This window comes from Cupressus sempervirens, chromosome 11, assembly GCF_028749045.1.
Source record: "Cupressus sempervirens isolate cs-2001-9-10 chromosome 11, ASM2874904v1, whole genome shotgun sequence".
Lineage (NCBI taxonomy): Eukaryota > Viridiplantae > Streptophyta > Pinopsida > Cupressales > Cupressaceae > Cupressus > Cupressus sempervirens.
In genome coordinates this window covers 247,581,070-247,702,832 of record NC_143128.1, presented here as the reverse complement: position 1 = coordinate 247,702,832, position 121,763 = coordinate 247,581,070, and the positions used below count along the sequence as shown (strand labels likewise).

At 34.8% G+C, this 121,763-nt stretch overlaps 1 protein-coding gene and 1 pseudogene across 1 annotated transcript; one reads left to right on the top strand and one right to left on the bottom strand.

The window, feature by feature from the left end:
- The first annotated feature begins 20,680 nt into the window (after positions 1-20,680).
- On the top strand, positions 20,681-77,196 carry LOC149529077 (pentatricopeptide repeat-containing protein At4g21300-like). The gene is made up of 4 exons (XM_089811593.1): positions 20,681-22,964; positions 66,092-66,114; positions 70,140-70,148; positions 73,951-77,196. The coding sequence occupies exons 1-4, from the start codon at positions 21,277-21,279 to the stop codon at positions 76,281-76,283; spliced, it is 4,053 nt and encodes a 1,350-aa protein (XP_089667719.1). The 5' UTR covers positions 20,681-21,276; the 3' UTR covers positions 76,284-77,196.
- A 9,589-nt stretch (positions 77,197-86,785) lies between these two features.
- Positions 86,786-115,465, bottom strand: LOC149529076 (uncharacterized; annotated as a pseudogene).
- Positions 115,466-121,763: the final 6,298 nt, after the last annotated feature.

Genomic DNA, 121,763 nt, shown 5'->3' with positions numbered 1-121,763 from the left:
AAGAGAAGAATAACTTTTACATGTAGAAGTCATTAATGATTTATAACAACAAAAAAACAACAAAGGAGGTGTTAGAAAATAAAAATAAAATATAACCAATACACTAGTGTAAAGGCTAGTGGTCCTCAAGAGTGGGAGGGCATAATGATGTTACAATGTTATGCTTATAATTGATCTTGATTCTGAAGATTGTAATGATAAAAAATTCTTATAAACTTAAATCATTAATCACTCAATTTAAAACATTTGAATCTATAAATGACAAGATAATAGTTATATTGTGAAGAATTCAATTTCAAAATATTGATTTTCAATTTTGAAAGAGAAAGGCTTTGTCAACACTTCCTAGCAGTACACATCATAATCCTAAGTTAGAAAATAATATAGTTAATGTATGGTCACCATTTGTCCCATTGTTTGACATCATAGAATTTTAAATAAAATATACCTTCGTAAATATCAATGATGATGGGAAAAAATAAGTTCCTAGAAACTAAAAATAAATTATTGTACAAGACATCATGATTTTCCAACATTTCCCTATATAAATAGTCTATCAAATCATCTATAGTCTATTATCAATAAGTCATGGAAGGTGTCTCCAAAGATAAAGGTATTTAAGTTGGAAGGAAAGTTAATAATATGTTCCATTAAATGTTAAAGTTGGTTAAATAATTTAAACAATGAATCCATATAATATATCATGCCTTCCTTTTACAAAAAAAATAATTACCAAATCAAGGATCAAAGGATTAGATTTTTAAAAAGTTTTTAAAGTATACTATGATCATTGATATGAACATGGACATTAAATATGGACAAGAATTAATGACTATCTCTAATAAAGTGAAATTATATCAATCAAGGACTTATGTATGTTAGAAATATATCAAACAAATTCCCTAGGAATTGTTTGGTACCATAGGTTTTATTGACCCTATGGCAAGGCATATTGTCAATTAGTGACAAAACACTTAAGTTATCCAGGAAGGTCAGTTAATTTTGCAACTAAGCTCTCCTTCATTTAGCATGTTCCAATATAGCCCAAGAAAATTAAGGATATCCAATATAAACTGAGCTCTACCATTTGAACCAAGTTCACAATATAAACCAAGTTCCCAGTATGAACCAAGCTAGCAGTGTAAATCGAGTTCATGGTACTCATCGAGCTATTAGTACAAACCGAGCTTCTAGTCCAAGTTAGTATGCTCCAGTGTCACCCAAGTGTCATATTTTTACCCAAGCAACCAGTGTTACCTAAGCGCCAGAGTATCACCCGAGCTCATTGTATTGCCTAAGCATCAACATAACACTAAAGTGCACAGTGTGGCCTGAGCATTAGCATTTGGTCGACTTCAAGGTATAATTTGGTTATTGTAAAGATATCTCTTGTGTGAGCCAAATTTGAACGAAAATATAATTTGATGGATATATAAGGAAGGAAAATTAGTTTGTCTAAGGTATTTAATAAGAAGAGTGAATGATATGTGAAGAAAACAAGTGAATAAGGAATGTGTAAGAGCAGTTTGATTAGTAGGCTATCTAGTAGTATAAAGGGAAAAGTAGAGACTCGCCAATCATAGTCCAACGATCATATTATTCAAAGGATTTATTTATGATGCAGGAGCATCTTGGTTTTGCTCAGTGACTACTTTGGAGTTCATCGGAGGAGGCTTAGTAGTTGCTTTAGAGAGTGCTTGGATTGGTACTCAGTCAAAGAAAGACTAGTGCTTGGCATTCTCTGGGAGCTCGGCATGGTCTTGGAGCTTGGCATGGTCTGGAAGCTTGGCATGATCTTTTGTTCTTGGCATGTGTTGGAACTCAAAAATGCTTGTGGGAGCTTGGCGATGCTTGGGAGTTTGTTGTCACTCGGCAGTCTATTGGTGCCGACTAGAGTTCTTGGTGCATTTAATGCATGTAGCATATCGTAAATCGATTTGGGAGTTTGTGTGGACCTATTTGTGGTCTTGGTTATCTCTCCTATATGCATTTAATGTAAGAGGTTTATTTAATTTATAATTGCTAGGTCAACTTCTGGCTTAGTTGGGTATAAGTAGGGGGCCTTGTGGAGTCTTTTATACATTCATTCATGGAATTATTCATTTAGAGGAGGAGCAGTGAGTGTGGGAGCAGTTGAAGAGTGAGTTTTTCCTAAGTCTGTGGACAGAGCATTGAATGTGAAGCAGTTTACAGCAAGATTGTGGTGGAGATGCAAATTTTGAAGTGATAGGGCTGCGGCTTGAGAACTAGAGGATTTCTTGGTGGACCTGAGGGTACAAGTGTGGATTCTTCTTGGTGTTCTTATCCAGTTGTGTATCTAGACTAGCTGAGATTGGGATTGTAAGTTGGATCTTGTTGGATCATGCAGAACTAATTTTGTAATTGTTGTTTGTATTTGGCCCTAACCCAGAAGGCCTTATAGTTAGGCATATTACATGTAATCAATTATATCTATGAATAAAGATTTGTGATTTGGTATCAGATCTTGCATTTGTGTTGCTCATTATTGTGTTTTTATTGTGTGGTTGTTTGTTGGGGGTTTGGACATCTCCTTTGTGGATTCTCCTGCCTTGCACTACGTTAGGTGCTATCAAAGTGAAGGTTATTCTTGAGTGTGTAAACAGATTGCCAAAGCTGAGGTAGTTTACACTAGGACTTGGGTTGGAGAAGTAGATCTAAGAAGATCTTGATCTGGTGGTGGATTTTTCTTTCTGGAGTCTTAGATCTCTTGGTTGTGACGTGGCAGATTATGGTTCTAACTTGCAATTGCAGAGGGCTTGCAGATGGATTGATGGATGCAAAGCTGGAAGACTGATCTTTTTGAGGCATGATGGCAGAGAGTTTGTGGATTGTAAATCCGTGGTCCTAGACTTGTGATGGGGTTTTTGATTGTCCATGCGAGGAGGTAGGTTGTGATCTAACTTGCAAAAAAATTGGTTTTATCACAAGGAGCGTGGGAAGGATTTGTTTCAGAGGGTTTATGAAGATCTTGGGAGATGGCTCTAAGAGGATTAGACCCTAAGATGATTTTGAATCTCTGTGATGTGGTGGAGATGAGGTTTTCTAAGATGTCTGCTCAGTTTGAAGCTATCTTGGTTGATCGAGTTAAGAACGGGGTGAGGAAGGCATATCGTGGATGTTTGTAGAGTTGGAATCTATCAATCTGAAAGAGAGTTGTCTGGCTGATTAAGAGACTTGTTCATTAGAGAAGATGGCATGACAAGGTCGAGGTGGAAGAAGTTAGTTTTGTTGATCATTTTGTGGAGTCTAATACAAAACCTGTAGAGCAACTTGAGGTTGTTGCTGAGGATATTCCTTACCTCGTTGATGTTGGGATGGAGATTGGTTTTCATGATCAGTTGGTTGAGTCTGACATGGAGATTGCAGAGCACTTGGTCATGGAAGATTTGATTGTTATTGGTGTTGTTTTTGTGGATGATGATTTAATGTTGAAGCATTATGTCCAGTTTATTCTTGGGAGTGAGCATGTTGATTGGATGGTTGAGATTCTATTGTTTGATAGAATGATGTAGATGTGGATGATGTGCAAATTGGTTTTTGTGTCCCTGTTCGAGTGGAAGCCTTTGGTGAAGATGAAGATGGTTGTTGATCTTTCTTTTGGCATCAAAGTGTGGGACACACTTTTCTATTTACCTGGGGAGTCTGATGTAGGAGCATCTTGGGTTTGCTCGGTGACTACTTTGGAGTTCATGGGAGGAGGCTCAGTAGTTGCTTTGGAGGGTTCTTGGACCGATACTTGGTTGAAGAAGGACTGGTGCTTGGCATGCTTTGGGAGCTCAGCATGGTCTATGGAGCTTGGCATGGTCTTGGAGCTCAATCGGTCTAGGAGCTTGGCATGATCTTTTGTGCTTGGCATGTGTTGGAACTTGGCAATGCTTGCAGGAGCTTGGCGATGCTTGGGAGTTTGTTGTCACTTGGCAATTTGTTGGTGCCGAATGGAGTTCTTGGTGCATTTAATGCATGTAGTATATCGTGGATCAATCTGGGAGTTTGTGTGGACGTATTTGTGGTCTTGGTTATCTCTCCTATAAGCATTTAATGCAAGAGGTTTATTTAATTTATAATTGCTAGGTCAACTTGTGGTTTAGTTGGGTATAAGGAGGGGTTCTTGTGGAGTCTTTTATACATTCATTCATGGAATTATTTATTCGAAGGAGGAGGAGTGATTGTGGGAGCAGCTGAAGAGAGAGTTTTTCCTGAGTCTATGGATAGAGCGCCAAATGTGAGGCAGTTTACAGTAGGATTGTGGTGGAGATGCGAGTTTTGAAGAGCTAGGGCTACAACTTGAGAACTAGAGGATTGCTTGGTGGACCTAAGGGTACAAGTGTGGATTCTTCATGGTGTTCTTATCTAGTTGTGTATATAGACTAGCTGAGATTGGGTTTGTAAGTTGGATCTTGCAGAATTGATTTTGTAATTGTTGTTTGTATTTGGCCCTAACCCGAAAGGCCTTACAGTCAGGCATATTGCATGTAATCAATTATATCTATGAATAAAGAGTTTTCATTTGATATCAGATCTTGCATTTTATTATCGTGTGTTGTGTTTCCATTGTGTGGTTATTACTGGGGGCTAGGACATCTCCTTTGGGGATTCTCCTGCCTTGCACTGCATAAATTTTAGCAAATAGAGTTGCAAAGAAAAGATCAACCTACTGATTCATCCTAACAAGTGTATCAGTCAAATCCTCTAACCAAGTGGACCTAGAAATACTTTGTTGAATCTCCTAACAAGGTACATACTTCATTGTAATGTAAAATCCTTTCACAAGGTGGACCTAACAGTCCTTCAAACTCCTAACAAAGTAGATCACTAGAAGTGATCAATTGTAAGCCCTAACAAGCCAACTTTATTACTGTAGTAGTGAAGCATCGTGTGTGTCATCCATACCCTAGTTTTACCTTCTCCTCAGAGGGTTTTTGGGTTACCAAATATTGTGTCAAAGTGTTATGGTTTTATTTTCTTTATATATTTATGTTCATGCATGATGGTAGATTAGATAATCCAATGAACCAAAGAAAAATTATTCTAAGTGAGAAGTTTAAGTGGTTACTGATTCATACCCTCCCCCCCAACCTAGGCTCTCAATCACCTACTTTACATTTTCAATTATTGGTATTAGAGAAAGGTTCTCCTATCAGAGGCTTTAACATCTTGAGAGTAAAGATCTGAGGAAATGGAAGTGTACAAGTTAGAGAAAGCTATTGAGAATGAAAAACTTGATCTACATATGGCTATGGAGCAAGTCAAGAAACTCACAAAGCAACTTACTCATTCTCTGAAGAGAAGAAAAGAATTGGCTATACAGATGAATGAAAATCTATACATATAAGAAAGAATAGAAGACCTCTATAAATAAAGAAGTTTAGAAGAAGCAGATGCAGACATAAAAGATCTACTAGTAAGGAATGCTACTCTACAAGAACAAGTAAGAAAATTGAAAAGAGAACAGGAAAATCACTTAGTCAAGCAATGTGAAGTCATGGAACAAAAGAAAAAAGTAGTAAACAACAAAGAAATGGAAGATAAAGACAAAAGATTACTTACAACAAGATTAGAATAAAAGACCAATGAAGTCCAACACTTATCACAATATCAGGCAAATATGGAAAATAAGCTAGATGATGCAAATCATGAAATCAACAATCTAAGAGCAAAGAACAATAGACTCTGGAACGAAATAAGAGCTGAAAAGGAACTCAATGAAAGAAGGTTGAGGTCACAAGAAAGTGTGAATTAATTGTATGAGCAAACTTTGAATACACCTAAAGATACTACTAGCTTAGGGTATAATAATCAAGGAGAACCACCACAACAAGGAGCATAGAAGAACAAAAGGCATACATGTAACAATTGTGGAAAGGTAGGTCATACATAAAATATTTGTTGGAGCAATACTATGCAACCCAAGTTCAAAGGTCATCACTATAGTTGTAACAAGTATGGACACAAGGATAATGAATGCAAAACCATATCAAAGTTTCAAGGGAATTGTTTCACATGTCATAAACATGGTCATAAATCTTCAGAATGCAGATCAAATCAATGGAATCCAAATAATTAGCACAATGGAACCATACAAAGAGAATTTATTGGTTGTGACTACAACACATGGAGAGGATGTCATCTATGTAGAGAATATGGTCACATTGCAGTAAATTGTGTAAGAACTCACTTCAAAAAAAGACATACTAATGCAAGGTGTTATGTATCCAAAAAGAAAGGTCATTTGGAAAGAAATTGTATGAATAGAGATGCAATGTAAATTTTAGTGAAGAAAACACAAGGCAAGAAAATGAAGCTATTATCATCCAATCCAATGAGTTGGGTGAGGCATCCACATCCAACTAATAAGTCAAGGAGATGGCTAGACCTGATAATTCAAGGAAGGTCCCACATCAGTTCTAGGTATGCAAGATAAAATAATCCAAACTTGCATATTCAAATGCACAAAACCAAGCAAGGAAGCTACATTTTAATTGAGTTACAACTCAGCTACAATCAAGTTACAACTCAATTGTAACTGAGTTGTCAATCTCTGAGTGAAGTCAAGTTAGAAATCAGTTCTAACTGAGTTTTTGATGATCAATTCATGCCAAGCTTATGATTCGAAAACCTTGTCGAGGCTTCTCAACTACCATTGTATGATGCATTTATGAGGACCTAAAAATTGAAATCTCTCATAAAAGGAAAAATTAAGGGTTTATTCTTTTGCCTTGCATTCAGAATTCAGATTTTGCAGAGCAATTTTGAGCCCCTGAGCAATCAAGAACACTTTTTTTGTTGGAAGCAAAGTTGTAAGAAAGGTTATCTATTGTTGCAGATTCTTCATTCACCAAGCATTATGGCATCTAGCTCTAGTGCAAAAGAAAAGAAGGGTCCTAATGTGTTGTTGAAGAATATAGTATGCAAGGCACCAACATTCATGCTTTACCCTATGATTGATGAGCAGAAAGACCCTTTGGGAGCCCACTCAGTTATTCCTCCTAAGGAAATGTTGATAAATGACATGAGATCATTTTATCACTATATGATTTAAGAATTAGGTTCACTCAAGCTGAATGAAGCGTACAATACATTATACGAGAATGAAGTATGTTACTAAAGCCTAAGCACAAACATCTAGAAGTCAAGGATTTGACTCATGCCCTTCATATGCTGCAAAACTTTCAAGTAAAATGGATTAGATACATTCTTAGTAGGGTTCATGATATGTCCTTCTATCTTGAGAAACCTATTAAGATCACTAAGAAGGTGATTCACTGAGTTATGGGTTATCCAATGCTGGACAAACCAAAGACAACTAAAACCCTAGCTCATGGTGAGCTTGCAAAGAAAACCCTAGCAGAGTGGGACATCAGGGGCATAAAATTAAACACCATAATAGACATAAAGATCAAAATTTGGATTCATGTGATAGCCCACAAGATCTATAGTTCAAGCAGACCGAACAGTGTACCTTGTGAGGCAGTTGACTTAGCATTTAAAGTGGTGAAGAACAACTTATCTTTTGACCTTGCCAAGTTGCACTCGAGCCAACTAGGTAAGAACATGGAGAGAATTTGGACATCAAGGAAGAATGTGTGTAAGTTTGGATCTCTTCTTGTATGTTTATTTTCCTATGTGCAAACTTTCTTTCCATCTAAGGGTAATGTAATGTGGAGCAAGGATAGACTTGTAATATACCAAATCAATGATTTCATAAATGAATTGGGAGAAAATTTTGATGGTATCATACCTAGGAAAACATGGGTAAAACCCTTGGGATATGAAGTGAACATTAATGATAATAAGGATATCATTGAGGCTCTATTGAATGAGCCAGATGACCCTAAAGCTACATATTTTGGCACATGTAAGGAGGCCAAACTAGGATATCTCTAGAAATAGAGATTCCTCAAATTTTAAAGAGAGGAAAGAAGAGAATGGAAAACATCAAGAAGAAATTACATAAGAAGGATGACCCTCTTATGCTCATAGAAAGAAAAGGAGAAGATGAGGAAGAAGAAGAATAGGAAGGAGAAGAGGAAGAAGAACCTCCAAAGAAGAAAGGGAAAGTGATCAAAACAACACCAAAGAAAGCTATGCCTAAGAAGGTAGCTACCCTTGTGATCACCACTTCAAGGAAGTCAAGGAGAAAAATGAAGCTTTGGGGTGATGATGAGGAAGAAGAAAATACTCATATTATTCAACTGAAGAAGCCCACACTGTCCTTTGAGTAGCAATTGAAGAGATTGAAGGAATGAAGTGGCATGGAAAGTTTCAAGTACATCAGATATGAATCCAAAAGCAAGGAGGAACATTAGCAAATAGAAGATGCTTTGGTTGAAAAGATGGCCAAAATTGAAATATGATCCAAATAAGCTAAAGAGCCAAGATCCAAAAGGCCTACTCAAGGTAGTAACACAAAGATGGACCAATGTTGTGAAAATAGAGAACAAACTTTGAAGAGTTTCATGCCACACTTCACCAAAGAAGAAATCAAGGAGGCCATGACAAAGCATGAAAACGGACAGACTCCTAGATTCAAAGCATTTCAAATTCTATCCAATTATATAGAAGAGGTTGTTCAATCCAAAACAAAGTTGTGGAAAACCATTTTTTGAGAAAGAGAATCAAGTAGAAAAAGTTGAAGAACCAGATGTATAAACTATAGAAGAATCATATATAGTAATGATGGCAGCTACAGTGATTGCCTCTCTACCCATTACTCCAAGTCAAGCTATTTCTTCATCAAGTGCATTGCATAAAGAGAAGGAGAAAGAAGTCTTCCATCCACCCAAGTAGAAACATAGCAGAAAAATCTAACTACCTTTGGGCCAGGATTAACCAAAAAAAAATTAGAAAAGGATGAGCAAATGGTTGACAAATGAAGAAAAGTAGAAACCAAGAGTCAACTGAGTGGAGAAGAGAAGAAGGATGAAGACAAAGTCAAGGAAATCATAATTTCTCCAAGTGTCGAGGAAAAAGAAAAGGAAAATATTTATGAAGAGATTGACCTTGATACTGAGATTGTGATTCCAAATTAGGATCAATCCAATCTCTCTATTGAACATATGGATATTTTGAGTGAACTATGGAGGAAAAGAGAATAGTAGAGGAAACTAAAGGCAAAACGGGATAGAGGAAAGGTTCTTGAAGACATCAAGGATATATTTTTTTATGTAATGAAAATTGAGGTAAATAATAAGGCCCCTATCATTGAGAAATTAATTGATATCATACATAAATTCAATAAGGATATAGATGGCCAGGATAAACTTCTACAAAGAGCAGAAGGAAACTTTGAAAATAAAGTTTTGGAGAATGTAGTAAAGAAGATTTGCATTGATCATGTGGAATTTTCCACTCTCATTGGCACACTAGAGGGAGTTGTAAATAATGTTGTCTCCTTATTTACAAAATTATGTGATACTCCAATTTTCACAAAGGAAATAAAGGATAAACTAACCAAGATTGATGAAGTCTTGAAGAATAGTACTAGTTAGTTAGAACTTGACCAGAGTTCTAGCTCCAATAATTTTGTGAAGGTTAGATTTTTGACAGATTTACAAGCATAATTACTAATGGAAGAAGCCAAAATCAGGGAAACGTTATCAGATATTCAAAGTATGATACTTCCTCACATGGATGTGATGCTGAAACATCTTGCACATGCAAAGAAACTAGTTCATAACACAAACTTTTCAACTGCAGATCTCATGATAGAGTTATCAATTTAACAATTGAACTTCAAATTGAATTGCACATTTTGAAGGTATTGCAAGAAAATTGGGATAAAACTTTATCTTTAAATTTTAAGGTGCATCATCATTTCCTCACTCATTTTGGTATAACCTTGTAAAGACATGTTAATGTCATTTGTAACAAAAACAAGGGGAAAAATATAGTAGAAAATGTACAAGGGGGATATGTAGAGAAATATGTATAAGGAGGAAACATATATGTACATATGGACCAAAAAAAAATGAAAAATGAAAATCAATTTAGTTGTGATCGAGCCACATTTTTTCAATTCAAGCCAAGCTACATAACCAAGCACATGGAAAGGGGGAGTTTGACAAAAAAAAATTGATTAAGAGATTTTGGATTATTGATAGAACTACACATGATAAGTGTTTTTGTCACTAATGCCAAAGGGGGAGATTGTTGACCCTATGGAAAGACATATTGTCAATTAGTGAAAAAAAACTTGTAGCAAAAACTGCAGATTCTCCTGCTACATTACAATATCTTGCTCCTTATATAGGAGCAGCTTTAGCCGAATACTTTATGTATAAAGAACAACATACATTAATCATTTATGATGATCTTTCCAAACAAGCACAAGCTTATCAACAAATGTCTCTTCTATTAAGAAGACCACTTGGTCGGGAAGCTTATCCAGGAGATGTTTTCTATTTACATTCTCGCTTATTAGAAAGAGTAGCTAAATTAAATTTGCAGTTAGGTGGAGGTAGTTTGACTGCTTTACCAATAATTGAGACTCAAGCTGGAGATGTCTTAGCTTATATCCCCACTAACGTCATTTCCATTACCGACGGACAAATCTTCTTGTCAGCTGCTCTCTTCAATGCAAGAATTCAACCTGCCATTAATGTGGGTCTTTCCGTATCTAGAGTAGGATCCACAGCTCAGATGAAAGCTATGGAAAGACATATTGTCAATTAGTGAAAAAAAACTTAAGTTATCCAAGAAGTTCGGTTAATACTACAACTGAGCTCTCCTTCATTCAGCATGTTCTACTGTAGCTCGAGAAAATTGAGGATATCCAGTGTAAACCAAGCTCTACCATTTGAACTAAGTTCACAGTATAAACTGAGTTCTCAGTGTGAACCAAGCTAGTAGTATGAACTGAGATCACGATACTCATCAAGCTCTTAGTATGAACCGAGATTCCAGTTCAAGTCAGTATACTCCATTGTCACCCGAGTGTTGCAGTGTTACCCAAGCATCCAATGTTACTCGAGTGCCAGAGTATCACTTGAGCTCACTATATTTCCTGAGCATCGGCATAGCACTAAAGTTCATAGTATGACCCGAGCATCAGCATTTGGCCGACTTGAACGTATAATTTGGTTATTGTAAAGATATCTCTTGTGTGAGCCGACTTTGAATGAAAATACAGTTTGATGGATATATAAGGAAGGCATCTTAGTTTGTCTAAGGTATTTAATAAGAAGAATGAATGATATGTGAAGAAGTCACAAGCGAATGAGGAATATGAAAGAACAATTTGATTAGCAGGATACCTAGCAGTATAAAGGAAAAAGAAGAGCTCATCCATCACAATCAGGTAATCATATTATTCAAAGGATCTATTTCAGAAAATAGAGTTGTAAAGAAAAGATCAACCTACTGATTCATCCTAACAGGTGCATTAGTCAAATCCTCTAACCAGGTGAACCTAGTAGTCCTTTGTTGAATCTCCTAACATAGTACATACTTCATTGTATTGTAAAATCCTTTCATAAGGTGGACCTAACAATCCTTCATACTCTTAATAGAGTATATCACCAGAAGTAATCAATTGTAAGCCCAAACAAGCCAACTTTATTACTATAGTAGTGAAGCATTGTGGGTGTCATCCCCACCCTAGTTTTATCTTCTCCTTGGAGGGTTTCTGGGTTACCAAATAATGTGTCAAAGTATTATTGTGTTAATTTTTTGATTTCTTTATGTTCATGCATGAGAGTAGATTAGATAATCTAATGAAGTAAAGAAAAAGTATTCTAAGTGAGAAGTTTAAGTGGTTACCGATTCACTCTCCCTCTCAGTCACATGTTTGTCATTACATTTCCAACAAGGTTTATTATAAATATGCAAGAATTGGGATGCCCTTTGGTCAAATAGTGGGGCTTCTTTCCTATAGTGCTTACAACAAAGGTTTATACCTCACATGATTACTCTCTATTGTGTCAATAATTGAGAGGCTCCCAAGATATTGTATCTCGATTTACCACAAGATGTGGAGTGGGACATTTTCACCATGCCTAGGGAGTACATGCCTAACTTAAATTTTGGGGATCACCTTGTGGTGTAGTAGTAAATTGGATACTCTATTACTAGTGCAACCAAGGCTCAAATCCTCACCTGGTCCATAATAATTTTAATTTTCAATTGGGCCCACCTTTTTAGACATGTAGGAGCATTGGCAGTGGAAATATTGGTGATTATGCATGTGTTGCGAAGGAATTTGGAGATGGTGGTGATGTGAGGAGGTGTGAAGGAATGTATTTTGAAAGAGCTTAAGAATTGATTAGGTCAACCCCTTGTAAGGCTAGAGTGCTCATGTACCTTGTGACATTAGACCCATATAGGTTGTGTGTTACTCGCGGATCCAAATTCTCCTTAGTCGATGTTTCTTACACACTCTATGTTAGACCCACGTGGGTCTTTCATTATTGGTGGCTCTATATCTACCCCACATTCCTACAATTTTGGGTTCCCTACTAAACTTTCATGGTCGTGGATATGGATTGTTAGGTTCAAGGATGAGCTCCCCTGGGTTGTGGTCTCACTAGCTCATAACTCCAATCAAACATGTCCATTGATCAAAATGAATTTGGGTGAATAATTTGATAGACTTTAAAACCCTTGAGATGTGTTGTATATCCTCTAGACTATGATTTAGATCTAATCAAATGATACATAGTAAAAATAAATCACATTTGAAATTAATGAGAGTTGAGATTAAAGTATTGGAAAATAATAACAGGGAATTGATTGTTCAATATAATTATCAGTTTGTTCTTTAAGGTTGCTTGTTGACATGTAATAATAGATAATTTAGAATTTAGAATGATACTAAGGAATGGTCAAACAATTGGAGTGTTTGGATACAAAAGTTAAACTATTGCAAACCAATACCATTATTTTCTCTATATGTAGTCATGTCACTACTATTAGTTATATCCTATTGTAACCTTGTCTTTTGTCATTGCAAGTGTGTTGAATCTACTCTCCCATGTTTATGGATTTTTTTTCCTAAAAATTTGGATGTGTTAAAGATTAGGTTGAGGCTTACCTTGAAATAGAAGTGGTGACTTTGTCTTGGCTTTATAGTAAGTTAAGCCTTTGACATGAAGGATAAATTTATAGATATACATATCATAGATCTTGATGTATTAGTGTAGTATGGAGATACAAAAGTGAAATGCTAGAATTCTTGAGTCTAATGATCTCTCAATGTTTTTGATTAAATTTTAGAAGCCCAACAAGGGGTTGGCCCTTACATAACCACAACTCAAAGGTGGGAAAGAGAAGAATAACTTTTACAAGTAGAGGTTACTAACAATTTACTAACAACTGTAGACACACAAAAATGGACATGCTTGTGACTTAACATTAAATTACTAATTATCTCCTCTATTCATTAATGATTCTTTAATTGTTAATTAATTGTCTTTATTAATTTATAATCCAATCTTCAAATCATTTAATCATTCTCATAATATTAATTGCATAATTAATATTGTTTAATTAATTAGTCTTTACTAGTTAATTATATTCAAATTCTAAAGTTCCATAATTTAAACAATTATTTAAATAAGATAATTTATTCCTCTTCTCATCTCAATTTCTCTCGATTTCAATTTCCTATTAATTCCATTTAATTTCAACTAATTATATCTTTCTAATTTAATTGAATATTTCTAAAACTAAAAATAATAATTAAAATAATAATGAGGAATTATCAATTCTAAAAATTAAAAATCCTCACAAATCGATAAATCATTTTTTGTAAAAATAAAATTTAAAAAAAATTTAAGTACTTCCTTTTTCAATTTTTAGAAATTTTATCTGTCCAAAAATTGAAAATATCTTCAAATTTTATCTTCTATTTATTCAGTTTAAAATTGTTAAATTTCTAATTTCTCTTTAATCGTATCTCTTCCTAAATTTCTTTGATTAATCTCAATCATCCATTTGTCAAGAGCCCAAATTGACATATGAGAAAATATAATATTTACTTCAAATATAATATTCTTAGAATTATTCTAAATACTTGAATTCCTATGCTAATGTATTAATCGATAAAAATATATAACAACTTACTTTAATTAATATTAGTTCATTTATAATTAGTAAAAATAACGAACCAAAAAAAATGTAGCTCATGAATAGAACAATATATAATCAATTGTTAATAAATTACTTCTTCTATGCTTAATTAATCAATTATATAGCAATTATTAGTGGTCCTAATCCAAATTAATAAATTCATTAACAATAATCCATGCTTAACTAATTAAAATCAATAAATTCATAAAATAATAAACAATGTTTGAAGAGACGCAATTTAAACCAATAGCCACCTAAAATGAGTGGTCATGGGAGACATGTCGCTTGGTGGTCCCTGCAAAGGTATTTAAAGTGATTCATATGTGGGGTAAAGATTTTTTTTTCACCATGCACGTCTTAAGAAATACAAGAAATAAATTGAAATCTAAGAAGAAGACATTCCTATAAAAGAGCACTTTAAACAAAGTGAAAGTCATAGTTTTTATTTATTTTTAAAAAAAGTTATTGATCAAATCACATAGTAAAGGTTAAGTTAAACTACAATGATATGAAATTATAGGGGACAAGATTAGTCCTATCATGAGATGCATAAGAATCTTGCAAATGGTCAAAATATTTAGAGGTATGGACTAATAGAAGGTATGTCTCATTAATGTCTATGATTATTATTATTTTGAATAAATGTCCTAATTGATGTGATAAGAATTTTATGATAGTGGAATCTATTATAGTCATATTTTGAACATATTAATTAATTATATATGTATTAAGTTTCCTTTATATATAATACATATATTTGTATAGAGCTAATCTCATATTTGGGATTGAAGAGGATGGTGTTGTGTGGCTGCAAGCTTCCTCTTGGGATTAGGGTTTATTTGACACAAGATGTTTGTTATGGTGGTTGTAACAAAGGAAATGAGGTGTTGTCGCCGCTTAGTCTACACATGTCCAGGCCAAGGTTTTGATCTTTAAAGGGTGAATCCTCCAACGATGGTGTTTCAAGGTGGAAGGTGCACAATGGAGAGCATAGGTTGTAGGGTTTGACAATAGATGGTGGAAGCTCTTATGGGGTTATTGGTGCAAACAAAGATGGGGGACACATGGACTTTGGCCCATGACAAGCAAGAGAATGACGACCCTTTATGGGTGTAAAGGGCGGGTTTTGGAAAACGATCCATTTTAAACAGATTCAGAGAAAATTTCAATCGTCTGAGATCTTTGAAAGCATCCCATCCTAATCAAGAGAGAAATAAAATGGGAAGTCGAGGTGTTTCTTTAAGGCCTTCGATGAAATTGATTACAATGGATATCACTATTGAGGATGAGGTGGAGATTTCTCACAATCATGTTGTGTTTGCTAAATTGGGTGTTATTGGAGGTTTATGTGGTTTTTGGCCTAGTTTACAAGCATTGAATTCATGGATCTTAGAGAATTAAGAACCCATCCTTGATGGTAGTGTTCAGATTTATCTCGATGCAAAAGGGTTTTTTGTTTTCATTCTTGAAACTGTTTAGGACAAGATCAAGGTATTGTGTGAACATTTTTGGTGTTGGGAGGATAAGTTCTTGTTGACCCTGAAACCCTAGCAAGTAGATTTTCACCCAACATCAGAGAAATTTGATAAGGTTCCACTTTGGGTGCAACTTATGAGTCTTCCCCTACATCTCTAGTTTGATTCTATGTTGGAAGTTGTAGGTAACACTTTAGGAAGGCTTTTGATGATGGATAAGGGTTCTTTAAATCTTTTGCATTCTGCTTTTGTGCACCTCTTGGTAGATATGGATTTAGCTAACGGTTTTCCAGTTGAAATATCTATTAAATCTATGAATGGATGTTGGATTCAATCAGTGGATTATGAAGCGGTTCTCTTTCGATGTAGAAGGTGTTTTGAAACCATTCATGTTGTAACATAATATGTCTAGGGGAAAGTCACAAATACTTCTACATGTTGGAAGGATGTTTCAAATTAGCACTATACAATGGACAAGAAAGTGGTGAATCGTTGAAGTTTTTCTCAGGTTGTGAAAGAAGCTAGTGTTCAAGAGGTGTCCCCTATGTAAAACCTCCCCATGGAAGGAAAAATGGATCCCCCTAGAAACAATGGGTGAGGCATTCATTTGGAAGTGGATACTCCTGATGGAAGGAGAAGTTTAGAGAGACTGATCAAGAGGAAATCTTATGGGATGAAGATTTGGGGTGTGGGGAGGAGTCGGGGATGAAGGATTGTGGAATGTCCATGGTGAAAATGAGGTGTTGAGATAGGCATAGGTTGTTAGAGTTGAAGAGGGATGACAGTTAGTTAAACAAAAGAAGATTAGGTTTTCAAAGAAGCTTGATATGGTGCTCAAGTCTCACAAAAATCTTAGGGGATAGTCTTGGTTTGTCTTTTGGTCAGTTCTGGTTGTATGGTTCTCTATTATGCTTTCTATGTTTATGTTTGGGATGGTGGAACCTTTGTTTCCACCCTTGGTTCATGGTAAGCTCCTCCCAACTAATTTAATGAATGAATCATTATTACCGATAAAAAAATGCATATATTTATATGAAATTTGTAATTAATATAATAAGCAATTTTTAGATTATGATGTAGAGGGCTTAGGTTTCTATCCAAACAACTTTTAGTTAAGGTATAATCTTGAATCTTCCAAAAATTCTTGTTCTTTGTCCTCCCCACCAATACAATCCTCTAAGGATTCTTCACCAACTTGCCTCCTAGGTATAGTTGATTTGATGTGGACTCAAACTCCTTTCTAAGGCACAAGTCCCACTAGTTCTCCTCTTCCTGGAACCCTAACCCCTAATCTGGATCTTATCCTTCCAGTACCCTGGAGTCTACTAATAATGTAGATGCTCTCCATAACCTTCCTGGCCTCACTCAACACTCCTGGTCACAACAAAACACCAAGAAGTTCAAATTCTTCGCATAGGCTAACTAGGCCTATTGTCTATTAGGTCTAGTGACCTTGTTTTGCTTCCATTCTTCAAATTCTCCCCAACAATTCCCAAAACCAACTTAGTAATTTGGTAGCTATTCCCTAGCACACCAAGAATCCAAACTTTCAAGGCTTTATGATACCCACAACCCTAATTAGGACCAAGCCCTAGTTTCTAGCCTTAATATTAGGCCTCCAATCCAGTCAAAAAACAAAAATCTCTCCAACTCGTCAAACTTCACCTCAAGCCTCCATTCCAATTGCATATTCAAACTAACATCCTAGGGCTTCTAGGAATAGCACTAGTTTGCCTCAGCATGATAATGGGTGTGCCTTGCATTAACATTTGTAAAACTGTCCAGGCTCACATACTCCTAGCAGTCAGCCTAGGGCTTTATTTTTTGACTTGGAATCCCATCATACAAATGAAAAACAAAATAAAAATATTATGTACACCTTCTAACCTATCAACCCACCTATTTTCATGCATTTTCCAGCGTGGGTGATCAGGTTAGAGACATTTTTGTGTAAACAACACTGTTAATTGATTCATAGGCTAGTCAGCAAGAAAAACCTATAACTTGCAAACCCTAGAGCTCCAACACCAATGTGAATATGGAAAAGAATGTTTTTGATCTACTGTGCCAATCCGTATAAGGCCATACTATTGCATGAAACAAAAGGAAACCCTATAGAAATGTCTGTACAGTATTGTCACACGTGCAAAACTTGATGGTAATTCTTCCAACCTCTCAAAATATGATCTACCCTACTCATATACTTGAGAATGGGTATTTACAACCTCCAAAACTAATAAATGCAATTTCTTACAAAATTTGCAAAAGTTGCTCAATCAACTTTTGAGCAATTTTGCAATTTTGGAGCAACTTTTTGCTCACAAGGCTTTGTGGCTAAATGGGTCCGGCTAGGACCATTCTAGGACCTTAGATAGAATACCTAGGACCTATTTGGCTAATCAAAGACCCCATTTACTCATCCCTTCCCATATTTTCTCTATTAAGCAACGTTTGGCTCAATGAGCAACTTTTGAGCAATTAAGACCTAGTTAGCATTTTAGCTCTTACAATTGGAGTAGTTGTCTTCCAAAGACATTTGGAATTTATTAAACACACTCTCACACCTCTAATCGCACCAAAAACTCAATTTTAGGGAGGTTCCATACACTAGATTACAATAGAAGTTTGGAATAAAAGATTGAATGGGTATAATCTTTATGATTTGAGTATAAATTGGTGGAGGACATTAATTGTGAATGTCATAATATGATCCAAACTATGTTTGGTGGAGGGCATTGATTGTGAATGTCATAGAATGGTCCAAGTTTAAACTTGGTGGAGGACATTTCATATGAATGTTATATTATGATCCAAATGCACTTGGTGGAGAATGATCCAAGTATAACTTGAAGGAGGGCATTCATTATGAATTTCATAGTACGATACATTAACTTGGTGAAGTACATTTATTACGAATGTTAATAATTTCAAATTAGACAATTATTAAAGATATAAAATACTCAATTAGATTTATCATGAACTTACCAATTAATTGTAATGATTATGGTCCCAAACAAACCATAATAGGAGCAACATTACACCATTTTAACCATGATTTTTTATATAAGCAACCATTCTCTCTCTCTCTCTCTCTCTCTCTCTCTCTCTCTCTCTCTCTCTCTCTCTCTCTCTCTCTCTCTCTCTCTATATATATATATATATATATATATATATATAACTTATGCAAGTTTTCAATCATGAACTTTTGTATCAAACCTATATCAGTTTATCATCACAATCATTAGCAATCACACTCTTTGATCATTTTCTTGGAGCTCAAAGTCTAAGTGTTACCTATATCACATCTAAGTGCAGACTTCATATGAACAAAGAGAAGCAAAAGAGGCTTGAAAGGTTTATCAATTTGCATGCATTTGTTTGTTTATATTTTATTATGATAATTAGGCCTTCATTTTTGTTGTTTGTAGGGTTAAATAAGTTTATTGGTTTAGTATTTTGATTCAATCTATGCTACTGACTAGTTTGTCTAAGTTTTGTAAATTTCTCCTACAAATATCTCAATGTTTTTTATTAAGTTTAGAAGCCCAACAAGGGGTTGGCCCTTACATAGACACAACTCAAAGGCACAAAAGAGAATAATAACTATTACAAGTAGAGGTCATTAACAACTTACTAACAATAAACAAACAATAAAGGAGGTGTTGGCAAAATAATATAAAATATAACCAATACACTAGTGTAAAGGCTAGTGGTCCTCCTTAGAGTAGGAGGGCCTAATGATCTTACAATGTCATGCTTATAATTGATCTTGATTTTAATGGTGGTAATGACGAGAAATTCTTATAAACTTAAATCAATAATCAAACAATTTAAAATGTCTGGCTCTATAAATGATGAGATAACAGTTCTATTTTGAAGAATTCAATTTCAAAATATGGATTTGCAATTTAGAAAGAGAAAGGCTCTGTCAACACTTCCTAGTAGTACACATCATAATCCTAAGTTAGAAAATAATATAGTTAATGTGTAGTAAGGATGTGTCCCATTGTTTTGCATCCTATCATATCAAATAAAATATACCTTCCGACGATGGGGGAAAAAAAGAAGTTCCCAAAAACTAAAAATGAATTACTATACGAGACATCATGATTTTCCAACAACTCCCAACATAAATAGTCTATTGTTTAATTAATGGTGTAAGATTTCTATAATTTGTTCGATGCTACTTTTAAATTAGATTCTATAGAAGTTTTCTATTGCACTCGTGATTCCATAATCTTCCATCTCTCAAGAATTGCAAAATGTTAGATTCTGCAATGTTGGAATTAGCTTAATTCTAGAATTTGCAAATTCAAAAATAGTTTATGGAATATGACTTTAGCTGTTCAGTTCATCTAGAAGATGAGTGGGAAGATGATTTTTTTTCCATTTGATTCCTAGAATTGGAATTGAAATTTGAATACAAGACAATACCACAGGTACCTCAAATTTTTAACAACAAAATGGCCATGTTGAGCTTCCCAATAGTAGAAGGTGATTAATTTCATGGCAGGGACCTTGTGAGCCTTTCACAACTGCTATGCTTTCGCTGACTTTACTATTATTGCTAATCTCAACCAACGGTGGTGGTAGGACTTGAACTTTGGGCTTGCCCCATTATTTCTCTCATACGTGTTCATCAAACCCATAGCTAATTTAGTCGACTTCCTTTTGATCTAGAATTTTCTCTCAAAACCTAAATAACCATCTCTTTTCTTTTTCAAAGCATGATAATATGAAGGATTTGCATAAGAAATATTAGATTTTTTTGAAGGATTTGTAGAAAAAATAGTAGGTATTTCTAATTTCGTGTTGCTTTTCCTTTTACCCTTAAATTATAAGTCATAGGTAATGATAGGAAAAGGCGGGCAATTCGGACTATAGAAGCTTTGAGGATTGGTAAATGTCAGTTTGGATATCGTCCTATAAGTCTTGCAAATCAACATAACACACTAAAGGGTAAAAGTGAGCAAACGAATATGAAGACTTCATTAATTTTGATTTATAAAAATTGTAGAATTCCACTTTTTGAGATGCAAGATTGGTATGCTCATTTTAGGTAAAAATTAAAATTTGGAAAATCCAATTACATTTTTACTTTTGAAACAAACAACGGATATTTGCATTTTCCCAATTCTGCTTCAATTTCAGCAACCACGGGCCCTTAGCATTCTTTCACTATAATAGTAGATCATAGAACAATAACAAAAATAACCAGAAGTGAAAAAAACTCGGATAATCTAATCCACATAACTCCAAACAGAAAAAAATGTTTAGATCTGTTTAGATTGGTAAGGATCAAGGAACTGAAAGACGAATTAATCGAATGATTCGAGGGAGGAGTTCATAAATTTATGAACATGCAAACTTTTCCACTTATAGCCAACGAGAAGATGATGCCAAAATCATAGCTGAGAGTATCATACTCGATAAAAAATGGTCGCAGTCTACCCGCGCTTAGTCAAAGCAAGTTATTCCAAGTTTAAAACATAAGGTTTTTCTGTTCCATGATGAAATATCCTTTAGATTCATGCAGTATAGGATATTTTGCAGTCTATAAGCCGCTGTTGCTTTGATGGAAGTGTAACTTAATCCTTGCATCCAGCTTTGAAATTGCGAAAATGGGGTTCAAATTCGGCAGCAGAAAGCGAATGTCCTCCCACAAGCTGATATCACCTGTGGCAAATTCATTTCCATTCATATTAGGGTACTTTTGATGATGCGATTTCATAAGGTAAACCCTTTCGCATATCTTCAACTATTGCAGACCTTCAGATCGAAGAATGTGTTTTCTCAGGATAAACAATTCCACAATGTCACTACTCACAGGGTGTTTGCTAAGCCCACTACTTTTCGGAATAAACTAATCAACATGTATCTCAAGTGCGGTAAATTAGTGGATGCTCGTAAAGTGTTTGACGGAATGACAGAACGAGACGTCTCGTCGTGGAATACCATAATTGCAGGTTACAAAAGACATGGCTACCCTTACGAAACACTGACACTGTTTCATGAAATGCAACAAAGAGGCGTCCAACCTGATCAGTTCACTTTTGCCACTATACTACCGGCCTGTGCCAAAACAAGAGCTTTGGAACACGGTATAGACATACACCTTAACGTACTGGAAAGGGGGGTTTTGTCAGATGTAGTAATTGCAAGTAGCCTGATAGACATGTATGCAAAATGCGGAAACATTCACAAGGCACGTCAGTTATTTGACAAAATGCCTGAAAGAAATGTGATCTCATGGAATGCGATGATTGCAGGATATACACAAAATGGCGTTTTTGATGAAGCTTTACGTCTTTTTAACGAAATGACTCAACCAGACGTTATTTCATGGAATGCCATGATTGCAGGATATGTACAATTTGGGTTTGCTGAAAAAGCCTATGAGACATTTAAGAATATGCAATTGGTAGGTGTAACGCCTAACTCCACAACCTTTGCCAGCATCATCCCAGCCTGTGCTAAAATGAGAGCTTTAGAACATGGTATGGACATCCATGAAAGGGTTATTGAAGGTGGATTTTTGTCAGATGGGATAGTTGCTAATGCCTTGATAGACATGTACGCGAAATGTGGAAGCATACACAAGGCGCGTCATCTTTTTGACAAAATGCCTCAAAGAGATGTAGTGTCATGGACTGAGATCATTGCAGGTTATGTGCAAAATGGACATGTTGAAAAAGCCTTGGAAACTTTTAAGCAAATGCGATTGGCAGGTGTTAAACCAGATTCCACAACTTTTGCCAGCGTTCTGTCTGCCTGTGCCAAAATAAAAGCTTTAGAGCAGGGTATGGACATCCATCAAAGCATAATCGAAAATGGATTTCTATCAGATGTAATAGTTGGGAATGCCCTGATAGACATGTACGCAAAATGCGGAAGGATACGAAAGGCACATGAACTGTTTGATAAAATTCCTCGGCAGGATGTGTTCTCATGGAATGTACTGATTACAGCATATGCACAAAGTGGTGTTCTTGACCAAGGTTTAAGACTTCTTGCAAAAATGCCCCAGCCAGATGTAGTCTCATGGAATGCAATGGTTGCGGGATATACACAAAATGGGCTTTCTGAAAAGGCCTTGGAAACTTTTGATCAAATGCAATTGACAGGGTTAAAGCCGAACTCTGCTACGTTTGTCAGCATCCTCCCAGCCTGTGCTAAAATGGGAGCTTTAGAACAAGGTATTTACATCCATCAAATTATAATTGAAAGCAGACTACTGTCAGATGTTAAAATTGTAAATGCCCTTGTAGACATGTATGCAAAATGTGGAAGCATACACAAGGCACGTAAATTGTTTGACAGTATGTCCTACAGAAATGTGGTTTCATGGACTGCAATGATTGTAGGATATGCACAAAATGGCTTTGGCAAGGAAGCTCTCAAAATGTTTGAACTAATGAAGGACTGTGGAACATGCGCTGACAATGTAAGCTTTGCTTGTGTTTTATTTGCCTGCAGCCATGCAGGCTTAGTTGATGAGGGATGTAAATACTTCAATGGCATGATTAATAGTTATTGCATTATGCCTAATATCGATCATTATGTGTGCATGGTTGACCTTCTTGGCCGTGCTGGCTATTTAGAAGAAACCCTAAACTTCATCATTAAAATGCCAACTAAACCTATGGAGGTTGTGTGGATGTGTTTACTTGGTGCTTGTAGATTACATAAGAATATAGGGTTAGGAACATGTTTGGCAACAGTTCTCCTTGAGACGGATCCTAAAAATGCTCCAACTCATGTTCTTCTTTCAAACTTGTATGCAGAAGTGGGCAGGTGGGGTGAGGTTCAAAAGGTAAGGAGATTGATGAGAGATAGAAGAATTGAAAAGATACCTGGTTGCAGTTGGATTGAAGATCATAAAACCTTACATGCTTTTTGTGTAGGAGATAGGTCACATCCACAGACACAGGAGATCTATGCAATGATAGAGAAATTGTCTTGGAAAATGAAGGAAGCAGGACATGTTCTAGATTCCAGACATGTACTGAATGATGTGGAGGAGGAGGAAAAAGAATTATTCCTCTGGCACCACAGCGAGAAGTTGGCAATTGCATTTGGATTGTTAAACACGCCACCAGGAACAACTATTAAAATTGTGAAGAACCTTAGAATATGTGTTGACTGCCACGCTGCAGCTAAGTTAATCTCCAAGATTGTTGTTAGACAAATTGTTGTGAGAGATTCAAATAGGTTTCATCATTTCAAACACGGGCAATGCTCTTGTGGAGATTATTGGTGATGCAAGTAAACCTACCTATAAATATACGCTTTCTTTATAAATAGGTGCACCATGTAAGCCTTGCATGATAAAGGAGTCAAGTTTTATTTTCAGGATCTCAGAAGTAATTTTGGGATTAAATTTCTCACATCAGTTTATGTATATATGTTAATCTAGTTTTCATCTCATTTACGATAGAAATTTCTATTGTTGTTTTACTTTTATTTTTCAAGGAAAAAGTGGCAAAACCACTGAAATTTATTGAAAGAAAGGAAGAGGAGTACAAGAAATAAGAGTCTAAAGATGTTCTAATGAAGAACCATTCATGTAACACCTGGAAGGACAAAGAAACAGATCGGCCCTCTCCAAAAGCCAAATATGGCAATGACCTTTCCAGCCTTTAACCTGACAAAAGCCTTGAAATCTGTAGGAGACCCCAATAAAAGCTCTGACTGACAAAACTGTATGCTTAACAAAGGAGCTGAAACTAAGACAAAGTTCAGCCGAAAGGGGGCTGAAACAAGGAGAGGATCATATTTCTGTCTCTCCAAACTTCAACTATGGCAGCAACATTCGAAAACTTCTGAAACAACAAATAATTGTGCTAGGATGACGGGTCCATCCAACCCTGCCATAATAGAGTATAAGGGCCTGTTTGGTAGCTGGAATTAGAATGGAATTGGCATTCGGAATTCTTAAAAAATTCTAATCTATTGTTTGGGTCCGCACAATCGGAATTGGAATTGGAAAAAAGTGGAATCCGATATCCCCATTTGACCCCCAAAACAAGGATTCCAAATTCCTTCAAATACTTGTTATTTGGAATTCCCGTTTTAATTCCCATTTTAAATCCCATTTTTTGAAAATGAAGATTTCAACTAAAGTAAAATTTAATTGGGTTCGACTTTCGGATGCCCATTTGGGGGCACTTTTTTTTGCACTAATTTTTGAAATTTAATTTTTTTAAATGGGGGAAAATTTTCCTCTATTACTTGCTCATATATTTTCCATTGTTGAGTAATTTATCAGGTTTTTTCTACTTGATCCACCTTAGTAGTTGCTGCAAAAAAGTTTGGTGAAATAACTTTTTCACATACATTGTTTCTCAATTAAATGAATCGTATGTAGGACAAAAACAATCTACTCTGTTGATTTTTTTATGGCGTAAAAGTGTTTACAGTAAGATTTCGTAAAATTTTAATATAAACATTTAGACTTTGCACTTGTGAGTTTGAAATTTGTGATGATCAAATTTTTTATTGGATCTCTAGAAATATATATTTTTTAATGGGATGTTTCTGACTCTTATTTCATCAATTCTTGTGATTTGGATTCATTCAATGAGACTTGAACAATATACATATTTCATATCAGCAATTATGTGAATTATAATCAATGTGTCATGCCCAAATTTTATGAGATAAAACACAACGAATTTTTTTTTTAATATTTATTATTATTTTATTTTATTTTTCAATCCTTACACATAACAATAATGATATAAGATTGATACACATCATTGACTATTCAAATAATTTAAGTCTATGAGCATATTAATGCTAACCACAATCATTATCTAATCTAACTTATTAGAGCTTAATCATTTTCCATGCCTACCTAAACCTTTTCCAAATCATTCTATGTTTTCTAACCAATATTCTAATTCGATGCCAAACATGTATTGTAATAGACTCGATCTATCCCTATGGAGGAGCTATACTCTAAGGTTAACCTAATATTTTAATAATACTTGGTTTCCACAAACTAATAAAATCCTAAGAAAAGCATTAATTACTTACCATTTAGATCTTTCCAATAAATTATTTCAATTTAAATTCAAATATAAAATTCCCTAATAAAAACGTCATCCCACATATTAAATACAAAAAAAAATTAATTAACAATTGTATTCTAAGTTTCTTTCCCACATCTCTAATTACATATCAAAAACTAGCACATAGCTTCTAACACACTATTTACTAATCCTAATACTATTTTCTTTATTTAGATTAAAACATGCTTATGTTACTAAACCACCCACTTGCTATCTGCCACCATAGCATCTAATCTACACAAATATCTTAACTACATTATTAATGCCCATGACATGTATTAGACAAGGCAATTTTCTTCCCTATTATCTCAACTTTTAACTCAAGCCAAGCCTATCTAGGAGGGTTCACGTGAGAAATCAGGAGGCTCCCTCTAAAGCATGTCCCCTTTTGGCATTTCCTCCAAGACATTTGTTGGGGGTGACAAGTCTAAAATTGCTTGTTATGAAATGTCTTGTCTTTTTTTAAAACTTAATCTTTCACACCACTTGGCGCCCAGAAAAGTACATCTTTTTCTTGGAATGGGCCTCTCTGCCCAAGGTATATTCCATTCTTCCCTAGGTCTACGTGCTACTCAAGGAAAGAAAGTCACTTGAGCTTATAAATTGCCATATGTTTAAATAGACTTTTCATGTCCCCTCCTTGTGATTGCGCCTAGGTTCTACAGCTCATGGAATTTGCTTGGGTGAAAGAGATTAACTCATTTGTGGTGTTTATTTTTCTGATTTGACTTTATCCTATTGAAGTACAAATCACTTGTCAAGTGCTTGAGTATTGGAAAAGTCATGGTGGCTGATTTAGGTGGGATCCCATTGCCCACTAAAGTATGACTCATCTAGTAGCCTTTTTTCCTTATATCCTTAGGATTTGACGCCTAATGCATGGGGCCCCAATTTTTTTAACTTGGTTAATATAAGAATGAAAATAACGAAGTGGTTAAATAGGGTAGTTAATATATTTTATTTGTTTTCTTTAGATGTGACCCCTCTAGGTCACGGGTCTCTTATAGACCTTTACTATTATTATTTTTATTAGTAGAGGGTCATTCAAAATCAATTTATGGCTTAGCCTTATTTTATTTGGATTATATTATAAGTACTTCCTATATTTTAGTCTCCTAGGCTAGAAATAGATCTTTGTGATTATTATATTGGTCTGTAATTGGAGAGTGAATTTTTGTCCCTTCTCCATACATTTTCCAGAGAGTGAATTACACTCTCCCAGCCATTTGTTTGAGTTCAAGTATGTTTGCTTACATTGTTTTTTTCATCTATGTGATTTTTCTCAAATGGGAATATTATATACATGAATGCTTACTTTAGTGTTAAATTTAATGAAGGGCTAACACTTTAATTAATGCATTCAAATAATCATTTCAAAGCAACCTATTCAAAGATGATTTTGAGGTCTTTCCACATGTTTTCTCACTTATTATCAATAGATTTTAAGTCCTTTCTTTAAAAAAAAATTTAAAAATGAACAAGATCTACCATGAAACCTATTAATTCAATCTTTCCTTTATACAATGAAACTTTTCTATATTGAACTAAATCACTCTGTTGAAATCATCTACATTATCAACCATGATATGAGCACACTTTAGTCATCACATTTCATACATCAACTGGCATATTTTAAAGAAGGTATTCACTTGATCTTGATGGCATTATCTACTATTGAATAATTATCTAAAATAATTTCATGGAACGTTTCCAATGTTATACACACTAAGACTTCATTTGAAATAATGAGTAAATAAATCTAGGATCCAAAGGACTTTTTCATACTATTGTCTTAATCTATTACATCAACTTTATATCTTGCATTTGAACAAGATCCTTTACAAAATTTACCAATGTATTCATTATAATGAAACCTTAATGAGAATTCTAGCTTTTTATATGGATAATCACAATCGAATGCATCTTCAATTTATTATTCTAAGATATAATTATGACTATTTCTTATCATGAAACTATCTCATATATGACAGAGAAGATAGTCAACTCCTTCTATTCCAATAAAGCTCATAAAGATAGAGTCTTATAATGCATTTAGTTAAGAGAACTTCCAAAATTATTTTCTCTGCCCATGACCCATACATCACAGTTGTACAAATGGAGATTTTCTTTTATAGCTCAATATACAAAACAAAAGGAACAAGAACTATACTTTTACAAATACAATATTTGATGCCAAAAAAACAATATCTCCTTCCAAACAAATGACATGTCCCTTATGCAATCATTCATCGCAACCACATGAACAAAATGGAGAGTTCTCCATTACAGCAAAATGACAAGTTTTGTCTTCAAGCAACATCCATAAGATGGTTATTCCAAGCTTGTTTCCATTGCTCCCTTGATCACAAAATCTGAAAATACATCACAAATAGACAACAAGGACCATGGGTGCTTTCCACCCAACCATAGGTCTCAAAGAGACCACCCCCGCGCTAGGGGAACAAGGCTCGACCCAAGTTACATACATCATAAAATTTTGCATGAAGACACAACACAAAACACAATCAACACCCTTCCATGGCGTGCACAATGATTCACCGTTGGAATCATAAAATGTCGGGTGAAGGTGGGCTCTTCAAGGAGGAGAAATTAATAAATATCATATTGCCAATACATTTTGCCTCTCAAGGTCACCACAACATAAACAACATATTACCACTACATTGCCTCTCAACGCCTTCAAAACAACCATCTTCTCCTCATCCACCAAACCTCCTTGTACCTCCCAAACAACAAGATTCATGGCCATGAAGGAGCCCATGCTCCATAATAACAAACTCATCATGAGGTAAAAACAAAATTTTCTTTCTCACCTGCAATGTCAAGCCCAACTTATGCCCTTCACCCAAGGCTTCTCTGCCCTCCCAAGGGTGAGTGAAGCCTTTACACCCATAATCACAATCAACACTCACATTCAAACAAGAACAACAACAAAACAAATGAAGAACAACAAAACAAAACCAAGAAATGATCTCCAAAAGCACAAAACACATTCACTTTCCATTCCAACAAAAAACAAAACCAAGAAGGTGAACTAAGAAATTTACAAGAACATCACACATTCTCACATTGTCACAATACATAATCAATGCTTATAATGCAACAAGAACACCACACTTTCACACAATACCCAAAATTCCATATCACAAGATTTACAATGCAAATGCATACTCTATTAATGAACTCTCACACTTGCAGATTTGTTTAACCATCCTAAAAGCAATAAATGGGAAAGAAACAAGTTTTGAGACACCAACCTTGGTGCAAGCTATGGCAAGGATAGTTGTAGTAGAGCTCCCTTAATCTCCCTCCAAAACCTAACAGTCTCTAAAATTAGAGAGTGGGTAGACACCCCCCTAGTTTGGCCAAGACTCTCTAATAAAGCCTTCCCACTAACTTATTTTAGCAAAAACACTAAGCCACTACTTCTTACAAACTTGTCTCCTCTAACTTTTCTATTTTTGACTTAGTGGAAAACATGAGAGAAGACAGATATGACAACTCCAAATTCGAATTGATGGAAGAATGTGTAACGCCCCGCCAAGGGATCCAAAAGAATTAACCTAAAGTTTCACTAAGTTTGCTAAACATATATTTTTTTTTTTTAAAAAAGTAAGAAAGTATGACATACACATCAAACAAATAGTAGCGGAAGCAATAACATGTAATCATCGACAAACATACATTGCAAGTTACATTTCTTAAAGATCCCAAGACATTGAATCACGTTTAAATTTAATTAATTCTAAGTCTAACAACTAACACATACATATAAAAGAATAATCAGAAACTCCAATGTCCATAATATACATTTGTTCCGAATGCTCCTTGGCCAATTAATTCGGAATGCTCATTCATCCCGGACCAATAGAATAAACGTCGCAAATCTGCATGCATCTTCTTGACACCTAGATGTGCCGAGTAAGGTGCACGATGGGCCTCTGATAGGATCAATATGCAAAGCTCATCCAGTAGCGGCACATAGATCCTTCCTGAATGTCTCAAAAGGCCATCTGATTCTAAGACATAGCCTGAAAACTTACCCTCCAAGGATCTTCCTGAATTGATCTCACTGCACACCTCCAAATACCATGAATCAGTGGGGAGTGCCTGAAGTATCTGACACCTCAAATCGACACTAAGGGTCATAGATGATATCACATGTTTCCTGCGACTCAAAGCATCAGCTACAACATTCTCCTTCCCCTGGATATACTTCACCTCAAAGTCGTACTCGCACAAAAACTCCATCCAACGCCTTTGCCTAGCATTCAGATTAGGCTGCGTGAATATGTACTAAAGACTACGATGATCGCTATGTAGTTCAAATCTGTGTCCCAACAAGAAATGTCTCCATCTCACTAAGGCATGAACTACTGCTGCTAACTCAAGGTCATGTGTAGGATAATTCAACTCATGATCCTTGAGTTTGCGTGACTCATATGCAATCACTCGACCATTCTGCATTAGAACTGCTCCAATACCCTCAAGGGAAGCATCTGTACACACCATGAACTCACCTTCTGGATCAGGTACTGCTAAGATCGGTGCACTGGTCAGAAGCTCTTTGAGTTTCTGAAATGCTTCTACACACTTTTCTGTCCAAAGAAACTTCTTTCCTTTCCTCTGAAGGGAGGTAATAGGGTGTGCTATTCTGGAGAAGTTTTGAACAAATCTGCGATAATACCCAGCTAGACCCATGAAACTACGAATCTCTGACACAGTAGTGGGTGTAGGCCAATCTACTATTGCTTGGATCTTCGCAGGGTCTACAGAGATACCTTCGCCTGAAATAACGTGTCCCAAATACTGTATCTCTGATTGAAAGAAATCACACTTTGCCGCATTGGCATAAAGTTGATTATCTCTCAAGCACTGCAAAACTAAACTCAAATGTTCCTCATGTTCCTTTTGGGACTTAGAATATATCAGAATATCATCGAGGAACACAAGAACAAATCTATCAAGATAGGAACGGAACACCCCATTCATTAAGCACATGAAAACTGATGGAGCGTTCGTCAGCCCAAAGGGTACCACTGTGAACTCATAATGTCCGTAGTCAGTTCGGAAGGCGGTCTTATGAATATCAGCCTCCTTGATGCGAAGTTGATGGTACCCTGACTTAAGATCAATCTTAGAGAACACTGTAGCTCCCTTGATCTGATCAAATAAATCATCAATCCTTGGTAAAGGATACCTGTTCTTTATTGTCACCTTATTCAGCTGTCTGTAATCGATGCAAAGGCGCAAAGAACCATCCTTCTTCTTCACAAAGAGCACTGGAGCTCCCCATGGTGATACACTAGGTCGAATACTACCCTTGGCCAAAAGTTCCTCTAACTGCAAACGCAACTCACTTAGCTCTTGAGTGGTCATACGGTAAGGAGCTCTAGAGATAGGTTCCGCTCCTGGAGTGAGCTCAATGCTAAAATCAATGTCTCTCTTCGGAGGCATGCCTGGAATCTCACTCGAAAAGACATCAACATACTCCTGTAAAATAGGGTGATCTAGGGTCTTCCTCGTAGAGTCTTCCTCATCAAGCTCATTTACCGTAACGGCAAATACCTGACACCCCTTACGAAAGCTTCGCTTAAGTTGCATAGCAGAGATCATCTGTAGGGATATAGGTCTCGGTATCCCCACAATCTCAACATCCTTCCCTTGGTCATCCTGACACATAATGGTCTTCTTTCTGCAGTCAATACTAGCCCTATGAGAGCCAAGCCAATCCATACCTAAGACCACATCGTAGGAGCCAAGAGGAATAACTCGAAAATCGACTGAAGTCTCAAACCCTCCTATGCTAAGTCCACACTTATGAACTACCGAATCTGTGGAAACTTTAGCACCTGAGGCTAGTTCCACTTGCCAACCATGGTCTTGCTTAACCGACTCCAGCTTACACTTGTCAACTAGAGATGGAGAAATGAAAGAATCTGTAGCACCTGAATCAAATAATACAGAGAGAGGTGTACCTCGGATAGCTCCTATAGTCTCAACTACTGTCCCCTGATGGTCTGCCTGACGGTGATCCACCGTTGCAAATACTCTATGAGATCCACCTGCATTTTCGACTGTAGGCTCAGATGCCGCAGGCCTGGGTCCTGAATACTGAGATGCTCGCTGTGGGCAGTATGCTGCAATATGACCAATCTGTCCACACGAATAACATCCCGTGCCTCTGCCAGATCCTCTCCCTATAGGTGGTGCATTCGACCGCTGGTGGCTACCCCTGCTAGCAAAAGACTGGTTGCTCTGTGCAGGCCGAGATTGCTGATTCTGTCTATTACGTTGAGCATTGCGATTGATCCTAGAGTTGGATCCACCGCCACCACTCTGTGCCTGAGGGTAAAATCCCTTATGCTGCTGAGGCTGCTGCTGAGAATGCTGCTGAGAGTACTGATTCCTCCTAGGGAAGGGAGGCTTCCTGATTCCATCGGAATTGTGGTTGCCCTTAGATCCTGCTATAGTAGGCGCTCCCACAAATCCTCCTTGCCCAAAGTTGACACTCTGCTCTACCAGGATAGCTCGATGTACCGCATCCTTGAGGGTCTTAGGCTCAAATACCTTAACACCCCCAATAAAATGGTTGCTCAAGCCTCGAATGAAATGTTGTGCCAACTGTGCTGGGTTGTCACTGAATCCCGAAAAAGGCATGAGCTCATAGAACTTGTGCTCATACTCTACAACGGTCATAGTGAACTGTCTCAGGTTATGGAACTCATCTGCTCTATGCTGCTTCCATTCCTCTGGTAGGAATCGCTCATTAAAACTCTCCAAGAAAATCTCCCAAGTGACACTACCCATGTCAATGCCCAACTTCTTCTCCTCAATAATCCACCAGGTGGCTCCAAATAACTCTAGATTGGTAATGGCAAACCTCGCTTTGACATTACTGTCAAAGTCCTGCATAGCAAAAATCCTATCAAGGGCAATAAGCCACTGCTCAGCTACATACCCAGAACCTTGCCCATTAAAGGGCTTGATCTTGGACCTCTGAAGATCCTTCATCTGAGAAGATACTATGAATCTATGTCGATCCCTTTGAGGACTCCTAGATCTGCGTCTATGCTCATGTCCAACCTGGTGTGCTCTATCCTGCTCAAGAACAGGAGGTAAGCGATCAATAAGGGTTCGCATCATTTGCCTCAGATCAACCTCCTCAGAGTCGGCATGTCCCTCATCATGGTTCTCTTCCTGATGCTCACTGACATGCTCTTCCCTATTCTCTTCCTGAATGGGGCTCTCATGGATAGACTCATGAATACTAACATCTCTGTCTCGTCCACGACCTCTGCCACGGCCAAGGCTACGGCCCCTAACGGAAGATCTCGTCCCAGATACCATCCTGCAATAATATCCAAGACACAAGATGCTAAAAATAACCATGAAACATACTACTGAAATACATAGATAAAAGACACATGTTTTGCAAACAAGATATTTTCAATTTTCAGTTTACCTATAATTTCAGTTTAAGTATAATTTTAGTTTTGAAGTTTTGAGTGTTGAAGTATGAATAAAATAGGTAACTAATAGTTTATATACTGTTTCAGTTCAACTAGCTTCAAGTTTTAGTTTAAGGTTTGCATTTTTATTCAACTAGTTAACACTAGTGGCGTTCCAATATACCCAGAGCTCCCAATGTAGAAACTTAGGCTCTGATACCAGATGTAACGCAGTTGGACGAGAATTTTTGGGGGAAGACAATTTTGGAAGCGAATTTCAGAAAGCTGATACCAAGAAAGTTTTCCAGAGGAAGGTTATTGAGAGGAGCGAATTCTTTTACAGTTCCTGGAGATTGCATAATAGCATCAGAATCAGGTAGGGTCTGGTGTTTTCGATTATCGATTTAATACGCAATTATCCTTTCCTGTCTTCTTCGTGTCTGGGGTTTGTAAATCTGAAATTCCTTGTGAAGAATACTTAAACATTACGATATTGGCATTTATCAGTTACTTGTTTATAAACTTCTTCAAACATGAGATTTAAATGGGAAGGGTTGAATTTAATACCGAGATTCTAGATTAAACGTTTGGATGAATGACTATATTTTCTATATCAAGATAGAGGAGGAAACAATCTTTCAAGGCATATATTTATATATATATTAAAAAATAAATAAAAAATTAATTAATTATTTTAATATATAAATAGTTTTAAAAATGTTTATATATATATTGATTGTACTTTTTTTTGAAAAAAAAAAATAAATAAATAAAACACGAATTAAATATAATAATTTTTATAAGTTATCAGCAACTGAAGGCATCAATGATAAGTCACAAAATCCAATGGTTCTCTAATGAGCAACCAGAAAGTAATACAAGTATAACTGATCGAGACTCAGAAATGGTTATCAAATATAACTGATCGAGACTCAAAAATGGTTAAGTTAGGTATTCTCAAATACATACACCTCAGCTTCACACAAGGAAACTGGAAAGCAATCACAAACAGTAAACACAATCGTGTCATAGAGCACTTCATCACATTACCATGGTCGGGTTAAGAAAGATCGAGACCAAATCATCATGACATCACATTCACAACCCCGAGCCTCTGGTAACAACCTGAACTGGTCAACGCTAAACCAACCCCAAAACATTCAAAGTACAAAGACAACATCAAAGTCTCAGAGATTGGATCTGAAAATATATTATTTGAGTTAAGGTAAGGTTTATGTTTCAGTTTAATGTCGAATTCAAGTAACAAAGTTTTCATATTTACCCCCTTTACGATTAACCCTTTCTATAATAACTTCCATTAAGTCAATCTTCCAAATTTACTATCTAATCAGATAGTATTCATTATTAATTAACTTTAATTAAACTAATTTTAGTTAAAGAAATCAATAATCATTTGATCTAATTACTTATTTTAATCTATCCATTAATTGTTAAATTATTAATATTTAACCAAAACTATCAATAATTTAATATTTACCATTTATGTGAAATACATTTAATATTTATTATTTAAGTATTAATAAAATAAAATTTTTATTAAATAAAAATATATAATAATTTTATTAATTAAAAATTTTAATTAATAATAAAAATCGTTTTTTGTAAATAATATATTAAAGAAAAAAAATGAATTTACAAACTATATATATTATTATTATTTTTTAAAAATAATAATAAAAAATAAAAATAAAAATAAAACAAATTCATTATTATAAAACCGCCGGCTTATATAAGCCGACGGCCTGCCGCAGTCCTGCGGACGCAGGGCCTGCGGCAGCAGGTACGTCGTACCTGCGGTCGCAGTACCTGCGACGCAGGTCTGTCGGCTAAGCCGACCGTGGGGGGTGGGCACGGGGTAATTCCCTCCCCCCCCACAAACTTATAAAAATTATTATATTTAATTCATTTTTTTTTTTTTTAATTTATTTATTTATTTATTTATTTATTTTTTCAAAAAAAAGTACAATCAATATATATATAAACATTTTTAAAACTATATATATTAAAATAATTAATTAATTAATTTTTTTTTTTTTTAATATATATATAAATATATGCCTTGAAAGATTGTTTCCTCCTCTATCTTGATATAGAAAATATAGTCATTCATCCAAACGTTTAATCTAGAATCTCGGTATTAAATTCAACCCTTCCCATTTAAATCTCATGTTTGAAGAAGTTTATAAACAAGTAACTGATAAATACCAATATCGTAATGTTTAAGTATTCTTCACAAGGAATTTCAGATTTACAAACCCCAGACACAAAGAAGATAGGAAAGGATAATTGCGTATTAAATCGATAATCGAAAACACCAGACCCTACCTGATTCTGATGCTATTATGCAATCTCCAGGAATTGTAAAAGAATTCGCTCCTCTCAATAACCTTCCTCTAGAAAACTTTCTTGGTATCAGCTTTCTGAAATTCGCTTCCAAAATTGTCTTCCCCCAAAAATTCTCGTCCAACTTTGTATCTCACAAAAATGAACCCCCAAAGTTGTGATAAGCAAATTCTCCTCAATTCGGGGCACTAATTGTGTGTTTACCTGAGAAGACTCTTTGCACAACTCAGTTAACTCCAAATTAACTTTTATTATCTTTTCTAATTCTTTTGCATTCAACTTTCATGCACATTAAGTTGAATGATTAAATAACTTTATTTAAAATTTCACTTGACTTCTATTCTTAATTAATTTATTACTTTAAATCTTATGTGCACTTTTAAGAAATTAAAATAACATTATTAATTTTTATAATTTAATCTTTTAATTTAATTCTTATATTTAACTCATGATAAGATCATGCGATCTAGAATTCTTAATAAATTAATATCTTTCAACTTTTTAATTTATTTTAGAATTTAATTGATAACATATTTAATTAATTTAAATAACAATAGTATTTAGCATTTATTTAAAATGAACTCCAAATATATTATTATTAAATTAAATAAATATTATCCTGTTCTAAATATATCTTGAACTTTAATTTCCAACTTTAATTCTTTTATTTAATTAATTAATTAATTAATTAAATATAAAGATATCATAATAATTCCTTATTAAATTAAATCATTAATTAGTCTTTTTTTAATTAGACTTAATTAATAGAAAATACACCAAGGACTCATAAAGCAACATACGAAAACCCATCATAAAAAATACATACCAAATCAAACAAAAGGGTTATAATCACAAAATTACATCATTTGATGCATTCGGAGGGTACTTAACTCAGATACTTGTCCTAATTATCAATTAGGACAATTGGCTAAAGGGTTTAGGATTTGGACTTAAGAGTTTATCTCCCCTCTCTTACCATTGAGACAGTGCGATAGGGTACACTCATCCTGACAATTCAGGGAAGTTGATACCCGGTACCTGCAACCTGCATAAAATCCACGCATGTACAAACACAATATTCTAAGCTAAACAGGCAATGGCAGGAAGTGGTGCATCGTGTAGATCCCGACTAGCAGGTGACTACGACTCCCTTCCTTAACCATATCAGAAACACCATACATAAATAAAACAACATGCACACCATACACATGCAGTATGGGGTAAGTATCCATAAGAGGCACATGAAATAATAAGCCATCTAACTAATCATCATCGATAACTAAAACCATTGAATAATCATCATACATGCACGAAATATAGAGTACCAAGTAATCTCATCATATAATAAACTGAGTGTAAACATCCTCTAATAATCTCTAAAATAATGATACTACTCATCAAACATAAATTGGTCTAAAAGAGTTTGGCAATCATATCATAAATGTAGCTCGAAAAATGTAAACTAGGGGCAGACACTACAGAATGCATGGGTAAAAGGGCCCTCTAGACTTTCTAGGCACTCACATGATCAAAATTAGGCCCCTAACTTGTTGTACTTGTAGTGCCTGCCCCTAGTTTACATTTTCGAGCTACATTTCTGATATTATTGCCAAACTCTTTTAGGCCAATTTATGTTTGATGATTAGTATTATTATTTTAGAGATTATCAGATGATGTTTACACTCAGTTTATTATATGATGAGATTACTTGGTACTCTATATTTCATGCATGTATGATGATTATTCAATGGTTTCAGTTATCAATGATGATTAGTTAGATGGTTTATTATTCTAGGTGCTTCTTATGGATACTTACCCCATACTGCATGTGTATGGTGTGCGTGTTGTTTTATTTATGTATGGTGTTTCTGATATGGTTAAGGAAGGGAGTCATAGTCACCTGCTAGTTGAGATCTACACGATGCACGACCTCCTGCCATTGTCTGTTTAGCTTAGAATATTGTGTTTGTGCATGCGTGAATTTTATGCAGGTTGCAGGTACCGGGTATCGACTTCTCTGAATTGTCAGGATGAGCGTACCCTATCGCACTGTCTCAATGGTAAGAGAGGGGAGATAAACTCTTAAGTCCAAATCCTAAACCCTTTAGCCAATTGTCCTAATTGATAATTAGGACAAGTATCTGAGTTAAGTACCCTCCGAATGCATCAAATGATGTAATTTCGTGATTATAACCCTTTTTGTTTGATATGGTATGTATTTTTCTATGATGGGTTTTCGTATGTTGCTTTATGAGTCCTTGGTGTATTTTCTATTAATTAAGTCTAATTAAAAAGATTAATTAATGATTAATTTAATAGAGAATTGTTATGATATATTTATATTTAATTAATTAATTAATTAATTAAAAGAATTAAATTTGGAGATTAAAATTCAAAGATAAATTTAGAACAGGATAATATTTATTTAATTTAATAATAATATATTTGGAGTTCATTTTTAAATAAATGCTAAATATTATTGTTATTTAAATTAGTTAAATATGTTATCAATTAAGTTCTAAAATAAATTAAAAGTTGAAAGATATTAAATTATTAAGAATTCTAGATCGCATGATCTAAGCATGAGTTTAAATATGAGAATTAAATTAAAAGATTAAATTATAGAAATTAATAATATTATTTTAATTTCTTAAAAGTGCACATAAGATTAAAGTAATAAATTAATTTAAAATAGAAGTCAAGTGAAATATTAAATAAAGTTATTTAATAATTCAACTTAATGTGCATGAAAGTTGAATGCAAAAGAATAAGAAAAGATAATAAAGGTTAATTTGGAGTTAACTGAGTTGTGCAAAGAGTCTTCTCGGGTAAACGCACAATTAGTGCCCCGATTTGAGGAGAAATTGCTTATCACAATTTTGGGGGTTCATTTTTGAGATAGACGAATTTTGGACAGGAATTTTTGGGAGACAATTTTTGGTAGCAAATTTCAGAAGGCTGATACCAAGAAAGTTTTTCAGGAGAAGGTTATTGAGAGGAGCGAATTCGCATACAGTTCCTGGAGATTGCATAATAGCATCAGGATCAAGTAGGGTCTTGTGTTTTTGATTATCCATTAAATATGCAATTATCCCTTCCCGCCTTCTTCGTGTCTGGGGTTTGTAGATCTGAATTCTCTATGATGAAAGTTTTAAGCTTTCAATATTGTGAATTTATTAATTGTTCGTCAATAATTTTTGTATCCATGGAGACTGGATGAATTAATTAGAACCCTTGTTTTCTTGATTTAGAAATTAAAATTTAATTTAGTAAAGGTTTTTGTTTTTTGAAATTGAAAGTTCTAGATATACATATATATGTACATATATATGTACATATATATGTACATATATATGTACATATATATGTATATATATGTACATATATATGTATATATATACATATATATATATACACATATATATATATATATCATATATATATATATCCTTTAAAAAAATTGTTTTATTGAAAATTAAACAAAACTAATTTTTAAAACAAAACTGGATTTATTTTATTTATATTGAAATTAAAAAATATATATATATATATATAATATATATATATATATAATAATAGTTAATGTACTTAGTGGGGGGGGAGGGAATCACCCTGTACTCGCCCTCCACTGTCGGCGGGCCGACAGTACCTGTGTCGCAGGTACTGCGACGGCAGGTACAGAGTACCTGCCGCCGCAGGCCCTGCGACCGCAGGCTTGCGACCAAGCCGACGGGCTATAAACTTTTTTTTAATTTAAGAAAAAAAAACAAGTTTGTTTAATTCGCTTTTTTTTAATATATAATTTTATTTTTATTTTTTTAAAACAAATTTTATAATTTAATTTTTTTTTAATTAATAAAATTATAATATATTTTAAATTAATAATAGTTTTAACTTTATTAATATTTAATAAATAAATATTAAATGCATAAACATAGTTGTAAATATTAATTTATTAATTTTGGTATAAAATTAATAAATTAACAATTAGTGAATAATATTTGACTAAATTATAGATTTGGATTATTGATTTAATGAAAGTTATTATAGAAATGGGTTAATCGTAAAGGGTAGTTGTGAAAACCTAGTTACTTAAATTCGACATTAAACTGAAACATAAACCTTACCTTAACTCAAATAATATACTTTCAGATCCAATCTCTGAGACTTTGATGTTGTCTTTGTACTTTGAATGTTTTGGGGTTGGTTTAGCGTTGACCAGTTTAGGTTGTTACCAGAAGCTCGGGGGTTGTGAATGTGATGTCATGATGAATTGGTCTCGATCTTTCTTAACCCGACCATGGTAATGTGATGAAGTGCTCTATGACATGATTGTGTTTACTGTTTGTTATTGCTTTCCAGTTTCCTTGTGTGAAGCTGAGGTGTATGTATTTGAGAATACCTAACTTAACCATTTCTGAGTCTTGATTAGTTATACTTGTATTACTTTCTGGTTGCTCATTGGAGAACCATTGGATTTTGTGACTTATCATTGATGCCTTCAGTTGCTGATAGAGAACTGTCGTGATTACATGATTACTATTTGATATTATCTGTTGCTCATGAAGAACTGATGTAATTTTGTGGATTATCTTTTTATGATGTTTTTCAGTTGCTTGTATAGGATTGAGGTGGTTTTATTATGATTCTTTGATTTATGAGTTCATGAGCTAGGGTAGGTTATCTATGTGTAGAGTCGAAAAGTGGCTTGCAATGGGGGTCGGAGCCCTAAGAGGCTGCCTTGAGAAACCCATTGTAAGTCATTTTTAATAAGTGAAAACATTTACACTAAATGAGAGAAAATGAACCTAACAAGATAATTGTATGTTCTCTCCCATGCCTTGAGTGCTAGTACAGGCTAGGATGGGGTAGAGAGGACGGTTGGTTACGACCTTGCATTCCATAGTATGCCTCGTCAGTACGAGAGGATACTAGTGGCTGCAGGATCAGTAGGGACCCGAGATTCCTAAGGGATTGCTCGAGTAACTTCTACATGACTTTTGCGATGACACTTTCCTGCTTGCATATTAGGTTTCCTACGTGTCTTGTGGTACCTCTGGGATTTAGATGTCGATCTTTTTAGGAACCCTTGAGTTAGCATACTTATAGGATTTCCTGGACTTAGAGAGTATTTATGATTATAAGTTTTGTTATCCTATTTGGGACTTGAGACTATCTCCTCAGCGCGGTGGGAGTGGACCATTTAGGTTCCATGTGGTCAGGTGGTAGTGCTTTTACTCTTACCATTGAGATCCGTTCCGTGGTCACCGTGGCTGGAGTTTTCGTGATTGGCATTTACCTTCACTTTGTTCTAGGATTATTATGATGGATGGTTAGATTTTATGATAGATGTTTTATCATTATGGATGTATCATGTATGGTGAATAGTTTCATATATTTTACTTTACTTGTATCATGGATTTGAGGATGTTGTATCTTGATCTTTACATATGTATATTCTTTTAAGCCTTTCATACCCTGTGACTTGTACAGTGGATGATTGAGCATTCCGAATTAATTTGCCGAGAGGCATTCAGAACAAATGTATATTATGGACATGGGACTTTCTGATTATTCTTTCATATGTATGTGATAGTTGTTAGACTTAGATTTAATTAAATTTAAACGTGACTCAACGTCTTGGGATCTTTAAGAAATGTAACTTGTAATGTATGTTTGTCGATGATTACATGTTATTGCTTCCGCTACTATGTGTTTGATGTGTATGTTATACTTTCTTACTTTAAAAAAAAAAAAAATGTTTAGCAAACTTAGTGAAACTTTAGGTTAATTCTTTTGGATCCCTTGGCGGGGCGTTACATCTGGTATCCGAGCCCGAGTTTCTACATTGGGAGCTCTGGGTATATTGGAACGCCACGAGTGTTAACTAGTTGAACAAAAATGAAAACTTTAAACTATCATGTGTATCTCTTTCAAACTGAAACTTGAAACTAGTTGAACTGAAACATTATGTAAACTATTAGTTACTTATTTTTCATACTTCAACACTTAGACTTCAAAACTGAAATTATACTTAAACTGAGATTATAGGTAAACTGAAAATTGAAAATATCTTGTTTGCAAAACATGTGTCTTCTATCTATGTGTTTCAGTAGTATGTTTCATGGTATTTTTAGCATCTTGTGTCTTGGATATTATTGTAGGATGGTATCTGGGACGAGATCTTCCGTTAGAGGCCATAGTCTTGGCCGTGGCAGAGGCCGTGGACGAGGCAGAGATGTTAGTGTTCATGAGTCTATCCACGAGAGCCCCATTCAGGAAGAGAACAGGGAAGAGCATGTCAGTGAACATCAGGAAGAGAACCACAAAGAGGGACATGCCGACTCTGAGGAGGTTGATCTGAGGCAAATGATGCGAACCCTTATTGATCGCTTACCTCCTGTTCTTGAGCAGGATAGAGCACACCAGGTTGGACATGAGCATAGACGCAGATCTAGGAGTCCTCAGAGGGATCGACATAGATCCATAGTATCTTCTCAGATGAAGGATCTTTAGAGGTCCAAGATCAAGCCCTTTAATGGGCAAGGTTCTAGGTATGTAGCTGAGCAGTGGCTTATTGCCCTTGACAGGATTTTTGCTATGCAGGACTTTGACAGTAATGTCAAAGCGAGGTTTGCCATTACCAATCTAGAGTTATTTGGGGCCACCTGGTGGACTATTGAGGAGAAGAAGTTGGGCATTAACATGGGTAGTGTCACTTGGGAGATTTTCTTGGAGAGCTTTCATGAGCGATTCCTACCAGAGGAATGGAAGCAACATAGAGCAGATGAGTTCCATAACCTGAGACAGTTCACTATGACCGTTGTAGAGTATGAGCGCAAATTCTATGAGCTCATGCCTTTTTCTAGATTCAGTGACAACCCAGCACAGTTGGCACAACATTTCATTCGAGGCTTGAACAACCGTTTTATTGGGGGTGTTAAGGTATTTGAGCCTAAGACCCTCAAGGATGCGGTACATCGAGCTATCCTGGTAGAGCAAAGTGTCAACTTTGGGCAAGGAGGATTTGTGGGAGCGCCTACTATAGCAGGATCTAAGGGCAACCACAATTCCGGTGGAATCAGGAAGCCTCCCTTCCCTAGGAGGAATCAGTACTCTCAGCAGCATTCTCAGCAGCTTTCTCAGTAGCAGCCTTAGCAGCACAAGGGATTTTACCCACAGGCACAGGGTGGTGGCGGTGGATCCAACTCTAGGATCAATCGCAATGCTCAACGTAATAGACAGAATCAACAATCTCGGCCTACACAGAGCAACCAGTCTTTTGCTAGCAGGGGTAGCCACCAGCGGTCGAATACACCACCTATAGGGAGAGGATCTGGTAGAGGCACGGGATGTTATTCGTGTGGACAGATTGGTCATATTGCAGTGTACTGCCCGCAGCGAGCATCTCAGTATTCAGGACCTAGGCCAGCAGCATCTGAGCCTACAGTCAGAAATGCAGGTGGATCTCATAGAGTATTTGCAACGGTGGATCACCGTCAGGCAGACCATCAGGGGACAGTAGTTGAGACTACAGGAGCTATCCGAGGTACACCTCTCTCTGTATTATTTGATTCAGGTGCTACAGATTCTTTCATTTCTCCATCTCTAGTTGATAAGTGTAAGCTGGAGTCGGTTAAGCAAGATCATGGTTGGTAAGTGGAACTAGCCTCAGGCGCTAAAGTTTCCATAGATTCTGTAGTTCATAAGTGTGGACTTAGCATAGGAGGGTTTGAGACTTCAGTCGATTTTTGAGTTATTCCTCTTGGCTCCTACGATGTGGTCTTAGATATGGATTGGCTTGGCTCTCATAGGGCTAGTATAGACTGCAGAAAGAAGACCATTGTGTGTCAGGATGACCAAGGGAAGGATGTTGAGATTGTGGGGATACCGAGGCCTATATCCCTACGGATGATCTCTGCTATGCAACTAAAGCGAAGCTTTCGTAAGGGATATCAGGTATTTTCCGTTATGGTAAATGAGCTAGATGAGGAAGAATCTACGAGGAATACCCTAGATCACCCTATTTTACAGGAGTATGCTGATGTCTTTCCGAGTGAGATTCCAGGCATGCCTCCGAAGAGAGACATTGATTTTAGCATTGAGCTCACTCCAGGAGCGGAACCTATCTCTAGAGCTCCTTACCGTATGACCACTCAAGAGCTAAGTGAGTTGCGTTTGCAGTTAGAGGAACTTTTGGACAAGGGTAGTATTCGACCTAGTGTATCACCATGGGGAGCTCCAGTGCTCTTTGTGAAGAAGAAGGATGGTTCTTTGCATCTTTGCATTGATTACAGACAGCTGAATAAGGTGACAATAAAGAAAAGGTATCCTTTACCAAGGATTGATGATTTATTTGATCAGATCAAGGGGGCTACAGTGTTCTCTAAGATTGATCTTAAGTCAAGATACCATCAACTTCGCATCAAGGAGGCTGATATTCATAAGACCGCCTTTCGAACTCGCTACGGGCATTATGAGTTCACAGTGGTACCCTTTGGGCTGATGAACGCTCCATCAGTTTTCATGTGCTTAATGAATGGGGTGTTCCATTCCTATCTTGATAGATTTGTTCTTGTGTTCCTCGATGATATTCTGATATATTCTAGGTCCCAAAAGGAACATGAGGAACATTTGAGTTTAGTTTTGCAGTGCTTGAGGGATAATCATCTTTATGCCAATGCGGAAAAGTGTGATTTCTTTCAATCAGAGATACAGTATTTGGGGCACGTTATTTTAGGCGAAGGTATCTCTGTAGACCCTGCGAAGATCCAGGCAATAGTAGATTGGCCTGCACCCACTACTGTGTCGGAGATTCGTAGTTTCATGGGTCTAGCTGGGTATTATCGCAGATTTGTTCAAAACTTCTCCAGAATAGCTCACCCTATTACCTCCCTTCAGAGGAAAGAAAAGAAGTTTCTTTGGACAGAAAAGTGTGTAGAAGCATTTCAGAAACTCAAAGAGCTTCTGACCAGTGCACCGATCTTAGCAGTACCTGATCCAGAAGGTGATTTCATGGTGTGTACAGATGCTTCCCTTGAGGGTATTGGAGCAGTTCTAATGCAGAATGGTCGAGTGATTGCATATGAATCACGCAAACTTAAGGATCATGAGTTGAATTATCCTACACATGGCCTTGAGTTAGCCGCAGTAGTTCATGCCTTAGTGAGATGGAGACATTTCTTGTTGGGACACAGATTTGAACTACATAGCGATCATCGTAGTCTTTAGTACATATTCACGCAGCCTAATCTGAATGCTAGGCAAAGGCGTTGGATGGAGTTTTTGTGCGAGTATGACTTTGAGGTAAAGTATATCCAGGGGAAGGAAAATGTTGTAGCTAATGCTTTGAGTCGCAGGAAACATGCGATATCATCTATGACTCTTAGTATTGATTTGAGGTGTCAGATACTTCAGGCACTCCCCACTGATTCATGGTATCTGGAGGTGTGCAGTGAGATCAATTTAGGGAGACCCTTGGAGGGTAAGTTTTCAGGCTATGTCCTAGAGTCAGATGGCCTTTTGAGACATTCAGGAAGGATCTATGTGCCGCTACTGGATGAGCTTCGCATATTGATCCTATCAGAAGCCCATCGTGCACCTTACTCGGCGCATCCAGGTGTCAAGAAGATGCATGCAGATTTGCAGCATTTATTCTATTGGTCCGGGATGAAGCGCGACATTGCTGATTTTGTGGCTAGATGTCTTGAATGTCAGAGAGTCAAGGCAGAACACCAACATCCGGCAGAACTTTTGCAACCGAATCTCGTTCCTTCATGGAAGTGGGACATCATCTCTATAGATTTCATAGTAAGATTACCTATGACTCCTCGTCGTCATGATGCTATCATGGTCACCGTTGACCGGTTGACTAAGGTGGCACATTTTGCACCAATCAGGTCTTCCTACACTGCAGCTTCAGTAGCTAATGTCTTCATGCGTGACATTGTGAGACTACATGGTATTCCCTGAAAGATCATTTCGGATAGGGATCATGTTTTCACTTCCGCATTTTGGACATCACTACAGCATGATCTTGGAGCGCAGGTGAATTTCAGTTCAGCATATCACCCAGAGACAGATGGGCAGACAGAGAGAGTGAATCAGGTTCTCGAAGATATGTTGAGGATGTACGTGATGGATAGGCAAACTCATTGGGAGGACTATCTCTACCTAGTGGAGTTTGCTTACAACAACGGGTATCACAGTTCTATTGGCATGGCACCTTTCCAAGCCTTATATGGACGCCCTTGTCGTACACCTTTGAGTTGAGATAGTCTTGAGGATCGCATCCTGTTGGGTCTAGAGATGCTTCGTGACATGGAGCAATAGGTGGTGCGTATCCGAGAGCACTTGACAATGGCACAGGATAGGTAGAAGAAGTATGCTGATGCACATAGGTCAGATAAGCAGTTTGTTGTGGGAGAGAAGGTTTTCTTTAGAGTGCATCCGCGGAAGAGTCTGATCCGTTATGGAAAAGGCTCAAAGCTAGCACCTCGCTTTGTGGGACCATTCGATATTCTTGAGAGGATTGGTCCAGTTGCCTATCGTCTTGCTTTATCGCCCAGCCTTGCTCACATTCATGATGTTTTCCATGTTTCAGTACTTAGACAGTATATCCCTGATGTTGTACACATTCTTGATTGGAATGCATTGCAGGTAGAGGACGGGCAACTGGCTTTGGAGCCAATTCGTATTCTGGAGCAGCAGGAGTTGACCCTCAGGGGTCGAACCATAGAGCAGGTAAGGGTCCAATGGGACCCTACTGATGACTCTTCAGCTACATGGGAGGATGCATCTAAATTATGGGATTTATATCCTGATTTGTTTATAGGCTTCTAGGAGTAAGCCTAAGTCTAGGGGGGGTGGATGTAGTGCCTGCCCCTAGTTTACATTTTCGAGCTACATTTCTGATATTATTGCCAAACTCTTTTAGGCCAATTTATGTTTGATGATTAGTATTATTATTTTAGAGATTATCAGATGATGTTTACACTCAGTTTATTATATGATGAGATTACTTGGTACTCTATATTTCATGCATGTATGATGATTATTCAATGGTTTTAGTTATCGATGATGATTAGTTAGATAGTTTATTATTCCAAGTGCTTCTTATGGATACTTACCCCGTACTGCATGTGTATGGTGTGCGTGTTGTTTTATTTATGTATGGTGTTTCTGATATGGTTAAGGAAGGGAGTTGTAGTCACCTGCTAGTCGGGATCTACACGATGCACCACTTTCTGCCATTGTCTGTTTAGCTTAGAATATTGTGTTTGTACATGCGTGAATTTTATGCAGGTTGCAGGTACCGGCTATCGACTTCCCTGAATTGTCAGGATGAGCGTACCCTATCGCACTGTCTCAATGGTAAGAGAGGGGAGATAAACTCTTAAGTCCAAATCCTAAACCCTTTAGCCAATTGTCCTAATTGATAATTAGGACAAGTATCTAAGTTAAGTACCCTCCGAATGCATCAAATGATGTAATTTCGTGATTATAACCATTTTTGTTTGATATGGTATGTATTTTTCTATGATGGGTTTTCGTATGTTGCTTTATGAGTCCTTGGTGTATTTTCTATTAATTAAGTCTAATTAAAAAGATTAATTAATGATTTAATTTAATAGAGAATTATTATGATATCTTTATATTTAATTAATTAATTAATTAATTAAAAGAATTAAATTTGGAGATTAAAATTCAAAGATAAATTTAGAACAGGATAATATTTATTTAATTTAATAATAATATATTTGGAGTTCATTTTTAAATAAATGCTAAATATTATTGTTATTTAAATTAATTAAATATGTTATCAATTAAGTTCTAAAATAAATTAAAAGTTGAAAGATATTAAATTATTAAGAATTCTAGATCGCATGATCTAAGCATGAGTTTAAATATGAGAATTAAATTAAAAGATTAAATTATAGAAATTAATAATATTATTTTAATTTCTTAAAAGTGCACATAAGATTAAAGTAATAAATTAATTTAAAATAGAAGTCAAGTGAAATATTAAATAAAGTTATTTAATAATTCAACTTAATGTGCATGAAAGTTGAATGCAAAAGAATAAAAAAAGATAATAAAGGTTAATTTGGAGTTAACTGAGTTGTGCAAAGAATCTTCTCGGGTAAACACACAATTAGTGCCCCGATTTGAGGAGAAATTGCTTATCACAACTTTGGGGGTTCATTTTTGAGATAGACGAATTTTGGACAGGAATTTTTGGGAGACAATTTTTGGTAGCAAATTTCAGAAGGCTGATACCAAAAAAGTTTTCCAAGAGAAGGTTATTGAGAGGAGCGAATTCGCATACAGTTCCTGGAGATTGCATAATAGCATCAGGATCAGGTAGGGTCTTGTGTTTTTGATTATCCATTAAATATGCAATTATCCCTTCCTGCCTTCTTCGTGTCTGGGGTTTGTAGATCTGATATATATATATATATATATATATATATATATATATATATATATATATATATATATATATGTATGTATATATATGTATATATATATATATATGTATACATACATATATATATGTATACATATATATATACATACATATATATATATGATATATATATATATATGATACATATATATATATGATATATATATATATATATATGTATGTATATATATACATACATATATATATACATACATATATATATATATATATCATATATATATATGTATACATATATATATATATATATATATATATATATGTATACATATATATATATATATATGTATACATATATATATATCATATATATATGTATGTATATATATATGTATACATATATATATATATGTATGTATATATATATATGTATGTATGTATGTATATATATATATATATATATATGTCTTTTAAAAAAAATTGTTTTATTGAAAATTAAACAAAACTAATTTTTAAAATAAAACTGGATTTATTTTATTTATATTGAAATTAAAATATATATATATATATATATAAATATATATATATATATATATAATAATAGTTAATGTACTTAGTGGGGGGGGAGGGAATCACCCCGTACCCGCCTCCCACTGTCGGCCCGCCGACAGCATCGCAGGTACTGCGACGGCAGGTACAGAGTACCTGCCGCCGCAGGCCCTGCGACCGCAGGCCTGCATCCAAGTCGACGGGCTATAAACGTTTTTTTTAATTTAAGAAAAAAAACAACTTTGTTTAATTCGCTTTTTTTTATATATAATTTTATTTTTATTTTTTTAAAACAAATTTTATTATTTAATTTTTTTTTTAATTAATAAAATTATAATATATTTTAAATTAATAATAGTTTTAACTTTATTAATATTTAATAAATAAATATTAAATGCATAAACATAGTTGTAAACATTAATTTATTAATTTTGGTATAAAATTAATAAATTAACAATTAGTGAATAATATTTGACTAAATTATAGATTTGGATTATTGATTTAATGAAAGTTATTATAGAAATGGGTTAATCGTAAAGGGTAGTTGTGAAAACTTAGTTACTTGAATTCGACATTAAACTGAAACATAAACCTTACCTTAACTCAAATAATATACTTTCAGATCCAATCTCTGAGACTTTGATGTTGTCTTTGTACTTTGAATGTTTTGGGGTTGGTTTAGCGTTGACCAGTTTAGGTTGTTACCAGAGGCTCGGGGGTTGTGAATGTGATGTCATGATGAATTGATCTCGATCTTTCTTAACCCGACCATGGTAATGTGATGAAGTGCTCTATGACATGATTGTATTTATTGTTTGTTATTACTTTCCAGTTTCCTTGTGTGAAGCTGAGGTGTATGTATTTGAGAATACCTAACTTAACCATTTCTGAGTCTCGATCAGTTATACTTGTATTACTTTCTGGTTGCTCATTGGAGAACCATTGGATTTTGTGACTTATCATTGATGCCTTCAATTGCTGATAGAGAACTGTTGTGATTACATGATTACTATTTGATATTATCTGTTGCTCATGAAGAACTGATGTAATTTTGTGGATTATCTTTTTATGATGTTTTTTAGTTGCTTGTATAGGACTGAGGTGGTTTTATTATGATTCTTTAATTTACGAGTTCATGAGCTAGGGTAGGTTATCTATGTGTAGAGTCGGGAAGTGGCTTGCAATGGGGGTCGAAGCCCTAAGAGGCTGCCTTGAGAAACCCATTGTAAGTCGTTTTTAATAAGTGAAAACATTTACACTAAATGAGAGAAAATGAACCTAACAAGATAATTGTATGTTCTCTCTCATGTCTTGAGTGCTAGTACAGGCTAGGATGGGGTAGAGAGGACGCTTGGTTACGACCTTGCATTCCATAGTATGCCTCTTCAGTACGAGAGGATACTAGTGGCCGCAGGATCAGTAGGGACCCGGGATTCCTAAGGGATTGCTCGGGTAACTTCTACATGACTTTTGCGATGACACTTTTCCGCTTGCATATTAGGTTTCCTACATGTCTTGTGGTACCTCTGAGATTTAGATGTTGATCTTTTTAGGAACCCTTGAGTTGACTTAGAGAGTATTTATGATTATAGATTTTGTTATCCTATTTGGGACTGGAGACTATCTCCTCAGCGCGGTGGGAGTGGACCATTTAGGTTCCACGCGGTCGGGTGGTAGTGCTTTTACTCTTACCATTGAGATCCGTTCCGTGGTCACCGTGGCTGGAGTTTTCGTGATTGGCATTTACCTTCACTTTGTTCTAGGATTATTATGATGGATGGTTAGATTTTATGATAGATGTTTTATCATTATGGATGTATCATGTATGGTGAATAGTTTCATATATTTTACTTTACTTGTATCATGGATTTGAGGATGTTGTATCTTGATCTTTACATATGTATATTCTTTTAAGCCTTTCATACCCTATGACTTGTACAGTGGATGATTGAGCATTCCGAATTAATTTGCCGAGAGGCATTCGGAACAAATGTATATTATGGACATGTGACGTTCTAATTATTCTTTCATATGTATGTGATAGTTGTTAGACTTAGATTTAATTAAATTTAAACGTGACTCAACGTCTTGGAATCTTTAAGAAATGTAACTTGTAATGTATGTTTGTCAATGATTACATGTTATTGCTTCCGCTACTATGTGTTTGATGTGTATGTTATACTTTCTTACTTTTAAAAAAAAAAAAATGTTTAGCAAACTTAGTGAAACTTTAGGTTAATTCTTTTGGATCTCTTGGTGGGGCGTTACAGTACTATCATATGGATAACTTATTCTCACATAAAAGACACTTTGGGACCACCTAATGACCCCTAAAAACCCTAGCCAAGTCCAAATTCGAATTTCCTTTGATTGAGACTCCTCATGGCATTTTTCTATGTGAAGTTAACTTGGGTTCTTCATTTGGGTTAGGTTTAGGTTAGGTTACTTCTTGACAAACCCTGAATGACATGGCATCTCCACATGGACAACACAAGTGTCAAGTGACACACACAAAAATATCACATTACATTAAAAATACTTGTTTACAATAATGCATGAACTAGGCTACTACACACACAATACAACTCACATATACGAAATAAAAGACATTACAATGAGGTTTGAATCTTTTCCACTGATTCAACCTTGGCTATCTCATGTTTGTAGTAGTTTGAGCCTTAATTCCCCTTTAAACCCATGGTCAAATTCCTGCACACTAAACTCAAGCATCAGTAGTCCAAGAAAATTATGTAAACAATAAGTACATAAGTGAAATAATCATTATCTCATTCAATATAAGACTTGCATATATTTCATCATCTCAAATTAACTTTCCTTTCTTAATAATTTCAAATATAACCTTAAAAATATTAAAATATCAAAATTTACATATCACATTCGACATTTGAGTTCCATACTTCATTCCTTTTAGTTAAATTACTTTTTTTAATAATTTCCATGTAAAGTGCTCAAAATACTATAGCATCAAACTTTACTTATCATTACATGGTCAATTCAATATTCTAAATAGCTTCATAGTCTATTTTTATCATCGCGACAAGATGTTGAATCCACAACTATTGAATCCCTAGGTATGCGGGTTAGGTCTGAATGCATAACAAAATTTATCTTTTAACTCTAATTTCCACTTTAAACATTATATTCTTACATTACAAGCATTTCTACCATTCAATTTCTATTAAAGAAATGTCAATAGCTTAAAACATGAATAGAATCATTAAATGCATCAATTAGGTCATAATATACAGAAGTAACTGCGGATCATCAAAATGTAGATATCAAAATAACATAACCCTACAGTCTCAAAAGTGTATCAATACATAGGATTAAAATCACTGTAATACAATTATCTCATTGGTAGTATGACAGATCGGGTGAGGCCTCACACAATGGTGATTTTTTTATAGAGCAAGAGTCGTAAATTTTTTAGTATCCATTAGTACAATCTCGTCCTTATCCGTTATGATAATGTTTACTTTCAACATGACTTAATTTTCTTATACTTGTTAAAAATGTTTAGACTTCAACAAACCAATTAAGTATTGAATTTTTTTGCATGATGATAATGCTACAGCTGGATGATAATATTTTGCATGTTATTTTGGCTAGTATTCCAATTCCACAATGTGCAACCAAATGGAGAAAATCTGTATTCTCACAATGAATTCTTGGTCAACCAAATAGTCCCAAATTGGATTCCCTACTCATAATTTGGATTCCAAGTTCCAGAATTCCAAAGCCAGTATTCCGAATGCCAATGCTTAATTTATATTCCAGCAACCAAACGGGCCCTAAGTGACTTCCAAAACCTGAAAACGTTTACATAGTAATTATACGGAATATGATACCATTTCAAGCTACCTGAATCTGCACATATAACAAAGAAGTTAGAAAATGCTACATATACAAGATGTCTTTAAAAGCAGAAGCACAGAAGAGAAAATTGGAGCATGAGAGGGGGCCTTTCCAAGTGATCCTCAAGGGAAAATTAAATCCTTGGAATGTTAAGACACACAAAAAAGTGGTCATTATGTGGGAACTCTATCATAGCAGCACTCCAAAGAACATGACAGCGGGAAATACACAGACCATGCCTCAAATAAAATCACATTGGAATATGATCACATTCAACGAAAACAATATTATTAAGAATAGCATAATTTGCCAGGTGTTCAGCAGTCCCATTAGCCTCACAATAGACATGATTTATTCCAAATCGATCAAAAATCCCAAGAACATGAGCTGCCTGTTGAAGTTAGTTATTCAAATACCATCTTGGAGTGAAGGATTGAGAAAGAGCCCTTATCACAGCCATTGAATCTCCCTCCATGCAGAGATTATAAGCACCACATTTGATTGTCATAGGTTATCTTACCTGTATAATCTCTGAGAAATTGGGAATAGCTCCAGCCCCTGAGACTCCAGGGTTTCCTTTAGATGCCCCATTGAAATTTAATTTGATTCAATTGATAGTCGTCTTTTCCAAGGAATTTTTGATCTATCCACCTTTTTCAATGTTTTGAAGAGCCCTGATTTGGAGGAGGTTCAAGATAAGGCCGGTTTTTGAGAATGAGAATATCCCATGAGCAAAAAACCTTATGAGATGTCAGAGATTTACTTAGATAATTTACAGCAACCTCTGAAATTTACTGCTCAATTCTAAAAATTATCAGAGGAGTTTCTGATTTCTTTCCGTCCACAAAAATTCTGTTATCTCTCTAGCCAAATGTTCCAAATTACAAATGAGGGAGGATTTTTCCATAAGCAGGAGAAGGTAGATGAGCCATAGATTATAGGCCGAATCTGAAAATGTTGATATAATAGTTTAGCGGACAAACCCACATCAGTTTCCTTGAAGCCAAGACCAAAATTCGTGTGCAAAGATGCATTGAAGAAGCAGGTGATTTGAGGATTCGTAAGCTTTCTGACAAAGCACACATTTTAAAAGAGATGTAACGCCTTATCTATCTAGTCTCATCCCAGTTAGTATCCTATCTCTAGTGCAAGCCACACAAATGCACTTGCCTTTGATACGCATGTTGAATTCCAACATAAATGAGAGGGCCCATTAAAAGAAGGATTGGATTGAGATTAAAGAGTATTATAACTCTATTTGACTGAATATTTAACAGAATTCAATCTGGTCCAAATGATAGTGTCATCTGGATCGTTCAGAACAGGAAGGAATTCAAAATATTTCCAAGTGACTTTGGCTGGCTGAGAAGATCTATCAGCTAAGATATAATTCTTGACATAATTTCCCAAAATCTCCTCCAAAATCAGTTCCATAGGACTCCAATTTCCAACACTCTTCAATGGAGGGCGACTATTCCAAGCGTCATCCCAGGGTTTAGCTCTCTCCATTGTTATTCAATCAAGAAAGATCAGAAAAAACTACTTTTTTGGAAGATGTGAGAAGATACATTCTTTTTCCATAGAATCAAGGTATTTGTGCCTCAGAATTTGCACCATTTAGTATCAGAATGAGAGTAGATTTTGGAGAACATTTTAGCTTCTAATGCTATATTATGTAGTTTCAGATGACAAATTCCTGAGCCACCTAGATCTTGGGTGGATCAGAATTTATCCCAAGCAAGGAGATGGAAACGTTTTTTGGAAGACATATAGTCATTCCATAAAAAGTCAAGGAAGAGATGTTGAATTTTATCAACGGTGGCTTTTGACATGCACAGAGCTAACATTAACCAAGTGTGGATGACACTTAGAACAGCTCTGATCAGGAAGTACGAGCCATTAACTTTTCCAGGAATAGATTTTGTTGGAAATTGACTCATAAATAGAGTTACAAAAATTATTGTTAATCTTCCCGCCAAAGAAAGGGATACTCAGATAATTACAAGAAAGTGTTTCGAATTTGAAGTTCTAGAATTTGTAGTCACATTTGAACCAAGGAAAGAGCATTAAAAAGGAATGGCTTAGATTTTTCCTTATTTCCTTATTGATAACTGTCCGGAAACCTGAAGATATGAAATAAGGACACTTTTCATAATTTTAGTTTCTTCCGTGTCTATCCTAGCCTGCCCATTAAAAGATTATCATCTGCAAAGAGTGACAGAGAAAGGACCTTCCAAGAATTTCTAAAATTTGGAGTATTAACTGTTTTTCTTAAACCTTCAACCAATAGGACAACTGTCAGAAAATAAAACTTAGCATGTTTTTTTTTTTTTATCCATGTTTTTTGGATAAAGCTTCTTTGCTTAGTATGTAAGCTAATTAAGGAATACTTCTGTGATTTTTGCAGCTTTTTACTCTGTTTTATGCTTGGATCATCATATAAAGCACACTAAGTGCCATTTCATTGCTTGAATCATCATCCAACAATTGTATGGAGATACTAGTTCTTCATCTGAAAGTGATGTTTCCTTGCAAGACCAAGCTTGTATGGATGATATCAAGATTTCTATTGCCCCAGCTTGTGTGAACACTTCCCCTTTGGATGATCAGCTTGTTGACACCTCATCTACTGTTGCTTCTTCAGAGTTTGAAGTCGCTTCATTGAAAGCTTCCAATGATTCTTTGCAGCAGTATCATTTATGTCTTTTGGATTCAGTTGAATGGGATCAATTTCTACCAAACATTTTTTTTTGTGTGTAGAATCCCTCATTTCAGATCTAGATGACACCATCGACAACATACATATTCTCTTTAAAGAGGGTGACTCTTCTTTAGTTGTTGTGGGGGATCCTTCTCATCCTCTTCTTCACTCTCTATATTATCATTCCTCACAGTTTGATATCAGTGTGGATACACAATATTCTGAGGAGTTTCTTTTGCCTTCTAAGGAGATATCTGAATCTTTGGACTGTAATCTATATTGGTCTTCATCACATTTTAGTTTTTCATATTCAACAGTGCTTGATTTCATTATGACAACTTTCAACATGGAGACAACTAAGCAGATTTCAAAGACATATATCTTGTGTTTTCTTCCTACATATTCCTTTGAGGAATGGGGAGATTTTGTTCATACATATTTGATTTTAATGTTGTTCAATGATCATGGAGTATCTTCTACATCCAATTTCAAACATCTACCATTTACTACATTTTTTGGAGCGATCCATTGTCTCGTCCATTTCACATTCTGCTAGACTTTCTCAGGATGAAGGATATTGCAACATAGTTGTTGCCATGCAGATTTAGTATCTATTTTGAGTGGGGTTTCATTCCCAATGGATTTTCCCTCTTTACTCTTTCATTTCCTTAGGCTTTTGTCTCCTTAATTAGATTAAAGGGGAGTGTTAGAGAATAAAACTTTGCACATTTTTATTTGTTATTCATGCTTTTTTGGCTAAAGCTTCTTTGCTTGGTATGTAAGCTAACTAAGGAATACTTATAATTTTTTCAGTTTTATTCCCATTATTTACTCTATTTTATGCTTTGAGGAAGCCTACATTATTGTAATGCTTTCATTGTAATTAATGAGAACTTTAATTTTTCGTCTTCTGTTCTATTTTTTTTTCTTTCTACAATTGCATATTCTATTCTATCATTCTAGCAAGATTATTTGTTGGTTAAGCTAAAATTTTACAAACCAAAAAAGGAGAAAGGGGGTCACCTTGAAAACCTCATAGATAGGTGAAAACAGACCCCAAGGGGATTCATTAACTAATCTTGAAATTTGGGACTTGAAATAGATGAGTAGACCCATTTGCACCAGATGGGAGAAAAGCCAATTTTTAGAATGTGCATTGAGAACATCAAACACACTTTATCATATGCCTTTATATGAAATGGTTATACAGGAGCCAAAATGCACGTAACAATTTTAAATAAATTTAAATTCATGATTTCATGGAAATGTAATTTTTAAATTAATTATTAAATACAAATAAATTGTCCAAATAGGTGCATTTTTCCAACCTTCATCATGGTTGGTATTTTATCCTGAAGTATACAATGCAGTACTTCATGTGCCACAATAGCACTATCTAGAATTTCCCTCCCTAGAACAAAACTATCCTGCTCTTTGAAGATAATTGAAGGGATTATGGAGGCTAGTCTCAAAGAAATTGCTTTGGTAAAGATCTTGTAGATGGAGATACAAAGAGCTCTCCCACAAGAGGAGCATCTTTCTTACGAATAATGACAATACTTGTGTAAAGGATACTTTTGAGTATCTAAGAGGTAACAAGGGGGTCCTACCCCTATCCAAAATTCACTAATTAGAGATGATGTTACATCAATTCATTGATGACAAACATATCTTTGTGGAGTAGATGCAAGTATTCACACTTTAGGAGCATTTATGAAGTTGTGAGAATGATTGTGGTGAAACTAGTGTAAACAGTACATCCAAGGTACAAGGATAACTAAAGGTTTTATAAGTTTTGCATTGAAACTTATAGTTACCTTGGCACTGTTGTGAAAGGGGGAAAGAATCAGTAAGGAAGATCAAATCAAAGGGGGTAAGTATGAGTGGCAAAGGAAGATAATTTGTGAGAACAAGTAAAGAGGAAGAGAAAGACTAAGTGTAGAGTGAATATGCAAAATGCTACTGAACAGAAGAAGATCATATCCTAAGGGGGTGAAATGTTAAAGAAATACAAACTCAGTATATGTGGATGAAGCTCTTTGACATGAAGAGTTGTATTGTTTTTAATGCATACATTTGATTATCTAATGTAATATATTGTAATGTAAAATCATATGTTATGTGTCGCCATCAATGTCAAAGAGGAAGATTATTAGTCCTAATCGATGTAACTAAGAATGCTATGAATGTATGTAAAAGAGTCATATTAATTGTTATGTTGTCATTGATGTCAAGTCTTCCTTGATTAGACATTATGCTAATTCAGTAGAGTGTCATACATGTGATTGATGAAGAGGATTTTAAGAAAGTATGTTGATGACAAACTATTAAGTTGTATGGTACTCAATGAGCACTTGAATGAGTTGGAAAGTGATAACATAATATTGGTTTGATTGTTTTACAATCACGTAATTTTGTAATGTAATAAGCTATACAAGCTACACCGAGTGACAAGGTGAAAGAAGGGAGACAGTGTCCACCAAGTGACTACACTTGTCACCGAGCACTTGGCAAAGCAAGTTAAAGATTAGTGTTAATCACGCAAGTTTAGTATTAATTGAGTGGTGTATTACCCAAGTGAAATGTAATGTTCACCAAGTAACAACCAGAAGAACAAGTTTATAAAGATGGAATCTGAGGCCAACTTTTGATGAAAATAAAGAATGTTCGAGAAGCTTGAAGGCTAATGTCAAAGTTTGTTACAAGATCTGGAACAATACAATGAAGATATGATGATCGAGATTGAAGAAGGATAAGGATGATCACAAAGTTCTATTTCTTGAGTGTCTATATCCATTCTATTTGGTATGAATTTGAGATTGATGATTGTGGTTAAGTGGCAAAATTTGAAAGAATCTAGAAGCAAAGAGATTACTATTTAAGGAGAAGTTGGAGCAAGTTTTTGGTTGTTGGTTGAATGTTGAATGGATGAAAATTGTTGAAGGAAAAGAAGTTAAAAGAAGCAAGGAGAACCAAGCAAAGAAAAGAGAAGATCAAAGAAGACTTAAGTGAAAAGTGAAAGTGAGAAGGTGTGAATCGTCCAGTAAGAGATCAGAAAGAGACCAAGTAAAATGGAGATCTAAACAAGCAAGATAGTGCTAAACCTAACAAATCATTTGAACTCTTACTTTCTAACAATTGTAGTAGAAAAAAATCTTAACCGAGTAGATCTAACAAGTTTGTGAAATCATATATGGTAACATCGACTAGTGATGTGTGTAAGTCCTTTAGAGCAGGCCACTCTTTAAATAGGATCAAAGAGTGATAAGGTATAGATGATCTTTTGGTGAAAATCCTCTAACTAGGTCAGGTTAACAATGTGTATGTGAACATTTAACAAGGTTGACTCCTAGTAGAGGTAACTTCAGAAGAGTGAAAATTTTGGGTTGTTGGTCTTAGATGGTTTTTCCTTTTACAAGGCTTCCACATTAGAAATCTTGGTGTCAAATGTGTGAATGTTGTTATGTTGCAAGTTATTTCTCATGATATTTACTGATCATTTTGAGTTGAAGAGTGATGATGAGGTGACTGGGAGAAAAATATCAGTGGAAGGCTTATGTTTCTTAACAAAGCCAAATTGAAGGTGGATGTGACTTTGCAAGTTGATACTTGGCTCTATAATGAAATTATAGCCCTAAAGAAAAGTATTAAAGAGTTGCAGAAGAATGTGGATAATGAAAAAAGCAAAAGAATTGAGCTAGAGGGAAAAATCGGGAACATTCTTGAGAAATTGATAGCCTATGAAGCTGGGTTGAGGCAATTGGTTAAGGATAGCGGCCAACAAATGGACATGATTACTACCAGCCTATGTGTGGTGACAATTAGCATTGGTACGAGGAGCAATGAGGAAATTAGTTCCCCTATGCCTGCCCAGATGACTAGTGGACCAAGTAGAAGGACTAGATTGAGCACAAAAAGGGCCAGTGAAGTTGCCCCCGTCTCCAATGTTGTTGGTCTCCTTTAGGAGGTTACTGATACTGCCAAAGAATTGACTAAGGTTGTGGAGGAGCTAGAGTAACATGTTAATTTCCTAGTTTTGTTTTGTTGGTTCTAGTTGTTGGTCTAGGTTTCTGGTTTTGTCTCTCTATGTTGGGTGTTTTTTACTGTTATTTTTTTCTTTCCAACTGGATTATGTTTGTATGCTACTATTTAGGTTCCAGGTCCTTGTAAAACCAGAGTTTAGTGTTGTTGTTACTATAGGTTCTAGGTCCTTGTAAAACCTGGTGGACTCTTTTTTGTTTATCTTTTTTTTTTGTATGGGTTTTTGGGTCCCCTCAAAACCTATTTTTATTGTAATCCAAATCAACTTGGTAACAACTAGGTAACAGTAAAGTTATAATTATGAAATTTGTAAATAATAGGAACAATGAGCTAACATTTGGTGTAAATTTATTATAAGAGTTAATTGCAAAGCTCAATGAGATCATTGAATAGTTGCTTTTGAATTTTTTGAAGTTTATCGATATTGAAATGTTTGAAGGGACTATAATAATTGGGCGTAACTGATTTACCCCCCTCTTAGTTATCCAACAGTCTCAACAAGAAGGGAACACTATCTCAATAGGAACCAAAACTCAAGGACTAATCCCGTTAGGAGAAAACATTGTCTTGAAAGGAAGAAACAACCAAGGGAAGAGTGGGAGAACCAGGATGGCCATGGATAAGTAAACACTTCCTAGATTTACAAGAGAAGGATCGAGGGATCCAACATGATATTGTAAAATGTGCATAATCATATGGCAAGCGAATGAAGAGAACAATGAAGAAGAATGGTTAAAAGCATTTCTTGTCACCCTAAGGGGCATCACCATTGACTGGTACATGGATCTAGAGGTCAGGAAGAAAGCAACATGGAATGATCTTCATACAACCTTTGAGGAATAATTCAAACTCTTATGCGATGATGAAAATATAGTAACATAAATCTACGATACAAGACAAGGAAAAATTAATCTGTAAGGGTGTATAGTAAGAGGATGATGGAATTGATCAGGAAATTAGATGATAAGCCAACATATGTGTTAAAGAAAAGATGGTTTATGAAAGGGTTAACCCCATCCATAGGAAGAAAAATGAAAATGATACCACCATAAACATAAATTGAATGTGTGTATTAGATTAAAATCATTTTGTAAACTAGTGACATGTCACTTGTAATGTGTAATGTGTTTTTATGTTGTCAGTTGACACTTGTAATGTCTATGTATAAAAGGCATGTCAATTTGGGTTTGGCAAGAGATGCTTAACCTTAAACTAAATCTAATAGAGTGCCTAAGTTAGCCCCACTCACTAAGATTTGTTATGTGAAGTCCCCATCAAGTTGAATTTCGAATTCAAACTTCTTAGTGACTTTTGAGGGATAAAAAGTGGTCATGGAGTGTCATTTAGTTGAATTTAAGTACCCATATGGTAGAAATATGAGTTAGGAGCCTATTTTTCACAATCATGACTTCTAGATAACTTTAGTGACCCTCCAAATAAGTCACTTTTCAGAAGTTGCGAAAATGGAGAACTCACATGACTTTACCTTTACCATCACACTTGGTCATGCTTACATTTATGGAACGAGACAATAGTGTAAGAGAAAAAGGACTTATGATATCTCCATGTTGAGATAGTGGGTAGGTTAGAGGCTTTGTAGGCCTTTTTAGAGGACCTTGGACAACTTAGTGTTCACCCACTCGCTAGTTTTAGAGATATTAGGGTTTTGAAGATTGGAAGCTAATTGAAAGGGGTTCTTCTCAAATATTTATTTCCATCACTTTGAGAAAGGTTGGTGGCTCTTACCAAGAGAATACTCTTTTCATTTTGTTGTAGATTAATATGTTAATGGATTATGAACATGTGTTGTGTGCATTTCTCCTTGAATGTTGTTTTGTTTTGTTAAGGGATGGGTATGGCGATTTTTTATTTATTCTTTTTTCTTGCATTTTTTGAGGGTGCTTTGTTCTTGGGTGTGAAAGGTATTACTCACCCTTGGGAGGGAATAAGTGGCCTTGGGTGAAGGGGTTAGTTGGCACCTCCATTGTAATGCAGAGTCTCTTCTCATGGAGAAAAGGGACAAAAAGCATGGTGTATGGGCTCATGCTTTCTATTGATGTTTTGAGACATTTTGGGGGTGATAGGAAGAGAGATGTGTATGGAAAAAATAGTGATTTATATGAGTGTTGTGAAGGCATGAATGAAGGGAGATGTGTATGGGAAAAAAATGTGATTAGTATGAGCCTTGTAAAGGCATGAATTTTATTATGTTATCATTGACATCTCCTCCATGGTTGGCCCACATTCACCCTCTTTCATGAGTTCACAGGTGATCCCATTGCGAAGCCTTGGTTATGGGTGTATTTTTTGTTATTATTATGTTTTATGCATTGTGAGTTTGGTTGTGTGTGTATCATGTTTAGCCTTGGTTCTCCAAGCTCAAGTGTGGTCTCATAGAGACTTAGGTTGGGAGGTGAGTACTCCATGGTTATGCTCAAATTTTATTGCAAATTTCTGGATTCAAGTTGGAGAAAGCTTGCAAGTTTTAGGTTTCCTATTAGAGTCTTGTGAAAGGAAGAGTTCATGTTGTATTCTGATCAAGTTTTGTATTGGAGAGTTCTCCATTTATCATCATTGTATCAATGTTTTGATTATTTGTTGAGTGGTGGAATACTCCAATGTCATTCTCATTCTATTGTATGTATCATGAGAGTTGAAATAAAGAAGCATTATGTTGAAATCATTTGGCTTGAAACATCATGTAAATCTCCTATTGCGTGTGGTAATAATGGAGAAAAAGAAGTAATGTTCTATTATGAAATTTGAATGGTAGTGCAATGAAATTTAACGATTGAATTTTATAGTTCTTGAAGATGCATAATTTGGTTTAAGTAAATATTCTTGTTATAATGCAAATTTTGGAATAGAAAAGATGGTTGATTAAATTGATTTGCATGTCTCTTCCTAAAATCTAGTTTCAATGGATTCATTAAATAAACCAATTTAATAAATGGCCAAAGCATTGAAAAAGTTAGTCATAAGTAACCATGAAAATATTATTACAGCCCGCAATTAGATTAAATTTAGTGGGCACAAAGAGAAAATAAAGCAAAAGAGAGAGTGTAGACAAAAAAAGTGCACATATATTTTCTCAGAGAGCACATTTTGCTCTTTGAAAAATGTACGGGGAAGCAAAATAAATCATCTCTATCAAAAGCAAGTTATCGATAATAAAATAAGCCTAAATAAAAAGACCACTCTTGCAACACATTTAATGGGATATTCCCTTTAGACTATATAATATAAGGGAAGTAAATCATATAAAAACAAAGAAAAGAAAGTCACATGCATAGCTAGGGTAGAGAGTGTGTGTGTGTAAAGTTGACTCAAAGGAGAAATAATATTTAATAATTTAGCCCCTTAGCAATGAATACATATCTAGGTCATAATAAAGAGTAGGCATGAAATAAAATAAATTATATGGGCATGGGAGGGTGTAGCCCTGTGGACCCCACCACTTCCCTTTCTTCTACGCCACCACAATCTACCCACCTGACATGTTAGCACCATATCACGAGCCTAGGGAACTACATGTTAGAGTAATAAAGTTTTTTCTTATTAATTAAATCAGATTGATTTAACTATTAAGTCACTTATTATCTCTAGTTTACTTAAGCTAAACTTTGGGCATATAATAATTAATTCTTTAATTAATTATTATCATGCAACCTAGGTTTTACCTGCTAGGGTTTTGATCTCCTTTTATAAGGATTGATCTTTTTGTAATTTACATTCATTCACTTTTGATAATAGCAATTTCTCTTTTTGCTCATCAAGAATGTCTCATCAATAGATCTGAGAATTTTAGCCTACATAGCTTTTGCTTCTCTCCTTCTGTGATAGATGTTTGCATGCAGGTGATTCTTAGAAGTTGTGGGGTTGATCTTTCATCAACTTCAACATGGTATCAGAGCTCCAGATCTTCATGCCCCCATTCTATTTATGAGAGGTTTGGCTTGGTTTTCAAATATGTGTTTTTTCTTTCAAAGGGTTTCATTTTTTCTTTCAGAGTTTTTTGTATTGTATCTGGGGGGGGGTCACCATTTTTTGGTGCACTTTAAGCCAAAATGGACCTCACCATTGAGCACAAAGCATCTCAAAACCCTTATTTTCATATCAAATTTGTCCAATTTGGACACAGTTGGATTTTGAGGCAAAAAATATTGCTCCCAGATTAGGCATATTTGTCGAGACAATGATTTTGAGGTTTTTGGCACAAAAATCAAGATTTTTGTCATGGAAATTGAGATTTTTAGTGCAAAAAACAAGGTTTTTGCCATGCTCCCCAAAGCAAATTTGATATGGATTACCCCCGAGTTGATTTTTGATGCATAACCTGCATGCTTTCTGAGACAATTTCTTTGTATGAACTGGCAATGCTTATCAAGGTGATTTCTACTATTGGTGGACACGCTTCCTGAGGAAGTGATTTTTATTTTGCCCTTCCGGCTCTTTTTTGACCTGCCTATGGTTTTTTGGCCATAACTTGCTCATCTGGAATCTATTTTTCACAAACAAGAATCATTAGAAAGATGATTTCAAGCCCGTTATGATGGTACAATTTATTCGGATTTTTTATTTCGTTTGGTTGCCAATTCATGTAGTCAAATTCATAGGTTCTATTTTTCACTCTAGAAGACATATCTTGAGACATTCTATTTTCTAGATTCTACTCTAGGTACATCCCATTTATTTTTTTATTTTTTTTGCATTCTAGTGGATATCTTGGTTATTTCAAATTTGGAAATCGATTTTGTTTCTTCAAATGATTTTTCATGGGTTGTACTATTTCTTATATCAGCCTTATATCTTTTTTGATATTTGTTGACATGTTTTTGTAGTATTTTTGCAAACGCAATAAGATAAAGTGTCAGTCTTTTGCATTTCAGAATCTTGCACATCTTTGTGTTTTGTTGTACTCACACTACATTATAAAGTGCTTTGGGGAGTTTAATGTTCCCATATTTTCCATCTTCCTTCATCAAGTGAATGTTCCTTCCATGACATTAGCCTCATGATGTGTCAATGATGCATGCTATTATAGGTGTTCATACTTCTTTTGCACTCTTCATATTCCTAGTTCTTCTTTTTACAGGAGATATTGCATTCAGTTTTAGTGTTCATGTCTTACATCTCAACATTATAGGGGGATTATGTTGGTTCTATTGCTTTGTTGGTTTGATGGAGTGAGCTATCTACTCAATATTTGATCCTATGTACTAGGTGATTGTAGTGGTTGGATACCTATTTATTTTGGTGAGATAGATCATTTACCATATAGACATTCTTTCATTCTTATTTTTTGGAGGCCATGGAGATACCTTCCATCTTCAATTGATCATCTCTTTAGGCTTAGTCTTCTCTACCTGTTCATGTTCTATATAGTGGAGGTTCTTCAGATTAGCAGTTTGACAATGTTTGCAACTTCATGCTTCAGTGGTGTTCTTCATGATCATATTTTGTTCCTATGTTCTAGGACATCCCTTAGTTTAGAGGCTTCTTTAGTCCTTCACTAGTTCTTTTTAGCATTATTTATATCTATTTTTGGAGTAGGGTTTTTCCAATGTGATTTTCTCTATTTCTCCTCTTTTCAAAGATTTGGTTGTGTTTGGGTACCTCATCAAGTTTTTATTGTTGAGACCCAAATTTACTTTAACTAGTAGTTTCTAGGTTTTTAGCTACTCCCTAAGTTTATCTTAAGGGAGGTGTTAAAGTAATAAAGTTTTTTTCTTTTTAATTAAATCATATTGATTTAATTATTAAGTCACTTATTATCTATAGTTTACTTAAGCTAAACTTTGGGCATATAATAATTAATTATTTTATTGATTATTATCATGCAACTTAGGTTTTACCTATTAGGGTTTTGATCTCCTTTTATAAGGGTTGATCTCTTTGTAATTTACATTCATTCACTTTTGATAATAGCAATTTCTTTTTTTGTTCATCAAGAATGTCTCATCTATGGATCTGAGAATTCTAGTCTCCAGAGCTTTTACTTCTCTATTTTTGTGGCTAGTGTTTGCATGTAAGTGATTCTTAGGAGTTGTGGGGTTGATCTTTCATCAACTTCAACACTATGCAAATCACTATGTTCAAGCAAATTGAAAAAAAAAAATATATGGGGGCTTTTCCCCTTGTTATAGGTCCCTCCCTATTTCAAATACCACCCTCTATTGGTTTTAACATCGCCTCCATATTATTGTCATCATTCTCCTCTTACGCTTTGCATGATACGATAGGGAGGGAGTAGGTAGGGTAGGGGGTATGACGATAGGTGAGTAGGTAAGGGAACGAAAGTAAATAAAAGAAGATAGGGGTTAGGTTGGTTTTATGCATTCGATATTGTATTTTATTATATATATATATATATATATATATATATATATATATATAAAATATTTTGTATATATAATAATAGATATATTATCTATATATATGATATATAATGTATAATTTAATGTAAATTTAATATTTTATGTATTATGTTATTAATCTTAAAATCAATTATATATTGTGTTCACCTTATATCTCTCTCTCTCTCTCTCTCTCTCTCTCTCTCTCTCTCTCTCTCTCTCTCTCTATATATATATATATATATATATATATATATATATATAGGTCATTTGAACCCCCATTTTAAACTTGAAAATCCAGTCTTCCTAATGACATTTCCTTGGTCTTCTTTGATTCTCCTCCGATTTATATTGAAAATGTTGTGTAAAGTTATAATGTGGGAAGCAGGGTTTGGATGAAATTTCATGATAGTGAACCAAAATATTCAAAACTCAAGGTTCAAAGTTTTTCCTTTGTAACTTTGGAACCATATTGAAAATAGGCTCAAAGTGATTCTAAACCACTTTGTACTCATTGAACAAGGTTCAGTGGTTCAATGGTTTCATGTGGTGAGACAAGTGTCTTGTCAGTTCAAGATGATTTCAGAATATTGCAAGATTCATTTGTTGAATTAATTCAAAGAGTAGGGGTGGCTGTCGGATTTGAGATTCAATTTAAGTCAGTTGGGATAGGTACAAAATGATTCATCTTGCAGGTTCGCAAGTTTAGATTGATTTCATAAGATTCATGGTTTAGAGATGAAATTTCAGATGCATGATAAGTCTGATTGATGAAACAAATAAGGAATTTGAAAGACGTGTGATGTGTACAGATTAAAGAAAGGGATCCCAGTGGACTCTCAAATACTAACAACACTCAAATATGATTAAAATATCATGAAAGGGGAATGACTGTGAATCATTTGACAATATTCCCTCAAAGGCCCAATTCATAATAGATGGCGTTGCCAAGATAATAACAAGGTATGACCACTAAAACCTGATAGTGTGAAAAGTATTCAATGATTTATATTCTATTAAATATGAAATCTTTTGATTATCAAGTTCACATGAGGTTTGTTGTGATTTGAGTATTATGACACGATCAAAGTTTGACTCGATTCTAGAAACCAACTGTCAAATTACTGATTCATGCAATAAATATCATTAGTATTGCGGTGTGTCATCGGCTTCAAATATTTCTTCACTAAGTCAGTGTGCAAGGTTTGAGTTCAATCGGCAATCCCAAATGTCACCCATTACAACTTTTGAGGATGAAACTTGGCATGTCGCACATACGCAAGCAATCGGTGTGAAGCCTTGTTTTTGAAGTAGTGCATAGTGTTTGATTTCTACAGGGTCATGATAGTGGGAAAAACTTGAGGGATGCTATATGTGGAATTTGTGAGCATTCAATTTAAATGCACAAAAGCTTGGTTTTCAAGATCATTGAGTTCATTGATAACCCATTGTGGAGTTAATTAGCAACATCATGGAGTCCCTTTTCGACACTAAGGGAGGAAAGTGCAGTGACAACAAGCATACTCAAAAACCACGTGTTCCTCAAGATATTCTACAAGTTACCCAAGTCGACTACCGCCATGAATAAATTGGAGACTCCTCTCGAGGTCTATAAGTCCCAGGATGGGAAGAACAAGCAGCCAAAGGTCAAATAGCATCATATGAGAAGAGGCGACAATGCTCTTATGAGTCTTTGAGATGACTCATTTGCATCAAAGTTTGATGAGCGTGTGTACCACAATGAAAGCAGCGGGGGTCTACCAATTGTTTGACTAAATGCTTGTCTCAATTAGTAAACTTCCCTAACAGATGGCACATGGTATTGAAGCCAAAACTCTCCATCTTGGGGGAATCTCATTAAGTGTTCAACACAATGCCCCCGAAACTTAAAAGGCGGATATACACGAGCATTCTACTAATGGCACCAGTATGCACTGCGAGTCTCAGAATTCCCCAAACATTGTGCCATCTATCATTACTGAGAAATGAAATCTCAAACCTGGTCTGTGATTGATATCTTTGAGGTTGATGTGATTGAATCTTTGAGGTTGAAGGCAACATTATGATTTGAATCTCAAACCTGGTCTGTGATTGATATCTTTGAGGTTGATGTGATTGAATCTTTGAGGTTGAAGGCAACATTATGATTTGCCTCACGATGGAAGATATCAGACATAGTGAAAAGAGAACATAGTGCTTGAAGAGCAAGTGTGTGAGCTTGGATCTCTTGGGAGAAGGCATGGGTGTGAAGACACATATAAGGAATCTAACAAAATGATGAAGGTGGGTCGCAAGGATGGTACACAAATCATCCCCACCCACACAATCAATAATCATTGCAATGACCATCAAGCATTCAATGAATTCGAACATTTGCAAAGAACTCGATACCCAGCGACAAGTTTGATAGCATTGCAGTTTGATGTGTAAAGCCAGATGGCAGCATCCACACTATGGTGCGGGAAGAAGAAATTGTGAGAACATTGAAAGGAATTGCAAGTGATAATGAGTGTGCACGAAAGAAACTTCAATTCTGAATACACAAATGATGAATCAAGGAGAAATTAAAACCAGCCAATAAGCAAGAAAATAAGCAGAGCATGCCTTCAGTCATTTCAAAGTTGACTCTGTATCTAGTACGAATGGGATGCGACACCTAGAGGATTCGAGATAGATGATTCCTCCCAAATATTTAGACTGTCGAAAACCCACAAGAAGGTTGGGTTATAGGGTGTTTGCGAATACATGTGAACTATTCAACAAAGTAATACAACCTCATGTAAAGGCCGGCCTATGCACCAGTTGTGGAGTCATCTACGCAACAATGAAATCATCAAGACCGACAACCATGGTCAGCATAATGCAGAAGAGGTTTCAATCTGTTGTTGATATAAATAGTTAGGGCATAGTTTGAACCCGAGCACTTGATATATAATCACAGTGATCATTGCTCACTACTCCAGGTTCTTCAAAAGGGAACAAAACCTATGATTTCTACGAGAAAGAAATTCTAACATCTATCAGTGGCATTGTTGAGAATGTAGAGTGTTTATGTTGGTAATATACAAACAACATGGAGTGTAAAATGAATTATTTACTCATGACAAATGAATAACCAAGTGTCATCCATCCTGCAAAGATAATTCTAATTTGAAATGATGTAGGGTGGTGTTAAAAGGACAGTTTTTCCACATTTCAAATCTTCATGAATGACATATATAATGAGTAATGAGAAAGCACCTATATAATATTTAGTTTTCTAAATATTATATAATGTTAAGTAAAGGTTTATGAAATAGAGTTTCAAGATTCAATTATGGAACAAAATTCAGTTATGGAACAAAATGCTAAGCCCGTAAGCCTATTTATGGTGAGATCTTTGATAGAAAATGGGTTCCACTATTTTTTGGCAGATTGTATACTACAGAAGAGGGGGCGCATAGTTTGTAACCAAGCCAGGGCAATTAGTATTAATCTAGTTTTTCTTTTTTAGTTTTCTGCAAATATTCTGAACTATCAGTAATATTCAGAGATTATATAATGTCTAGTTGAAGGAAAGTTCCATTATTTTGAAGATGTTGTGCTTCAAATTGATTGTTTTCTTGATCTATGTGTGTATGAAGGATGAGTAGAGGAATCATACTCTATCACTTCTTGGATATTCGAGATGGGATCATTTGGTGCCCTGACTACTTACATAGATCGTGGACCCATGCCCTACGCATCTCTCTTACCTCCTTTAGGGTGGGCTCTCACTGATTCCAGATTCAGACCGACCACCATATTGTTAGAGAGGATCGGGTTTGTAGACTTTGTACCATGGCGGAGGCAGAATCTGAGACCCATTTCCTTTTTAGATACCCCATATACTACTAGATCAGAGAGAGATTCTATTGTTTGTTTAGAGAGTGCAAATCTCTCTCAGACTTCTTCAATTACGCAGACCAGTGTTGCCTTGTGCTCTATCTTCGTGAAGCTATACAACTTCATGACCACACTTTGCAGTTATCTTCCCCCATGGGACAGACCCAGGTACAACTTATCATGACTTTCTTCTTGCCCTTATCTCTTGCCCAGGGTACGAAGCGACCATATAGTTTACCTGACATCGGCCACTCCAGATTAGTGAAACCCCGTAATGCTCCTCTTTGCTAGCGACACTCCTCCTGCAGCATTCACTGATAGAACAGAGCTCCTAGTTGTCCATCTCATTCATTATTGTCCTTCTTCCCTTTGAGGAAGGATCCCTAATCTTGTTTGGGGTGACTCATGCTCTCTTCTTCTTTTCTAGGTTTGTGCTTGCTCTTTTATCAATACCGTGTGGTGTTCCGTCTAGTGCTATCTTATTGGTTGTAAGCTTCAAATCCCATAGACCAACAATGTGGTCTCTTGTTGGACTTAATATATTTGTCTTGTCTTGTCTTATCTTGTGCTTAATCATTTCTTGATCTTTCTAAATGCATATGTGAGTAGAGGGACTACGGTTTTCATTGCATATGTGTAGATTGTTCCATTTCATTTATGTTATAGTTATTTGCCCCCTATCCAAGACTAGTGAAGGTAGCCTTCTCCTTCAATTTAAAAACATTTGTTAATCTCATTCTTTGTATATCTAATTGGGGAGTTGTACCCTATAAAATTCAGAGGGCACTTACACAATCTCATTGTAACACAACCCAATTATTGGTTTTGTTTTGTCTTTGGATTTGGGCTTTAAGAGTTAAACCAAGTGGTTTATCGTGCGAAGAAAAATCTGTTTACCAAGAATATGTGTGTGTGTGTTATTTAATAATAAGCCAATGTGTCATTATGTACCAATGATACATGTGACTAATTCAATTAATAATATAAGTTGTCGAATAGGTCTACCGAGACTCTCAAAGTGAAGCTAGATAGATAATGAAGTTTTCATATAATTAAAGTAATAGGAGACCTAAGCTTTCGTGGTAGCATAGTAATTGTAATTACAATATAGATAATTGTTATGTGGTTGATTTAGTATCTTAATAAAGCCTTAATGAGAAATGTCATTGTTCCAATCATAAGGTATACTAATTATTTTACCATTTTAATATTCTTGGTCTTAAAGTAAATTGGAAAACTTTAGGCATGATATTTAAATTACCTAGGAGTGAAACAAAACTCTTTAACCATGTATGGGTGCAAAATTACAAAATTATACCATCTAGTTAGTAATGCTAACTAAACCTAAACCTAATCGCATTTCTATTTAGATGTTAAATTTTGAAAAATGTAAACATTCATTTAGTTGTCAACCTAGTTGCAAACTCAATTAAGGGTGATCCCACAATAATGGGTTCCACTTTTTGACCAATTTTGACATTGAAATCAATATTTTTGCAACAAACGTCACGTTCAAGTGACTATATCTCCAAAACTATAAATAATTTCAAGATGACATAAACTAGTGATTTTGAGTACTTTGTTCCTACTTTGTAACCATATTTTTTAATCTAAAAAAAAAAATTATTTATGTCAATTTTTTTTATCTCCTCCAAAAAGTGGTACATAATAAAATTCAATATTTTAAAAAGTGACAGTTCGTTTGACACACATAACATTTTTTCTAGAAATGATAATGAAGTAATTCTTTTGGTGTTGGATTTGTAACATCAATATCCAGTGTCTGCATTTGGTTTGATTTATTTTTGTTGAATATTGTATAGCTTATGAAGTTTTGAAGTGACGTGAACCGTAATTCAGACATACGTTCCATTTGACACAGATAATTTGAAGTCGATTTCTCATAAACCATTTTTTTTTTTTTTGAATAGAAAGGTATCTCAATAAGCCAGTGCCTCCATATTTTTCAAAATTTTTTGACCTAATTTACTAATTTTTCCGAGGTGACAAAGTCGGTTGATGTTCAATCGGTAATGAACCTATAATGAGTTAAACTCATATTTGAAAGTCTTAATGATTAAATTATGTAATAAAATTATAGTCATTGGAAAGCTTGCTCCGAGAAGCACATTTTGACATTTTTTATTTTACAGTAGGAGATCATTCTCCTACAATTATGGCAGTCAAAAGAGAAAAAAAAAAAGAAAAAAGAAAAAAAGGTTAAATTTTTTGTGATTTTGCATGTTCGTGCGAACATGGCGTTCGCGCGAACACGTTTACTATGTTCACGTGAAAGTATGTTCGCGCGAACATACGAAATATGTTTGCGCGAACATGATTAAAAAAAAAGTTCGCGCGAACACAATAAGTGTGCTCGCGCGAACATATGGTAAACTCAATTTCTCATTTTGCAATTTTTTTCATTTTTGTTCGTCCCACTAAAGTGGAACCCATTATTGTGGGTTCACCCTTAAGTATAAGTGTGTAGTTAACTCAGTTTAAACCCTTTTAAAAAAAATGTCGATGTGTTTTTGCCTAAAATATTTGGGCATGACAATCTTGGTCATACTACATGGCTACAAGGGCTTATGATAGCAAACCTTTTGTACCCATCAACAATTCCACAACATCAATCTTACGTGGTACACCTGTATTGGCCTCTCTTCCCCAATTCAATGACACCCGTGTGAGGGATCTAGTGGGTCACCCCACCTTTTGCCTTGTGAACAAAGCAACAAGCTAGGCCCTTCATCATGCACATGTTGCATGTCAAGAGGTATATACACATTTTATTTTTGAGTGACACTTATTTCACTCTAGAGATTATTTATCTGTAAGGTATTTTTAAACTTGGCCAAGTCACTGTATCATCTGGGTTTTGATGACAAACTATTTTGTATTTTAATGACAGGTGTTGTTGACCAAGTATGAGGTTGGTTCCTATAATGAGAGTCTATTGTGGAGTGAGACTAAGGACATGAGATATGGGTATAGGACCATAGTGATGGAAAATGATATTGGCCTCAACTTGGATGCATTCCAAGGTTACATGAAGCATGTAGGCATTAAAGAGGGAATCGGAGTTGTGGAGTGGAAGTGGAACAAACAAGACAACCAATTATGAAATATTTCCCCATGCTATTAGAATGTAATCAACACACACACACACACACACACACACACACACACACATGTGTATAGTATAGATATATATTTGAGTAGGTTTTATACACTCTTAGTCTATAACGTTTTAAAGTGTGGAGATCACGAGTATAAAATTATTTTACGAAATATGATTTCCATTAATATGTTATAATTTGTGATTGGCACAATACATTAGATCTTGATTGATGTATTGATTTTCTCTTATCATCTTAAAGTAAGTATGCTTTCTTATCAAATGTACTTCAAATTTGAGAGATTTATTTTAGATTTTGATAAAAAAGAACAAATTTAAAATTTACAAGTATGAAATATTGTGCCTTTAATTTGATAAAAATGCATATTTTGAAAAATTTATGACATCTATGAAATAACATGTATGAATTGATATTTTGAATATAAATCTAATAATTTCTAGAGTGGATTTTTTGTTAGAGTTGTACATTAGATATTTAACAGAAATATATCGTTACATATTTTGATATGTTAATAAAGTAATTTTTTTATTAAACATCTGTCGACTTATTGTTACAAGCACAAAACCATACAATAATTGATTTAAAAAGTTTACAGAATTTAGATTAATTTGTTAAAACATTGAATTCAAAAGAGGAATACCAAGTTCAAATATCTTGGAACTTGATTTTCGTGACTTCTATAATTGAAAGCTAAAATATTTATATGCATCTCTTAGGGTAAGGTCCCATCGGCACCGCTTACTTAAAAATAGAGCGTGTGCTGCTGAGTTTTTTTGGGAACTTTTAAATGGAAGCGGTCTCATGAATTTTTAATGTGAATCCGCTTTAAACAATTAGCTCCTACAAACAAGGAAGTTGGCCGTCTATGAAAACTATTTAATTTTTTCAATTTATGATAATATTATTTTATTATAATCATATTAGTTTTTGGTGGGAAAATGAAAACAAATTATTGACAAGTGGCAAAAATTTTTTCTAAATTGGGGGGCTAATTCCAGCCCCACCCCTTTTTCATCCTACAAAGTAAGGGCTCTTACAAAATAGGAAAAAATTCTAATTAAAACTTTAGCCCCCCACCAAAAAAATGCATACCTCAAATTCCAAAAAAATAGAGCTCAACCCCCCTCCATGGGACGTCTGCTCAAATTATCGTAACCTTCAAATTAGTAAAATGGTGGTATCGAATTGATTGAAACATGCTCTTCATAAATTTACATCCCACACAGTGACTTCCACATTCCGCCTCTTCTACAGTCCAGGGTTTCTCTGGTTCTTTGAACGAAACAGTTTGGAAGATGAGGAAATGGATTTGAATTCAGCACTGGAAAGTGAAATGCTTTTTGCTGGTATGTCGTTCTGTTAGATGTAGATCGAATGGCAATGTTCACTTTGTGGGGTTCAATTACAATCATAAAATGCCACCGCCATCGCCATCTGCAGTTCATCTCAATCTCACAACACTATGCAGAAAGGCTCAGTTGAAAGATGTGTTGCACATTCTTCTTACTACACTCAACCCCCCTGAAGACTCTTCTACTTATCTTCAACTACTGCAGACTTGCATTGTGAAGGATACCCTTTCACAAGGAAAAATAATCCATACTTTCATTGTACAGAGGGGATTTGCATTTTCTTCACGAACAAGTTTTCAAAATAAGCTTCTCAATATGTATGCCAAATGTGGGAGTTTGGGAGATGCTCGTAAAGTGTTTGATCACATGCAAGAACGAGACAGCGTCTCATGGAATGTGATGATTGCAGTGTACAGAAGACATGGGCTTCCTCAGGAGGCACTCAGACTGTTTTACCAAATGCAACGAACAGGACTTCAACCTAACCAGTTCACATTTGCCAGTGTACTCCCAGCCTGTGCCAAAATGGGAGCTTACGAAGAGGCTATGGACATCCATCAAAGCATAAGGGATAGGAGAATTTTGTCAGATGTTTTCGTTTCGAGTGCACTGGTAGACATGTATGCAAAATGTGGAAGAATGGATAAGGCACGCGAACTGTTTGACCAAATGACTCAAAGAAATGCGGTTTCATGGACTACAATGATTGCAGGGTATGCGCAAAATGGGTTTGTTGAAAAAGCCTTGTACACTTTTAAGCAAATGCAAGTGGCTGGTGTAAAACCGAATTCATCGACCTTTGCCAGCATTCTCCCAGCCTGTGCCCAAGTTGGAGCTTTGGAACTGGGTAGACTTGTCCATCAAAACATAATTAAAAGTGGAGCATGTTCAGATATTATAGTAGGAAGTGCGGTAGTCGACATGTATGCGAAATGTGGAAGCATGCACAAGGCATCTGAACTGTTCGACGAAATGCCTCAAAGAAATGTAGTTTCATGGACTGTCATGATTGCAGGCTATGCACAAAATGGATCTGTTCAAAAAGCCTTGGAAACTTTTAAGCAAATGAAGCTGGCAGGTGTAAAGCCAGACTCCACAACCTTTTCCAGCATACTCCCAGCCTGTGCCAAATCGAGAGCATTCAAACTGGGTATGAGCATCCATCAAGACATAATTGAAACAGGGTTTTTGTCTGATGTCGCTGTTGCCAATGCCCTGATAGACATGTATGCAAAGTGTGGAAGGATTCAGAAGTCAGTAGACATTTTTGACGAAATGCCTCAAAGGGACGTTGTCTCATGGAATGCAATGATAGCAGGATATGTACAAAATGGGTTCATTGAAAAGGCTATAGAAACCTTTAATCAAATGCTTTCGGCAGATATAATGCCAGACTTCACTACTTTTGCTAGCATCCTAACAGCCTGTGCAAAAATCGAAGCATTAGATTTGGGCATGAACCTCCATCAAAGCATAATCAAAAGTGGATTTCTATCAGACGTCGTAACTGCAAATGCTCTGATAGACATGTATGCAAAATGTGGAAGCATACTTCAAGCACGTGAAGTGTTTAACGGAATGCCTGAAAGAGATGCCATCTCTTGGAACACCATGGTGGCGGGATATGCACAAAATGGGCATTTTGAAAAGGCCTGGGAAACATTCAAGCAAATGTTGTTAGCAGATGTAAAGTCAGACTGCACAACCTTTGTCAGCATCTTACCAGCCTGCTCAAAAATAGGAGCTTTACAGCAAAGTATGAATATACATCAATTCATAATCAAAAGCGGATTTTCGTCAGATGCTGCTGTTACCAATGCCTTGATAGACGTGTATGCAAAATGTGGAAACATTAACACGGCACATGAACTGTTTGACAAAATGCCTCAAAAAGATGTCATCTCATGGAATGCCATAATTACAGGATATGCACAAAATGGATTTTGCAGTGATGCTCTCAAACTCTTTGAACAAATGAAGCACTATGGAATATGCCCTGACCATGTAAGCTTCACTTGTGTTTTGTTTGCATGCAGCCATCAAGGCTTAGTGGATAAGGGCTGTAAATACTTCAATAGCATGAGTGACTCTTATATCATTATCCCTAAAACCAATCATTATGTGTGCATGGTCGACATTCTCAGCCGAGCTGGCTATCTTGAAGAAACTCTTAACTTTATCATCAAAATGCCAATAAAACCTGTAGTCGTTGTGTGGACATGTTTTCTCAGTGTTTGTAGGTTACATAAGAATATAAAGTTGGGAGTATATACCGCAAACCTCCTTCTTGAGCTGGATCCTGCGAGTGCCATGACTTATGTTCTTTTGTCAAACTTCTATGCAGAAATGGGGAGTTGGGAAAAAGTTCACATGGTAAGGAGATTGATGAATGATAGAGGAATTAAAAAAGTACCTGGAAGTAGTTGGATTGCAGGCCATAGTGTGGTAAATGCTTATTGTGGAGACTCTTCATATCCACGGACACAGGAGATCTATGCAAACTTGTAGAAATGTCTTTGGAGATTAAGGCAGCAGGGTATTTTCCAGATATGTGCTGAATGATATGAGAAGGATAATGTACCATTCTTTTGCCACCATATTAAGAAGTTGGCTGTTGTATTTGGAATGTTAAATATCAACTATTAGAGTCATCATCCAAGTGATTTTGACTTCCACGCTGTGCCCATGATTATTTCCAAAATTGTTTTGAAGACAATTTTTATGCGTGATCCATCATTTCAAACAAGGACAATGCTCTCACGGACATAGTTGGTGATGCTAATGAAATCACTTATAACCATAGGCTTGCATTATAACAAGGTGTGCCTCTTAAGCCCTGCAGTGGTAAAGAAGGGAGTAGTTGTTGAAACCTTGTATTCTGAGACCATAGAGGATTTATGACATTGAACTGTTTCTCGGAAACTTGCACATGTCTGCAACAAAAGAATGGAGGAGGTGGATATTTGATAAAGAAAAAGAAGATGAACACTTGAAAGAAATGGTAAGATGCTTCCTGATCAGGCATTAGAAATAGGCTTGCAATCAGTGCAACATTTGAACATAATGAGGAAAGCATATCTTGATGATTCTTTCCTCCAAGTACTGTACATTGAAGACTATTCATTTCAAGTGTGATATCTAATATCCACAAATTGAGAATGTCATACACATCATTGAAGACCACTTTGAAAGCAAGCAGAACTTCCAATATGTGGGAATGACATCTATTGAACATTAAGCAATGGGAAAGAGAAGGGTGTGGAAATTCACTGTCAATCATGTTTGTGTTGAGAATGTGACATCCAATGGTCATCTTAAAATTCCTTTGCCCCATCCTTTTATTTATTCTCTGAAAGGATAAGTGGAAACTATGTGTTTTGTAAGTGAGAAACAGTGAATAAAGATATTGCCTTTTCTTTCCCATGGTTGTAGCCTTTAATGGTGAACCGCATGAGTTGCTATGTTGTGTGTCTATTTTTTAGTCTTTTTTTTCCAAAAAAGTTCTTCTTGTTTGATATTGTTTTATTTTCTTTTTAAATTCAACAAATGGTATCAGAGATTAGGAGAATCTGTTTTAAAATTTGTGAAGAAATCAAGGAAGGATGGAAGAAGTCGATAAATGGAGAAGTGTAAAATTCTTGGGGCAAAAGTTTGGAATGTGGAAGCTGTTGTAAGGTTTCCATAAATTGCCTCACTGCAAATGGGGACCCCCCTTTTTTGCAGTGTTCATCTTCGTTGTAGCTTAGGTGTCGTAGGTGTTTACTAGTTTAGTCTACCTTGGCAGTAGTTTGTTTCTGGGGCCCCTAACTTCCTAAGAATGGACAAGGCTGTAGTCTTGTCAAGTCTGAAGAAGTTTGATCAATTTTTGAAGGAAATATGAGGTTGAAATCTTGCAATTGTGAAATAGAGAATTGAAAGTGAAATTGTGAAAAAAAATCAGAGTGTTGAAATTGCAAAAGGATGCCAAAATATTGTCATGTTTGCAAATTCAAGCCTTCTTGGTGGGGTTTGGTTTTATAGTCTAGGAAGAAATTGACAACGAAAAATCAAAATGAAGAGTGGAAATTTACCACAAACCATGAACCTCCACCCTACAGAAGCTTCAGCCTTTGGGATCATGGTGGTTGTACCCTTAAAATTTCCACTCTTCGGGGTCAGATGGAGAAAAAGTAAATCAAGTGAAAATTCATAAAAAAAAAATGGAGGAAAACCAAAATTTCATGATCTTGGTCAGAGATATTAAGGCAAAAATTCTATAAAAACACAGAAATAGAACAAACAAATTCAAGGATAATGTCATATCAAACCCCCAAAAGTCAGAATTCATATCCAAATTGGGATCACTTACGTTTGATTTTGCAATCACATTTAACTCGTGTTCTCTAGAAAGGATGTATATGATGAAAATGCCTAAGTCTTTTCAATTTGCTTCATAAAATTTAATACAAGTGTTTTCTCTTCTTGTGCAAGGATTGATACTTGGAGATGATCATAGAAGGTGCTGCCCGAGCAAATGAACCAAGGAAGGGGTGTTCAAGGATTAAGCTTGAAGGAATAATTGTTTCAAGGTCAAGCCATCATGAAGGAGAGACATAAGCACACATTTGAGCTCAAGGACAAGATTCATGATCCGTGCAAGGAAAGTGAATCGCTTTACAAAGAGAAGACTATCATAATCTTGAATTTACTTTGGAAATTTAGTATCAACAAGGACATCAATAACATGAAGGTCAACAAGTTCAAGATTTTGAAAAGAATCAAGGATGAGGAGGTTCCACTCAAAAGATGTAGAAGAGATCCATAAAGATGAAGATGATTAGGAATCTCAAACATTAAAGGTGGAAATGCAAAGGATTCAGCTACTACTGAGTCAAGACATTGACAAGAAAGAATTCCTTACGATGAAGAAAATTCATAGAGATGAAGCTATTTGGGGATATGAACCATCACAATTAATTGAAGGCTCTTCATTGTGATGAAGTGATGAAGATTATAAGGCACATGCTGAAGTGATATCAACCAATTCCAAGTCGGCGTGTCCACGTTCATCCAATTAAATTCATCCACAAGTGCACATGTAGAAAATATTTAATGTATTACCACAATGAGTTTTTCTCATTTCTTCATCCTCAAAAGGATAAACATTCTAAACCAATGCAATTTTCTTATTGGATGACATTTAATATATGTAAGCAGTAGTTGTAGCAAACCCTAATTAGGGTTGCTTACAATTATTTGGGTTGTTGGTCTTGAATCAAACTAGGTTGTTGATTATTAAACTAGTTTGTTGGTTGTACTTGAGGCCTCTATATAACTTGCTCATTTCACTTATAAAGGGATACTTTTGCGAAATTGTTACCAAAGTAATTCCAAATTCATTGAAGCTTGGTGAAGACATGTTATTTTGGTGTGTTGCATGGTTTTCTATTTCTGACTTCGATATAATTTATTTGTGTTGAATAGTTCAATAAAAGAATTTGTTTTTTTTATCAATGGTGAAACCTAATATTTCCATACCTTATGTTGCTTGTTAATTGCAAGTCAAAGTACAAGGTTAGTGTGAACTTATCTCAAAGTTTAAGTTCAATGATTTCATATTTGTTGATACGCATGTCTTATGGTGTCAATGTGTATAAGTGATTTGAAAATCATTCGGTTATTCTTAGAAGATTTGCACCATCTTTGCGCATTTGTTTTACTTGGCAGAGCAAATTTTGGTTTGGATTCACTCCATCATCAATGGTCTCTTTTGGTAGAAGTAGATTAGAATTCTAAACCCAATTTCCTTTAAACTTTATTCCAAAGTCATTGTTAGGATTAGTTGAAGTGCTTGTATTGCCAAATCACTCACCATTTGAAAAGTTGATAGATGCATGATGAATTGTGCAAGTCCCTTTGTAATTACTAGAAAACCACATCATTAAATCGAGTTGTTTCCAATACCAAAATTGTTTGTACTCATTGTAAACCTTGGGGTCATTTAGTCAATCACACGAGTCAATCCTGCAAATCATCTAAGGTTTCCTTGTTCAAGAGAGGGTAGCATACTTAGTGTTTTATCCTGCACGTTGAAGTAGTCACACATCAACAGAAGCTTGGGTGGTGCAAAAAGACCTTGTAATAACATTGGAAGGAAAGGAAAATAAGCCAATTGCAATAGTTGATGAAGAATGGGAGAAATTGGACAAGACAATCTCTGGATAATGTGTGATCTAGATGCAATTATAGTCTATGTCAAGCCTGATCCAAAGTCTTGATAATTAGTAGACATCAATGTGTTGTGTGAAGCCATCTGTGACAGTGATCTGATTAATATCAGAAATTCAAGTATCATTAAAATTAAGAAAGTAATCTGAGCATTGAAGAAGATGCATGATTTGCTTTCCTACAGCTACATGACAATGAACTTGATGATTTACAGAAGTTCTGAGTTTGAGATATAATGTTTAAATTTTCTTCATTGATCGGGGAGGTTTTTGCCTCCAAGAGGGAGGTTTCCCAGGGTAAAGGCTTCTGTTTCTTGTGTTCTGGTTTGCTTAAAATGCCCTTGTGTTCTAATTTGTTTAATTAGTTACTCTAATTTAATTATTAGTTAGATCTGATCACTAAAATTAAAATAGAGCTGTTGTATTTGGAATGTTGTTAAACACCAAGTCATTAAGGGCCTTTGAGAAATGTAGACTTCCACCTTGCACCCGTGTTTTTCTAAAATTGTTGTTAGAACAATTGTTGCAAAAAATGCGAACCATTTTCATCATTTCAAACAGGGAAAATGTTCTTATGGACATAATCGGCAATGCTACTAGAGCGATCTATTGACCGATCCCTTATAAATTATTAAGGCAAGATGTGCATTAAGGATATAGAAAAGCTTCATGTATTAATGCTACCATCATACATAAATGAAAAAAGACATTTGCTATCATATAGAAATGAAAAAAGGTTCACTGACATTTTATTTTCTTGTGGATGTAGTTAAATTGGTGAACCTTGTAAACTCTGTTATCTGTGTGTTTGTATTTTTTAATTTGTGTTAGCTTGGCAATAAATTATCACTCCAATGTCTTTTTTCCTGAACAATTCATGCAGCAAGTTAAAGATGACTTCTTTAACCAAAAAAATAGAATCTAGGTGGTGTGTTTTTAGTATTGATCCATAATGATATTTCAATTTCTCAATAATTACTGTTAGAAGTAGTAATCTTTCCTTGGTTGTATTTATTTATTAAATGGGATAAACCAAGATATCCCTTATGTATTATTTATTTGTCCTCTAGTTCACATGTAAAGGACATGTCATTCTTGTCCTATTGTCCACTTGTGAGGACAACTCATTTTTTGTATTTCCTTTAATAAGGAAAATAGATATTCCTCCTTAAGAGGATATTGACACTTTGCACACACTTATTATGAATTGTGGCATTCATAGAAATGGGAGTTACACATGCAAAGACATGCAACTCCTTTCTCATCTCTTTAAAAGAGATGCTTCTCTCTCTCATTTTCATCTAGTCTCCATTATTCACATCAAATTTTTTGATGCTATTGTAAATGAGCTATTTTGCTGCATTTCTTCTCTCTCTCTCTCTCTCTCTCTCTCTCTCTTAAGCTTTTGCCTCATTCATAATACTCACAAGGGGTTTTCTTTGTTTTCCCCTTATCAAATCCTTGTCTCTTGTGTTGCTTCCTCTTTGGTATTGTTCCATTGATCTTATATTATTTGTATGGTAAAACTCTTCTTGCTCTCTTGGATTAAATCTATTATTTCATGCTATTTCATTTTATTATATTTTATCATTTCAATCACTTTTTCTAACATGGTATCAGAGCTTTCTAATCCTTATTTTGAGCTTTTGTGAAGGTTACCATATTGGAGAACTTTGTTGAGAGGAGAAGTGAAGAAAAAGAAAAATTCATTTCTATTTTTTTGTAGGGTTTTTATTCAATCTTCAAGTTTTTTTTCTAACCCTCTTTGGAAGGTTTACCATCAAAGAGTTCTTCATTTTTTCATTTTTTCCAACCTCCTTTGGAACGCTTGCCACCAAAGGATTCTTTATTTTTAATTTTTTTTATTATATCTAACCCTATTTCTGTTGCAGGCTTTTTAAGTTCTTGAAATTCAAGTTTTTTTTCTATTTTTGTTTTAGAAAATAAAATATAGAAGTTTGTATTTTTCTTATATCTCATAATCTATGATTTGGGTTTGGTTAAAATTTTAACAGCATTTAGAAAACATAAAAACGAAAAAACCCTTTAAATTTCATTTGTATCAGAATAGTATTGCAAAAGTTATTGTACTATATGTGTAGTATTATTTGTTTTTCAAGTTTTAAGACAACAGTTCGTGTTTTTATGATATCTCTTAATCCGTGATCTGAGTTTGGCTGAAATTTGAACAGCATTTAAAAGACATAAAAATGAAAAAATCCTTTAAATTTTATTGAAAATAAAGTTAAATTAAAAAAGTTATCGCTCTCTATGTGTAACACATTTTTTCAATTTTTCAAATCTTTATTTTTCCTATTTTTTCAATCTGACCAGTGGTTTTGCAGGGAACATTTTAGTTTTGAATTTTGACTCTTTAGATCTTTTAATAATTATTTAACATTTTTGTAGATAATAAGTCTCACTTTTTTATTTCAAATCTATTATTTAAATTTTAAACGTAATTTTTAAATCATGTCGACTTTAATTCTAGAAATCAAGTTAAATAACTCAAACTATCATGCTTGGAAAACTCATTTTTCATTTATATTTCGTTTTAAGCATATTTTAGATGTTGCTACTGACCCTTCTGTAGTTCCTGGTGCCTCAGCTACACAAGATGAATAAAATGCATGGAATACTAAAAATGAAGAAGCCCTTGGCCTCATTGGTATATCTCTTAGCCCAGATTTATATGTTCTAATTTTTCATTGCACTAATGCCCATGAAGCTTGGGATATTTTAAAGCAAACGTATGACAGGCCATCTGAATCACGCAAGATTCAATTGTAAGATAATTTGGAAGACTTAAGGTATATTGATTTCAAATCCATGGATGAATTTTTACTTAAATTTGATTATATTAAAAGTCAACTAATTGGATTAGGTGTTACTCTCACTGATATTAGATTAATTACCATTATTTTAAAGAAATGTCTTCCTAGACAATTTCAACAATTTATTACTAATGTTCATTCTCAACTTGCTATTCCTACTTTGTCTACTCAATTAACTTATAGTATTTTTCAAAATTTGTTACGTCAAGAGGAAGCTAAGTTGTTACAATTTGGTACTCTTAGATCTAATGAACATGCTTTTGTGTCTAAAAGTCAAAATCCGAATAATGATTCTTCCAATACTTATAATAGTAATAATCACAATAATCATCTAAACACTCATCGTAATAATACTCATCAATCTAATAAAAAACTCCATTGTACTTATTGTGGGAAAGATGGTCATGTAACTAATAATTGTTTTAAAAAACAAAAAGATAAGCAACCTATCAATAACAATAATCAAAACTCTCATCCATCTCGTCATATTTTTACTGTTAGTTACAATGTTTCTAAAAATTTAGAATGGATTATTGATACTGATGCATCTCAACATGTTACTTTTCATAAAGAAGTGCTTGATTATTTAAAACCCGATCCTTCTAATATTCCAATTCAATTAGCTGATAATCATAGTTGCAAAGTTGAAAGATTTGGTAATGTTAGTATTCCAAATGAAAAATTGCATGATGTCTTTTATGTTCCTGAGTTGAAATACAATCTTCTTTCTGTTATAAAATTATGTCAAAATTACAAAGTTGAGTTTCATAGGGACATGTGCTCTGTTATTGATCCTAACACTAATGAAGTTGTTGCTAATGCTAAGTTAGGGCATGATAACTTATTTAAATTTTCTGGGTTCACCTCTTCTAGACACTTTTTGCACAAAGATATTACTTTTAATATGGAGCATGAAAGGCTTGCTCATTTGAAAAATGAGCATATCTCATCTAATACAGTTGAAAATTTACCTCCTATTGCTTCATCTAAGATGGCATGTACAAAGTGCATGAGTGAAAACATGCAAAATACCAAAGGTTATCAAGCTTATAATCTTATTACTAACCAAATGCACATAGCACGGAATGCTTGTCTTACAGAAAATGGTGTGCATGATTCTTCTAATGCTCAAAATGAACAAGTTCATTGAAGCAGAATTGTATTAGTGGAGGACCAACCTCCTTCTCTAAACCCTACTCCTCATATATCTACCTTTATTCCTCCTATTCTTTCTTACAATGGTAATGGTAATGATGCATTTATAGATCATGGTAATAATGCTAATATTGATAATGGTAATAATGCTAATGTTGAAACAAATGATGCATTCATATATCATGACTCTTCCTCTAGTGATAAATTTGTTAAGAAAAAAAATAAATGGTTTTAAAAAGTACTTAGTAAAAGAGATCAATTTTTAGAATGGGTGGACTTCAACTTAGGAGGATTAATTATTGCAAATATTGTTTGATGTTAATAATTCTCTTTCATCATCTTTGGCATTTCTCTTTAGTATGTTGCCTAGAAATTATGTTCTATATATTATCTTAATTCTATTTGCATGTTTCCTACCATGATAGTTTAGGTATATTTATTCATGTGTATATATGGGGGCCCACATATATATCATGATAAATATACAAATTTTTGTATCTCTTGTGACTTATCAAATATGAGTGCATTCTTTATTTCACATAAGTAAATTTATTTTATTTATTTTTCTTATTCGTTGAGATTATGAGTTATTATACACTATTGCCTTCAACATTTATTTTGTTCTATTGATTGGCACATTAGTGCAGTTTATGCTTTTTTAGCATCATTCTATTGCCATATTGGCACTTTATGGTTAATACCATTTATTATTGGAGTTTCCCTCCAATTTTAGTTAATTTGACCCATCTTGAAGGCATTTTACTCTTATTTGAAGGTAGTCAATTGTTAATACTCATACTCCTCCCCTTTGATATCTTTGAAAACATGCCATATAATGTTATGTATACTTCTTTGCTTAAATCATGAGTCATGCAGGTTATGGATTGATCACCCATTAACTTGCAATACAATGACTTATTAGTGGACTGTCTATATCCACGTGATTGAAGCATTGTTGATGTTGGATTCATTAGCTAGCCTTTTCTATGGTTTTTTCTTGAAAGTTTTGATAACATATTTTTTCTTTGCAGAATATGATTTATCTTAATTTTTTTGCAATACCAAGTTACACTTATATTTACTCTATGAGAATTTACTTATACATAAAAAGTTTCTAACTTGAATATAAGATGAAATTATCCTTGTGGATAGTTGCTTTTGTTTCTCTGTTTCAAGTAATCCATCAAGGCACATACAAGATATCATTATTTGTTGTACAAATCCTATGCCACATGAATCCACTTGAAGATGTAACACACTTGAAGAATTATCCACTTCTCTTGGCTCTCCAATGATGTACCCATGATGATAAGAGACCTCTTGCACAATGAAGATATTTCAAAAAAAATCAAGTTGTAATATTGTAAATTGGTTTTGACAACATCTTCCCAAGTAAAGATTAAAGGGGGGTGTTAGAAGTAGTAATCTTTCTTTGGTTGTATTTATTTATTAAATGGGATAAACTAAAGTATCCCTTATGTATTATTTATTTGTCCTCTAGTTCACATGTAAAGGACATGTCATTCTTGTCCTATTGTCCACTTGTGAAGACAACTCATTTTTTGTATTTCCTTTAATAAGGAAAATAGATATTCCTCCTTAAGAGGATATTGACACTTTGCACACACTTATTATGAATTGTGGCATTCATAGAAATGGGAGTTACACATGCAAAGACATGCAACTCCTTTCTCATCTCTTTAAAAGAGATGCTTCTCTCTCTCACTTTCATTTAGTCTCCATTATTCACATCAAGTTTTTTGATGCTATTGTAAATGAGCTATTTTGCTGCATTTCTTCTCTCTCTCTCATTCTTAGGCTTTTGCCTCATTCATAATACTCACAAGGGGTTTTCTTTGCTTTCCCCTTATCAAATCCTTGTCTCTTGTGTTGCTTCCTCTTTGGTATTGCTCCATTAATCTTATATTATTTGTATGGTAAAACTCTTCTTGCTCTCTTGGATTAAATCTATTATTTCATGCTATTTCATTTTATTATATTTTATCATTTCAATCACTTTTTCTAACAATTACTTACAAAGAATATATTGCCTATATGCTGGAAATTCATTGATAATTGTAGTGCTGCCACAAAAAAATTGTATACTTATAGAGAAAAGGACATTGAAAAAGATGACAGAGAATAAACAATCAGAATCGATGAATGCACAATTGTGAAAATATGTAATCTCCTTGAATGAACAAAAGTATTTCACATTTTCCTGAACTAAAAACTATTTATGTTTTACATGTTATATACACCTCAATGTTTGTTTGGAACTAGATTGTTGATTGTCCATCAAGTGTTTCACAAATGTCTTCTTTCATATTTCTAAACAAAATGGATAAATTTTAGAAATTTGAAATCTTTCCTTCCTTTTCTTCATAGCAATATAGGAGTTTCCTATTTCGTGTAGTTCCTTGATAAAAACATGTGCAATGGATTAAATAATTGCAAAAATTTAAATTACATAGAATTTCAATTTAGCACAAACAATTAACCTATATAAGGTAACATTGTAAGTGAGGCCATCAGCAAAAACTTGTCTTCCATTAAGTAAATCTACCAAGATGTTGTTCTGCACAAAAATAGATCCCTGCACACAAAATTATATATTAGTAATAATAAAAGGACTACGTTATTGAATTTCCATTGCAAAAAATCTACTTTTGAAAGGTAGAATAGGTAACGGAATTTGTCTAAAATGGTAAGCTGTTAATTTCCTTTCAAATTTTAGTATTTAATTTTTTTAAATGATGAAAATTGTTCAAAGACAAAAAAGACTCACATTTCAATGCATAATATATGTATTCAGTCATAATGTTAAATTTTTCATCCATGGAAACAAAAACTTTAGGATCGTATCAACTATATTGAAGTAGTTCCATCTCCAACTCATTTTTATCAGGATCAATGACACTATTCCTCCAAAAGCTACTCCATATGACAATCCTAGTGCTATTGCATAGTGCTTTTATTTCTGTTAATTGAAACAGGAGGAGGAGAAACCAATTTTGGCCAGGAGCAATTCTTGGGCAGAGGACACCCCCATAAATTAAGATTCCCTGAAAAAGAGGATTCTTCAAATGTGAAATTATGTTTTCCTTGTGGTATACATCCTGAGAGGTTGTTGCTTGATAAATTCAAGGCACCCAAGGAGCTTAGAGCTTCGAGCTCTATAGGGACTTGTCCTGAAAAATAATTTCTTGAAAGTTCTAATGACTCCAACTGTCTCATTTATCCCAAACTAATTGGAATGGTCCCATTCAAATTGTTCATTGAAAGGTTTAGCAATCTCAATCCCTTCAAGCTCCCAAAGTCAGAAGGAACTTGTCCCTCCAATTCATTGTCTGAGAGATCTATGGATGTGAGAGTGGAAAGGATTTATGAGTAGTGCTCATCTCTTCTGTTTGAAGTCATATCCAGTCCATCTTCATATATGTTCCCACTAAAAGAATTGAACAATACAAAACCATCCTGACTTTCTATTGTCATTGCGTACAATGATATAATAGTATGTGGAATTGAACCTGAGATACAATTGGAAGAAAGCAACAAGATCTGGAGAGTCCTTAGTTGACCTATTTCAAAGGGGATATTGCCAATAAAACTGTTCTTCATCACCAACACTCTTAGACCTGAAAGATTTGTAATTATTGTTGGTATTTCACCTCCAAGCATGTTACTCCCAATATCAAGAACTTGAAGATTTGAACAATTTGCTATTGAGGGAGGAAATGATCCAATCAAGTTATTAGTGTGAGCCACTAATGAACATAGTTGACCTAGCTTACTAAACTCATGTGGCAAGCTTCCTTGTAAATTGTTGTTACCCAGATTTAGGACACCCAAGGAAGAGCAATTGGACAAGCTTATAGGAATCACTCCTGTTATTTTGTTGTTTGCAAGATTTAACAACTGAAGTTGAGATAGTTTGCCTAAGCTTGGAGAAACATTACTAGTGAATAAATTGTCATTGAGCAACAATATTTTCATAGAAGAAGACCACATTGTTGGGATGTGCCCACTCAATCTATTTTTAGACACGTCTGGCAATTGTAGATTCATCAACATTGAAGTATTTGGGGACAAGCTTCCTTCCAGATAATTTCTTGATAGATTTAGAAATGTCAATATAGGATTGGTTTCCCATAGCCAAGAGGGAATTATGCCCACAAGACTAGCATTACTTAATTCCAGCTTTTGAAGTGCGAATTGTGTTGAAATCCAAGGTGGAAATTCACCACCAGTCATACATGACACAATAGATAACAATGATAGCTGAAATGATGATATCCAGGTTGTGCAAATGTTCAGCACGCAATTAGATAACTGCAAATACTTTAGGCTTGTAAGTTTGTGAAATAATCTGGTGTTGGTTTAGTGACAAAGCTAGACCAACCAAAGAAGTTGGAAATAACGAAGAAGAGGTGGTTTCATTGAGATGATTGCCATCATAATACAAGCGAGTGAGGGAAGAAAGTTGAGAAAATGAAGAGGGAATGTTCCCACTTTGTTGGTTGTTGGAAATCAACAACTCCTGGAGCAAAGAGAGGTTGCCTAGAGAATCTGGAGTGTTTCCGATCAGTTGATTGTCATCAAGATATAACATCCTCAACAGAGAGAGACTTCCTAGAGAAGCCGGTATGCTTCCACTAAGCTGGTTGTGACTAAGGTCCAAATAAGTTAGAGAAGCAAGATTGCCGAGGCAGGAAGGTATGCTTCCCTTCAAGTTATTCCATGAAAGATTAATGTATGTAAGGCGGGTGAGCAAACAAATTAAGGGCGGAATCATCCCACTAAGATTATTGAAAGATAAATCCAAAGAATGCATAAAAGAGAGATTTCCCAAACAGGGGGGAATGGTAGTGCCTGATGTTTCCTGTATACTTAGAGATGTGAGAAAATACAGTTGGCAGAGGCTCTCAGATATCTCACCGTGGTAATAAGCGATATCACCAGTCTTAACAGAGATAACGTGGTTGGTGAGATTGTTGCAGAATATGCCGAACCATCCAGTGCAACAGTCTGTTCCATTTACCCATGTACTCATTAAGCCGGACTCATTGAAAGCCTCTTTGAAGCGGAGCAGAGAATCGGATTCGTGGGAAGGACATCTGTTGGATGATCAACAAGGAGGGAAGAAGAAGAAGAGAAGAAAGACAGAAATGAAGATGGAAATTGCCATTGTATGCAGGGGAGTATAGGCGGGAAATATTCAGTTTCTTGGTTGTTGTTTGAGCGGGAAATGGTCTTAATATACAGGAGCTTTTCTTTTAATTTGTAAGCTGGGGAAAGGAATTGATAAGGATTGTTAATCGGGTACTACGTTGTTTTCTCGTGGAATATACTTCCAAAATGCTAAAATCTGCTCGTTTCCATATTTTCAGTTCATAACTTGGATCAAATCTCTTCTATTAAAACGGTGGTTTTTGGAAAATTTGTTTTCATAATGTTATTAAATAAAATAATTGAAAAAGTAAAAATAAAAAGATTATACAATTTTTTTTAGTTTTCTATATGTATACTACTATTTAAATATACATTAAAATTCTTGTGGTGGAGTCTTGGGCTAGTGTGCTCATTGGCATTGTTTCGTGGAGCTCCTTACTTAAACAAGTGTACAGATGAAAGTGTTCCACTTGGAACCACATGACCTCTCAAGACAATCACCACTCACATAACAATTACCAACAACTAATTTAAAAAATAAAAATAAAATTCATTTATCAATTTTTTTTCAAGATATTATTTTATTTCATATGTACTTTATTTAGATAATAATTTATTTTCTTAACTTAGAGATAATCAACAATTTAAATATTTTTATAGTTTAATATTATTAGGAAAAAGTCAATTATCATGGTTGATCTTTAATATTTGTAAATTAAACATAAAATACTTAAATAGTCATTGGTCTAAAAAATTATTTAGATAAAAATTTGTTTTGAATCATTCTATTTAAGACCTTAATTGTTGTCCTTAACCTTTGGATTATTGATTTAAAATTTAAAAGTCAACTGCAACATGAAATTTTCCAGTACAATAAAAAAATGAAACATCTTAAACTATGCATTATAATGCATTTAGAAAAAAATGTTTGCAAGTTAAAAACAAGTAGTATGAGACAAATATAACTTTAGGAATAATGGTAAAATTAAAAATACCTTAATATTTATTTCAATTGTAATTTGTCTTGAATTATTCTTCTTTGATTGTCACAATTATTGGTGAGATTTAACATGACATATAAGACCTTAATTGTTATCCTAGGTATTTACATTATTAATTTAAAATTAAAGAGTGAACTCTAAATTAATTAAACGTGAAATTTTGTCATAATAAAAAATTAAATATAATTTTGTTATATCTTAAATGAAACTAAATTTGTGGGAATTGTATTGCTTTAGATATAAAAATTAACATTCAAAGGGACTTCTTAGTCCAAGTATTGTTGATAAGTAGAAATCCACTGATCTAAATCTCCTCTACATGCTATACACTTTACATAGTGCACATAAGCCTCAGACTAGTCTTATTCACAAAAACTGAGGTTTTCAATTTGACACTACAAAGAAAAAATATAAAGCAACATCCATGATAATACTATCAGTTCAGTCTAGTGTAACTGGTAGCACATCAACCTCTAATCAAAAGAACTCCATGTATTGTCCATCATTTTCTCCTTCACAATCAATGTTATCTCATCAAAACAAACCTACTTATGACTTCCGTTCATGTTTAGAATGCTCCATGGCCTCCCAAATTTTCAAATTTAAGATTGAAGCCTTTATTGAAAGTTATTTATAATAAAGTCCATCTGTGCAAGAAGTCTCTAATCATAGCTGCCCATATCTTATGCCTTATCAATTCCTCTTCATTGAGATTTAGAATGAAAAGCTACTAAGCCATATTGGAATCCAGTTGGAAAAGCTATTATAGCTCCCTTAGCCAATATGCAATTCCAACACTGATTTCAACAAATATAACAATGCCAATATCATCTCCCATAGTGTCTTCCTTAAACACTTTCCTTACCAAGAGTTATATTTGCACCTTATCTCCTCCTAGACCCAATAGGGAGGCACAAAATTTTGATGTAATGTCCACACTTACTCTATATCTATCCACATGAACTAGGAATCCTCTTCCTAAGAAATTTGGAGAATGTCCACATTTGCCCCATATCTATCCATGTGAATTACGAACTCTATTCTTAACACCGTCCTCATTACCTCCATAATGAAGACCCCTAGATTTTTATGAATTACAAGAAATCTCATATCATACGGTGCTCCATTTTCTCCTAGCCCAAGCATTTCTCAAAATATATGAAGGAAATGAAAGTGAGTAAAACCATACCATTTTGAGAATAAATAGTTGAAGCATTGTCAATCTAGAGCTATCACCTTAGAGATCATTTGTTCACTCAACTTCTTATGGGTGTGCATTTTTGTCTCTTTTTATAAGTTCCTTATGCATTTTTATCATGCTTTAAACCTTCTAAATCCCTTTCATGCCATTAATCATTAGAGAATATAGCACACTTAATAAAGTTGTAGGGTAGAAAACATTTTCCGAAATATTACATTGAGTGCAAGAAATGACAATAATTTGGATTGGTTTCTACAACAGGAACTAAGCAAGGATGAATATCGAGTAGTTACAGGAGCTTTGGCACAACTGGATTAGTTGTATAAACACTACAACTTGATTTTGTTATCTTATTTTAGGTAGGTAATTTGGATTTCATAGTTTAAGGCCTCGAATGAATTTCACATAAAACTCTATACTATTATTATATTGTTTGTTTTATGGTTAGAGACTTGTGGCAGCTATAGTTTATAACAATGGCTTGCAACTGTAACTATTCGATCCAAATTTTCTACAGTGTTTTGAGACTATATAAGCATATATATGTTTAAGACAATAAGGAGGAATATATCAAAACTCTATTTAAATAATTTCCTTATTTGTTGCTACATTGATTTAATTCGATCGACTTTAGCAGTTGTGTGTTAATTCTTCCCTCACTAGAAGAACCAAAGGAAGGCCCCCCTCTAAGAATCTTAATGAGATCATTTACTATTTTTATAAGCTTTAATTGTGTGGTTTTATTTGAATGGTTTTATGTATATTTTGTTTTCATTACTCTATTTTAGGTAAACATTCAATTTCATCAAAAGAAGGATTATGGATCTATGGACATTGAATACATGATCTGCAAAATATTTGTGGTAGGAAATATAGTATTCTTATGACCATTATCATATACATTTATGATTCAAGCTTAATTATTCTATTGCATCGTTGTCACAATACACATGTTCATAGTCGCCTTCTACTTATCTTTTGTGGTACTTTGAACTCCCTGTCACACTCCACTATTCTTCGCCTCATATACTTAAACTTCATGTCGCCTTTCACTTCCCTATTTGCCAACTTTCATGGTAGACTTGTTGCAATTAAACTTCCTGTCACAAATTGAGTCTGTCCTATTCCTTTATATATATATATATCAAAACATTAATAGGTTTTGAAGAGGGAGCTTTGCAATCGTACAAATACCAGGGTAATGTGGTTGCCCCTCTAGAATTTGTACTTTCAAAGACTCCTCATGTCTGTTGTGTGTCCTTCCTTCCTTTTTCGTTCTTCTTTTTGTGTTTTGGTGTGATCATTGGGTGAAGTGTTTGGTTTTGTATACTTTTATTTTCCTTTCTTTATTTGTTGAGTTTGTCTGTGGTATTATGTCTCTAGAGCCAAGCTCATTCGGCCCCTAACCTGGTTCACTCATGCAGGAGGAAGTTTCACCAATTAATGATGGCATCGACAACATAGATGTTGATAAAGTGGACATATTGAATGTCAATATGGAAGACAGATCTGAGGAGAATAGAAAGACAAAGCCTAAACCCTCATATAAATATGTGGTAGTCAAACAGTCTTGGACTGAGTGACCTCCTTTGGCTAGCTTTAATGGATCATTTTGTAGGAAAATAGATAATGGAAGGCCCATGGCCAATGGAGATAGATTGGGTGGAGACCCAACCAAGAAAGGAAATACAGATGGAGATGGTGGAGTTGGTAAGTCTCCTCCCTATGAACCTAAAATTCTCTCTCTTTCTCCTAACAAAGATATGGTAAAACCTATTCGGAAGGAACAATATCATTTAAGAGATTGCTATTTTTCTTGTTTGTGTTGATAAGAATGCACTTCCTTCTCATAAATTTTTTGATGATTGGATAGCAAATATATGGGGAAAGAAATTAGGGATTCATATAATTTTTTGTAGAATGATTCAGAAAGGTCTCTTTGTGGTTTTCCTTAAATCCCACAGTATGCAAGATAGGGTTTTGAAGAAATGTTATTGGAATGTGGGTCGGTCTCTTTTAAAGATTTTCAATGGTCTACAAAAGGGAATGTTGACTAGGTGGTTGCTCGGTCTTCTCCTTATGGATTGAAATTAAAAATTTACAGCTTGAATTTTGGCCATTTATCCCTCAAATTGTTAAACCTTTGGGATTAATTTTGCAAGTTGAAGAATCTAGGCATACTCTTCCGCATCTTTATTTAAGAATTTTAATTGCCCTAGATCTAAAGATTGACTTCCTTGAGTTTATCTTGATGGCCCTAGATGAGGGATAGTTTCTATGGGAATTTCCCTCCTAGGGAATTTGGGTTCTTGTTTCTAGTGTAGAAAAAATGGACATACTGAAAAAGATTGTCTGACTCTCAAGTCCTCTCTGAACCCTAAATTTGAGTCTAAGGCTGAACCTATAGATATTGAGAAGAAAGATAATCATATGGATAATGTAAACCCTATTAGTGGAAGAGAATGTAATAAAGATGTTACTACAGACGTGGAAGATAATCTTGTTGATAATTCGCACCAAGAAGAGACAGTGGATAAAGAGAAGTTTGTTAGCCTAAATAATCCTATATTTGAGGAAGAGTTTGAGGTTTCTCATGCTTATGGGGATGGTTCTACCAAGCCCTTGACTAGTTATCCCTCAAGTGTTAATAATGTTGTAGGCAACTCTTTGGTTGTGCTTAAATCTCCTCCCTCACCTAGGCATAATGCTCAACAAATTGCTCTCAAAACTATTAAAGATAAAGCAGAGTACGCCAGGAGAGGCTCCAATGGTCCTCCTAGGGGTGATGCAAACTCTACTTGGGACCCTCAAATATGTCATCATTTCTAATGACAAAGAAAAGCTTTTAACTGAATCCCTCTTTCTAGAGGTCACCAGTAAGTCTTCAATAAAAAAGGGAAAGATTTTTAAAAGACAATCATTGTTGAATGATAGAGAAAAGAAAGATATCCCATATTGCTTTAATATGTTATATAGTAATTCCAAACATTAGCAAGCCAAATGATGCATATACAAAATTAGAATGTGAGGGGTCTTGAAATGCCTAACAGGAAATATCTTGTGAGGAGATGGTGTAACAATGTGGAGGTCAAAGATATTATTTGTTTGTAGGAGATCAAGGTGGTAGGATTTCAAGCCTATACCATTCTTAAATTTCTTTAGAACCAATCCATTGGCTTTTATTCCAATCATCTCAGAGTTAAGGGGGGTGTTGCTATTTTGGTGGGACCTCAATGGTCAGACAAGATCTCTGCTAATGGTATCTCTCCTTGTTAGAGAGCTATATGGGTCACTTTGACATATAATTGTTGGCAATATGGTCAATAAGATGTCTTGATTGTTGTCATTTATGGCAACATATATTCAGCATTTCATTTACACAATTGGAGTTAGAAAATCATCTAAGTGTTAGACAGTTTGCAACAACATAGAGACAAATATGATGTTTACAAATGACAAACTTCAAATTACCTTATGTGCAAATGGGGATAGCTTTATGACAGAGTCATGATGATTTGGTTAAGTGCACAGATGTGTATGGATAGTATGATGTAATTTACAATTGAAATACCAGTACAAGTATTTGATAGATCATAGCAGAGAATTCAGTTGTATGACTTAAGGAATTATTTTGGTGATAAGATAATTACTAAGTCATGATGAGTTGACTTTATGGATATTAATCCATAAGTTATTTTATATTATATCAAGCGCGTGAAGATATGAAGGCCAACTGAGCAGAGAATTACTAATTTGAGAAGTATAAGTAAAGATCTTATCTTGCATAGATAAGTGTACTAGATGTGAAAGTTGTATGAGATGTGAACTATTGTATGGACAACTTGAAAGATATAAGAGGCTTATGTGATGTGAGATTTGATGTATGATCATAGCAAGTGTGAATTACAATAGTGAGAAAGTATTGTATGTATATATATTCTTGTGAAGAACTTTATTGTATACATGCATGTTAGGGTAGTGGGCTCTTCTTGCATGCATTTTATTTGATCTACCAAATCCTAATAGGGTTGAGGCTTCTAACAAGATCTAGTCCTCTAACAAGGACTAGAGATACTATGTGTACTTCATAGACTCCTGACAGGGTTAATATCCTTAACAAGATCCTTTTGTTTAGTGAATCATCTTGTGGGTACCATCCTCATTGGGGTTTTCCCTTGGCCTAGGTTTCCTCAGCTAACAAATTATGGTGTTATGAGTTCTCTATTTGTATGATTATATTTATTGTTCAACATTGTTGATTTACTTTCACATGCAAGTTATAAAGTAATTAACAATATTCAGTTGTGGGAAAAAATTTATAGAAAACTAATTCACCCCCCCCCCCCCCCCCCCTCTTAGTATTATTTATTTCTAAAATTAATGACTTCACCATTGGCATATGTAACATCTATGCCCCAAATGATTGTAGAGACAGGGAAAAATTGTGGGACTGGTTGGTCTCAGGACTCCCTAAAGCCCATTAGATTTTTATACGATATTTTAACTTGGTTGAGGACAAAGAGGACACAGAGTGGGGGTAATCAACATAAGTGGAACGGGAATGCATTTTTCTTTTGGTCTAATTTTAAGAGGTTTTTCAAATCATTGATCCTCTTGCTAGTAAGATAAAAGATTTTAATGACATTTGGTATACCTGGTGTAATAATCAAATGGGTTAGCAGAGAGTGTATTTCAAGTTGGATAGAATCTATATTGATAACTCTGCTTTTTGCTATTCTTCAAAAATTGTTCGTGCCCCTATCAAAGTGTCTCATGTGACTATGTATGATCATTACCCTATCTCCTTTTGTGTTTGTTTAGAGAATTTCAGTGATGATAGTAGTAGAAGAAGGAACAAAAGTTTTTTTAAACTCAGTACCTCACTTATGAATGATGCTATTAGGATGTTCTTTACTTTAAGTAAATTTTGTAATCAAGATAAGAAACCTAGAGAAAGATAGGGAGGTTTCATGGCTACCTAGAGAAAGGTATACCAAATGATTGGAAAAAAGAAAGCATTAGACAATGTCAAGGAAGAGGGTGAACTTCAAAAAAGTCTAAATTTGATAGAGAGGGAGTTGCAACTAAAAGGCTTTGATCACTATTTGGAGAATCAAATAGTGTATATCAAAGTAACTTAAGAAGGATCCAACAGTTTAAAATCAAGGGCTAAAAGATTAGGGCTAGGATGAATTGGTTAAAAGAAGGAGATAAAGACACTAAATATTTTTTTAATATCATTAGAGCCTAAAAAAGAAGGGAGAGAATCGAGAGAATTCAAATTGATGGAGAATTGTCTAGTGATCCTAATAGTATAAAGAAGGCTTTCCTTAACTTCTACAAATGCTTTTTACATCAGAATATAAGGAAGAGAACAAAAGTGCATTGAAAGAATGCCTAGGTCTCATCCCTAGTAAGATTTCAATAGCATATGCTAAGAGACTTGAATCCCCTATTAAGTTGGAATAAATTAAGAGTTCCATTAATTCTTTGGCCAATGATAAATCCCTAGGACCTGATGGATTCCCAGCTAAATTCTATAAACATAATAAGGAGTGGATTGGGACAAAACTATTGGAACTTTATGAAGATGTTTTTGAACAAGGATCCTTAGGTATTGAGATTAATCAAGGGATTATTAAGCTTCTTCGCAAAGGAGGAGATAAAACTCAAGTAAAGAATTGGACGCCTATTACCCAGTTGAATCTCCCATATAAGATTAATGTGCTAAGGTTCTTGCTAGAAGAATTGGAGGCTTGTTGAATGACTTTATTTTCCCCACTCAAACTAGTTTTATCAAGTGTAGATTCATATTGGAAAACCTTATTACTAGTTGGGAAGCAATGCACTAGGCCAAATGTGAAGACCAATGTAGTCATGGTGCTCTTGGATTTTGAAAAGGCCTATGATAGAATTGAAAGGCCATTTGTTTTGGGTATGCTTCAAGCCTTTGGGTTCCCCCCATACTTTTGTAGATGGATCAATATCCTCATTCAAGATTCCTCCACTATTATAGATATCAATAGTGAACTTTCAGACACCATCCAACTACAGAGGTCTATCAGGCAAGGATGCCCCATTGTTCCTGCCTTATTTGTCATTATTGTAAATGCCCTACACTATATTCTCATAACCTCACACTTGGGCCCTCCCATTAAAGGTATTATTCTTCCCAATAAGGAGACTCTCCTTAATGCTTTATTTATAGATGATACTACCCTATTCATTATTTTAAAGAAAGAGAACTTTGATAATATTTTTAATAGATGACAGTTCTTTTGCTTGGTCTCTGGATCTAAGGTGGCCACCTAGAAATCCTCTATTCTTGGATGGTAGTTGGAACCTCCAGATTGGATTGTTAGTAATGGTTGGCAGTGGTTGGGCCCTAGCTCTATTGTCAAATATTTGGGGATTCCTTTTTCTATTGATCCTTCTTTAAAGGAAATGTGGACACGATTATTTTCCAAGATTGAAAAAAAAATATTTGAAATGGCAGACCAATCTTTTGTCCATGTCTGGTAGGATTTAAGTTGTGCAAAAGGTGCTTTTTGCTCACCATATTTTTTTTTTCTCTTCAGCATGGTTATTTGCCACTTATCAATCTAATAGCCTAGATAAAATTATGAGATGTTTCCTATGGTTTGATGTTTTAGGAAATAAGAAGAGACATAGTGTTAAATGAGAATGATGCTATATTCTGAAGAAACAAGGAGGCCTAGGTATTAAGGATCTTAAGGCACATGGTATTGCTTTGGCCTCCAAGTGGATTGTTCAATCTCTTTCGGGTGATGAACCTTGGAAAGTTCTAATAATAAATAATATTGCTAAATCCTTTATTAAGGAGGGAAGGGTTGGAATAATGTTTCTCTCTTTGATAAGATCTTTACAAATTTTAGTTAGTAATGTTTGGATCTAAAGTTTTTCAATCTTTGTGGAAAGCCTGGTCTTGTGTTAGGGATCTCATTAAACCTATGGGAGTTGTTGGCAGTTATCCTACATACTCTATTTTAGATAGATCATTATGGTGGGGAGTGGAGGCTAATGGGAAACCCTTAGCCCTTACTCAAAGTTTCTCTGCAAAAAATTGAGATAAACTTGGGATCTCTAAGGTGCAAGACATCTTGATTGAAAACCAATTAGGGACTTGGGAAGAAAATTTTGATAAATTTAATATTCCTCATACCCAAAAAACAAAACTTTTTCTATTGTGTGTAAAGTAGTTGGTAGTTGCTTTTCTGGTTGTATTATGAATATTGATCTTTTCTTGTAGAAGATTAAATGGAAGGATGAATTTGATTTTGTCAAAATTCTACTAAATAGATCTATGATATGTTGAAAGGTGATTGTTCTACATTTGGTAGAGTGGACCATGGTTGGGGGTTAGGCTGGTCTATTGCTAAATGGCATTTTATCTTTGACTTTTTCTAGCATTCCCCATGTGAGCCAAAAAAAAATCTTGTTTTAGATGGATGCTTTTGCTTAGAAAACTTGCTATTGGTTTTTTCATTCATTATGACACTAAGAATGCTATTATGTGTGAGCTTTGTTCTATTCCCAAAACCTATGAACATTTGTTTTTTGAGTGTATCTATACCTGAGGTGTTTGGGCTATTTTCCTTGGCTCTCATGTTAATTGGAACAGTGTGCCTAGGTTATCTTGGAGTGAAATCCTTGCTGGATATGTTGAGTCATTTAATTCTAACACTAATATATTTTGGTTTGTAATAACCTGTGAGATCCCATGGCATCTTTAGAAGGATAGAAATGGGGAGATTTTTCAAAGGTGAAGGAAACAACTTACTGAGTTTGGTTGTAAACTCACACATTTTCACGTAATGACACATGTTTCTACAACATTGAATATTTCTAGGGACAGATTCATGATGTTGATGAGTGAAGGATAACTCTTAATCCACAAGGACTTGGTATCTTGCCTATATTTCTCAGTTCACAAAGGAATGCTCAACCAAAGTGAGCTTGATAATCTGAACCAGTTTATAAAGAACCTCAAGATCAATGATAGAATTGCTGATGACAGGGATACTCCTTAGTTTTTTCTAATTATAGTTGGTTGTAGTTATATATATATATATATATATATATATATATATATATATATATATATATATATATATATATATATATATATATATATATATATATATATATATATATATATATATATATATATATATATATATGCATCAAGTTGTAAAATCTCAGTCTTTTTGGAGCTTGTAATGTTAGAGTAATAAAGCATTTTCTTATTAATTAAATCATATTGATTTAATTATTAAGTTACTTATTATCTCTAGTTTACTTAAGCTAAACTTAAGGCATATAATAATTAATTCTTTTATTAATTATTATAATGTAACCTAGGTTAGTTACCTATTAGGGTTTTGATCTTCTTTAATAAGGATTTATCTATTTGTAATTTATTCATTCACTTTTGATAATAACAATCTCTTTTTCTCTAATAAAAAATGTCTCATATGTGGATCTAGGAATTCCAGATTCCATAGCTTTTGCTTCTCTCTTTCTGTGATAGGTGTTTGCATGCAGGTGATTTTTGGGAGCTGTCACATTGATCTTTCATCAACTTCAACATGGTATCAGAGCTCTGGATCTTCATGCCCCTGTTCTATTTATGAGAGGTCTGGCTTGGCTTTCAGATCTATGCTTTTTCTTTCAAAGGGTTTCATTAATCAGAGTTATTTTGTATTGAATTTGGGGGACCACTAATTTTTGGGTCACTGTGAGCCCAAAAACCCCTATTTTCATATAAAATTTGTCAAATTTGGACACAATTGGAATCTGAGGCAAAATAATATTGCTTCCAGATTGGTCACATTTCTGGAGGCAGTGATTTCCTAATTTTTGGCATGCAAATCAGGATTTTTTGGCATGCATAGCAAGATTTTTTGGCTCGAAAATCAATATTTGTTGGCATGCAATTGATTTTTTCGGCACATAAATTGAGATTTTTTGGCATGCAAATCAAGATTTCTGGTACACATATCAAGAGCTTTTGATTTGTGAATTAAGATTTTTTAGTCCACCAATCAATATTTTGCATGTAGATTGAGATTATTAGCACATAAATCAAGATTTTTGGCATGCAGATCAAGATTTTTGTACACAAATCGAGACTATTTTGTATGAAAAATGACAGGTTTCCCAAGGCAATCTCTTGTGTTGTTGGGCATGCTTTTCGAGACATTTGGCATGACTCCCAAGTCAGTATTTTTTTTTGCTTTTCCAACACTTTTTTGACCTACCTATGGTTTTTTGGTCGTAACTTGCTCATTTGGACTTCATTTTTTGCACATGAAATATTGTTAGAAAGTTTGTTTCGAGCATGTCGTGATGGTGCAGGTTATTTTGACTTTTGATGTAATTTGATTTCCTATTTATGTAGTCAAAGCTAGAAGCTCTATTTTGTGCTCTGGGAGACTTATCTTGGGCATCTGATCTCTAATTTGGGAATTCATTATATCATTGCAAAGGTCTTTTCGAGCTCTTTCTAGTGATGTTGGTTTTTTTTTCCAAATTCTTCTCTAGGCACATTATATTCATTCTTTTGCATTTTTGCATTTTGGTGGATATCTTAGTTGTTTCAAGCCTGAGAATTGATTTCGTTGATTCAGATGATTAGTCATGGGTTGTAATATCTGTTGTGTCAGCTTTATGTCTCTTCTAGTCTATTTAGAAATTATTTATATGTATTTTTTGCAAATACACTGAGATAAAGTGTCACTCTATTGCATTTCAGGATCTTGGACATGTTTGTGTTTTATTATACTTGTACTACATTATAAAACTCCTTGGGGGGTTTCATGTTGGCCATATTCACCATCTTCCTTTGTCAAGTGAGTGTTCCTTCCATGACATTAGCCTCATGATGTGTCGATGACACGTGCCATTATAGGTGTTTGTACTTCTTTTGCACTCTTGATGTTCATGGTTCTTCTTTTTGCAAGAGATATTGCATTCAATTTAAGTTTCATATCTTACCTATCAACATTATAGGGGAGTTATGTTGGTTCTATTGCTTTCTTGGTTTGATGGAGTGAGCTATGTATTACGTATTTGATCCTATGTACTAAGAGATTGCAGTGGTTGGATACCTATGCATTTTGGTGAGATGGATCATTTACCATATAGAAATTCTTTCATTACTATTTTTGGAGGCCATGAAGATGTCTTCCATCTTTGATTGATTAGCTCTTCAAACTTAATCTTCTCTACTTGGTCATGTTCTATACAATGGAGGTTCTTCAGATCAACAGTTTGGCAATGTTTGCAACTTCATGCTTCAGTGGTGTTCTTCACGATCATCTTTTGTTCCTATCTTTTGGGACATTCCCTAGTTTGGAGGCTTCTTTAGTCCTTCAATAGTTCTTTCAGAATTCTTTCCATCTCTTTTTGGAGTAAGGTTTTTCCCACGTGGTTTTCTCTATTTCTCCTCTTTTTAAAGATTTGGTTGTGCTTGGGTACCTCATTAGGCCTTGTTGTCGGGACCCAATTTTACTTTCAGTAGTAGTTTCTAGTTTTTTAACTACTCCCTAAGTTTATCTTTGGGGGATGTTAGAGTAATAAAGTATTTTCTTATTAATTAAATCATATTGATTTAGTTATTAAGTCACTTATTATCTCTTGTTTACTTAAGCTAAACTTAAGGCATATAATAATTAATTCTTTTATTAATTATTATAATGCAACCTAGGTTAGTTATCTGTTAGGGTTTTGGTGTCCTTTTATAAGGATTGATCTCTTTGTATTTTATTCATTCACTTTTGATAATAGAAATCTCTTTTTTGCTCATCAAGAATGTCTCATCTGTGGATCTAGGAATTCTAGCCTCCATAGCTTTTGCTTCTCTCTTTCTGTGATAGGTGTTTGCATGCAGGGGATTCTTGGGAGCTGTGGGGTTGATATTTCATCGACTTCAACATGTAATCCCTATAATACTAGCTATTATGTAAATTAAATTTTGATCAACATAGTGATAGAGGTCAGTCCCAATATTGGGTCGTTATTGATGTATAAGTGACTGATGTATAACTGTTCTTGAACTTTTTTAATATCATATATTTTAGAACATTGAGAATGTGGATTTTAGTTTAATATTTAATCAATGATTTTTAATTTGGATACTTAATCTATAATTAAATAATTAAGTTTGATAATATTATGTGATCTAACTATTCAAGTGATTGATAAAGTGAGATTAGATTTAAGTGTGAATGTAGATGTATTTTTTTAAAGTGTGAATTATTTTATGAAAGAGAGTTTGATTCTTTTAAATGCAAGTTTCAATTCATCAGTTAAAAGCTTTCAATTTAATTCTTTAGCATGTGGAATAGAACACGTCCATAACCACTTGACATACTATCTTCATCCCTTGATCAAATAGCCACTATATCTCTCATTAATTTATGAGATCTAGATTGACACTCTTAGGATATTTTTATCCAATTTATGCCACAAATTGATGTAGAAAAACAAACCCCCATTTTACCCTATATTTTTGTTTTTGTTTCTAGAGAGAGATATTAAAGGTGTGAAGTTGTAGTAAGTCAAGTTAGCAACAATTTTCCTTAGATGGTGTCTGATCAAGTGTCAACCTTGCTTAGATCGGTACCTTAGGTCTGCACTACATTACATAACTTAGGTGCATGAATAGGCCTAGGGATAGTCAAGGAAGGTTCATTAAGAAAGAACTAGTAGGGAGCTCAAAACCACAAAAAAGAGAAAGGGCCATTGAACATAGAGACCAGAAGAATCAAGACAAATCACTTTCCCCGCCAAATTCACCTACCATACCTCCAGAGATATTCTAACGATTCAAAGACTCATACAAATCTAGGTGTAGAAAACCACTAGAGAAGCCTTTTAAAACATTTTATACACCTCATGCTACAAGATTTCTACAAGAACTCATGGATGATAACATGAGAAGCATAGTAGGAGGTAATAATTGTAATGCATTGGTTCAACACACCAACAATCTTATGACCTTTGAGTTTCGTATCCAACCTCCTATTGATGCCCCTATGAAGAATATAGCTCACTTAGAACTTCCTATATTTAGGGGGTCAAATATTGAAGATCTTGATATGTTTCTATTTGAATTTTATGTCCTATGTAATAGCTATGATTATCAAAGTGATGCACAAAAATTGAAACTATTTCCAACTACATTGAAACATGAAACATTGTGATGGTTCATGAGCCTTAGGGACATTAGGACATGGGATCAAATGAAAGAATATTCTCTAGTAAAGTATTAGGAATATTGCAAAACCAAGGAAGTATGGAATGAAATCTTTTGCATGACCCAATGAGAAGAAGAGTTTGTAGAATAGTTTTTTAAACAATTTGCATTTAGCCTAAAATGCTTGAGACACCCTGATTTAACTATTGATACTATCAAGATGCTTTTCCTTAGGGGAATTAGAGATGAAACTATTCTAGGTCCTTTTGAAGATATTTATGATATTAATAGGAACTATTCTAGGTCCAAATGATCAGCGTGATTATATACATGTAGGTATACTTCTTCGAGAAATGCAACAAGTATAACAAAAAGAGAATTTGGTAATTTATTCGATGATCTTAAAATTGATCTCTTAAATCATATGTGCAAACAAATTGCTACACTTTATTCTCATAGGAAACAAGAGGAGGTGAAGCATACTTTGGTAGTATTTTGTCCCACATGTAAAAAGAAGCATGGCAATGAGGAATGTCCCTATAATAGAACAAACATATCCTCTCTTGAAGAGGTTATTAAAAGCTCTAGCTAGAAACCTTTTCTTGTAGGAACCCCCAATACAAATTATTTTAGAGAACCTATGTACTTCATGGCACCTAGACATCATTTTTCTTGTCCCCCACATCATAATATGCAAAATGATTACTCCATGGGACACAACAATCAATGCCCCCTTTTAACCAATCTATGGGATATGGAGGTTAATAAAAATCTTTACAACTAACATAATGATAGTCATCCCCTCAATATTCACAATGGATACCAGTCACCTCCAGTAATAACCCCATATTATCCACCACAACAATTAATACCATCAATTATGTCACCTCCCAATCAACCATCAAGTTATATAATTTCATAGAGGAATAGGGGTTTAATTTATAAATTAGACTATTGATTTTCATTTGATTAATATTTAGACTATAGTCAATTAATTAACTAAGGATAGCCTAAATTAATTTAATATTTAATATTTAATTAATAATGCCTTATAAGATGACCAAATAAGATCACTTAATTGTGTCACTAGATTTAGGTGTTTACAAAATGTTAGTACCATTTATCTTGAAATATAGTGTGGCTTATTTATTTGGGGCCAACCTATCTTGGAAGTGGTCATTGTGCTTAAGCTCGAGTATTTTTTTAATAATGTATAGATCATATCTATTGGTTCCAAAGATCTAAATGATGGTGTAGTATTTTTTTTGAGTGAACCATGTTGTCTTGAGAAATGTGGTCCATCTTTCATTCCTTGCCATCATAGGAACACTTTTGTGTGACCTATTCCAAATTGTACTAGTCCTCAAATTTAATTTGTTGTTGGCATGCATTGATATAAGAGAGAAATGATTCTATTTTTTATAATACGAGAATGTGCTTCTATATGAGTAATATGTGAATGAATGTGAATATGATAGATGAAGATCTATATATTAATGCACATGTGCTTTGGTGGAATTGATAATAGAACTATATATTTTATGTGTTGCTAAGTATTGATGATAGTGAATTTAGAGGTGGATTTTATTCCATTTATTATACAATGGAAATGAGCCTCTCTTTTTTTTTGGGGGGTAGTTAGCCCAACCATCTACGAGCTAACTACTAGTGAGAAAATCTTGTGAAAATCATTTTAATCAGTGTTCTTTCCTAAGAATTAACTTCTCTGTAGTTTTTCTCATCTTGTATTTTTACATAAATTTTGGTGTCCATGGTTGATGTTTTTGGCACTTTACAATATTCATGACACTTTAAAATATTTTCTCACATTAGATTTCATACATTGCGAATACAAAATTTACAGAGCAGCAAACAATACAGAGATTGGAGAAAAGTGAATTGTCATTTCTTTGCTTGGTGTTACCAGGTTCTCATTCTGGCTTTTATTAATCATTAGGTTTAGGTTTATGATTATTTTAAACCTTTAGTAGACTTACATTTTTCATAGATATATTTTTGTTATGAAAATTTTCATAGTACTGTGTCAAATAATGGAATTTTATGTTATGAATTGGTTTATTTCATTTTTAATACATTTCCATCTGTCCTGCATGTAATCACATATTTTTTAATGAATGATTTGTCAAAGTGTTATTTTCTTGTATGTGCATCCAATTAAAATACATTGTAAATTGATGCTAGCTTGAGGAAGCATTTTGTTTTTAAAGAAGATTCTTGATTCAAATTATGTAGAATTGGCTGTGATTTGAATTCAAACTGATTAAAATTTAAGTTTAGGAATTTCTTACTTTCTTGGATCATCTTGGTAAGAAGTGCAGTCTCATGGATGCCAAAAATTGAGTAGAATTGATCAAAATCACCTTCATGCCTGGGCACATTGGATTTAGATGGGCTTGCTTTAAATATTCTAGGGTTTCCATCTCACAATTTTGCTCTCACTTTAATGGTTGTTCATTGTTCAAATGTACAGGATTTGAGCTTTTATCCATCAAATGAATATGCTACATTTATCCTAATTATTTTAGTTTGAAGACACATATACATTGAAAGTTTCTTGTTATGACCTCACTATTCAACCACATTAGGGTTAATCATAAGAAGAATTTTGATATCTTTTATTTTCTCTAGTTGAAGTCGAAGTCTTGAGAAGACATAGGAATTAGAGAAACATTAGGATGTTTACACACCCTAGGTATGAAGTAAAATATTTAAAAATTGAGAAAGATTTAGAAAGTTGTGTGTACCCTTGAGTTTGATATGAACATAGATAGTAGTTATGTTTCGATGATTTTGTCTTAACAATGTGGAAGCTCTTTCCGTGCACTTGGAAACTATATTAGTGAAGAGTTTGATTTTAGTTTTGCTCTACAACAAGGCCATATTTGGCTTTCATTTATTGGCTCGCACTAACAAGCTATGTTGACATTAATAAAAGATTATGATTTAACGATGTGAATAGAGGAAGAAGCAACGACCTTAGGATTAATACCTATAGCGCTCAAACTCAGGAAGCACCATGTAAAAAAACAATAGGGTAAATCGACACTATAATTATTGATAGAGTTATATATGGGCTTAATAGTTATCACAATCAGTGGATTAAAGCATAAATGTTGAGAGGAAGAGGGACTTTAGTTTAGACACTTTGTCATTCTATCCACCACTATACAACGATTATATCCAAGTTTGTTTTTTTATTTCTTTCTATATTAGATCAACTAAAAATAATTAGAATTTAAAGTATATAGAAAAATAATGTGAAGAAATCTCCTTTTTAAATATTAAAAGAGTAGAACGTGGCTAGATGGACAAAAGAGTTATCAGATGTTTGTATTATAAAATCCGATCGAAATGTTCACTAAAAAATTTGGCTATCAGTGTATTGATTCTCGTAATCCACACATATATATCAAATAATATGGCGAAATAAGATAGTCAATTTGGCAAAGTAGGGTATCAGTTGTTTTCAAATTCCATCTGACTTAGAGTTTGCACAAAGAAAATTTCTTTAGTTTATGCGATATAATATTGATTGGGTAATGGTTATCTAGAAAAATATCTAAATCAAAAAATTGATTTCTATTTCTTTCTAGAACTTAAGACTATATTTTACTCATAATTGATGAATTTTGTAAAATACCCACTTCAAAATCACAGTTGTATCCCTAGGTTACAATGGAGATTTATACAGATTGCTATGAGGTAGTACCCTTAAAATTTGATGGAAAATATATTATACAGTCAACTCCTATGGATAACCAATTCTTGACTTGGGCAAAAGACAATACATATGTTATTCTCTTCTTATTATATTTCTTTCTCCTACTAAGGTTACTCCAGAATTATATTTCATTGCTTACCAATAAAATGTTTGCCAAATATTACTATAATAAATTTGACCTCTCACTTCAATATAATACTGAATCACCAAAATAATTAATTCCTTTCACTTCCTCGTAAATACATTTCCATGTCTTTCTGCAACATTCTAAATTGATTGCATCATGTCTGAATGCATATGCATCTAAGTTTTTATTTCTTCATAGCTTTTGTGGTGGATTTTTTACTTTCAACAAAACCTCCTGTTCACTCATACCAGAAAATTGTTCATTGAAATGGAGAAACATGTGTCATTAAATCTTTCACAGAATTTGTGGACAAGGTATCTTACACTATATATCTAGAGAGAGGATGAAGTCAGGAATTGTTGGTAAACAGATTTGTGACTGTAGAAATTGCCCAACGGAGTGTATGTGGCAAACCGTTCACAACAGTTGGATAGGCCCTTGATATCCGGCCTTCCTCTGCATTTAGAGGGGCAGCTCCCTCGTAAGATGAAATTTTGGATTTTTCAAATAAATATGAAATCAAAATTAAAAGGAAAACAATTGATAGCGAATGCACCACACACCTTCAACGATTTCATAAAAATGATGTGAACCATTAATGAGAGCTATCAAGGACTACGCTTGAGAACTTTCACCAACACAATGCTAATTCAACCATCCACAAATACTCACATCATACCATGAAAGTAATCATAGGGGAATCAACACTTTAACAATTCAGATTCCTTGGAGAGAGAATGCCAAATGTACTTCCTTTTATTTCTTGCAATTTCTAATTGCCCCATCTTTGTGTCAGATATTTTGGGGAGTGTGTTTTTTAGTATCACAGGAGGTTCCTTACCCTGAAAATTATACCTCATATTGTCACCTGTCAACTGTCAAGGGCTATCCTGACAATAGCGCAGAGTTAATAGCCACTTTTCTTTATATCAAATTTGGTGTTGTATCTTCAAATAATGATAAGACTTCATGAAAATCTTTACTTCACTTTGAAGAATCTAGCTCTCATGTGCGACAGAAACATTTCATCGAACAATTCACCTTCTTTGAGAGCTTGCTTAGTGACTGTTCTATGTATTCTTGTGCGGCAGTTTAGAAGTGCTTTATTAGCATTGGAGGTTACTCATTTTGTTAAATGGATAGTAGGCACGTTTAAAAATATGCGCTTCTTCTTGATGGCGAGATTTCCTACTTTTTCTTGGACTTTAAATTATCTTCAGATGTCTCACTCACGTGCTTGTCTATGCTTTTATACTATCCATGCACCTCTGCCCATATGTCTTTTCATACGCTGCACTTATTCTAATCAATTGATGATATTTGGTTGGACCATATAAGCACACTAGCTTTGAATGTATTCACTCCATTGTTTTGCCAACTGTTTGAACTAATTAGTGACATGAAATTCTTTCTATGGATACTGTGGGAGGGAAAAGTCGGGGGTTACTCGAGTGTTGGAGATTCAAGATTGAAGAATTCAGTCAAACGTTTCAGTTATACTCTAAAGCGCATTCCATCAAATAAGTCGCACCCACTGCCTTGTATTTCCATATGTGATTCTAAACTCAGTATTCAAATGCATTGTGAGTTTTTCAACTCCAAACACCAGTGCTAACGCAGCTTGGGAGTATAATAATACCATTACTAGGCTATGACAGGTTCGGAATACCATTGTTTTGATAGTATCGAGTGCCTTGGAGTGTCTTCCTGCGATTTTTGTTTAACAATGCACATGCTTTGTTAGGGGCGACTTTTCTAAATGGATCATAATTCTTGATCTGCATGGGATGAAAGAGCAATGTGTACATCAAATAGCACATTCATTTTCATGCACAGTCTTCCCACGCTTAATGCTACTCACTGTACCACAACCTGGAGATAACACATTTTGTCAAACAATTCTCGTGCCTTGCTTATGGTCGCTTCAATCATCACCTTCTACGTTTGCTTCATTTCTTTCTAAGTGCTTGATATCAGCTTGAGGATGTTTCAAGACGTGGCACATCACACCTCTGATTTTTCCTCTCAACTTCATGCATTTCGATCCTATTTTTTTGATGTCACAGGTAAGAATGCTGTGTTTTTTTTCACAGCCAAGCTTTCAATCAAACCTGTTCCCGTATCATCATTATGAAAACAATGTTGTATCTCTGTGGCAAGGGCACCAACAAGATGGAAATGTTAGTTTTAAAATCCACACACATACTCTGGTTACTCACGAGATGACTTTGATGTGAAATATTTTCTATCATTCAAGAAGCCACCACCTTCCATTGCCAATGAATATCAATAATTTCACTCCATTTTAGATTGCATCCTCATCCTCTTTGCACAGACATTATAACTGCCATTTTATTTTCTGGGAAATACAGGAGTTGGGTTCTTGCAATTTCAAGGCTTCTTCAAACTGGCCTCCAATGAAACAACATACCTAAATTATTCCAAACATCTGTGAACTTCATCTCCAGCTGGTAGTTACCTTCAAGTTGAAGTTTAGGTTAGGAGGTTTAGGTTAGAATTAGGTTAAAAAGTTGGAGTATGGGGAGAGAGAGTATGGCGAGTACGTGGAGAGAAAAAAGTGAAACTCAAACTTAAAACCTTAACCCGAACTTCTCTCTAAAGGTTTTAGTATGTGGAGAGAGAAAAATTGGAGGAGAGAGAGTAAAAACTCAAACTTAAAACCTTAACCCGTACTTCTCTCTAAAGGTTTTAGTACGTGGAGAAAGAAAAGTATGGGAAGAGAGGAAGTTCGAATTTTCTTGAGTATTTTCTCTTTTCAATTAATTAATATAATTAAACTCTCCGTAAAATGTTGGGAAAATAGCTGGCTCTATCTAGGGACAAGGACTATACAGGACACTGAAAGAACCTAGAGTTAAGAAATGACAATGCTTTATCACAAGGGCTATAGAGTCGCCCCAAAAGGAGATAAATCCAAGAAAAAGGGACTAAGCACAACAAAAATGGGAACACAATTGAACTAAGAAGAAAAGAAGGCACAACAAAAATTCCTAGCTAAGATATGTACAAGGTGGCAGACTTGACACCTTACTGATGATAGTGTTTCAAATGTTGCCCATTGTAAGGCAAGGGCAACTGAGTACCACTTAAGTATGACAAAATAAAAGAGTTCTTTCCACATACCTCTTTAATCTGGAAAGGGCCTCTCCATAAGGAGTCAAATTTTCCATGTAAGCCCTTTGGTTCTTAGCGTTTATCCCAAAGCAAGACAAGATCACCTTCTTGAAACATCCTCTGCTTAGCTTTCTTATCAAATAACTTCTTAACACGGGCTTGATGTTCCTGAATTCTATCCACAATTAGATCTCTCTCTTCTTCCAACTTGGTCAAATATAATATTTGTTTTTCAATAGCATCTTTGAATTCATGATTCTCAATAGCATCTTGTAACTTCAAGGCAGATAATTCTAGGGGAAGAGGAAGAGTTGGTTCAATTCCATATAGTATCTCAAAGGGAGATAATCCTGTTGCTCTCTTCTTAGTGGTCTGATCTGCCCAAAGTGCATCATACAAATGTTTATGCCAGGATCTCTGATTGACATCTATCAATTTTCACACAATGGTCATAATATTTTTATTACTTGATTCTGCCTGACCATTCCCTTGGGCAAAATAATCTGAGGAGTGAGAGAGAATGATTCCATATTGATAGCAGAAGGAGGAGAAGTTGGTAGCATTGTCAATAATGATTTTGTTAGGAACTCCAAACCTAACCAAAATATTTTTCTTTATAAAACTACACACCACTTTTGAAGTCGTTTGTTTGACTGGGATAGCTTCGACCCACTTTGTAAAATAGTCGATTGCCATCAAAATGTGAGTGTGTTCGGTAGTGGATGAAGGATGGATAGGACCGATGAAATCTAAACCCCATTGTTGGAAGGGTTCTTCAATCACTACCAACTTCAATGGTAATGCTGCTAATTGAACTTTTCCTTTGAAATACTGACAAGAATCACACTTCTTAACCCATTCTTCTGCATCCTTGAACATCCCTGGCTAGTAAAAAAAATTCCTCAAAATTTTGTAAGCTGTTGCTGATGCTGAGTAATGACCTCCACATGCTTCATTATGGAACAATTGAAGTAACTCCTTTCTTTGTTCAGAATCTACACATCTCAGAAAGGTACTGTCTATCCCTTTCTTGTATAAAGCATCATTCCAGAGAACATACTTCGCAGATTTCAATTTCAAGGTCCTTTTCTCTTTAGGTGATAAATGAGCAAGAAATTCTCCATATGTCAGAAAGTAGGCAATATTTGAAAACCAATCATCAACATTGCTAATGAATAAAACTAAAGGCATTTCTTCCTCTGTCTCTTCTTCACCTTTAGAAGATCCTTTTGCAATTGCCTTACACAAACCTTTTCCCCTGACAAGCTTTGTAGGTTTGATATCGAGATCATATTCTTGTACTTTAGCTATCCAGGAGGCCCTTTTGTTCACACCAATTTCCTATTGTGTGAGAATAGTCTTTACTGCTGAATCAGGAACAAACACCTTGGAGTGAGAGTTCAGGATGTAAAACCTGAATTGTTTCACTGCTCTAACTAGAGCATAAGCATTCTTCTCGATCAAAGAGTATTTCAATTCATGTTTCTTAAGAGGGATACTCATGAATGCTATTGGGGCTTCAGTATTGTCTTTGTCAGGTTGGGTAAGTATAGCAGATAAAGTGTTCTCAGATGCATAACAATACAAATGAAAATCTTTAGAAAAATCTGGATAAGAAAGGGTAGGGGCATTTGCAATCTCATTCTTGATTTGTTCAAAAGAAGCCTTACCTTCTTTTGTCCACTTAAAACTAGTATTCCCTTTCATCATATCCACGATTGACTTTGTTATCTCGGAGAAGTCTGGTATGAATCTCCTTATAAAGTTAATCTGCCCAAAGAAAGACCTGACTCCTGGTTTACTCATGGGAAGTGACAACTATTGAATAGCTTTCACCCGTTTAGGATCTATTTGAATACCCTTGATGTAAGATGGCTTCTAGATGATGCACATGATCTCTTCTCTGTTTTGAAAACACTGTAAGATCATCAAGATGCATCACAATGATCTTATTCTTGAAATCCTCAAATGAATGATCCATGGCTCTTTGAAAGGTGGCCCCAAAATTTATCAAACCAAACGGCATACGATTGTAGGCAAACATACCCCATGGAGTGGTAAAAGCTATTTTATGTTGATCTTCAGGTGTGACACTGATTTGGTTATAACCAGAGAAGCCATCTAGCATTGACATCAGTTTTGAGCCGGATACCAATTGCAGAATATGATCCATAAAAGGGAGCCCATAATTATCCTTAAGTGATACATGATTCAAATTACAGAAGTCTACACATATTCTTATCTCACCATTCTTCTTCCTGACAGGAACAATATTGGCTACCCATGTTGAATGGTGAATGGGATAAATAATCTTTGCTTTAAGCATCTTATCAACTTCATTGAAAATAGCATCAGCTACCTTAGGATTGAATTGCCTTTGCTTTTGCCGAAAGGGAGTTGAACCAGGTTTCAAAGGAATTTGATGTTTAAATTTCCCATTCATGAATTCTTTTAGACCTTCATAACCCCAAGCAAAAACATCTTGGTAGGCTCTCAATAATTTCATGAATGCTTCTTTCTCCTCTGATGTCAAATCTTTCCCTATCAGGACCATCTTGGGATATTCCTCAAAACCAATATTTACTTTCCCATAACCTAAATAATTAGAAGGCTTAGTGCCTTCAGCTTTCTCTTTCCTTTTGTCTTCTTTATCAAAAAGACTCTCTAGGGTGACTAATCCTCTCGGCATAACATTACCTTCCAATTGAATAACCTCAAGATCATCTCCAAATTTTCCATCATGATTATGCAATCCTTCAAATTTCAGGTCTGAAAATGGAGGCCTTCCCTCGAGAAATGAAATTATTTGCTCATCATCATCAAAAACTTGCCAGTGTTGATCATTATCAGGCACACTGGGTCTATGAACCATCTTTACTTTATAAACATCTATGTTGAACTCAGGATGAGGAATAAGGAGAGAGGCAGAGATTGCAAGACAATCTGCTTTGGAATTTTGTTCACGAGGGATAGCAAATAAAGAAAAAGCATCAAAATGCTCAATCTCATCCCACACTCTATTCCTATATGCCTTCAATTTTGCATTCTTTGTTTGATATTGTCTACGTACCTGGTTGACAACTAATTCTGCATCTCCTGATATCTTGAGTTGCTTGATTCCTTTTTCTTTTGCATACTCGAGACCAAGTAGAAGAGCTTCATATTCTGCAGTTTTATTGGTGGTCTCAAAAGCTAACTTATAAGCCTTTGGAAATTTCTCTCCTTTGGGTGATATCAACACTATCCCAGCACCAGAACCAGAAGAAGAAGAACTTCCATCAAACTCCATTGACCATAATTCATTGGTTATATCAGAAATGAGAGGTTGAGTTACATCTTCTTCAGTGGATGTCATCATATACGTTCCATGTCGAGTATCAACATACAATATTTCAGCTCTTGGATCATCTGATTTCAAAACTGTATATTTAGCTTTGGGTTTAGGGTCAAGGTTAACCTTTTTTTTTCCAATCAGGATAAGGGCCTGAGACATGTCCATCTTGATTTCACCACCAAGATCTTTGCAAAAACTCCTACTTAAAAGCATCCCGTAACTAGCAGGAATATCAACAACCAAGATATTCAGTTTTAACTTCTTCTTAGGATGTGCTGCAAGTGCTACTTGAGCGTCTTTTAACTGGCCAACTAGTGGGACTTGTTTCGCCTCCATAGAGTACACTTTTCCAGATGGTTTATTCAGAGAAAGTCCTAAGGCATGGGCTACCTTTGAAGGCATAACATTATCGGATGCACCAGAATCAATGATATAATTACTTAACTTGCATCCAGCTATATAAAGAGAAACATAGAAAGGCTCAGGTTTATCTGACAAGGATGCTGCAACAAAATATTCTTTCTCTGTCATGGGCCCTTCCAAATTATCTTCAACTTCTAGAGAAACTCCTGATTCATGGTTGATAGTGATCTTAGGTGAATGTTTTCCTTTACCAACACATTGAATCAACCTTTCTAATTGATGAGGGTTTGCCTTAAGATAGTCTAATTGAGAAATTTGCACTTTGGTCTTTTTACAATGATCAATAAAATCAAAAGAATCTTCAACAATGGGAGATGTTTTATACTTATCTATTTCCTTCGCTTGTGAAGGCTCTTCTGGAGTATGTTTACGAGACAAAATCCTCGTAGCAGTTTCATCAAAAGCTTTTTCCTTTGCTTGTTCACTCCACTTTTCTTCCAATCTCTGTCTCCAACTTGGTGTAGCTGCATTGCAAGAATGATTGTTAATATCTTCAGCTTTTTCATCATCAAATTCATATTCCAGAAAGTTAATAGAAGAGGTCCCAATAGTGGGTTCTATTACATCTTCAGGAGCCACATATTCTTCTATCTTCTCCGCAGTCAAATGCATTTGCATGAATCTGGCCATCTCAGGACAGCTTGCACCATCATGATCTGTTGTTAGATGAAAATCACACATAGCAGCCTATTTACTAGAGGATGAGGGATGTTGGATGGCCAATCTTGGTGTTGATTGGGGTAGCCACTTAGTTTGTCTATTTTGTTGATACGGCATATAATTCCTCCTTGGAATATCTTGATACAAAGGTGGAGGATTAGAAGGCAAATGCTTTTTGAGCTGTAATAGATCATTGGCCAATTTTTGATATAAAGGATTAGTGGTAGAGACAGGAGCTTGTTGACCTTTCCCCTTTTGTAGATCACGACTCCATTTTCCTGAACTAAGCAAGTCATCTTCCACCTCAATAGCCAAAGTTTGTGCGGCTGCTAGATTAACGGGTCTTGTCCTTCGTATTTGAAAGCTTACGTCAGAAGGTTGAGCACTGATGAAGAAAGTCATTTGATTTTCTTCAGTGGGTCTTTTGTTGACAAGAATTCGATTCACCATCTGATTAAAATGAGCAATGAATTCTCGCATTGGCTCATGAACTTCTTTCTTCATTGAAGTCAACTGGGAAAGGAATACCTTCTATGATCATTGGTATTTCTCCCAAGGCCCTCTTTTTCAGTAACTTGCAAGAGTTTAAGAATTGTTCTCCTTCACTCAATTGTTCATTCATACTATCATTCTTCCATCGGATGTTTTCTAGCCATATGTCAATTTGCTCTTCTTCTCCAGTGCTGATTAACTTTAGTGACCTGACTATATTGCTATCCATGCCTTTAATCTCTACTAAATTGGCATCAATTTCTCTCCAGAATGTTTGTTGTTCCTTCAGAGTTGCCAGTTCTTTTTGAATGCTTTGTTGTATATGATCCGCTTTGGTAAATGTACCTTGAACATCCTGAAATAAGCTTGATGCCTGTTCTTTCATACTTTGTACCCATGCTTTCACCATTTTACCATATGTTTGGCATTCTCCTATGTTTTGAATGGTTTCTTCATCAAACATCTTCTTTGGATCTTCTGTACTTTCTATGGATGAACTAGGATCTGGAAAGGAGTCACCAATCATCAATTTGATGCATGATGAAAGAGCTCAGACTTGACACTTGAGTTGATTCTTAACTTGCTTATCTCTCCTTGATTGTTCTATTAGGACAGCAGCTAACACTTGAAAATTGTGTTCTTTCCCTTCATGGGTAGTCTGACCTAGATCCACTTTAGTGATGCTAAAATCAGATTCATTTGTCTCATTTCTGTCCTTCTCTGTGACTGGTTGTGCAATTTCAACAAACAAATTACCTAAAGTAGGGTTCACTGTTAGTCTGGAATCCATTTTAGTCTTCTTGATCTTTGTACTTCTATGCATCAAGTCAGCTACAACATCTAGATTGGGCGCCTCCAACTGAATCATCCTTTTCTTCTTTCTTTCTAAACTTTGTTGTAACCAAGATGTTGAAATACTAGTGGATGAGCCGATTACTGAAGGAACCTGTAAGACTGTAGATGATAAGTTCAAGTTATGCACATTTTCTACAACTGGCTCCTCTTGGATTGCTTCTGTGCTTTTAGGAGACAATGAGCGTGAAGGAGATGCTATGGATTGAATCATCTCATCTACAAATGAGGGTAAAGCATTCATCTCAGGAGCTTCGTCAATCATTTGTTAAATCGGCTTTAAGGTCTTCTCCTTGGGTTTTGATCTCTTCTTCCTGGTGATCTCATTGAGTTCACATGCTAAAACTAGGTTAACTCATTTACCTAGATCTTCACCACCATCTCCCCCTTGTGTGCTATGCAAAGAGCCTAAGGATGTAGGAATAGCAAACGGAATGGCTAAAACTGATGTTCCTTCTCGAGAAGTATTATTATTATTTACACTACTTCTTCCTGTTGACTTAGTAGTAGTAGTGGCTTCTTTGACTTTATTCTTTAACCAAGTCTCAGTTCGTTGAATCACAAAGAAAGTCCTTTCCTTGAGGTCTTTTACTTCTGGCAGTGACCAATTGATATATGGCAATTCTAGTAATTGTATCCGCTCAAAGAAGTAAGGATCAATCAAGTCTGATCCGTCCTCCGTTACGCCTGTCACATCCCATCCCATTTTGTAATCAATGATTTGTTGTATTGTAAATCTCATCCAGTCCCTTTTTCTAACTTCAAAATGATTCTCACAATTCGCCCAATAATCTTCCAATGTGGGAAAATGAAGATAGCCAGGTCCCAGTGCCAAGTTATTTTTAACATACCCGCTACCATCAAATGGAAAGTGACTGTAGAAAGAGTGTAGAGTTATGTTCACCATGGATCTCTCAATATTTTGGGCATCTGAAGAAGACAAACAACTATAATGTCCAATGCCAATTGGGAAAGGGATTGATCTTTTGTTCCTGCACTTTTTGTTTACTTGACCAATTTTCTTGCAGACTTCTGAAAGTACCAACCTGTCATCTACAAAGCGAGGAAACATGAGAGGACAATCTTGGAAACCTTCGATGCAGATGTAAGTGAATCGAGGATATTGTATGAAGAAGAAACCATAAATACTAATGAGACTGGCCACTTCAGGAGAAATTCGAAGTCCTATGTCTCCTTGTAGTTCCCTGACAGTGAGCATAGAAAAAGCATCATTCACCCTGCAGAAGTGTGCATTGCTTTGTTTCAATTGCAACTGGGGGTAATAGTTATAAATTTGAGTGGGTAAGCTATACTCCCCATAAGGATTTAGATCAGGCCATGACTTCATACTTGCAATTGCGTACATTAGATATGAGGAAATGTAAAATCCTTGATTTGCATTGAATCCTGTCAACTGGTAATGGAGAGCATCACTAATAATTTCTCCCCAGTCTATAAATTGTTTCCTAGTGGTGATGGTATTAATATACAAAAACATCCAATCATGAAAATCTTCAGCTGCCTGATTTCCCACCACTCTATTGAGAATAACTATCATATCGGAAATGTCTTCATTGAAGATATTCCTGCGTAACATTCTTGGCAAGTGTGATTGTCCTAGCTTGGGTTGATCGAGCCAACTTTTAGCAATAACATTGAGGCATGTTTTCTTATTCTGATGGAAATAACCTTGGGCACCTTCTTTAGAAATTTCTATAAACTCTTCTCTTACTGGCAATCTGAAAGTGATGGATATAGATATTGGGTCCAACCTTGCTATGACATTACCTCTTGCAGTCTTGATGTCCCTCGAATTCTGATCATATGCCTTGATACATTCTAAAACCAATTCCGCACATTAAACTGCGAGTGGATGTCCTCCTGCATGGGCCAGACCACTTTCCAGCGTTCGACGTGCCAGGGGTGATTTATCTTCTTTTCTCATCACCTTCCAAAAGTTTGCAATTTCTAAATACCCCATCTTTGTGTCAGATATTTTGGGGAGCGTGCTTTTTAGTATCACAGGAGGTTCCTTACCCTGAAAATTATACCTCATATTGTCACCTGTCAACTGTCAAGGGCTATCCTGGCAATAGCGCGGATTCAATAGCCACTTTTCTTTATCTCAAATTTGGTGTTGTATCTTCAAATAATGATAAGACTTCATGAAAATCTTTACTTCACTTTGAAGAATCTAGCTCTCATGTGCGACAGAAACATTTCATCGAACAATTCAACTTCTTTAAGAGCTTGCTTTGTGACTGTTCTATGTATTCTTGTGCAGCAGTTTAGAAGTGCTTTATTGGCATTGGAGGTTGCTCATTTTGTCAAACGGATAGTAGGCACATTTAAAAATATGCGCTTCTTCTTGATGGTGGGATTTCCTGCTTTTTATTGAACTTCAAATTATCTTCAAATGTCCCGCTCACGTGCTTGTCTATGCTTTTATACTGTCCATGCACCTCTGCCCATATGTCTTTTCATACGTTGCACTTATTCTAATCAATTGATGATATTTGGTTGGACCATATAAGCACACTAGCTTTGAATGTATTCCCTCCATTGTTTTGCCAACTGTTTGAACTAATTAGTGACATGAAATTCTTTCTATGGATATCGTGGGAGGGAAAAGCTGGGGGTTACCCGAGTGTTGGAGATTCAAGATTGAAGAATTCAGTCAAACGTTTCAATTATACTCTAAAGCGCATTCCGTCAAATAAGTCGCACCCACTGCCTTGTATTTCTATATGTGATTCTAAACTCAGTATTCAAATGCATTGTGAGTTTTTTAACTCCAAACACCAGTGCTAATGCGGCTTGGGAGTATAATAATACCATTGCTAGGCTGTGACAGGTTCGGAATACCATTATTTTGATAGTATCGAGTGCCTTGGAGCGTCTTCCTGCGATTTTTGATTAACAATGCACATGCTTTGTTAGGGGTGGCTTTTCTAAATGGATCATAATTCTTGATTTGCATGGGACGACAGAGCGATGTGTACATCAAATAGCACATTCATTTTCGTGCACAATCTTCCCATGCTTAATGCTACTCACTATACCACAACCTGGAGATAACGCATTTTGTCAAACAATTCTCGTGACTTGCTTATGGTTGCTTCAATCATCACCTTCTACGTCTGCTTCATTTCTTTCTAAGTGCTTGATATCAGCCTGAGGATGTTTTAAGATGTGGCACATCACACCTCTGGTTTTTCCTCTCAACTTCATGCATTTCGATCCTATTTTTCTGATGTCACAGGTAAGAATGTTGTGTTTTTTTTTCATAGCCAAGTTTTCAATCAAACCTGTTCGTGTATCATCATTATGAAGACCATGTTGTATCTCTGCAGCAAGGGCACCAACAAGATGGCAATGTTAGTTTTAAAATCCGCACACATACTCTGGTTACTCACGAGACGACTTTGATGTGAATTATTTTTTGTCATTCAAGAAGCCACCACCTTCCATTGCTAATGAATATCAATAATTTCACTCCATTTTAGATTGCATCCTCATCCTCTTTGCATAGACATTATAACTGCCATTTTATTTTCTGGGAAATACAAGAGTTGGGTTCTTGCAATTTTAGGGCTTATTCAAACTGGCCTCCAATGAAACAACATACCTAAATTATTCCAAACATCTATGAACTTCATCTCCAGCTGGCAGCTACCTTCAAGTTGAAGTTTAGGTTAGGAGGTTCGGGTTAGAATTAGGTTAAAAAGTTGGAGTACGGGGAGAGAGAGTATGGCAAGTACGTGGAGAGAGAAAAAGTGAAACTCAAACTTAAAACCTTAACCCGAACTTCTCTCTAAAGGTTTTAGTACGTGGAGAGAGAAAAATTGGAGGAGAGAGAGTAAAAACTCAAACTTAAAACCTTAACCCATACTTCTCTCTAAAGGTTTTAGTACGTGGAGAGAGAAAAGTATGGGAAGAGAGGAAGTTCAAATTTTCTTGAGTATTTTCTCTTTTCAATTAATTAATATAATTAAACTCTCCGTAAAATGTTGGGAAAACAGGTATCCATGACAAGCGGTTATAGTTATTAAAGCTGATCTGTGAACTAATCAATAGCAACCAAATATTAATGTTCCATTCAGGTACATTTCAATTCTCATATATATATACCTCTAGCAAAATAATATGCGACAGAAGAGGGAAGATATCTCATTAAAGGATTTTAGGTTTTAAGATCTATAGCTCTAGCAGATTAAAAAAAAGAGAAAATTACTACAAGGATCATTTAGGTGTGATGTTTTATATTTATTTTGAATTAGGGAAAATTAAAAGGATTTTTTGTTTGAGATTTTGTCTTCTAACCACATAGTTGAAGCTCATTCATATCTTCTAGCTCTAAACCATTTTGGCTCATGATTTTACATTCAAACTACAATTTTTTTTTTTTTTTTTTCTTTTTATCTTGCATGAATAGTTCTATATATGAATGTATTGTAATACTTTTATCTTTTTACTCCAAACATCATCAAATTTTTCATAGTATTTTTCCTTTCTGCTCGATGAGCTTTTTGCGGGGAATATATTTACCTCAATTTTTTTTTGTGTTTTTGAGGTTTTCAATCATTTGTGTGAATTGTTCTATCTATTTTTCATATATTATCTACAATGTTAGTATTTTTTGTAAAAATGAAAATAATAAATAATGATAAAAATGAAGACTATTTAAACATACTTTCAATAGTCTTAAACAATTCAAACATACTTTCAATAGTCTTAAACAATTCAAACATACTTTTCAACTGTTTAAGACTATTGAAAGTATGTTTCAATAATCTTAAAAATGTACATTAATGTAAAAATGTATGAATTCACTTCGTCGTATTTCACATTTCTGTGTCTTTTGCATTATTCTAAAATGACCACATCACATCTAAATGCATATGCATCTAAGTTTCTATTCTAAAAGAGTAATTCTAAAATATTTTTCATATAACAAATTGTTAGAAATGTTACGTAGGCAAGGAAAGAGGAAAGTATATAAAACTTTCCAAATAACTCAAACTTTCCAAATAATTGAGTTATGAATTTAAAATAGAGTTGTATAAATTGTGGTAATATGAATAAAATGAGGATATATATATAATTAAAGAGAATAAAATATTTTTTGTTAATATCTTTGAGAAATTTGTGAATGGGAGAAATGTTATTTTTTAGTTCAAGAGGAGAGGTAGGTAATTTATATATTATTTATAATAATTCATTTAAATAATTATTTTTAAATCTATTAGACTTTAATTTCATAAGTATTGCTTTAAAATTGTAGTAGTATATGTTTTGATGTAAATTCAATTATACTATAGATATTATTTATTTATTTTTATTTTTCTACATTATTTGATAATAAAAGTAATTAGTAATATTTTATATTATTTTATTTATCATTTTTATTATTTAATTCTAATTATTATCCTCA

Coding starts and splice junctions, on each gene's coding strand:
- LOC149529077 (XM_089811593.1), top strand. CDS start 21,277: ATGATGCGATTTCATAAGGTAAACCCTTTCGCATATCTTCAACTATTG. Junction 22,965..66,091: donor GGCAAGGAAGCTCTCAAAAT/GTTTGAACTAAT, acceptor CAGTTGGGATAG/GTACAAAATGATTCATCTTG.